At 43.5% G+C, this 144,179-nt stretch overlaps 3 protein-coding genes across 3 annotated transcripts; 2 read left to right on the top strand and 1 right to left on the bottom strand.

Moving 5' to 3' along the window:
• The first annotated feature begins 74,458 nt into the window (after positions 1-74,458).
• On the top strand, positions 74,459-76,670 carry TCF21 (transcription factor 21). Its single transcript, XM_086632065.1, has 2 exons — positions 74,459-74,908; positions 76,581-76,670. Exons 1-2 carry the CDS (start codon positions 74,459-74,461, stop codon positions 76,668-76,670), a joined length of 540 nt encoding a protein of 179 aa, XP_086488191.1.
• Positions 76,671-88,125: 11,455 nt separating this feature from the next.
• Positions 88,126-101,902, top strand: TBPL1 (TATA-box binding protein like 1). Its single transcript, XM_086631236.1, has 7 exons — positions 88,126-88,174; positions 94,572-94,758; positions 95,408-95,490; positions 96,385-96,448; positions 98,187-98,290; positions 98,391-98,485; positions 101,387-101,902. The coding sequence occupies exons 2-7, from the start codon at positions 94,624-94,626 to the stop codon at positions 101,455-101,457; spliced, it is 552 nt and encodes a 183-aa protein (XP_086487362.1). The 5' UTR covers positions 88,126-88,174; positions 94,572-94,623; the 3' UTR covers positions 101,458-101,902.
• Positions 101,903-108,778: 6,876 nt separating this feature from the next.
• Positions 108,779-140,922, bottom strand: SLC2A12 (solute carrier family 2 member 12). The gene is made up of 5 exons (XM_086632064.1): positions 140,793-140,922; positions 132,011-133,333; positions 113,662-113,784; positions 111,332-111,464; positions 108,779-108,875 (listed from the first exon to the last, which is right to left on the bottom strand). The coding sequence occupies exons 1-5, from the start codon at positions 140,920-140,922 to the stop codon at positions 108,779-108,781; spliced, it is 1,806 nt and encodes a 601-aa protein (XP_086488190.1).
• Between the last annotated feature and the right edge of the window lie 3,257 nt (positions 140,923-144,179).

Genomic DNA, 144,179 nt, shown 5'->3' with positions numbered 1-144,179 from the left:
TAGGTCTATTTTATATTTAATAGAACTGTCATATAAACCTATACCAGCATTTAAAATGCAATTTCTGGGCTATAAAACAAACACCATTTCTAATATTGCTGTTGGCTTTCACCTATGGGACACAGTTCATTAAAAGCTCTATAAGGCATTTACGCGGGGTTGCTGTATGATTTACAATCTAGAAGCCACCCCAGGCAACAAATGTGTTTCTCTCCCACCTTAGGAACCAGTTCTTCAAAAATCTTAATACCTGTCGGATCACTCAGCCAGGCGGGACTGGTATGACCAGTGGCGCAGCACTGGTGGAGAGGGGCACACTTCCTATGGCAGGAGCTCTGCTAGGTATAAATGCCTCCGTCAGGAAGAGTAAGCCTGAGAAACACTTTTGCATTCGACTCTCTTTACTGAAGTTTCTAAGGCAGGTGCCACCACAAAAAGAAACGTACCTGTCTCAGGTCTCAGTGGGAGGTAAGGCAGGACTGCCTATGCTGGGCTGAGGGATTAGCTTGTTGGGCTGAATTAGCCCAAGTCAGGCTGAATGACCCTCTGGAGGAGCCCGCTTCTCTTTGGCCATAGAAACAGGCATCCAGGTGAGATGGTTAAAATAAGGTGAAGGCACCTGAACACAAGTTCTGCTTTACAAATCTAATGCAAAGTTGTGAGATAGCTTAGGGACATTGCCTCTGACATGATTCCCAGTTTCTTCTCAGGATGAGATGCACTTTTCCTACTGGACTTGCGATTCAGAAACCCTAAAGTGCTGAGGATGTTTAGATTCTCTTGTATCTTGGTGTTCTTCTGAGCCAGATCGAGAGTGTGCAGTTCCTTCTCTTCGAGCTTCTGCTGTTAGTAACATTTCCTCACGTCTTCTGGGGGAGGAAGCCTGGGGAAGAGAAGCAAAAGAAGATCAAGCAAATACCTACACCAAGACACACCTGGAAGTTGCTGTCCCCCGTGGGGCCAGCCCACCTGTTTGCTGGCCTTAGGGGGAGCATTACTGTTATCAGAGGTGAAGCTGTGCATCTTCCGTGAAAGTTCCTGGGATCTCTGTCTCTGGCTGCTTATAGCTTTGTCAGACTTTAACTGGCTGTACTGTTATTTTCCATGCCTCAAGTGATCTCTATTTGTTTAATGGAGCAAAATACTTCAGCCATTTCTGAGCCAGGCACTGGGGGGAAAATACATTGCTTCATTCTTTTTTTCTTTTTTTTAATGTTGGCAACCTCTTCTCCAAATTCCCCCGTGCTTTCCAGAAGGCACTTGGTGCCTACTTCCCTGGTAGGGAAGGGATCCTTTGTGCTGATTGGGTGTGAACCATTTTCTGTTTCAACTTAAATTTAACCAGATTTTATTGTTTTGCAAAATCAGGCTAAGTGTACTGAATAGAGACTTTGATTTTAGCAGCTAAAATTTTTTCAGAAATCATAGAATCATAGAATGGTTTGGGTTGGAAGGGACCTTCAAGATCATTTAGTTCCAACCCCCCTGCCACAGGCAGGGACACCTTCCTCTACATCAAGTTGCTCAAAGCCTCATCCAACCTGGCCTTGAACACCTCCAGGGATGGGGCATCCACAACATCTATAGGAAACCTTTTACAGTGTTTCACCACCCTCATTGTGAAAAATTTCTTCGTTACATCTACTCTAAATCTACCCTTTCAGTTTAAAGCCATTGCCCCTAGTCCTATCACTACACACCCTTGCAAAAAGTCCCTCTCCAGCTTTCCTGTAGGCCCCCTTTAAGCTCCATGTCATTCTTGTGTTGGGGACTCCAGAGCTGAACGCAGTATTCCAGGTGGGGTCTTATGAGAGCTGAGTAGAGGGGCAGAACCACCTCCTTTGACTTGCTGGCCACACTTCTTTTGATGCAGCCCAGGACACGTTTGGCTTTCTGGGCTGCCAGTGCACATTGCCGGCTCATATTGAGCTTCTCATCCACCAGCACTCCCAAGTCCTTTTCCTCAGGGCTGCTTTCAATTCATTCTCCATCCAGTCTGTGTTTGTGCTTTGGATAGCCCTGACCCCTGTGCAGGACCTTGCACTTGGCCTTGTTGAACTTCATTAGGTTTCCATGAATCCATTCTCACTAAGTATTTTTGACCTCTTCACAGCAAAATGATCACACACAGACCAGCTGACCCATGTACTTTGCCCAGCAGCAACCAGTAACGCTGCTCTATGCCTGAAGTGACCTGAGCTGCAGGTGGGATCCAGATCTGCAGAGTGGCACTCAGTTGTCTCAGGCTCTCACTGTTGCAAAGACTGAAAAAGGATCTTTGAAAGGTAGCCTGAGACAGAAAATTCGTTAGGGAGTTGGGGAGAGCAAGGGGCTGATACAGTGCACAAAAGCAAAGAAACAAAAGAAAAAGGAAAGTCTGAGAAATCTGGACCAGGCAGATGTCCAGAAAAAATCTGGGAGGAGGATGCAGGCATGTACAGGAGAAAGGGGAGTGTCTAGCAGGAGGGAAGCAGCAGATGGGGGGAGAGGACTTCAGTGGCTGGGGTGGAACCCAATCAAACTGGGGTTTACTATCCTACTGCCTTAGATAAATATTCCTGAAACCCACTGGCAAGGCACTTGTTTCATACTCTGCTAATAGTGGTCCACAAGGAAAATGAGAAGCAACAAGTTCTATCTGTTCCTATGTTAATACAAATAGCTTAAGCAAACACAGTGGAAGTAGTCTCCAAAACGCAGATACGTGTCAAACTATTTTGGTCTCGATTTGGCATATCAGTGGTTTTGCAATTTGAAGCGGGAATGCCTCTCTACTTGAACTTTATAAAAGGACTTGTGAAGTTGTTACTGTATCAAGCAGTCAGAAAGCAGAAAATGCTAGACGTAAGGTGGCCATGAAACTTCAGCTAGGTTGCCCTGTGCTTGTACCTTGTACCAGGTTTTAGCCAGGCTTTCTGAGTAAATGAGACTGGTGAACGAGCGCTATGTACACATGCATGTGTGTGTGCATGTGCATCTATCTGTCCTTATGCAGGTCAGCTACTCCATTATCCAGTAACTTTCCAGTGCCTCGGCTTATTTGAGCTATATTTGGCTGAGGGATGGTACCCCTGAGATACTAGCTTCACACACATTTTGTGGTAGCATGTGGCTTCTGCCCTAGCCCTTAGCACAGGGCTGCTTGAGGAGACACCACAGGTCTATCTACAAGTGGGCTGAGCAATTTCAGTCAGAGGGAACTCCGCTGTGACAGTAAAAAAAGAAAAAAGTCAGAAAAATTAGGATGTGGATATTAACTCTGGAGTCCCCAACACAGGAAGGACATGGAGCTACTGGAACAAGTCCAGAGGAGGGCCACGAAGATGATCTGAGGGCTGGAGCACCTCTGCTATGAAGACAGGCTGAGAGAGTTGGGGCTGTTCAGCCTGGAGAAGAGAAGGCTCTGGGGTGATCTTATTGCAGCCTTCCAGTACTTAAAGGGAGCCTACAGGAAAGCTGGAGAGGGACTTTTTACAAGGGTATGTAGTGATAGGACAAAGGGCAATGGATTCAAACTGAAAGAGGGCAGATTTAGGTTAGATATAAGAAAGAAATTCTTTACATTGAGGGTGGTGAGGCACTGGAACAGGTTGCCCAGAGAAGTTGTGGCTGCCCCATCCCTGGAAGTGTTCAAGGCCAGGTTGGATGAGGCTTTGGGCAAGCTGGTGTAGTGGAGGATTTCCCTGCCCATGGCAGGGGGGTTGGAACTAGATGATCTTTGAGATCCCTTCCAACCCTAACCATTCTATGATTCTATGATTCTATATTTCACACTAGGCCCTGAAGATGAGTGGAAACTCATGAGTTTCATCTCCCGGCACCTCAGTTTCTTATCTGTCCATTAGGTCCTATCACTGAACAGGTGTGTTGCAAGGATAATTTACTATTTGTGGGGCAATAAACAATCAAGCATTTAAGTTAATTCACAAAGGAAATCACAGAGGAAATTCATCATTATCTTTCTGTAAGAGTATTCAGTGTGTTCAGACATGCAGATAAATAGTTAAAAAGCCCATTCACTTAACCTTAGACACTTCACAGCAACCCATACGTTTGCAGCCAAGACATTTGCAGCTCCCTTTAAAGTAGGTGAGGATCTCAAGTGACCAAAGTCTCCCTCGGGAGATATGTTTCTCCTCCAACTACAGAAGGAGCCTGTGGTGACCAGGCACCTCTCTGGAGGGCTTGAAGTGGGTGAGATGAGCTCAGGACACAGTGGCTGCTCTCCAGGCTCTTCTCCTAACATCCCGCAGTTGTATGGGTAAAACCTGGGCAGCAGTGATCTCTACCAAGTGAGAGGGAGGCAAAAAGGGTTTCCAGCAGTGTTATCCGTCCTGCCATAACTTTTAACCTTTTATCTTGGGAAGGATCTTCTGATGCTGTTTCTTTACAAGTGATATTTATGTTACAGAAGTTCCTGAAAGCCTCCAGCTCGGTCCCGCCAAGCGTTGAACAAACAGAGTTGTGAATTATTTTCCATCACAGACGGCTGCATATAGTTCTGAATCTGTATTTGGATTAAATGTCTCATCAAAAATTACCTACATTTTACTATATTAAGTACCATGAAGGCTCAGAAAACTTATTTGTCAGGATCTTTACAAAACCAGGCCACTTTTATTAACAATCTTATATGCCAGGAAAAGAATCGTGTGCCACAGTTTTGGCGTAGCCTTAAGTTACGTTGAAGTTAATGCACCATTAAGAGCCTCACTTGAGGTCTAACGTAGGACTGCCTGGCAACCAGGAGAAATCATGCGGAGGCCAGGAGCGCTCACGAAACCAGGGAGAGCTGTAATGACTTCCTTATGACCCATCTCCAAAGTGCACTGAGTGGAACTCTGGCACAGGAGACAGTCTGGCCTATAGCGTGTAAATAAATAACAAATGAGCAAGTCAAAGCGAAGGCAGAGATGAATGAAGTGGTTCACACAGCACGGCTATAGTTTTACACTGTCTCCAGGCTACGGAAGGCAAGCCATCATACTTTGGTTCAGGTTCTCAAAATGGTTTTTGGTGCCATAAAGGGTGACTTTGTTTTTGTTTTAAATGAAAGCTCGTATTCTGGAGCTGTCTTTTGAAGATAAATACAGCCAGGAGGGATAGTACTTTTCAACAAAAGCATTAATAAGTGACCACCACTACATGGATAAACGTAGTTTTGGACTGAAAAATAATTCCTTTTAAATTAACAGGTTAATCTTTAAATTGATTAATAAACTTCAGGAATACAATTGCCAGCAGGACTAATGCAACATTTATAAAAGTGCAGGTTTTAAAGTAATTACAAGTCAAAGTTGGCAATTTGTTCTCATGAATTGCATGCCGCACTCAAAAATTAAGTTCTCAGACTAATGGAGTTGAGGTGTTGAACTTTTGCTTGCCAGCATTGGATAAACTAGGTCCAGACACCTACTGTACTCTCACCAGTACGTCCAGGGAGGGGTGATGATCAAGCAATACACTTCAAAATGCTATGAGCAGGCTGAAAAAGATGGCTGGGGACAGATGGCAGACAGCTCAGCTGGCAGATGCCTGGTATCCTTCAGTGTGGAAAGAGGGAATGTGTGTAAGAGTCTAGGAAGGTGGGTGGTGGGTTCCTCTGCATAGAGAAAAGTCAATTTAAGTCTGTGTTACCTCATTAAAAATCTACTGAGAGAACATGTCACGTCTTTTAGTTCTGGCTGAAAGAGCAATAGGAGGATATGACACTCGGTTGAACACCTAGAAATTTCTAACAGCTTGTGAAAAAAAACATTGACTGACTCTGGCTGGGAGCTTGCAAGAAAGGATCATGATGAGAAGAAGAAATGGAGGAAGTTACTTGTCTGTAGCAAAAGCTCAGCAGCAACAGCTATATACAGCAGCAAGAAGAGCAAGCCTAGGTACTTCACCTATAGCTTTTGGGCTTCGTCAACACCTGTGTGCTGGGATGTGCCACTGCAGGGCCAGGGATCTGGGCTCCAGCTCCTCCACTGGGGAGTTCACTTTGGTGCCCCTCTGGCTTGTCACCTCATGTCTCCTTAACTGTGGAAAACAGGCATGCAGATGAGAGGCTACAAGAACAGGGCTGATCCTGCCCAGGCCTTGCCATCCCAACTGGGAAACAAACTGTCAGGGCATGGACCCACTCCTTGACCTTAAAACTGACCCAGTAACACACAAATAGCTGCACAGATTCACCAAAAGCAAAAGTGTGTGTCATCCAATAGTCAATAGGCCACAAATATCTGAGACCCTTGAAATGCCAGTAAGCTTTATGACTTTGCTGCCCGGGAGCTGCACAAGGAAATAGCTCAATGAGAGAAAACTACGATGGACCGGGTAACTCTGGGGACCATGTTTACAGATCTTCACCCTAGCAAGCCAAAGCTGTACTATACATTTCCAGCCTCTGTCAGTTAAGACAGTGGTGAGAACTGAAGCCTACGTGGCAGGAGCAACTGAAACATTGGGTCAGAAAGGGAATATCCCAACAGAGAAACCAGCAAGGCAGGGTGTGTCTGCTCAGGACACTGCCAATCAGCCTGCTGAGGAAGATGGCTAGGAGGATCCCCAGATCATGATGCCCAAAATAGACCTCCCAGCTGTTCCCTCAGCTCCCCCAGCCTAATGGCAGCTCAGTGGCAGAGGCTATCATGAGGGTGCCATGGGATCACTTAGGAAGGAAGGGACCTCAGGAAGGCTCTGGTCTCACCTGGTGCTCAGAGCTGGCTCAGTCAAGATGCAGACCAGGCTCCTGGGTCTGATCAGACTACAAGAAGGACTGTCTCCTTCTAGAGGGAGGACATGCAGCCTGCTCTCACCAGGGAAGGCTGTGGATGGTCTAGACAAGAAGAGGAAAGCACAGGCATCAGCTAGCAAGGGGGTGCCCATGGATGGATTGGGAAATTCAGGGAAAAAGAGAATTGCCTCTTGGCTTAGTAGATTGACACATTCACCAGCACATCTTTTGTGTGTTTATCAAAGCATTACAATCTCCTTTCCCAGACTAGGTGGAAGGTAGAGAGTTTATATTTTCACCAGGGTTTTTCTTGGGGAAGACTAAGAGAAATTGGGAAGAATCCTAAAAGGACCCTCCTCCGTGAGGTAAGGAGTGAGGATGACTGAAATGCTGGGCTGGGAGTCGATGTCTGCTTACCAGAAACAATGACAATAATGAAACACTAATATGAGTTGTCTATATAGATGGATTTCCAGCATAACGGAGCAATGAAATAGCATGTCCCCCCAAGGGGAGCTCCTGAGCAGTGAAGCATAATTCTTGCCTGAGAGTTAAATCTCAGTATGGCTCCTTGCTGTGAAATTAGTGCACTGCTGAAAATACACACACAGGCACTCATGCATGCTGACACTGGAAGAAAAGCTGTGTTGGCATTTATAAGATTGTAAGGTCAAAGTTAATTTTGTCAGATTTACTAATTGTTTTCAAGCTGTGTCTTTTGTGTAAGCTGATTTAAAAGTAAACTCTGACTTACTGTGATTTGGTTTTAAATATCTTTTGGTAACAGTCATTCTGAATTATAAATAGCTTCATCCTTCTTCCTTCTTATCAAACTTTGACATATGCAAGATAATAAGAGGGATTTTAGAAATATTGATGCAAACCAGCCACCCCTGAATCATGTTAAGTCAATAGTCCCTAAGAGTTAATGTTCAGATCACAGAGGGAGTGTGTAGTAAGGGGCTGGGGAAGGGAGAGTGACTTCTGTGGCTTTTGAGCCTGAACTGATTCATTATTCACTCCATTTAAAATTGTCTAAGACAATTTTTGTAAGCATTCGTCCGTTTCCCTTCTGTTTAGAGAGGTATATGGCAGTACGACTACAAGCGAGCACAGTTAAAAGAAGATAGTCATGGCTTAGTGCATGCTGTAAGTGGATTGCTGTCATCACTAAAGCTAAACCAGGGGAACTAGGGGGAAGATGAGATTTTGTACTAGCATTTGTCCATACTTGTGTTCCTGTGGGTATTTCTGTGCTCTACTTTGTTCCTTGAGATAATAATGTTTTCATTCTCTAAATAAAGATTTGTTCTCCTGCAAGAAATCTTCCAGGGACTGGATCAGGGCCTCCCTGTCTGCTCATGTCCTTTTCTTTAGAAATACTACACCAGATTAACAGAAAAGGGGTGGCACAAAAGGCAGAAGAATTGTGTTTTTTCATTGTGTTTTGTCTGAAATTGCTTAGCCTTAATTCTTGAATCATTAGTTATGCAACTAACTTCTGTATACGTGAGCATGATCATTGACTTCAATGGGAATGCTCATACTGGTAAAATAGCTCATAAAACTTAAGTGTTGGAAGGACTGAATCCTGTGTAAAATGATTGCATTTTCCACAACCTCTCTGTCATCTGTGTGTTTTCAAGTCATGGCCTGTCATCTTATTGACACTTCAAGCTTTTTCTTGGGGAACCAATAGCTCTAAGAGACAGCAAGTTGGTTCTTGTCTATTGCAAAAAGATGTGATGTAGATCTGCAGAAATGTAGTCTGTAAGAAATGTAAAATAATCCTCCTATCCTACCTCAGCACAGATTCAGTCTCGTATGGAGTACAGCGTCCGATTCTGAGCATCATACTTCAAGAACGCTACAAATCAAGTAAGTAGGAGTCCAGAGCTGAGCAAGTAAAGTAATCAGGAGTCTAGAAGACATCACTATGGATGCAGAGGACATGGAGATGGCACAAAAGGATTTTGTTTAATCTAGAGAAGACAGAGACATGACAACAGTCTGCAAGTATGCAAGGGGCTATCACAAAGAGGAAAGGCTTAACCTTTTCTCCATGTGCATGTGACAGAAAGAGTTGAGCCTCACTTGCAAAGTGGGAGACTGATAACCCTTAATATTTTAATAACTTCCTAGTTTTAGAAATAGGACAGCAGTCAGCTTTTTTGCCTGGAGAAGAAGGATGGAGATGGTGGAATCTTCTTCACTGAAGGCTTTCCAACAAACACCTCCACCTATGAATAGACAATTCTGTGTACTGCAAGGGGGTGGTTAGGAGGCCTCAAGAGGTCCTCTCCAGACCTATCTTCTGTTCATGTAATCAACAACATTCGCAGCTACATTCTAAGGGTAGAACTCTTACTACTGGGAGTGGAGAAAAGGCAGAAAGGACCAAAACACTGTTTTCAGACCTCAGATGGAGCTTTTATAGCATCAATAACGTTCTCTTTTGGTTAGTGAAAGATGAAGAATCAATTTGAAAAGAATAAGCACAAAACTGTAATATGACCCTTTCCGGGAAAGATTTTCTTATACTTCAGTGTTCCTTTATCATTTCTCCTCCTGATCTTTGGATTTTATCTCGAGGTAGAAAAGTAGAAATGACATCACCACAATGACATTAAAGCAGATTCTTCAAAGTCTTTTTGCCAAAATAATTTAAAACCTATTATTTGTAAAAACGATTTTTATAACGATGAAATCTACATTATTTGTCATGTCCAAAGCACAAGTAGCAGACCTGAGAACAAGCAATACCCACTTTCATGCTACACTAATTTGGCAGGAATAAAATCTTGCAAACTCTAGTGCAGTTCTTCAACAGTGAATGGAAATGAGATCTAATGACAATCAAGTAATCTACTTAGGTTGCTGAGGCTGAGCAGAAGATACTTTTGATGAAAATCTGAGACTAAGTGGATCTATAAAAATACAGAAGCGAAAATGTAATTTTCCTTTGTTATCACATGAAACAGCAGCCCCATACTGCTTATGGAGGAAGAAAACTGCAAAAAACTAGGGAGAGAAATTAATGCAAAAGACTATAAAGAAATGAAGCTGTCTTCCTCCTTCAAAAAAAAAGGGGAAAAAAAAGTTCAGCATGGATCCATATGGTGTGAGATTTCTCTTCTGTGACATTTTTATTAAGGTTATGTATATGACCGTTCATCTTCATTCTGCTGGTGCTAATTGCTGTCTATTGGACCCTTCGCTACTGTGTACAGAGAACACATGCTTCCCCTCGACACTGCCATCGCTGCGGGTGCACGGGATTGTTCTGCTGTCCTCAGATAGGAACCTGCTGCTGCTGCCTGACCGCAACAGCTGGGAATATTCTGCTTTTAAAAGCTTATCTTGTTGATACTTGAGTTGAGCTATTACACAGTGGAACAAGCAAACAGAATGAATGGACCCTCTGCGGGCAACTTATGGTAACAAAAAAAGCTTCCATGTGCTTTTGAATGTGTCTCTTGTCCTGGAATTGACAGTGATGTTTAGCATAGATGTTTCCTGCGAAGAAAACGTGATGGTATAGAGCCAGGAACAGGCTAAAAAGAAACACGCAGAGAAGACATGTTCAGCACTTAAGCTTCTTTGCAACTCTAAGCAACATTTAGAGACCAATTTTGCAAAGGTTTACTCGTGTGAACGGACCCACTGAAATGCGAGGGGCTGCTTTTTGGTCTAGAAGGGCTTATTTGATTAAGAATTACTTTTATACACAAAATGAGTGTGTAAAGCGTATCCCCTCAATCTGCTACGGACTTTTTAAGAAATCAGCCTGAGAATAAGGTTATTTATTTATCAGCATCAGGTCCATGCATACACATATACATTGCATGTACAAGCAGATCAGAGCACAGAAACACAAATATTCCCATGTTATGGATGGACCACCCAGAGAAATACAGAGATCTATTAATTTTGCTTATCACTTGGACTCGAATTGAACACAACATCTAATAGTGTCACAAATTTTTCTGTCATGAAGGAAGTGTTACAATCATCTAATCTGACTTCCTACATAATGCAGACTGTGGGATTTCCCCGAGCACTTCTGACTTGCACATCCATGCATTTTAGTTCAGACTGTGAAAGTTAGTAGCTGCAATAAGAACAATTATTAGACTTGGGTTCATGCAATTAGTGAATCTTAAACTGTTACCTTCTTAACACCTCGCCTTTTGTGAACAGCGCCGTGCTTAGCCATGCCCTGAACTACACACCAGTCTGACTACAGACTCCACATGACCTCTAGGCAGGAAAATCTCTCTTCTGAAGCCTTAATGGAGGTGTTGTCTGAGCAAGCCCAGACCCTGAGTGACATGTGCATTATTCTGTGTGTGGATGAACATCTGAAAATTTGGCTTTCAGACCACACTGGGCAATCTGTGAGAGTTGAACTTGACACCTAACAGCCAGACTTGTAACTTTGGTCTCACAGCAATGGTGATCCTTGCTATATGACCGCTGTTTTAACCCATTAACCTCAGTTAAGTGGCCAGTTCTAGTTGGCGTAGGCAATCTGTGGATACGCGGTTCCTTTTCCTGCACCCTTGGTGGCAATTTCGGCTGAAGGAAGAGCCCTCTTCCCCTTTCCCACCATTTCTGCCTTGTGCCACTTTCTCCTTTGTGCTTATGCAACTGTTTATGAAATAAACTGGATGAAACTTCGAAGTAAATGTGTCTATTTTCCTGTTCTATTAAAAAAGCAAGAGATCTTCTTCAAGGGGCATCGATAACTTTCAGAAAAAGAATTATGATTTGGAGTCAATATGAAAGGAATTCCTATTTTCCACTTTTATCACTGTAATGAAAAATTGAAAATTATTTACATCTGAAAAAACTAATTTCAATACGTGTACAGGCAGTTCCTGGCACTATTTAGTCACTTTCTAGTTATTATATTTAGCTCATGTTTGAAATCAAACTGTTTCCAAAGAAAAGTGCTGAGAATACAGAATTTTGAAAATGGAGCATCCCAATTATCTTGCAATTTATTTTCTTAGTGAAAAAAATTACTGTAATTCAATGAAAAATACTAATTTTTTGACACTTTCTCCCCCCAAAAAAAACATTTGCATCATTTATATGATTATTATTATTACTATTATTTGCCTAGACCTCATTAAGTGTAAGTTGCACCTCAAGAGGCCAGCCAGCAGTAACAAACACATATATTTGTGCACTCGTGTGTGTATATTTGGGCTGGAGATGGCTTAACAGGTTATCCTGAGGAGAAGCTCTCATTTAACTAGTCAGAGATAAATTTCCAAAGGAAATTTCTGAGCACTGCTCTAGGGTCCTGGACAAATTCCTTGTGGCAAGTTTTGATTTTGAGGCTGTGATGCTCCCTGGATGGGGCTAGATATAGCATCCCACGCTTTTTACTAAAACCAGTTGTTTTGTGTGCTATCTTCAGGTTTGCCCCAGAGTTGGCTGCATTTTATATGATCAGGGAAAGTGGTTCTTGTGTTCACATTTTTATTTAACTGGACAAAATTTTTTGCTGTTTCTCTAGGAAAAAGCTATGTAATCTTTACATTTTTGTGGCTACAAATGAACCTAAAAGTTAATCTTGAGTAATGCTTTACTGTCCTTTTCTTCATTTTCTCCTTTTGTTTCTTGTCCCTACCATAATTCTGTCTTTCGTTCTTATTTGAACACTTCTTGCCCCACAGGCTTCTGGCATGACAAGTCAAATTATTACCTCTTTTTGTTCCCGTGTACAAGAAAACAAGGATGCTGCCCTTACTTGGGGAAGGGAGGATCAGACAACACATTTGGATAAATGCCTTGCCAGCTTTGAAATGTCTTGTAAAATTCTGTTAATGTTTCTCTGCCATGCATGAGGCTTGCATCAAGTGCCTTTTTCAACAGCATCACTGTAGACAACCATTTATCAGGTGTATATTGTATGGCAGGGCGGTGTTTGGAAATTCCATTTGCCATATGTTATTCATGATCCTTGCTCACAGCCTTCATTTGTCAGGGGATTTAGATCTCAGCTGTGTTTAGTTTTTGGGGCTTGAGAACAAGTTGACCCACAGGCAGACACCTAATGATATAATTTGTTCAGTGCAAAAGGTTTGACTGCCCTCTATCAACCTTTATGCAGACAACTCCTTTGAATACAGTAATGGATGACAATATCAAAAGCATAAATCTCGGCAAACTTCAAGGTTTCCTGGAAAACATGACTCTTAAACTTTAGGCACATAGACATTTGGCACAATGTCAGAAACTTTCTGGACTATTCATTTATCCAACTCTGGCCAAAAATAACCAAAGACTCTATGTGTCTGTTGATTTGTTTTGAAATCCATTCAAAACGGCAAAGAAGTTTAAAAGTAAGAGACCGGCAATTGAGAAACAAGACTTCTGAAGTATGAAAGATCCTTTTCTGTATCTTACAACATGTGGTGCTAACAAGCCAGGTCATGTCCCTCGTACAAAATGCTTTCTGTGAACTTAGCGTGGTTAAATTAGCAAGTAGAAATGACATAGTTCAGGTCCCTTCTCATTTTAGAAAGTAGTAAATAAAGGCCTTGCTGGAGGAGCTGCTTCGGAGGAGAAGAACACGCTGATGACTGTGGGATCACCCCTGTGGGCAGGATGGCACAGCCAGGGTAATGGTCTTCTCCTTAAAACCTGTCAACTTCAAGGGTCCCTGTTTCCCTTTTTTTAAATCTGTCCCATTCTTAACTTAATGCCTCCTGTGTGACATCCCCTGGCTTTTTATTCTTCCTCTTCTATGAACACTCCTTCTGCTTTCCCCTGTGCTACATCTACTAGTGGGAGGAGGAGAAACTCATCCTCCTGTTACCTACTCAGCCTTCCCTTTTCTTTCTCCTTGGTATGCAGACTGGTCATCCTTCTCTCCTAAGCAGAGGGGGAGGTCAGGAGGCATCACAATGCTGCACTTTCTCCTCCTGTTTTGTCTTGTCATTCAGGTCTTCTTGTTGCCCTGCCTGGGATGCCCTGTTGCTGTGCCAACAAACATCCCCAGCTCCAGACTGGAGATGTGCCCTTCATAGCACAAGATGTGTTGTTACTATTTGGTTGGACCTCAATCCTTCCATCACTATCAGGTTTTGTTGTAAACTATAAGGAAATAGAGGCAAATTAAGTTGTTGGGTTTTTTTTAAATTTTTATTTTCGTCAACACAGTCTCTTTAGGCAACTTTAGGAGCATCATAGGACATGAATCTGGCTGCACTGTTCCTTTATCTTTCTTGCTACATACCAGCATCTCTTTCAACAGCTTGAGGTTTTCTTCATTAAATCCTTCTTCACTCTCACTCATTCCAGAATGCTTATATTTCCCAACAGGAGTGATCAGAAAAGAAGGGCAAATATTATAATTTAAGAAAAAGTAATTTGCTTTGTTACTGCTTCACACTATTCCTCTCGTTAATGAGTAGATGAAGGAGTTGTTACAATATTTTGCATCTGCAACAGCTTTTTTGATTTTTATCTATGCAATGTCTACAGAAAAAAAAAAAAAAAGCCCTTATTTCTGTTTGGAGCCCTTGGATGCACTATATAATGCCTGTAATAGTGCCAATAGCAGTAATAATACAACAAAGCATAGAGCAGTTTTCAAAAAAAACACAGTGCACAAACTGCACAAGTTCTTGCAAGAGATTTGTGACAAACTGGCTAGTAAAAGGAATGGTATCTTCTGAGTGCCAGCTGCTTCAACAGATGCAGATCTGAAGATGTAACAAGGTCCATCTCTGAATGTCAACCTGTCTATGAAAGAGGCAGGAAGAGAAACTATACTCTACTCTTGGATAGAAAACATTCTGCAGACTGCAAATGTTGGAGTATGGCTTTTAGTTACCTCAAGGCAAATCACACATTTTTCAGTGTGACTGTTGTACGTACATGAAACAAAAGCAGACAAGGAAGTCCAGCTGGCTGTGAAGAATAGGTAGTGGAGAAAAAGTAAAGACAGGAACAGAAGAGATTGGAAAGGAGATATGGAGTGAAGAGGGAAAGCAGGCAGTGGGTTTAAACTTTCAGAAGACAAAGCAGTAACTCCCAGTCTGTACACAGCTTGGAGACTGTGTCTATCTCAGAAATACATGTTCAGCACTGCAGAAGAAGAGCTTCGTTGCTCGAGGGCTTGTCTGTTTTCTCCAGTCATGGGAGCTCCTTTTCCAACCATCTAATGAAAAATACTTACTACTTCTCCCAATAAAAGGTGCTTAATTTTTTAAACAAGTAACAAAGATTATTTCAATAAATGTTGCATGTCAATACAATGACAATACACATACAATGGCAATACACATGCATGAGAGATGGCTACTCTTACTTTTCCACCTCAGGTGCTTACTGCAGCTGCTCTGGCTGTGTTAACCATTAATGAACATAGCTGGGCTTCTGCAGGAGCATGACATCTTCACTAAAGAAATGGTCTGGTACATTGGGCCCAGAAGAAGAAGCATTCTGTGCCAAACAAGAGTATCTGTCTTGCTGTGCGGTCCTAGCAGGTAATTCTCACTTTTACCAAAACGTCAGGTTTTGAGATAGATCATGAACCCATCAGCCATTGTGAGGATAACTCAGCTGTCAAATGCTTTCAACATGTAAGTAGCTAATTAAGAAAAAGCATCATTGCTGCATTTTGACATTTGCAAATGGGAGATGTAGAGCTCCAGAATTTGGCACATCTGAAACTGAGGAACACGTGTGTAGTTTGGCTCTGCTCAGAGCACAAGTTATCCCAATCTTCTTCTGTGAATTATTTGGCAGGCCTTCTTCCCCTGCCCCCACAAAACTGTTAATTTTCAATAGTAAATCTCAGCTCTGAATACTCCATCTTAGTCCTACATCCAGATCTGATATAAATCAACTAGTTTCCTCCAGTGGACCTATGCTGGTTTCTGCCAGCTCAGCATCCGGCTCTGAGTATTTCCTCATGTGCATTGTTCCTTCTGGTTTGACCAGTCCTTGCTCCCCTCTCTAACTAGGCAGAGTGACAAGTTGTAGTGGGCATGCCCTGGTTTCCTTATTGCAAAGCAAACTCCTTCTTTTCTTCCAGATTCCCTGTACAGTGTGGCAGGACCACCCTGCCCTCGTTCATCTCTGTCTCGTCTTGAAAGTCCCACTAAGGCACAGTATTGCCAGACAGTTTCATATGTTACAGGGAAACCTTATCCCAGAAAACAGATGACTCTCTGGTAATTGGTTTTGGGTGAAACATTTCTCTTCCTGGCTAATCTGTGTCAGGACAAAACCAAAGTACGGTGAGAGGGTCCATTGCAGAGCAGTGGCCACTAGCCCATTCTCCTGCAGAAGGCTCTGGTTCCTTCCAGAGCAAAGGGGAAAACTCACTGGGAGAAAAAACTATTTATTCTTGTAAATGTGAATGGGAAAGCTTTAAAGAGAATCAAGATGAGAGCTGAAAGGCTCTTGTAGTGTTTGGTTCATGAAAGCTATTAGAGGGTTGTATTCATTCAAGATATCAAAACCTGAAAGCTAGTGAAGTGACAGCAGGTGGCAGAAGGCATTGTCCCTACTGTCGCTTACGGAGGTCAGGCCAGACCCTAGCACAGTCAGTGGTTTCTTTGAGGGTTGCTACCTCTGCCCTTAAAGGGAAATGATGGAAGTTGCCACCTACAATTTATAAGTCAAAAGAGAAGAGAATCTTCTTCTGAAACAACCTTTGGGGAACCCCTAAGTGAGGGGAGTGATCGCGGTGGAAGTGGAGGGATGAGAGATAGGAAGTACAGTTCTACTTAACATTTCTGCTCTGGATTTATTCTGGCTAATAGGCCTAAAAAAACTTGGGTTAGGGCCTATTTGCAATTCTAAACAAATATTTACTCAGTCTTGTCAAGTTCATTAACTCTTCATGTATGTATCCTTACGCAGTGTGCAGCCAAATCGTCAGAAGCTGTTGGCTGGACACTGATAAAATTAAGAAAGATCTCATTTTTAACATATATTTATATATGTCAGGAAAGTGTAAACTTTCAATTTCATGCAGCTTTTACTTAGCAAATTTGGCATCTTTAGACTATGGTCTAAAGTAAGTTGGCACACCAGCACTGCAATCAATGGACCTAAACTGAGAAGTTCTCAGTAATCCAGGCTTTGGCTGTTCACCTTTCAGAGTGTAGTTACCGTTTTAAACTCCTGATGCCTACTGTGGCAACTGCACAGCCACCCCCACCAAATTCCCTTTATTCTCCAAATTGCTAAGATTGTTATTTGAGCTAGGCATCGTAAGTCATGACAAACAGAAATACAGTAAATGTGCCATTATAAAGGAACCTTTTGAAAATCAGATGAAAATATTTTAAAAGAGCTAGAAACACGCAATTTTAACACCTACACATGGGATGAGACTGACTAGGAAGAGACTGTTACATTGGAGCCTAATAAAAAAATCCTCCAAAAGAGAAATTTCATAAATTGTGCCCTGCCTTAATGACCTGAATCTGGGAAGAAGTGAGCATCGGGAAGCCGTGCTTCGGTTGCTAGCCGTGAAAGGAACTCAGCACCTCACTCTGTGAAAGGATTCTGTAAGAGATAAATACTTGTTTTTCTATGCACTATCTACGTATGAATTCAGTTGGATACTAACCATGTGTGCTGTGGAGGGGAGAATATATTATGCAGTTAGTACCTATTGACCGCTAGTATCTTCTGCCTTTACAAGAATCCTTAACTTCGGTTTTCTCCTGATTCATAAAAAACTAAATAATTATTTCTTTCAGAGGTTTGCTGCAGGAAGGAGGCATGATGAGGCAAATTCTCAGGGCAGTGACAGAGAGCAGTTTACAACCACTTTTACTAAAGCAATGAACTATGGGTGACTTACATTTCGTACCCTTCCGAAGGAAGTTTGGAGGATATTCCGTGGGATTGGGTGATGTTTCTCTATGTCTCTTTTGACACAGAGATCTGAACTAGATTTTTTTTTTTTTCTCATTGCTCTTCATCTTGTTTGAATTGGCTAATTCTGTCAGAAACTGCAAGGATCAAATGTGTATTTGCCATAGAAGATGCTCAGCCTCACACTGTCTCTGAAGCTAAACAAGTAATAGGATACGTACACAGGCTGCAAAAGTTTTTGGAGCCATGGCTGTAGGCACTCTAGGAAACTTAGTGTGGTTTCCCTCATGAAGAGGAGTTTCTGTGGGAGATACAATAAGCAATGCAGCTTTAGCATTCAAGCTTGCTCCTCTGCTGGAATCTCTGTCTCTGCCTCCAGCTGGTGCACCCTGCTCACACTTTTTACAGGACAGTAAATGCACTTGGCAGCACAGCTCAGCAGGATGCAGGCAGTCTTGCCAGGCAACTCAGTGGGTACCTGTCCCATCTAAAGGTATCAGTGGCAGGTAAGAAGGAATATTTGGTGCTGGTGACTGTAATTTATTTACCCTCCTATTAAATCTGAGGCCGAAGTAAATGCACGTGCATAGGTATTATGCGATCAAAAGCCCTCTGGATGATTCCTATGACCTTCATAGCATCTAGTCAAGTCCATAAGAGGAGATCTGGAGCAGGGGGGAAGGGAAGGGTGTGGGCCTGATGGGACAAATGGCTGTGATCTTTGAAATGGACCACTCCTCCCCACAGGGAGAGGGGAAATAGCCAGCACAAAGGTGAGTAACCCTAACCATGTCCATTTAATATCTTGGGCAAGGTGGATTTTTTCCTCATGGCCTTCCACGAGCCTCTGGCTGCCCCCTGTATCCTCACAATCATCCCCCAAAAAGGGCAGCCACCCTGCCCTACCAGGCAACACAAGCACCAAGGGCTCTGCCTCCTCCAGCCAGACTGAAGGGGAGGGAGCTGGGAAGACAACATGCTGATACAGGGGAAGGAAAGGAAAACAGAGGGAAAGAGATGTGAAACCTGATCCATCTAATAACATCAAGACTGATAGTGATTTTCCACTCTATCTAGTAGGTCAAATGATCTTATAATGCAGTGTTAGAGAGAAAGAAGATGGAAATATTTTCATTTTCTCTCAGAGTCAATATTTCCCTAGTTGGAAATTAATCACTGTAAAAGAAGTTTAAGGGGAGTCTGTCAAGGTTTATTTAGGCTTCAAAATAACTTTTTAAAACACTGGCTTTTGTTGTTGTTGCAGGTTTAGAGGTCAGAGTTTCCCTCCATAGCATTCTTCTCTTGACAAATGATCTTTGCAGCACCAGCCAGGTATTTTTTTATTTTAAAGTGACTTCTTGTGTGTCCTGCCATGAGCAAAACTGTGCAGATGCAGCAGAAAAGGCAGAGCACCCACGGTCAGCTCTGTTAATGTCTTATGAAACAAACAAGTTGTCTTACTTGTTTTCTGATTTCTTTTTAAATATCATTGCAGTGAATCTTCATCTAGCAACCTGCCACCTCATTCTGAAGAAATGAAATTTTGAATTTAGGTGACGCCTTATGAATTCACTGTTATTAACTCATGGAAACCTCCAGTAGAATGCCTGCATTAATGGCAGATGGTCATTACCTATGGATAGGCAGGTTACTGAAATTTGTCATCGGGAAACTAGTTGTAAATTGCAAGCTGAGCCTGAAAGAATATACCTGAAGAAAGGGTGAGACAAATTTTTCTATCTATGAAATAGTATTAGTCTTTTCACTAGACTCTTTTTCCCTTTCAGACACAGAAATCCAAGATGAAAAAGAGATGCCAAAACAATTAGTGTCTCCCCATCAGCGACGTCTAAACTGGGTTACTCAGGCAAAGTTTGGGCTCCGTTATACGGCTGCTTTTAGAAGAAGCCTGGATCCGGAAACGAAGGGAGTTCCTCAAGGAAGCGTCAGACAGCACAGCTTTCCCTCTGTCACTTCATTCGTGAAGCTGAATCAAATTCTGCCCCACACACCAGAAACAGCCCTCAAAAATGGGAGCAATTCTCCAGCTGGCTGCGCCTCCCTCTGCCTTAACCGCAGTGGAAGGCAGGAACCTCACCGCCGGCCTGCGACTCCGAAATGTTATTTCTTCTTATCATACATCAGAACACATCTGTAGAAGCTTTCTGGCAGAGATGCCAGATGTTTTGGTTCCCTTTATCATCACGCATGGATTATTTCTTGTTTGTTCAGGGCTTGTTTATGGTTTTACGTTTTGTTTCTTCAGCAGCCACTCTAATTATTCTGTGATAGGCACTTGTTATTTTGCTGGACACTTCATGTTCTGCTATTATACTCCAAAGGAGCTTTGCAAGTTAGTAATAATAAAAATATTAATGAGTAAATAACGTTTTAACTCTAGCTGCTGTTGCTGCAATTTTTTGGCTCTCCTTACTTAAGAAACAGCTTCCCTTTAGAACTTACCTAAGAACTATAGATTTTGGTCCATGTCTATTATAAATCTGGTTCACTGTAAACGTAATGATCTCTTTTTATCCTATAGACACTGGAAGATAGTAGATCTTTCCCTGGGAAGCAACTGGAGCAGATCACTATGACATTTCTTATCTGGAGGCTCAGAACTAAACCAGGACACAAAGTGCCTCCCAACTGCCAGAGCCTCCCTCGACCACAGCACCTTCATGCAGTTTGGTATAAAATCTGTTTTCCACAACTGGCAGCCACTGGTTTACGCTGAGGGCTTAAAGTCTAAACTACCGAAATCCAGCTACACAAAAGATGATTGCATGTGCTTCCCTGCGCATGTTTTGTAAATATTCCTCTATCAGTGAATTACTGGCACCAGGCAAGGAGGGCTCTTTGTCTCACAGACTTCAGCAGAGTCTTGCCTGTGTTCACCAAACGTGCTCAGTGGGTCTGGACGATGTATGGCGGGACTGTTTGCCATAAAGCACCATTACTCTGTAAGGAATATGGTTTTGCCTCTCTACAGCTGAGGGAAGCAAAGGGTAAAATGGGGAGCAGGGGAAGGGTTGAAATGGAGGACCAGACTTTGAGTTCTCTGGAAACCAGGGATCACAAGCCATGAATCATGCAGTAAATACAGAGCCAAACGTTTGGATGAACAGAGCCCTTAACAATTAATTAATTGTTGACTTTAACTGCCTGTGCTGCAGATGTGCTATCATTTCTACACAGCAGTCCCTCACCAATCTCTTTAAGTTGTTTACAAAGTAATTGGTAAATGCAAAAAAGAAAAAAAGGAAAAGTTCTTGTATGAAAGTTGCTTCCACAAACGCACGAATGCGTAGGCGTGCACACAATGAAAATAGGAGAAAGGTTGAAGTCTGCATGATGTTTGATTTTATGAGAGCTTATGAATGTCCCTTGGAAAAGATTTTGTGTCTTATTCTCCCATGCTTCCTGGATTTTGATGTTTCCCATAAAAAAAAAAGCAGAATATCCCTTCATTTACAAAATGAGTTGGATTTAACTCTATAATTTGTAAATATTTATACATATTTCCAAAGAATACATGGGTTGAACTGCATTTTTTCCTGATTACTTATATGCCTCAATATATCATCTTAGCTCTCACATCTTGTACTTGCAACACTGAACTTTCAGATGAAAAGTCTGTGCAAGATGACAACAAATTGGCAGACTGTTGCAAGAGGAGCAATCTAAGTGGCATGCAATTCAGACCTGAACAAATGTGATATGAATTTATTTTCCATTACAGTTTTTCAGGTTTGTGGCTGCAGAAGAGCTTTCTGGTACTAGACACAAGTCCTACAAACATGCTCATGCTTAAGATTTTACACTATATTCGGAGATAAAGCTGTCCCACCACATTCAGCAGAATTACTCTCATGCAAAGTGCCTTCAAGATTAAAGCTCAGGTTATTAGAAATTTACATGCAACACAGACTACAAAACAGTAATTTCATTTTTTTAGAATACATTTGTTCCTTTAATATTTCCTACGCCACTACATCATTGAGACATAAGTAATTTTTAACTTGTAACACACTTATGCAAATGAAAAACGTTACAAACAACTGCAAGAGGAAGTTGAAACACCCAAAACTCTTTGAAAGGAAGCTCAGGCAGGTGTTCAGAATCAAAGACATCACATATAGAATCATAGAATCATAGAATGGTTAGGGTTGGAAGGGACCTTAAATATCATCTAGTTCCAACCCCTCTGCATGGGCAGGGAAACCCTCCACTACACCAGCTTGCCCAAAGCCTCATCCATCCTCATTCAGGGATGGGGCAGCCACAACTTCTCTGGGCAACCTGTTCCAGTGCCTCACCACCCTCAATGTCAAAAATTCCTTCCATATATCCAATCTAAATCTGCCCTCTTTCAGTATGAATCCATTGCCCCTTGTCCTGTCACTACACGCCCTTGTAAAAAGTCCCTCTCCAGCTTTCCTGTAGGCCCCCTTTAGGTACTGGAAAGCTGCTATAAGATCACCCTGGAGCCTTCTCTTCTCCAGGCTGAACAGCCCCAACTCTCTCAGCCTGTCTCCATAGCAGAGGTGCTCCAGCCCTCGGATCATCTTCGTGGCCCTCCTCTGGACCTGCTCCAGTAGTTCAATGTCCTTGTTATGCTGGGGACTCCAGAGCTGAACACAGTATTCCAGGTGGAGTCTCACGAGAGCTGAGTAGAGGATGCTCAATCCAGGATTTGCACATAAACTGTGTTACTTGAGATGACATCTGCTTACACTGCCGGGTAACCTCACTGTAAGATCTTAACACACTTAATTCCTTTTTCACTGAGTCACTCTGCAAATCCTTCTGAACAGGATAGGACATAGTAATCAAAGCATCTACTGAAATGTAAAATAATTTTGCTTCGATTTTTACATCATCAACCTATGACCCTTCTTTCACTCCAGGTTTTCTATTTCACTGTGTTCATGTGTTTTCCCTCACTGCTAATCATTGAAAGGGTATCAGTGTACATGTGCATGAATGTGCATTTCTGCTAGGCTACTAAGAAATGGGTAGAAATTTGACGAGTTTTGATTATTCAACTTGAGAGGTATTCATGAGTCTGACTTAACGGAGGCATAATTTAAAGAACGCTCATGACATTCGGAAAATCAGATCATATTTGCTAGTCAGTTTGGAGACATTTAAAAATAGATTAGGAACCGATGTTTCTAACCACTTCAGAGAGCACCCGTCATTGTCTCCCTCTTTGTCCCCCGTGGTACGTGGTGTGCGCAGAGAAGGAGACGTCTCATGACTCACCACCCTCGCTCCTGCAGAAAAGTTCACTTTTCTGTGTTTATAGGATGTTTGTGGTGACCCGCGGGATACACTCTCATAATGAATTTCAGACCATCTCTACCCAAGCCTTTTGCCTATCTGTTCAATCTCCCTGAATTCTTAACCTCACACTTCCTCCTACTGCATGTCCTTCTGGGAGACACTGGATACTCGGGATGAAACATTTTAAAGCTAGTGCCCGCAGCCTTGTCAGTACATCCAACACAAGACCCTATTTCGGTGTTTATTTTAGTGTAAATCTCCACCTCCTTCACTTGCTCACAGGAAGGGCTTTTTCTTACAGATCATAGCCCTGCACTTGAGAGAAATCTTCCTTCCTTTCTTTTTCTGGGTCTTCTTTTTTCCTCACCAAAAGAGAACGAATAGTGTAAGAACAGTTTCAGATCCTGTTTCACTGGGATACAAGAAAAATGTACTTTTTCTACTACTATATTCACCCCCAGAGTCAATTTTTTATCATTTAAAAAAGAAATAACCCCTGCATCCTTACTTCTTCAGAAAGACATCCTTTAGTGAGCTGTCCTAATAGAAACTGGAAGCCCTAACTAACCCCTTGGCTGATTTATGATTTATCTATGCCAGGGTGAAGTATTCCACATATTAGCTGGAGGAAATACACTTCTAGCTTGTAATCTTGATTAATAGTTACTGAATTTATTTATTTTTAAATGCTCATTTTAATCATGCATCATTATTTTGAAGATCTTTTAAAAATATTGCCTTGAAACATCCGATGAGTGACGTATTTGTAAAAGGAAAGCTACACAAATGGGCAAAGTTAGAAGGAAAATTCCCTCAAAGAAAATCCCACCAGATTATTGAACACTAGCACTGAACAAAACAGACCGCACATAAAATACATGAACATTGCAGGTGGTTTACTCTGGTCATACTTACGTTCCATACTTATTTTACAAGTCTCTTATGAAGGGTTAATGGTCTACTGCAACACCAAGCCAGAGTAGCTCCCCCCTCAAACCCAAAGCCAGTGGACAGAAGAGGAGTGTATGAGAAGGGAAAGCAGGTGACTCTGGCCCTACAGAGAAGCACTCATGGAAATTATTAAATTATTTATGATCATGATTAAATGATTTAATAATCATTATAATCATCATGATTAAATTATTAAATGATTAAATGATCCAGGACTACTTATTTTTTTCTTAATGGCTTGTTAATAAACATTCTTAGAGCATGGACCAGAGTACTACAAGCATTAGTAATCTGTGTGATTGACTAGCAGGTTTTCTGAACTTTTAGAAACATGTTGCCTCACACAGCATTGTCATTTTTCCTGTAAAGAGCACAGATTTGAATTGGCTCTACTACCCTGTTGCTTTTAAAGCAAACGGTACAATGAGGAAGATGAAAATGCTGAATGATGCAGCATGATATTTAGGTATCTGTCAAAAAAATCTAGTTCAACCTATTTCTGCATATGAAAGACAAAATTTCTAAGCAGAGAGTGGTGAAGGTCTTCTCGAGCCATTACTTTTAGGGAACACTTTGCTGCCTGATATTTAAAAGGTGGTGGTAAATAACTCTAAATCATCCTCTTTTAATCAACTCTGCAATAACAGAGAGAGAAGCTTAGACATTAAGAAGGACTTTTTTCTCCTCCACTGAGAATAATGAATTGGTGAAACGACCTCAGGGGCAAAGTTGTTGGGACAAGGCAGAAGGTCAGTCAAGGAGCAATTAAATGCTGTCCTGTGGGAAAACGGTAAGTGCAGTCCCAAAGAGTGAACTAAAAAAGGACTCAGAGTAACAGAGGTAGAGCAGGAGAACATCCCCCTGCCAGTGCCATTATGTAGTCTCATGATCTTTGAGGAAGAAGCCACAGAACAGGAGGTCTGTTAGAACTGTAATAAATACTGAGTTATCAGAGTAAGAGGGAATTTGGATGTAAACTCCAGATGGATTTAAAGCACAGGCTCATTATTCTCACCTCTCACAAACTGTGCAAGCCAATGCACATGAGTCCAGGACATCAGTCAGCTGTAACTGCTCATGTTAGCATGCCACAAGCAGGTAGGTGCCTATCTGTCTCAATCCCTTCAATCTTAGTGACCTTGTCAAAGACAGCATCCATAAATTCAGAATTAAAATGTATAATGCAATGGCAGACACTGCCTCTGCTGCGAGGGTGAGGCTAAAGCAAGTCGTCCTTGTTTACACTGAATCTGCTTGCCCCAAGTTACACACCTACGCAGGGGTAAGGAATACCAGAGCTATACAGACACATTGAATGAGGACTCTACAGTCTGTGACCTCAACTACACCATATCTATATTGGTAAACCAATGCCAAGCACTGCACCTGCAGACATGAGTCCGGTCAGCCAAGTTATTTTTAGAGCTGTTCCTGGCCATTTGCAGGGGCCTGATCCAACTAAAGTTACCCCTTTCCTCTTGTCTTGGGCATTACCTGGAGAGTAAGAGCTAGAACTTCCTTCAAGTACAACTCTGGAGACCTACCCTCAATATCTTCCGTTTTTTTTCCCTGCCATTTTTCTAGTGAAGGACATACCAGCCCGGTACTACTACAACCCTTCCATATCAGACTACTCCACTATCGCTCCCGCCTATGGCCCAGAAAACCCTGCCTATAAAGATTTACCTTCATACTCGCACACCTAAGTATACATTTGCCAATACACTTTCACCACTCTAGCTCTTACAGATTTCTGGAATTTAAAACCAGTAAAAAAATTATCACAGAGAACAGCCAACAAACAAATCCAAACCTCCTTTATTATCTGAAGTCCCTACAAAAAAACTTAAACAAGAGTCCCTCTAAACAAAAATCCAGACTCTCCCTGCCAGCACTCAATTCAGTTTCATCTATTTCCTTTTCCTTTTTCTAATCCTCTTTTATGCCCATCAGCTGATCCTTTTAGCCTAACATGGCCCAGCTGCATCTGCGCCACTACTATTTAACCCCTCATTGGCTGGTTCCACACTTGCGTACGTACAGCGAAGTGGACAGAGGCAAAGACCTATGGGTTGCTACAGGCACTCTTATCTGAATTATCATTTTTTAAAATACCCTGAAAGTATATTTTCCCTCATATTCTAGTACTCAAGGAAGAAAAAAATAATCAGCATATTTGGGCATAGATAAAAATCACCTGAGATCTGAACCATGAGCATAAGAACTGGGTTCCAAGCTAGCCCGTGTTTACTCACTGGCTGGTGATGTCTTCAAAAACAGGGGAACTTTATCACAGATTTGGCTGCTTGAGGTTATCATGAATTCAGTTTGTTAGTCTCAATGTGCTATTTACTTGCTTATAATTTTCTGCCCTTCTTTGCCTATGTTGCAGATTTAACAAGTAGAAAATAATCATAATCAGTCATTAGAATATACTTGCACGATGGATTTTAGAGTTTTTCTTCTCTTCTGAGGATTCACTAGGAAATTTAGTTCTAGTTAGGCTCTTTCCTGGGAGGAACCATTTGGATGGTTGTTTGAAGCAACCCTAGATTTGACAAGCTTCGTTTGCACTGTAGTCTGTCCAAACTAATAGGGAAGTAAACATTTCACATATTGCTATAAAGCGTTGACCTCATGTCATTCTTGCTTTATTGTAAGGATGTTGTTACTAGTTTAGCAACAGATACTGTAGCAAAAACATTAGCTACGCATATTTGATTAACATAACAATTGAGTAATTAGATGAGGTGAGATGTGAGATTTCCTGGGATATGAGTATGAAAACTGATCCCAGATAGCTACGAGAAGTCTTAGGTAGTTACATAATCTGGAAATCTTTACCACCAAGTCACTCCGCACTGAAAGTGATTCATTTTCGGGTGCAGAGTTCATGCAATCCCAATGCAGGGAGCAAATTTTCTGGGTTTTATTATTATCTCATATCGTACCTCTATGTTAGTATTTTGACAATGCTAGGAGTCCATAGTAGGGTTTAAGAAACATTGAACAAATTCAGAAATACAGTCCTGGTCCTGGGGCTGTTAGTTTGAGCTTCTCGTTGTGTAAAGATTAATTCCTTTGCTTAACATGTGGATTATGAAATGATTTGCTCACCACAACACTTCTCCTAACTTGCAGAGTAAATCCAGGTGTGACTATAAGCAGGACTCATTAGCCACAGCAGCCACTGACTGGACTGAGCTCTAACCAAAGACTGCTCTTTGGGGATTTGCATGTTTTTAACCATCAGGGTACCTGGCGCCAGGTGTTATTTTCATCAGATTCCAGCACTGCTCTCAGCAATCTAAGCTGAGCATTCTCAAATTATTCTGAAAAGCTAGTCAATGCAAAAAAACGTATTTCTCAGGTATAGGTCCTGACTTGCTGATTTTTAGGCACGTGGGTGTGATTTTTTTTGACGTGATTTTCCCCTTCTCTGCACTGTACAAAATCCCATATAAACAAGAAGGGAGAGCTGAACATCTTAATACGTACAATGGTGACATTTCTATACACAAAATGCTCTCAAATGTGCAATACAAAGAATTTACAAAAGAAAGATACTTCTTAACTATCTAAATTATACTTATCAGCATTTTTAGTTACAAGATAAATGTTATGTTTGTTATGTTTATCTTGTGTTCTAGATAACAAAGGAGTTATAGTAAAACCTTCAAATAAACTAAATTTAATCCCAATCAAAAAGTCACACTTTGAGTCACATGTGATGTCAACTTTGAAATAACAGTGTTTCATTATGAGGTATTGTTTATGTTTTATAGAGTTCATAGGATCTTTGTGAAAGGAAAAATCATGAAAGCTCCTTTCTGAAAGCATTTATGTGTATTATATTTATTTAGAGCTAAGCTTTTAGTTACTTTCCCTCTGCTCTTTTCATCAAAAAGAATAGCATGCTCTGATTTGAACAGCAAAAATATCACATTGCCTGAAAGGCAGGCTCTAGTTTTCCATGTGGAATGAGTAGGACAGTCTGTTGCAAATGTACTTGTGCAGAGATTTAATCAGCTCTTTCCTAGTAAATTATGAAGAGAGATATTCTCAACAAAGCTGAGATAAAATATTAGAGTGTGATCCGCCCACTCACAGCTGTCTTTTAAACCATGTTTCCTGTCTAGAAGCTACTGTTCCACTGAGTTAGCATGACTTGATGCGAACTACCTTTTGTTATGTGCCTTTTGTGATTTGCCCTGCATTAGTGAGGAAGTGGAGATGGCAGGAGTCAGTGGAAACCATCCCAAAGCACACAAGATCACAGTGCTGCCACTGCCCATGTGTTAATAAGAACTGAGTATAAGGCAGGACTGTTACAGAACTGATGTTTGCCTGAGTTTCTGAAACGACCTTCTACTCAGACAAACCTAAGCGTTAGTCTGTAGAGGCAGAAAGTGTCCAAACAGTTGTGTAATCTGAACGATTTAGAGCAATGTCTGAAAAATGAACCCTGAAGAGAAGGTGTCCTGGAGGTTCCTGTAAGCAGAATGCTATTTTATGCTATGCTGCATAGTGTACCAGGCTTTGGTCAAAAATCCCACCAGATCAGCATATTTTAAGGATTTTTTTTCTTACTCTTCATTTCTTTTTCCCTCTAGGAGCAGTAAGCTAACCACCAAGCACTGGTATTTTTACTTCTCTGCCAAGAAATGCCCCTGATGAAGAGCACGGAAGCAAAAGATAGCTCCGAAGATCTCAAAAATAGGCAAATTCACTTTAGATATTTAATGAAGGTTTTGGTTGTCTGGGACATCATTCTCCAGCCTAATTCATCCTCCTCGAGAAAAACAATATGTTTGTTATTCTCCCTCTAACTACCACTTCCAAGAAAGTGAAAATAAAAAAGGCAACAGCATCCTCAAAGGGAGGACTATTACATATTTTTGGCAGTAATCTGCTTCCAGATTGCATCAATTTTTGAAGTATTTTCAAGGTCTAAGAGTAGGGGGACTCCCAGATCCCACATTAGTTCAAAGAGTTAAAACATTCAGCAAGCTAAACTCCTTGCTTTGGTGTGTCCATCAAAGTCTTTGAGCCTTTAATGTAATTGAAAACAATTGTCCCAGTGGGGAGGTCTCACACTCTGACCAGTTGCAGTTAAATGTTTGAACTGCCTGAGAAAACTAGAGGGGTTATAAGAATTCAAGGGTAAACTACATGATACAGTTCTGGTGATAATAATGTTCCAGAATTTATATTTATTAATATTGCCTTCTTTTGGTCAGACTCCCACAGGAAATCCTGAGGAGTATATGTCTCTGGCATGTTTTATCTTAGATAGTCCCATCCTTGCGGTATTGCATGCTGATAGCAGGACAGAAGAGTACCTTTGAAAATCTCTGGTCTTTATAGAAGTTGCAGATGACAACAAACAGGACCTTCAACACTCTGGGAAGACAATCCATCTACTTTCCTTAGTTATCATTAAAATGTCTTTTAGACATAGGTCATAACTGGAAACCTATAAAGGATGTCTGTGTATTAGGCACTTCCCACAAAGCCTGGTCCCTTGCGATTAAAATTTATCACATTGTTCTTCTGGTTACAAATACTGCTGATATGTGTCATTACTGCAGAGCACTGCTCATAACATTTTGACTTTACTCCAAACATTTTTTTTTTTAATTCTGAGTTTCCCATAAAGAACCCACTCCTGAAGTTTTTAAAGATACCCATTACTTTAAAGTTTTTAAGCTTATTTTAAAGGTTGTTAACTATTTTATTTTCCTGTTAAATGTTCACTTACACTGACAAATAGCTTGATGGGAAGCTTCACGTTCCCCTCTCTGGTCCCTGGGATGTAGCAAAGAGCAATTACGGTGCATAAAATCATACAACCTTATCAGTTTATAGGGTAGTTTATAAATACTCCATCTTAAAAGCCCTGCCTTGACTAAGACCATTGTCACTAACATTTTTTCTTACAGGTGTTCTCTTTGAAAATTTCAAACAAATTTTTAATTTGTATGTTTACTGGAGCGTAGCTATTGTGTTACTCTAGCTTCCTTGCTAGAGTGAGCTTATTTGCTGTGAGCGACGCTGGATCTTTAGCTGTGGGCACTGAAGTCCACTTTTTGCCAGTCTTTCGAAGAAGAAAAGGTTTACAACATCACACCACATGTTGCTTTTCTGTGTATGTGCATATGCAAGTGTGTGTGCCTCCGCCCAACCCCTTGCCCTTAGCTGTTGAACCCCTTGATCAATTTTAACAAAAATTGACTGGGCAGCAACAGACTCACAAACAAACCAAAACAAAATCCTTCAAGTTTCATGGAAATAGCCACTAGGTAGAGAAAAGAAATTATATTATGCTATTCCTGAGGAGCAGGCTGATGCCTGACCAGGTCTCTTATGGGACGTTGAAGAACCCACTTCACCACACAAACCTTTTTTCTCTCGGCCGCTCCTGGACCTTGTCTGTATCTGCACATCTGGAGCAAGCAAAGAAGCAGCACAAGTGTTCCCTTCGCCTGGTTTGTCCTGCTGGAGACAGAGGAGTGTATTTCACTATTGTTTACTCCTTTGGCTCCATGTCTAACCACACAAATGGGTCACAGAACTCTACGCCCGCGCTGTGGGATTAGACAAGATTGGGCCTGGGTGCCATTAGCATCCAGACTACGCTTCTGCATTGCGCAAAGCGAAGATCTTCACTAAGTCCCTCCTGTCCTGAGCTCATAACTGAGGCATAAAATACTTGAGCACATGCTCAGGGTTGTGCCTCTGGATCAGCTGGCTTTAGGGACTCTGTGTTGACGTGTTTCAGGTGGGGATATGGATGACCAACACCTTGCTTCCTGGGACCTTGTCCCACGAGCTGTCCTGTGAGGAGCAGCTGAGTCTGGCAATGAACAGACACAGGACAAAATAAGGACTGACATTGAAAGATAACGTTAATTTTGAAAAGTATCAGTTTGCTGGCATGAACAAAGGAATCATAGAATCATAGAATGGCATAGGCTGGAAGGGACCTCAGAGACCATCTAATCCAACCTCCCTGTCATGGGCAGGGACACCTCTCAACTAGATCAGGCTACTCAAGTCTCCGTCCAACCTGGCCTTGAACACCTCCAGGAAGGGGGCATCCACCACTTCTCTGGGCAATTTATTCCAAAGTCTCACCACCCTCGTACTGAAGAATTTCTTCCTAAGATCTAATCTAAATCTGTTCTCCTTCAACTTAAATCCATTTCCCCTTGTCCTATCAGTGGACATTCTTGTAAAAAGTCCCTCCCCAGCCTTCCTGTAAGTTCCCTTCAGGTATTGGAAGGCAGCTATTAGGTCCCCCTGAAGTCTTCTCTTCTCAAGGCTGAACAATCCCAGCTCCCACAATTTGTCCTCATACCAGAGGTGCTCCAGCCCCTGGATCATCTTTGTGGCCCTCCTCTGAACACACTCCAACAAATCTATGTCTCTCTTACGGTGGGGACACCAGAACTGGACACAGTATTTGAGGTGGGGTCTCACAAGAGCAGAGTAGAGGGGGAGAATCACCTCTCTTGACCTGCTGACCACGCTTCTCTTGATACATCCCAGGATGCATATCAAGAATTTTACATACCTGAAAATCTGATGTAGAAACCAAGTAAAAAAGCCCATATTTGCATTCAGCACTTGCCATCTTATTCTGAGAAGCACTATAGTCAATTTATTTCTTAGAAAGCTGACTTCTTTACTTGTCAGTCACCTTCTCATATCTACTACTTGCTGTCTCATCCATCTTTTCTACTTCTCCTTGCTTTTCTTCCTTTGACCAAAAGCAGTCATAGTTCCAACTGAAAGACATCTTATCTTCTGCAAGCTAGGGGGTATTGCAAGGCAAAAAAAAAAAAAAAATCTGAAAATGACAGAGATCTCTGCCCCATCTGTCTGATTCTTCTTACTAAAGTATATGTTTGAGAAATATAGGAAAAATGAAAAACAAAATATAAAAGTTAAAAAATAAAGATATCTTGTGCTTTCAGATATCTGAGCAGAGAGAGAACTGGCTCTTGCATCTTTGGATTTCACAGCATCTTAAAACAAACGAGAAAAAAAAAAAAACCCTTCACCTATGCTCAGGAAGTAGAGATATTCCCTCTCCTTGTTCCCAGATGGCACCGCAGCAGTTTCTGAAAAACTAGAGATGGAAAAAAAAATCATTTTGCTGACCTGTGAATAGGCTGAAGCATGATTTAAAGAACAATGAAGTCCCTCTGGCAGTATTGCCAATGCCTGCAGTGGGCTTTGGATCAGGCTCCACAGGATACTCAAAAGCACTCAGAAGGAAATTATTTTCCTCTGTCATGCCCTCCTGGCAACAGTTCCCACAAAGAGCACAGCTCGCTGCCTATTTTGACAGAACCCCTCGAAACGGCATGTGTAGTATTAGAAGCCAGATGATAGAAGGCGCTGGATTTTGCCCTTTGATACATTTCCAGTAGAAACGTGTTGGTTCCCTTCCCCTAACTGTTTTTGGATTAATTTCATGTAGAATCGGGGGCCTTTACAGGGACAAGCAGCTCCTCTCCTTTCACACCGAAGGTGCTCCAGTGCGATGACCGTGCTGAGCCCTGTTGAGAAACCAGGTGGATAGTGCCTCAGAGACAAAGGCTATGTGATGGTAGGGCCAGGAGACCCAAATTCCAACTCCACACAGAAACTCTAGGGACTCCCAGTGACTCAGACTGGAATAGGACTGCCTCAGAGAGAGAGGAAAATAAGTTGGATGTAAAGAAGAGAGGGAAACTCAGATCCAGGCTGGGTTGCATGGGGGCCCCCAGCACAGGAATACAAGAATTCCACTGGTCTTGTGATGTTTTGAAAAGTAAACTATGGAAGAAAGACCAGAAACTTCAAAGAAATTCCTGATTTGGAAATTGTCTGATGTAAAAGGTGTTAGCGTAGAGGAGGGTAGAGAAATAGCCTGTTCTCAAAGGCACTCTACAAGAGGTCAAATGTTGGTCTGGCTCATATGGCCGTTTTTTCCAGTTGTACAGTATATTGTGTAAACTAAATATAATGTAAAGATGCAAAAGCTTCCAGAAATGTCATCTTACAGACATTTGCTTGGATGCAATCCATGATTATGTGAAAACATTTACTTTGAGATCTAAAAGCCATGGGTTACGTGGGTGTTCTGTACATTTTGCATTGGAACTTATACTATAGAGCCAGAAAAGACTGAGAGTCTTAATTTGCAATTACTTGCATTGGTATACTGGCCTGTGCTGTACCCAAATGTAAATGTGGATGAGTATATGTGACAGAAGAAGAGGCTAGTTCATGACCTATTGGAAAGAACCACCATAAACCTTTACACGCGGCTGGGACCTCTGTCAAATCTCTACTGCCAATCTCATGCTTGCAATTACCCCCAAGAATAGGTTACTAGAAAATCTCTAGACCAAGATACAGGTAGATTTTTCAAAAAGAATGGTACTTTTTGTCTGACTTTTGAGCTGGGCTTACCGATATTTTCTCACATGACAAGGAATGTGTGGGACATTAGGCTCAGGTAAGGTTGTGCCCTTCAAGAGACAGAGGGTAGGAAATGCCTCTTTAGAGACCACAAATGAATAGCAGAGTTACTGTATTAAATCAGTACCTTGCAACTCCTGCAACAAGCACTAAAATAATCTGCAATTCAGACTTCGTTGTTCTTCAGTCTGAAGTGTATACTTGTGATAGGCTGGACCGAGCAGCTGTGCTGCAGGGGAAGCAGGTTGCAGGGAATGATGTATGTATTTATCAGGACTCAGTGACTCACCTGGCTCTACTTCTGAGAATATTGAATTTCTCACTTATAAAAGTATCTCAGTACCCCTTTACTATTTATAATTTGCTTTATAGTTAATTAAAAAAAAAAAAAGTCAAGAGGCTATCCTCTCCGTGCAGTCAATACAGAGATGCCCTAGAGCTGACCATACTGGTTTTAGAATTGCAAGCTGTACAGTCACATCTTTTAAAGCTCAGCTAAATAGATCGTGCAATCGTGGTTAAACCTACTCTCCAGGGACCTCATCTGGTGTGATTATACAGAGTTGTATTTCTCTAGGTAATGTAACTGTTCTCTTGTAGCCAGCTGGAGGATCTGCAGCACCTGGTGTAAAGGTGCCCTGAAAAGTACTCAGTAGCCTTCACCAATGGTCAAAAGTATGTCCTGGGTTTTCCCAGTGGTTTTGGACCTCAAATATTCTTAACATAATCATACCCATGGATTTTCTGTGCAAATCCTGAGAAGTCTGCTCCAATGAGTGAGAATAAAATGGGTTTGAAGCTGGTTTGCATCTCTCTGTCGTCTTGAACGAATACCAGAGGTACAGGCGAAAGAGAGGTTATCTTCTAGCGAAATGTGTTTCATCATTACGCCCTCAGCCTGGAAACAGGTTGGATTGCTATGAAGTCACTGTACTCAGCTGTGGCATGGGAGAAGCAAGAGTTTAGGGTTCTAGCAGCTTTTTGAAACACTTCAAATATAAACAGAATTCCCAGAACACAGATTTTGGGAAGCGAAATGAGCACAATAGTAATCACTGTAAATTGAAAACAATGAAAGAAATGGGATGAATGGAATTATTAACACCCATAAAACATCCAGAAATCTCATTTAGATGAGGTTTTGTAACCCTTACTGCTGGTATCAGTGCAGCTGTGTGTGGGATAAGCTGCTACACAAGTTGAACCCAGGGGCTGGGATCCTGGCCCTTTGCTATCTGCATGCACGAGGCCATGAAGTTTTAGCAGGATTCAGACTCTTCCAGGCATCCGGACACAAAGCAGATTCAAAAACTGCAGTCTCAATATCCTGGTAATTAAAACATGAAAAAGATCATATTTAATGTATTTATAGAAATAAGCATCTAAAAATGTCAGGAATAAATTCTGGCTCTCTTCTAGCCAAAAGATTCTTAGCATTTGTTTTAATAGATAGGGATTCACACAAGGAACTTATTTCAACTTAAGAAAGTCAGTTATATGGCTTGGCCAGTGCAAACTCTTTTTTCTAAGTACTGTTTATGCCAAAACAAGAATCAGACAGCAACAGAAACCTACGCATTTTGTTTCTTTCAACATCAGAAAATGTAATTTCCAAACCAAAATCTGAGCAGCGTAAGGAATATAAAATCAAAGAGTCAATAGCTTTCCTGATGTCACAGCTAAAATTTATGTTAGAGGTATGAAGTTAGCCAAATAGCCACGCTGATGAAATAAATGAAATGGCATGTGACATAGTAGAGAACTTTACTGTGTAAAAATTGATCACCTCTTCAAACGCCGATTGTCAAGAATTCCTATTCACATCTTACTTTTCCCTTAAAAAACTGCCACTGCATCACAAATCTCTTCAAAGGCATCTCTGCATGCACTTACTGGCAGTGTCTGTACCATATTAGAGATATCTATTTGTGGAGAAGAAAGTCAGAATTAATTCAAACCCCAAAGCCACTGCTTTAATGCATTAACTACTTATTTTTGCAACACGCTGGGGCAAACATTGTTTACTTCACGTCCTCAGAAACAGGTCCTGGATTTCCACTGTAGGATGTGTGAAGATTTAATCATAACTGTGAAAATTGGCAGCATAAGTGTGCCCTTTCATTTAGTGAATGTATTTGTGACAGGGAAGGGAAAAGGAAAAAGAGCCCAACTGGCACAAGTAAATGTTTTGAACTCCCATTATACGCAGGCATATATGGATTTGGTTGCTAATAGAGCAGGCTAAACCTATACTGAGGTCTTTGTTTCATGTTCAATTTAACGTCTTGAGCCAACATCAGCTGAAGTTGCAGCTGGAAATAAAACTTCTTCATGTCCCAAGAACATGTTTTGTTCCAAAAATGCAACAGAAATCTAATCAAAACTAAAACTAGGGTTTTTTAATCAAGCAGCAGGGGCAGGACAGCACACGACTGCTGGCTTCTGTGGTTGTTCTGGTTTATTTTGGTTTGGCGTACATGCAGCTAGAGCCTCTGTTACACCAACTTGAAATCTGTTGATGCCATAGTGCCTGCAGGGTGCTCTCATTTGCTGCATACTCTGGTAAGGACTCCTCCTACTTCAGGAGCAGATGGCTGCTTCTCAAATTGGTATTTTCTGCAGAAAAGGTGCTACTTAGGGGGAAAAAAAACTACCTCTAGAAATTAAGAAATTCATTAATACCTGAAGGCCTCACTCACTCTCTGCAAGGAAAATGGGAAACTGAGAAATAATATTTGATCATTTGGACTAACACTAGCAACACTGCTGATGGACTTGAATCTCAGAGGGAAATCACTGCACCTCTGTATCTAGTCAGCACCACTGGTAGAAACATAGGAAACAGTAGATGGAACTGGGAGTAATTAAAACCTTGATTAGCTGAGGGTTTGTTTAGTTTCAGTTTTCCAAAATCATGACCCATATTTGGCTTTGAAATTGCATCTGGATCTCAGTTCGTAGTAATTTCATCACTTCTTAATGGTGCCAACCTTGTGTTTTCACTACCTATATTGTGAAGTTTGGCATTGTTATCAAAACCCCAGTTCTAGAGGTAGCCTGCAATAAGTACTGCTTTCGTTAAGGCTAACCAAAATGATTCTTACAGTGGCAAAGAGTAATTTGGAAGCCAAACGTATCTTTGAGGCTTGGAGATCTCAAAGCGTACAAGGCCATGCCATCTAATTATCACAGCTGATAATTCCCTACAACAGCAACTCAAATAACTAATGATTCCAAGCTGGATTTTCTTCCTAATTTAAAAGTGGAGTAGAAAAATTACCCTTCATTTTGCAGTTTATCCTCTTAAATCCTATTAATTAGGCATTTTTATGTGTATTTCACAGTTATATATAAACACTAGTGCTTTATACTTTTAATGATCTCTTTGCAGTTTCTACATTTTCATGCATTTTACAATTCTAAGCTTTTGTTCCTGGCATTTCCATCTGCTTCCAGACATACACTTATTCCTAATGTGAATAAATCTTTTTTCTTCCTCTGACACCATGGAGCAGTAGTGAATTCCTTGAAAGAGGGCTAGCCCAAGACCTATGAACTGCCTCTGTTCCCTTACGTTAAGGAAGCTTTATAGGTTATGCAGTCTCACCCTCTGCCTTGACTCAATCCCTAATTTTGGTTTCAGACTGCTTCAGTGAGCTTTCTCCTGGCCCGTGCCCTGGTACAGTTGTGTCAGCTCTTCACTCCAGGGAAATACCACCCTCACTTCTATGCTCAAAAGCACCAGTCAGGTGGCCATCACAACATTTTGGACACCTGGAATGAAAAAGCATATACAAAAGGACGTTTGTATTTTAGGGCCATTGGGGACCTATGGAACTGTTAATGTTGTGTCGATGTGGCCCGTCTAATCCAGAGCGAGCAAGTCCTCAGCAGGGCAGACACAAGTCTGTACACGCTGCTTGGATTCCTGACCTTCTTTTACTTAGCAACATAGACATGACCCTCACAGACCGTACAATTCGGTGCTGAAGCTCTCAGCTTGGATATTTGCAGCATTAAGCACTAAAATTTTTTCTGTGCCCCATGACAAAGCCTTTTTTTTCCCTTTCACTATTTTTTCCAAATAGAAATGCTCCCTATCTATACAGTTAATACTCTTCTACTCCAAACCCTTGATTTCCATGACTGATGGATCACATTTTTCTCTACTCTTTCCTGAGCTTCTGTCTTATCAGGCTTCAGTGCAGGTCATTAGTCTCTAATGAATTTTATAGGTATTCTGGAGAATGTTTCTAATATGTTACAAAGATTCTGATAAGCTCTTTACTCATTATCCATCCTAAAGCATAACTCTGGGAGTAAAACCACTTCTCAAGGTGGTTAGGTTGTTTAATGCCCACGTATTTATTTCTTAAAGGTCAATAAGAGCAAGCTGCTAGCTTTTAAAGAAGAAACATAATTGCCCCCATGGTTTAAAACTTGATACAATACTAATTGTAGTCAATAGAAAGATGGAAAATGCTGGTCATCTTTCGGTGAAGATATTCTGAGAATAATAGTTGAGTGCATGGAGCTCCACATAAAACAGTAACTGCTCTCTTTTCAGAGAGATTTTCACTTCCTTGTGTTACATGCTGCATAAAACGGACTGAAACAGCCAAACGATCCAAAGGACAATAGGTGATTTCTCCCTATGTATTTTTTTTTCAGAACTACCTACATTGAAGCGGGGCAGCACCACTATTTTTGACCCTATCTGAGAAGCTCCCTTTGTGACTTTTTTTTTTCCCAAATGTTCTGAAGCTTGAAGCTGTGAATTGGCAGAACACATAGTAACAAAGAGTCTCTGACTGATTTTAGTTGGGAAAGGAAAAGTTTTCCAGTTTGTTCTAGTGAGACATCTAGCTGCTCTTGTGCGCTAGTATCAGTGTGAAGCAGAAAGGAAATGGTTGCATCCAAAGCTGAAAGTTTCAGATGCAATTAGGAACAATTATATTTTTATTTTTCAGTAAGAATAAATTGAATGATCACATCCCTGTTGGGGGCCCTTTAGGTCTAATACATGCCTAAATTCAAATGTGTGGGTTCCAGCAAAAATAATCAGATTATTCTCATCCGTAAGAGTTAATTGCTTTTCTGGAGTAGGCTCTGTGTAAGAGAAAAAGGGCCAAGTCTACCCAGCTGCAAGCCTAGCAAGCTTACGCCAGGTTTGAATCTGCTCCAGGAAAGATAAATGGCTGCGTATCCATAATTTACAGGACTATAAATATGAAGAACGCTGCTGATGTCATCCTGGAGTGTGCAGTCCTCCATCAGGTAACATTTCCATTGGCTATGAGATGAGTGCCTTTTAGAAAAAGACTACAGGACTGAGCTGTCACAGCTTATTTTAAAATTTTCTCTGAAAAGCCCATATGTCTCAGTTACTACCAGTTTTCCCATTGATGGTTTTAGTTTATTTTAGCAGGGCTTTTGTATTACATGGTGTGACTGTACCAGCTTTAGCATTTGGAAGATTAAATGCCATCTGTCCTGTTATCCACATGAGTCTTTGCGCTGGACCCTTTATTGAGATTGCTAAGGGCTAAATTCTGGCCTGACCCATTCTGGGCTCACAACAGAAGCGTGGCATCTGAAAGGGAAGACAGGCACAAGAGGGGCAAAAGGCCAAGTAATATTTTGAGCTCATTCATGGTCTGAATTTACTAAATCTTAATTAGTTAATGACTGCTTTGGTTCCGGTTCTTGGCATGTTCAGACTGTGCCTCCAAAAGAGAACGTAAGAGGTCAAAAACCAGACGTTACTTCTTCATTATAGGGATGAAGTTTTAAAAAGTCCAGGGCTTTTATTCTGAAATTTATTGTGCATTCTTTATTTTGGCAGGTCTGAGATAAACCAGCAAACATACTAATGAAGACAAGAACTGTCCTGAGGAAATACCTCCTATTAGTTAATAAGCAGACACAGTGGCCTGGATTAGGAAGGAACATGACAACATTGTTGAAAATGAAGATGTGTATCCTAAGTGAAGCCAAGGGGTTCACAGAAGCCAGGGCTGTGTAACCTGCTGCTGCACATCAGGATTCCAGGAGAGGAAATGAACATTACGCATGGTGAGAGCAATAACACATCAGGGTGAGATAAATTTATGTCTTAACTGCATTTCATCTTACAAATTTTAAAGTAGTATTTCTGTACTGAGAGACGCTCCAAAAGAAGGACTGTCCGATGCAATACTGCCTTCCTATTGGAAAGATGATTGTCAGCTCTCTGGTTCACTAACTTTTCTCTTTGCTGATAAATGAACGTTAAGTGGTCAGTTGCTGACAAGAGCCTTCTTTTTAATTGGATATGTGAACTGGACCTTATATAACCTGGCAACGTACTATCATCCCTGGACGTTGTAACTCAGATAAAATCATCTTGGCTCCTTCAGGAACGCGAGTGTCCAGTGTCTACATTTTTGCTATTTGGAGGAGAAGATCACAGACATATATGCTCTGATATAAAGAAAAATCTTCCAAAGTTTTGGTTCAGTAGGATTTGGTAATAACCAAGGAAACCACATTTGAACCCAACTAGGTAAAGTTGCCTAGCTCCCACATTGTCCCATTGGAACTGAATTGTCCACAGGTCTCAAGGAAGATCTGACCAAGTACCCTGAGAGCTGTTGGTAAGAGACCAGAGCAAGGCCAACAAGCCACTTAGCTGAGAAACACTTCTGTCACTCAATCTCTGCATGGGCCTCCTGGGAAAAAGAAGTTCAAGACATCACTAAAGAGACTGTGCAAACAGCTGCCCCATCTTTCTCCACGCGTGGTGGGTCCACTAGTAGAAGGAACTTGCCAGCATTGTCACTTTTTTGAACAGAGCTCCAAGATACATTCTAAGAGAATCTCAACTGCTGTGAAAGCTAGAGTTCATGAACTGCATATTTTTCCTTCCTTTTTGTTTTGTCTTCCGGATTTCTTTTTAGCTGTTGATTTATCTCTAGCTGGGAAATCTCCCAGTCTTTTAAATACTTAAATTTTTGTTGTGGAATTGTTGCAGGTCTGTATGAGGGTCAGTCAAAGTCCCCATCACAACAGACAATACTGCAGACACTCCTCCAGCCTCAGAACAGCCTCAGCTGTTCCCTACAGAGATGAGAGTTCCAACCTAGTCGCAGTCCCTGCCATCACCCTGCTGCTACCAACACTGAGTCCTAAACAGGAGGTGGAAGACTGTCCAGTGAACTCTCCTAACCCAGGACTACTTAGCACAGCCAAAAGTAGAAACTGGTAGTTTCACATATGTCTTTGCTAACTTAACCCATTTCATGGGAAGTACTCACACAAAACAGGCCACCAGAAGACCTGAAAGAAGCATACCTTCTAGCAGAAGAGTGGTGATAAGCAGCTAGGGGACAGCAAAGGCAGATCTCTCTCCCTTAAAATAGCTGGAACTGGAAAGGACTTATGTCCATGGCTGGAATGTCCCTCTGTTTGAAACAAACTTCTTGAGCATTCACTAGAGACAGGTCAGCCTTCCCCTCACTCACAACACACTGTTGCCTTCTCACGCCTCATCACAATGCTTTTGAGCTGCTTGGTCTGTAAGATATACACCACAAGTTAAAGAAGGACTGAAATAGGACCTGGTTTATGGCTTGGGTTAACAGTCCCTGGACTTCTGAAAAGACAGCTTCTGGGAAAGAAAGGTTATCAAATTCCGCTCATCAGGAGTGCTCTCCTGGTGTCTGTTGTGCAATACCACTGCTTGATGCAGTTCCAGGAGGCAAAATCATCGTAACCAGCACAGAGTTCAAAGAAGGGAGATTGATAATTGGCCTGGTCTTCATTTGATAGCTGCATTTCTTAATTCCTAATTTATCTTGATGTTAGTTTTAATGGCCCAGACTGAGTGATAGTCTGAGGCTTCTCTGCTGGGTGTGGATGGATTTAAGTTGTTGGGCTTTTCTTTTTGTTCTTTTTATCTATTTTGTTATATTTCAGTTTGTTTAACTAACATTATAAAGTTATTAATAACTTTAAAGTTAAATAATTTCTGTCATTGAACAAAATAGTCCAGAACCTTTAAAGAACCAAGTAGATGTCATCCAGCCAACTTAAAAGCCTCTACTTAAATCTTACTTCGTAAACTCATTTAAATCACATGTTCTTACATGTTCTGTTGCTTGAAAGTTGTTTCCTTTGAAACTTTCCTTTTTATATTTCTATGCAGGAAATATGATAAACTTGTTTATTTCGTTTGTCAGTTTTGTGTTTCTGAAATTCTTCATCAAATCTGTTATCTTCCTTAAGTGTCTAATCCTTGCCCAAGTTATGTGCAGAGAGGGGAATGGTTTTACTGCTGTACTTGCAGTGCTAGAAAGCAAGGCAAGCAAAGAGCATGCAGAGGTGCTGGCTTCTGAGAACTACAGGAAAAAGATGACATTAAATGGGTATTTTATTTTGGAGACAATCCTGCAGGATGAGAAAGCCAAATATTTTTAGGATCATGGGATAATTCAGGTTGGAACAGACCTCCCAAGGTCAACTGGTTCAACTTTTCCAGTCCAGTGATGCATCACAGTCAAATACTTTCTTATCACTTACTGCTTTTCCTAGCCTTTTATTTTACTTATTTAACTCTACCTTCTATCACTTTTTAATTTGAACTGGCCTTAGCGAGTCGTTAGCATTTGCATAACACGACTACATTTTATTTATTGGAATTGGAAGCAGCGTCATTAGAAACGACCTGTAGGCTGGAGATCTGCTGAAATCAGCAATAAAGCTAATTTTTAAATGCGCTTGTGAGAGGACACCAACACGTGTGGAAGCTTCTCTCTTCTTGAGCAGTGAGAAGTTCTTCAAATTCTGCAGGATTTACAAAGAGGAAGAAAGAGGGTGATAGGACTCAGACAGTAACAAGCCCAGATGAAGAAGACCAATAATAGCTTTTCACAGCTCCCGTTTGAAGAGGAGGGAAGGCTGGAAATTCCCAGTCTGTCTTCCAGCAGAAAGAGTTAGGCTAGGAAGAAGTAGACGATAACTGGTTGAGAAATGTGCAATTTCAGAATGTTTTTATCATGCCATCATTCGCTAGCAATGACTCTCCCCACTTATTTCCCTGAAGAAGAGAGACATTTTCTAATATGAAAGTGCTGGTAGGGTTATCCGTAAATATTTTTTCTTTGGAAAAGACAAGAAACAATATGTATAGATTCAAAAAAGCTGGCCTTATCTACTAATATCTCATTTTCACCAAGTATAGATGACTTTTCTTTTCCAGGGTCTACTCTGCTGGTATTATTTCTTCAGATGTAATGCCTCTGGTGAGTTTTCAGAGATGAATACCAAAGCTGTGTGCATTTTCATGAAAGTAGCAGGGAGTGGGTACAACTATAGTGTAAATGAAGTTACCAAGCTTACTACTGACCAATGCTAGCAAAAAACCTCCCAGCAAATCTGTGCTTGAGCAGTCCACAAGCAGATGGAAGGTACCAGAAGCGTTCAACAACACGCACTCACCTTCGGTTTGTTAGTGAAGCAAGGCTGTCAAGCAAAACTGGGCAAACTGCACTCCCATGGTTTTGTTTTGTACTGTGTAGGTCAGCCTTGGTGTTTCTGTTCATGTGGCTGCCAGATAAAAGTGTTTAAAAGGCTGTTTCAGACTGTCAGAAGGAAAAACACTCCCTCCCCTGCTTGAACTCGGGGGTCTAACAGACTTAGCCTTTCTATCTAGATGGCAGAAATTGGGATTAGAACTGCCCGTTTCCTTAGTGCTTGCACAGTTTAGATCCCAAATACATATTGATTAACACCTAGGACTCTACACATAGAGCCAGTCTAAATTTAACAATGATTGTAACAGGATTTTAACAGTCATTAACTGTGAGTATTTATTTCTACTATAAGTTTTCTTTCCCATGCAAAACTTACATACATGTGGATGCATTTTTAAGGAGTTGGGAACTATTCAAAACAAGAGTTATTTTGAGGGCTAGGAAATAGCTTGTCTTGCGGCTGCCAAGTAATTTTGGAATAACTCTTTGCATGATGGAGTGGAGGGAAAAACAGAGATAAAAACATCAGTCCTTCAGTTCAAGGAAAAAAAAAAAAAAGAAATAAAGCATTTCACCTTCTTATGCTTCTGCGTCCAGAACCTCCTTTATTTTCTATTCTGAAGCTAGGCAAAGGCGCTTTGGCCACATTCTCCTGACTGTGCTCCTCAGCAGGCTAGACAGAAAAGGCAGGCAGCCTTTCTCCTGCATTTTCCCCTCCTCCGCCTCAAGCAGGTTTGAAAGAGAGAAGGAATATGTTCAATGATGGGCATGTGGAAATGTCATTAGTCACATTTAGATAAGTTTATAAATGTACAAAGTAGCTCTCAGGGCCAGAGATATGGTTGAGGTGAAACATCTGAGCCTCATCCAAAAGTAGGGACCTTCAGCTGGTGCAAATCAGGTATCATGATACATCCCAGCTGAGGCTTCAGTGCCAGGACTCATCTCCACAGTCTGTAAAGTTTCTGGCTTATATTTAGGGTATTATAAAATATTCAGAAATAGCTGCAATATGTGACCACTGAATAACAGTGAAATGCAACCCTCCCTTTGACTTATTTTCTGCTTGTTGTGTATTTTAAAAAAAGGAAAAAAAGGATCCTTTCCTTTACCTTCAGCACACTTTGTTCTTACTTCACAGGGTGAATAGCTACAAATTGCTCATAGGGGCTGCTGAGAGATGGAAATTCTTATGATGGGCAGAGCCATCCATGCTGAATGCTTGCTGTCTCCAGCCTTGGACAAAATAAATGTTGCATACAGATATTTAAGTTTTTATAAGCCTCGAAGCTGCTTTAACTTGATATCTTGGACTAAATTAAGGAGCAAAACAATAAAAACAACTCATCATCCTTCTTTTCCTTTCTTCTTCCTCTTGAAAACCAGTAGGTACTTTTGAGAGAAGGTAGGATAAAATTTGTGCTTTAGAGGTGCTTACCTGAGGCCAGGACAGTATGTTGGAGCTTTCCCAGAATAATATTTTTGTCTTAAAACACCTAAAAACATAAAAGATTGGACATTACTAGTTATAAATATTACAATATAAAATTGTTAAAAGTCGAAGTCATGCCATCTGTAAGTCTTTTGCACTCCAGATAGTATTATGCAATCTGAAACAAATCTTGGTCACTGCTTATCTTGTCTCCCAAAATTATCCTTTTCCCCCAAACACTAAAATATACGTTCCGAAGGTGAATAATACATTTAGGACTGTTAAGCTAAGCAATCCTGTGGATGGATTAATTTTAAAATACATATTTATTCAGTCAGATTTGTAGAGAAATTTGTTTTGAAAATACTCTTTTTTCCTCCCCCAAAGTTATCTGAAAAATTAACCTCTGGGATAAAGTTTATCAGCATAAAGTTTATCAGCATAAAGTTTCCAAAGATTTTCAAAGGAAAAGGGGAACAGGAGTAAGGAGGAGAGTATGGAACTGAAAGAACAAGCAAGTAAGCCTTTTCAAATTGTGCTTGAGTACAAGGTGAATGGCCAATACCTGGTCAAACAAACCAGTCATCTCTACCTCTTCTTGATATCAGGACACACTGTTTATGATGAAATTAATTCCTTTTCTTTGCCATTAATGGGAAACAGCTTACTTGGATGTTGCTACAGAGCCAAAAATCAGGGAGAAGAGACATTGTAATTCCACAAGCACGTAGGAGCTGGGGTGTAGGGCCTCAGAAGAAATCTCATCGAGTCCTTTCACCTGGCAGTGTCAGGTCTGGGGGAGATGCTACGCTGCGGGAAGCCCGTGGTGAGGCATCTCCTGTTATCAAACCCAGGCCCCACGTGTGGAATCTGAGCTGTGGTAGACAGAGCCCTGTCAGAAACTAGGGGGACAGTCAGTGTGGGGTCTCGCTCAGCCCTGGTGTGCTGCTTATACAGTGAGGCACTCTTAGCCCTAGCAGCTGCAGCCTATTTTCACAAATATCTGATAAGTTTCTTTGGCTCCCTGCCAGCCTGAGCTGTACCCAACACTACTTCTGTCCTTCTCCTAGCTCCATGATCTTTTGTAGCTGCTGCTGCTCAAAACTTCAACATGTACCAAATGAAGCTCCTTTCCTCCCCTCGATGTGCAGACATCCCACCTCAATTAATTAAGCAGTGGCTTCATGTCTATGAAGCTGTGACTTCCCACACTTTATCCCCCTCATTCAGCTTAAAGACATCAGCACATTCCTGACTTCATCACTTGTTAACTCCCTTTTGCTAATGGCCAGTGCATCCTCTCTCGCTGGCCTGATTTGTTATGACTTGAACTCTGATGCAAAGAGTCTTGAAGGATGTTTATGTCCTTGATTGCTATCATGGCGCATCAAAATCTCTCAATTTGTGTTTTAGCACTGCTTCTGTATCCAGAATTGAGAGGCTTTCAGACCTGTTCAGACTGTGTTGCCATGCTGTCCATCTTGCAAGCACCTGGTAAGGAGCAGCAAAGCCTGAGTGAGAGCAAGACCTCTGCTGTTTTGTGTTTGATTACCAAAGGTTAGTCCTTTGGCAAAGTGCCAGAGGATTTAATGAAGGTGCCAATAGCAATAGTATACAAAAACATCACGTGAAAAGTTTTCTTCAGCAGCAATTCAAAAAAAAAGAAAAAAACATGCAATGCAGCAGAATGATGTCTCTCCAAACAGATTTTTAGCTATGCTACCAAACTCTAGAAATTAGGATACTTAAAAAAAAGATAAATATGGAATTTAACTCTTTATTTGTAGTTTAGAATGATAGTAAGTATTTCAAGAATCAAAGAGTTCTCCAGAGATCATCTGAACACTTCCCTGCCTAAGTACAGCTTCAATTACATTCATTTCATTCCAGACACTTGCTTGTTCAACAGATCCTTAAAAACCATCACTGACAAGGATCCCCCAGTCTTCTTTTGATGGAAGTCTCTCCTTTCCTTGAAATAGATTTCAGAGTGTTTAGCATTGTATTCAATAGAGAGATTTTAAGCTGTTTGCTTAAAGAATCTAGTGTGGATGCAGACGGAGAATAGCAATAGCTGCTCAGAAAAGAAGTCTAGAGGACAGGAAGCCAGGAAGCTAGGAAACTTTAAAATCATCAAACACTGAAAAAATCAAGTTAATAATATTCGTCAACATCGTGCATATCCAGCTTGGAAATTCAGAGGAAGCACTCAAATGGCTAGGTGTTCATTTGACTCCAAACCTCTGATTAAAAGTATTTAGATGATCAGACAATAACAAGCATTCCTGTTAGACTTCTTTTAGCAAACTTCACATTCAACAATAATAAAAAATACTTCACTTGAAGTAATCAAAACTAAAGTTCCTGTATTCAGGAATGTTTAAAGGTAAAAAATGAGTTCTTGGTCATTTTCACGCTACACAAAAAAATTCCAATCATTTATTCAACTGATATAACCAAACATATTGTGCTTTGACTTAATATATATGATGTAATTCTAGCTGATTTTTTCACCTGTTCACAGGAAAATCTAAAGAAATCAGTATTTGTTTCTAAATCAATAACCTTGAGTTAGCACAGCTATTGTCATTGAAGGCTGTACTTAAGCAAAATGTTTGCTTACCTAATTTTCTCTTCTTACAGAACTAATTATACTCACACCTGAAAGTCCCTTCAAAATCAATTGAATAGATGGCATTTTAAAGTTATTGCTAGAGCTTATGTTTAATAGATATTTTAGTATATGATGTCTTCCTCTCCAAACCAAATGGTCCACTCTACTCCATTGCTTTTCATCACTCCCTGTGTCCAAAGGATTCTTCATTTCATACAGCATCACTCACTGCGCTTCTTGTCTCTCTATATTTATTGCAGTTTTGCAGGTATCCATCATATCAAGGTCACCAGACCTGGCTGGTATTGTTATTAGCCTTCCTTTCTGTGGGTTCTCTAGGTTGCTTGAGGGGGAACAAACTGACTCTGAATAGGATCCCCTCAAGCCATTCACTTTCTTTCGTTTAAGCCTTAGTTTCTGCCAAGGGCTGGATTGGAAGGAGGATGAAACACATATGGGAAAGCTAGCAGTCTTGCCTGCTGGTTGCTAAGAAGCCTGCAGACAGCTGTAAATTAGAGCAGCCTCTGTCTGTTATATTTTACAGCAATGTTCCTTTGAGCAAGCCAAAACCCGAAGATGAGAAGGTGCTCCTCACTTTGGGTTGTGAATAGAGGCGCATCACAGAGCTTTTTGCTCATCCTGAGCCATTTTTTTTCTCCCTTCATTCTAGACAAGAGATTGCCAGGACAAAGCTGTGAGGACCAAGTGGTCGAACATTTACACCTTTTGCCCCAAAATTCCCTCCGTTTCTAGTATCTGCTGCGACGTCTCTCACAAGCGATTGCTCTCGTGGTGCCACCAGTTGTGACAGGAGTCAGGACTGCAGGAACAGGTCAGTAGCTGTCGTGCAGTTTGGGGAAAGCTTCTGATATGGAGAAGGTATGTCCGAAGTGAGGTACACATCTCAGCTCCTAAACACTAGTTGTCAGGTGTTGAACATGGATCAACTCTGTTTTACACTCCAGGCAGCCAAGGCATTTACCCCTCCAGCCATCTCCCTCTCGAACTGCTGGAACATTCCATTTTGTATGCTGAAAGAGCAGTTGCTAAAACCATATTTTTCATGTGATACTGCAGAGAGCACTAGTCAGAAAGCTTTTACTGACAGGCGTTTCACATCTATAGAGTGAAAATGAAGCCCATGCCCACAAAACGCTTACTTACAGTCTAGGTAGATTTTACCCTATGAATAGTCCTTCACATCTGTATTTCCTCCTGCTTCCTTAGAAATCAACACCAAAACTTCTAACTAAATGAGAGTTGCATACCGTTTGTAACTTCTTGTGTGCTTTCGGAAAAGCTTTCAACATACCTGTAAATTATACATTTGTTAGGAAGCAAAGACTGAGTTTGACTTCTGATGGTCAATATGTTGCCTCTTCATTGTAAAATGTAAGTAACAATAACATAAACCAGTCCTGTTTAAACTCTTGTTTATAAAATTCAAGTAGTATTACATTTTTTTGAATAGTTGGCCTAGAATAAGCTTTAAAGTAGCTTTCATATAACCCATAATGCCAAAAAAATAAATGCAATTCTGCACATTCTTTCTTGAGAGCATCCACAAATGACGTGCAAGGCATACACGTTGGCCGGAGGCCATAAGCAAAAGCATTGTGTTAAAACTTTGTATGACATCAAGCCAAAAAACTACTTAGCATTTGTATCTCAGATCTCAACTGAATTATGAATTAAATAACCAAATCAAAACAAAAAGCATAAAGCACACTACATCGTGCAGCTTTGGTTGTACACACACACACAAACATGCACTTAAGTGGTGTGGATCTGTGGTGATTGATGCAACCTCGGTGTGCGTGTGTGTGTGCACACACACACAAACGTGAGACAGAGAGAGAGAAAAAAAGAAATACTTGGAGAATATATTTAGAATAAAGCACACTCCCAATAAATGGATGATATCCCAGATGGGCTCCCTCTGGTGTTGAGAAGATAACGCATTTCCCCATTCAACCTTGTTTCTTTATGTCCATCAATAAGGGTATTAAAAAGTGCCAAATGTAATTATGCCATTATTACAGCAGAGTCTCCCATTTCACATAGATCCTTATGGATGGGATAGCATAGCTTTTTTGTTAGCTCTGATCCAGTGTTCATGAATACAGTGTCCATTATCTTTGGGCAGTCTTGGCTCACTGGGGAAGTTCCGCTGGACTGGAGGCTGGCGGATGTTACCCCCATTTACAAAAAAGGGCGGAAGGAGGATCCGGGGAACTACAGGCCTGTCAGTCTGACCTCGGTGACGGGCAAAGTCATGGAACAGGTTATCTTGAGTGCTATTAATGAGCACATACAGGTTAACCGGGTGATCAGGCCCAGTCAACATGGGTTTATGAAAGGCAGGTCTTGCCAATCAAACCTGATCACCTTCTATGACAGGGTGACCCGCCTGGTTGACGAGGGAAGGGCTGTGGATGTAGTTTTCCTGGACCTCAGTAAAGCCTTTGATACAGTTTCTCATAGTGTTCTGGTGGAGAAACTGGTAACTACTGGCCTGGATAGGCACACCCTCCTTTGGGTTAAAAACTGGCTGGATGGCCGGGCCCAAAGAGTGGTGGTAAATGGGGCTAAATCCGGCTGGAGGCCGGTCACCAGTGGGGTTCCCCAGGGCTCAGTGCTGGGTCCAGTTCTGTTTAACATCTTTATCAATGACCTGGATGAGGGGATTGAATGTACCCTCAGTAAATTTGCGGACGACACCAAGCTGGGAGGCTGTGTCGATCTGCTCGAGGGTAGGGAGGCCCTTCAGAGGGATTTGAACAGACTGGATCGTTGGGCTGAGGCCAATGGCATGAGCTTTAATAAGGCCAAGTGCAGAGTCCTTCACTTGGGGTATAAAAACCCCAGGCATCGCTATAGGCTCGGGGAAGAGTGGCTGGAGAGCTGCCTGGCGGAGAAGGACCTGGGGGTGTTGGTTGACTACCGGCTTGATATGAGCCAGCAGTGTGCCCAGGTGGCCAAAAAGGCCAATGGGATACTGGCATGTATCAAGAATAGTGTGACCAGCAGGAGCAGGGAAGTGATCCTGCCCCTGTACTCGGCACTGGTGAGGCCGCACCTGGAATATTGTGTCCAGTTTTGGGCCCCTCGCTTTAAGAGAGATATTGAGCTCCTGGAGCGAGTCCAAAGAAGGGCAACTAAACTGGTCAAGGGGCTGGAAAATAAAACTTATGAGGAGCGGCTGAGGGAGTTGGGGCTGTTTAGCCTGGAGAAGAGGAGGCTGAGGGGAGACCTGATTACGGCCTATAAATACTTGAGAAAAGATGGTGGGGAGTTAGGGGAAGGGCTCTTTACATTAGTGATGGGAGATAGAACAAGAGGAAATGGGCATAAGCTTAGTCAGGGGAGATTCAGGTTGGATGTTAGGAAGTACTTCTTCTCTGAAAGGGTTGTCAGCCACTGGAATAAGCTGCCCAGGGAGGTGGTTGAGTCCCCATCCCTGGATGTGTTTAAGAATAGGGTGGATGAGCTACTTGAGGATACGGTTTAATGGGGATTAGGGATGGTTGGACTGGATGATCTCTAAGGTCTTTTCCAACCTAGAAATCTATGAATCTATGAATACTATATATGGCATATGCACAAACATATACACATATAGTTGTACATATGTACATATCTACATATCTACATATGCACATATGTACAGGCCAAGTGCAAGGTCCTGCACGTGGGTCAGGGCAATCCCATGCACAAGTACAGGCTGGGCGGAGAATGGATTGAGAGCAGCCCTGAGGAGAAGGACTTGGGAGTGATGGTTGATGAGAAGCTCAACATGAGCCGGCAATGTGCACTGGCAGCCCAGAAAGCCAACCGTGTCCTGGGCTGTATCAAAAGGAGCATGGCCAGCAGGTCGAGGGAGGTGATTCTGCCTCTCTACTCAGCTCTCGTGAGACCCCACCTGGAATACTGCGTTCAGCTCTGGAGTCCCCAACACAAGAAGGACATGGAGCTACTGGAACGAGTCCAGAGGAGGGACACAAAGATGATCAGAGGGCTGGAGCACCTCTGCTATGAAGACAGGCTGAGAGAGTTGGGGCTGTTCAGCCTGGAGAAGAGAAGGCTCCGGGGTGATCTTATAGCAGCTTTCCAGTACCTAAAGGGGGCCTACAGGAAAGCTGGAGAGGGACTTTTTACAAGGGTATGTAGTGATAGGACAAGGGGCAATGGATTTAAACTGAAAGAGGGCAGATTTAGGTTGGATATATGAAAGAAATTTTTCACTCTGAGAGTGGTGAGGCAGTGGAACAGGTTGCCCAGAGAAGTTGTGGATGCCCCATCCCTGCAAGTGTTCAAGGCCAGGTTGGATGAGGCTTTGGGCAAGCTGGTGTAGTGGAGGGTTTCCCTGCCCATGGCAGGGGGGTTGGAACTGGATGATCTTTGAGGTCCCTTCCAACCCGAACCATTCTATGATTCTACGATTCTATATAAATCTGTGCACTTTATTACACTCAGACACCTTTCCATGCATGTACAGATCACTTCCAACCCTGAGAGACACTGAGACATCATATTGTGAAACTTGTCACTCACAAGTCAGCAACGTAACTATTCACAGTGAAAGATGAGAGACTGAACGCCCAAAGAGCGGCTGGCCTCACAACAGCCAAGATATGATTCTCCTATGTATAGAGCATTTTTATAATGCCTCTTAAGCCAAACCATGCCAAGGGTCCTGCTGACACCTGTGCACTTGCGCAAGTCCCGCCTAGGAACCGTATGTGGCACCCCAGCAAATGGGGGAATACACAGTTACCCATTTAACTGCTGGATTCTTGATTTTGGAAACCTAGGACCCAGCATCACTCAGAAGCACTGTGGCACAGGCAATGGGTGAAATTGTTTTTGCCATGAACATTAACTAGGCACTTTAACCCTCATCTTCTTCCACCTTGTTTGCCACCCATTTACCATCTTCTTCTACATGTGAGGCAGTAGTCCTGTAGACCACCCCCTCCTGCACTGCACAGCTATCGTTCAATGTGAGGGTGCAAGTACCATCCTTTCCGATAGCTCCAGGATGGTAAATGCTTCACTTTGTCACCTGGATGCCCTTTTGACATTAGTCTGTTTGGTTTTTTGATGCAATCCCTTCCTTGGAAAAACACCACCTCCCTTTTTGTCCTGAGGTGCCAGGAGGTGGAAGCAGGGTGACCCCAGCTTGGCTGGCTGTAAGAGCACGACTTCCTTGCAAACACAGCATACCTCTCCCCCAGCTGAAATTAGCAGCAGAGCTGGGACACTTCTTGCAGAATGAAACAGAAGGGTGAAGGAGATGAGAAACACAGACCTCCAGTGGTTGTTCACAGATGTTTACTGACAGCAGAGGAGCAAGGAGGCCAGCCTCAGCTCCCAGCCCAAGAGAGAGTATGTCCTCTTGGTCCCAGACCTCTGCTCCTGCTCCCAGCTTGCCCAACTTCCCCTCTTCTCCTCTCCACCTCCTGCAAGCCCCCCCTCTCCATTTTGTTCCTCCCTTCCAGCTCACGGCTCATTCATTGCCACCCACTCCCTGGCTCCTGCCTCCTCCGTCCTCACACCCTGCATGGATATGTGTTAGCAATACAACGGTTGGGCCAGATCCCAGACCTGGTAAAAGCAGGAGAAAAACTCACATTCACTCTAGTGGCCTTCTTGGACCAGGTCCTGAATGCACAAAAGCAAAGCTGGTGTTAATTTTCCTTTCCCTCGGACAGTGCTGTTAGAGTTGGCACGTTCTCCTTCGACCGGTGAAACAAGAAGCGGGGGGGTGGGAGCTGGGGGAGCAGGAGCAGGGGAAGAACAGAAAGCATACGTAAAAGGAGGAATGATTGCACACATGTGCTGTGAATTCTTCGGCCTAGATTAATGTTTTCCTGTGAATTTAATTGGCTGCCTCCTGGTTTCGGCCAGATGACCAGTTACATTTCAGGACAGCTATAAAGTTGAATCTAAATGAAATATTTGGACAATGGGAGCCAATGTCTGTGAACAATTCCAGAAAATTATTAAATAAACAAAAAACACTGGAAGTTCTAACTGCAGAGCATAATAATTATTATTGTTCATTCACATGTAGCATTAATTCCTACTGCATCAACTTGACTGACAAAAAAAACCCAAATCATCCCATTGTAACTTAAAAAAATAAGTTGTCCTTGTATCCCTGTCACATAGATGGCAACACAGCATTTCTCAAGGAACGATCTGGCATCATTAGTTGGAACATCTAGAGAGTTTCACTGCAAATTAGCTGAATTTAAATTTTCTTGTTATTTAAACATTCTCCGTCTCCAGCACCAAGCTGTTGTCAAGTGACACTGAAACAAACAAAAAACCTGCTAGTAGTTAGAGAGGTAGAACTATATCTGAGTCCCAAAAGTGACAACAGACTTTTTACTACTGTCTTCACTTGGATGTGGATTTAGTCCTTTTCACCAGTCTGTCTGCTCAGTTGTGCTGGTGGATTGGTGCTGGTGTAAGCCAGTTTATCTTAATGGAAGTGTCAGCATGATCCACCTATGGGCCAGGTTCTCCCCTTCCCACCCCTTGTCTGGGCTGATCTTAAGTAGCTACTGAGAATTCATCATTCGCACAGGAAAACTCCCAGCTGGCATCAACCCAGCACGGCTCCCTCCTAGGCCAGCTACTCTCCCAGCTCTGTGTGGGAGAGGACACATGGCACGGGGTGTTTTCCCATGCCTTGCCAATTCTTCACTGGCTTGTGGCACAATCCACCGGGGAAAACTTCCCTGATCCAATTCACAGTCTGTCCTGGCCTCAAGAGCTAGCAGGACTGAGCAAGACAGGAGACCAATGTGGAAAGCAGCTCTTCTTGCCTGGGGACAACCATGCAGAGGAGTAGAGAAGTCCAAATGCCTACTCCTGCATCTGTTATGAAATATCCTATCTACCCTCCACGGTAGATCCCCAGAGGTCAAGCAACCAAGGCAAGGCAACTGATCCCTGACAGCACTTTTGTCCCCATTCTGGCCCTCACAAGACTGCGGCTTTTTGAATCAGCAAAACAGATCAGGAGAAGAGGTAGTATCATAAAGGGTTATGGAGTTACATTTCACCATTTAAATATTCTCCCTACTGCTTCTTTTCCACAAAGTCTTCTGAAAACCTGTCTTCAATTTCCCGACCCACCTCTCCCAGTGAAAGCTGCACCAGTGCCTATAGCAGACACCAGTTCAGGGATCAAGCACACATACTTTGTTCTTTCTCCTCGTCTTTTATCTTTGAATTCCTCTTTTGCTCAGATTTTTCAAGATCTTTCCATTCAAAGACTCTTAAAGAATTAATTCTCAAGAAATATTCAAGAAACTCTTCTCAATGCCAATTCAGTTTCTGTTACAAGAATGACACACTGCAGGCTCAAAACTTTCTGGTCTTTCCCTCACCTCGTCTGAGGACAGAAGGAAAGGAGACTTCCCACAGAGATTAGCCAGTTCAGTCATCAGACAGTGGAGGGCTAGATAAACGCTAGATTTCCCAGATTACAGGAGAAAAAGGGCAGAGTATTTGTGATCAAAGGGAACATGGCTCAGGAGAGAAGTTACCAGTGTAGAAGATGCTGGCAGTAGCCAAATCCATAGCTGAGGAGCAGAGGCCAGGTAGTATAACAGCTAGGCAATGAAAATATTATATGTAACCAGAAAATTAAAATATTATGTGCAATCAGATCAGAAAGCATCATCTGAAGTAAATGCGGTTCAGTGCCAGTGCATGTTCCCTTAGGAAAGGTGAAGTTACATAATACTGTCAGAGAGAACATTTAAAAAGGCAAATTGTGAGTTCCTGGCTGTGCTTTGTCACCACAATCTAGCTCTGCCATCTTTGTATGCTTCCCTGGGTCTGGACAGTGTTTGACAGAGAATTCTCAGGAAAGTGGTCATCACATCAGAGAATCATCTTGTAATATTATGAAAGCACCTTTTAGAAACAGATCTCAAGTCCATTTATCAACTGTAATTCCTAAGTTCGTAACACCAAAAATATGATATCTGAATTCACATTGGCCTCTCATACTTGCTGAATTCTCTTTGCAAATAAAATATTTTGGTTTAATTCAGTTGACAACAATGGCAAACATGGGTCCTCCGCAATTTTGGCTAAAAGGTCATTTCTCGTTTAAAAATTTACCCAGTGGGAGTTACATTTCCACAGGTATTGGAAAATCATATGCCTATAATTCAAATGGCAGCAAATGTAAACAATTGTATTTGGAATGATAACAAATTATAATCTATTTCTCAGAAAACCTTTACGTGACTCTGTTCAGACCCCAGTTCTGCTCAGGAGGCAAGGTGACTGAAAATATCTCTTAGTGATGTGTATGGGCCTAATTATCACCCCATCCTCTAATCTGACTCTTGGTGGAAATCTAGGGTTACAGAGGCGCAGCAAGAACGAGAGCCAACGGCTGGGAACGGAAGCTCAGCAAATCTAACTGAAGTACGATGGAAATTTTCTAACAGCTGGGGTAACTGACCATAAGAACAGTTCATGGAGCGTTGCGATGAATTCTCTCCACCACTCGCAATTCTTAAATCAGGACTGGATGTGTTTCCAGTAGATAGACCAAACAAGAATTAAGTCAGAAAAAGTTAATGGCCTGGGTTGTAACAGAGGTCAGACAAGAGGATACCAAAGGCCTCTCTCAGCTTTATAGTCTTTGAGTCTCCTAAATAAGAAGTTCAGGGTTTGCAGATCATAGCATAAATCCTATTCTATTTCAGGCTGCTTTCAAACTTGGGCAATGAAAGAAGAGGGAAAACAAACAGATGTTGCAAGACAAAATCATCTGAGTGATGAACCAAAAGCCCTATCCATGCATCAAGTGTGGCAGGACATCTTCCCAGGGGTCTGTCTTATCAGTGATCTGGTTTACTTTGGCCTATTTGTCAGTGGCAGAAAAAGAAAACAGCCGCAGATCCTGATAACTATATAGGACTGATTGTATCATGCAGTGATAATGAATTTGAATAGTTCTATTAGAAGAGCAGTGTGGCCTGAAATATCCCTCCCCTTTTCATGGACAGTGGCTTTTCTGGGTTGCCCCTTATCTAACAGGAGGGTGTTTTTCCAGGGCACAAATTCTTTAAAAGCAGAAAAGTGTTAAGGGATTCCCTCCTTGCTTGATAGCGGTTACCTCCCCTCAGTCATGCCAATCGGATAGCTGAATTCCAAACCCAGCCTGGGGAATGGTCTAATTTTTTTTAAAAAAAACAAGAAAAGAGACATCTTCCTCTGTTGTTTCAAAAGCAGGCACTATGACAAATCTTGTTGGGAGCACAGCCACCCAAACAGTTGGCTCATCACAGCAGAGCAGACTGTGAACTCCAGCGCTGTAGGAAGGAGGACGAGAAGGAGCAGTGAAGGCAAAGAGAGCGGCAAGGATCTCTTTGAGTAGGTCTGCCACCACAGAGTTTGGCATGTGGAAGAACCATGGCCAGGGTTGCAAAATGCCCTGCTTTATATGGGTTCCCTTGGCGGAGGGCTCATTTTGGACTTCTATGGAACCTTAAAAGCTGATGGATCATGTCCTGTTTCATTTGTTGGTGCTTTCCTGTCATAAATTTCCTGTCATGTATTTTCTGAATGAGAAGGACTCGCTCACAAATGTCAAAAAAGCCAAGAGAAGATGTGGATGTTTCACCCATCTCCCTGACAACCCTTGTTATTCTGCCTCTTATGTTCCCATCTCCATACCACCAGCATGCACAGTGAGGAGCCGTGACCTTTATGGAGGTGTCTGGGAGGAGAGCTCTTGGAAGACAGATTTCTGAATATCCCTTAAGCACCTGCTAGAAGATAAGAAGAAGGAAATGGAATGTTGCACTACTTGGAACTGCATTTTCAGAATCCTTTTCACTATTTTCAATCCCCAAACATAGTGTATTCCTTGAGCAGTGAAGACGTTTAGTAGCTTGGTGCCACTAGCAGGCTGGGCGTACCTCTGAAACTCTTGTAAAGATCAAAATTAAATCCATTGATTGCAAAGAAGAGTTTTGCATGAGTAAATCCCAAAGAAATTCAGGATGTAAACTGTGTCTGTATGTCAGACATTGTATAAAATTACTCTAAGAGTCCTCATCTAGACAAGCTAAGATGGAATGGACGGGACAGAAAGACGTTGGATGAAAGAAAACCTATTCTTACAGTCATTTTGAGAGGGGAAGTTAGTGTGCAATGCAGCTATGCTTGATTTACTCAAGATCACATTGCAAATGTCTGGTCATTAGGATGTGAATCTATATTCCTTAAATGCCAGTGTAATGCTAGAATCACAGCATTCACACTCAGAAAACTTTCCAGGAATGGTAGATTGACTTCATTACATTTTCATCGCAAAAATGACAAACTACAACCCACTGTTGGCACCAAACCTTCAGAGACGTCTACATGAAGTTCGAGTTCCCATCAAACACTTGAAATATTGCTACGGTCTTTGGTGAGAGTAGACACAAATAAATAGTCTGGTACTCTGCGTCTAATGGTGTCCTGTCTCTTAGGTGTCAGAAGAAGGATTAAAACCACCTATCAGATAACTAGTCAATTATCCAGTCTTTCCTGTGTCCCAAAGGGGGCTTATTCTATTCTGTAAAATATGAGGTTGGATGACCATTATCATGATCTTCGTTTGCATAGTTACAGATGTTGCTGATGGTCATAAAATTATTCAGCTCACTTAAGAGTCCAGCCACAATATATTATCTTGATGACCACTTACGGCAGTGAACTCCACAGATTAGCTAAATGTTGGGAAAAGTGGGGATTTCCTTTTATTAGGGACAAAATTTACTACCTTTTAATTTTATTGGGCAGGGGTATACCTCTCACAGTTTAGATTACATGAATAAGGTATGTCTCATTTCTTGGCTGGCTCAAAATAGTTTCAGGAACCATAAATGCGGTTCGATACTTATCAGACCAAAAACTGCACTCGTTGGCCAAAGTACAAACCAGAATGAGACTTACAGTGCCTCACATGCTGGTGCCCTCCTGGAAGGGGCTTGCGTCTCCAACACCACAGCCCCCCTTCCCTCTCCCCCTCACCCTCCCATCCCCCTCCTCCAACCTTTTGCTTGTCAGCACTAAGCTCTGTCCAATTATTCACCTTTTCAAAAGTGATTTATTTTCAGGATAACCTAATAATGTCAAAACCAACACCGCTACGCTCTATCACCCACCAGGATGGGCCAGAGAGGGAAGGGGGCAACTGCGTTGATTCACTTTGCCTTGCACTTTTTACCTGACGGGCTGATGAATTGTACGGCCAACAACTTAGGAATCATTTGGTCAGGTTATCGTAAACAACTCCCTTCTACTCCTTCGGGCTTCCTAATGACGCTGCTCTGCCGCAGCTGCAGCACTGTTCCCTGCCTCCTGTTTCAGGGGGAATTATCTTTTCACGCAGCTCCGTCTCTGCCGGCAAGGCGTCACACACGCCGACCGACGTTTCGTTCCTCTGAAACAATTAGGTGGAGTTTGTCGGACTGTTTGTCTTCCAAAGGTTTTGTTAATAAAAACGAGAGCCCTCTTGGCAAAGCCTTCTTTTTCGTCTTACAAGGGACTGGTTGAGTCTCAACTCTAAACATGCAAACTGGGATCTTTACCTCCCGAAGGGGTGTTTCAGGAAAATCAAGGACTTGCAGAGACACAGTGCTTTCTCTGCTCCTGTTCTCTTCCTTGGAAGGAATAATTTCCATCACTGGCATGATCTCTGTCCATCTCCGCCACGTGTTTTACCCGGCTGATACTGGCAGAATCGAACTCAAGGCTGTTTACTTCTCTCTTTTCTTTTTTGGCCGCTCAGTTGTGGAGGGGTGAGCTGCAGCACACATGGTGCACCTCATGCTCTCTCTGCTCATTTCCCAGTTCAAATGTGGCACATGGAGGAAAACCTTGCTCTCCCTCTGCTCACGGCTATGCTAAAACCAGGCAAGGCTCTGCACAAAGATACGTGTTGCTTTCAAAAAAAATTGTAACTGCAGCTGAAAGAGGGCTGGGAGAACTTGCTAATGTTACATTAATTTATATATACAAGCCAAATCTCCTGAACTCTTGTTCCGTGACTGTGTTAATTCCTTCTTCAGTACAAGAGCCAATTCACACAGTGGCAAGAGTGTCCTCAAGGCTTCATGGATACAAGAGCTTGCAGCTCCTGGAAAATGTGGAGAGATCCTTGTGCTCTGTTTTAAGCAGGAGTCAGCAGATGACTTGGGATAATCTAATTTGTACAAGGAATATATTTCATATACATTTTGCTCTCAGAAAAAGCGAGAGCACAGTAAACAACATCTTATCTATACCCATATATTCAGCTCAATTCCATGGAGTTTTGCCATTGACTCAATTGGAACAAGATCAGTCCTTAATCATTAAAAAAACACATTTTTACTCTTGTTCTCCTGCACTTTATGCAATATATTATGTTGGAATGGAAGAGACTTTTTTAAGAAGTGAATAAGCATTCTGGCATATTCTGCAGGATTTTGGATGACAAATTTCTAGTGCAATAAATTGCCCGCTCTGTAGCAAATCTTACATGCAGCCATTTTGCAAAAATTTCTTTTATGGCTTCTTTTTTTCAGTCACAGACAAAAGAATATTTGTTTCCTGACATTCTCAGTATGTTATTTTTTATTTAAAAGATTGAAAGGAGAAAGAAGTCAGCTATTCTATTTGTTTCCTTCACAAAGAAAATGTAACAAGACAAAGTTTCTTAAAATTCAGTTGCAATCCAATTATAGGGACCTGAAACGAGTCCTTGTTATTTTATCCTTGCACTTAGCTTCATTAAACTTACATAAAATTTAGGATTATCTATTTTATATAAGCAAATAATCTTAACTCTTAAATTATAATTCTGAAGGTATTGCCCACATTCTGTACTGCAAGGCTAAACGAGGAAATGAGCACTTCAAATGTCACTTTAAAAGAGTGCTTATTTTTGGTCCTTTCTGAAGAACTCCTTGTCATGTACCCCATATGATGATTAACAAAGCTCATTATATCGTAATACATTAATATAAAGCAATTTGCTGATTATCACATAAAGTGAATGAACAGCCAGAAAGCACCAATAAAAACCAAAAGTGGGATAAAGCGTCAAACCAAGAAGTTCCTGACCAAATTCCAAACACTGATTCACTTCTTATTGCCAACACAATTCCCCAAACAAGTGATGAGGAACCCTCAGAAACAAAATGTTTCCGCTTTTTTGTTTGCACGTGAATGATACTGAAAACTACTTTTTAATTAGCCTTTTTACCTGGGACTGGATCCTGACCCACTCACACTCTACCACTAAAAGATGCTTCTTAACTTTATTAGGCCTTAGGATTAGGTACTAGACTATCTGAAAAGGTGTCACCAGTCTGATCGTCATGAACATTTTGGGTTGGGTTAAATTACTGTTAAATTACAGCCTGTTAACCTGACATAAATTATCAGGCAAGGCTACTACAACGGGAGGAGGAAGCTGAGGAAACGTGTGGGTTAGCAATCACCAAGCCTATTAAACTGCTCCACAATCCCACCCTTCAGATTCATGATTTCTCATGTTTTGTCTTGACCAAGAGGCAGGTTGGTGAAGCAAGAGGATCTGTGGGGGTGTGAAAGGGATGACCCTGGAAACAAAATATTGGTTTTACATTGCAGGGTATCCGTTACAGGAGAATTTCCTCTGGCGCCAGCAGGTATTTGAGTAGGCATCTGGATGGATCCCAAAGGGGGGAAGGAAATGGAGATGGAAGTTTTTAGAGGGGATCAAGATGTTAAGCCTTAAAACTATTTGAATGACCCACAATGACTAACCTGCAAGGTTTTATCTGTGTGATGACTTTTGGTGGTGGTGGGGTTTCGGTTGATTTTTTTCTTATATTTTTTTTTCTTTTTAGTGTTGGTGGGGAGTTCCAGCCAAAAGTGCAGAAGGGCACTAGTAAAGGAATGCAAAGTTTGTCCCCAATCACTGATGAGAAAAATCATCTGATCCACAGCAGCCTCCTTTTCTCTGCACTGGGCACACTGATCATACAGCTGATCCTGAGAGCTCTCTGCTGCATTCTCAGTGATTTTTAAAACAGTGAGTGGTATTGGTCACTGCAATCACAAAATATCACAGGCTAGATTGATAGAGTTTTACCTTGGAAGCAAATTTTGGCATTTATTTGTTCCTCTTGGGCTTGGGAAAGGAAATCTTCCTTGGGGGTCTGAAGGCTGATTCATTAAATCTGAGCTGTCTGCTGAAGTGCTCAGTAAAAGTGACTCTGATTTATTTGGATTTGTCACTATAAAGGTCTCTGGAGACAGCTATTTATCCTACGGGATTCTTGACAAATTGGCCGAGTGGTCTGGGCAGTCCAGAGGGAGGATGGTCTTCTCTGACCCCTCACATGGCCAGAGAACAGGTAATCACTCCCCCGATCACAAACACGCACAGAAATCACATCGTTGCCAACACTTCTCTACCCACCCACAGCTGGTCATCCATGGCTCAAATCAATGCTTGATGTCACCAAAAAGCAAGTCTGAGCTGAAAGTATAGTCTACAGCTATAGGAACAGGCACGTAAAAAAGAGCTCATGGGATAGATGCTGATGAAGGTATGTCCTGCTGAACTGGAGCCAGGCAAAGGCGTTTGTCTCGCTGAGGACAGAATTGATAAAATACCTGACTGTAATGCAGTAGGATCAACTTGGACCCTCATTTTAGCAGTATATTTTAAGTCCCTCCTAGCAATGCAGACTGGTCAGGCATCCTTCTAACTGCAAAAGAGAAGAGACTGAGCATGGCAAAAAGAGGAGGAGAGAATCTGCTGCTGTTTTCGTACGATCCCACTCGTATGACTTCCCCTGTGCTGTAGTGTATAAGGTGGTGTAGTGTCTAGTGTCAGTTCTTCCCTTTAATTATCCGCTCGCCTGGCTGAGAGTTGTATAAACACATTACGGGCACTTGCAAGTAATAGACACTGCAATTGCATCCATCTTTCCCTTTTAACTCTTTCTGTCTATCCCGCCTTCTGTGCTCCTCTGAATTTTATTAAACAGTTCAATAATGTGCACTTTGGCTCAGTTTCTTTGGAACTGACTTAAGGTACTGATCCATACATAGTTGTCACAGGGAAAGAAGCACCTTCAAGGCATGGTTAAGGCCCCTCAAGATCTACGTTGCCTCTCAGATGCAGATGGAACAAATTCAGGATGCCTTGTCCAGAAGTATTGTTCGAAGTGACTGGAATGGAGGTGATACAAAAAATACAACTAAAGGGAAGTGCAGGAAAAACCTGGGAGAATGACAGCCTACCTTGGAGTTAGCTTGCCGTTACTTTGGTATTTTACCCTCTTGGCACACAGTTCTCCTCCCCATTCACACCGTGCCGTGAAAGAGAGGTTTGGCTGATGCCGGTATAGTGGTGCAGGTCTGAAATGTTCAAACTGGAGCAAACCAAGTTCAGTGGCAGCTGAAAGAAGTGGGGGGAGGAATTAAACACAGCACAAGGGGGAATTCTGCAACAGTGACTGTCATTTGCAAGGGATGCACAGGGATGAGCAGGTCTCAGCCTGGCTAGCAGCGGAGGATTCAGGCCCCAAATGAATCATTCCAGATTGCATTCAGCATAAAAACGGTGTGAAAGTAGCTAAAGTTCATGTTACAACCTCACAAAGAAACATCATAAACTTTTAAAAGGCACTGGGGGTAGGGGTGAGTCCTGGAAAGGTAACGGCAAGAGTCTCTCTACTCTACTTGGTGGTTGGATGACTTCAACCTGGGGGTTTTGCCGGGCAATCTGTCTTGCTAAAAGTCAGGGTAAGATAAACTGTACTCTGTCTCTGATTTCTGCAAGAAAGAAAACAATTGAACGACTGGTCATTCATCACTGAACCACCCTCCCCCCTCCTCAACACCTTGTATAGGGTTGTATATCCTGGAGCTGTTTAGCTTTCCTCATCCATTTCTTAAAAGGAAAACAAAGAATTTCAAGTAGCAAGGTTGTATTTTACAACTTTCCTGTAATAAAGATAGCTCAGAATTGGAAAGGACAGATCAATAAAGAAATTACTTGGCTGTTGTTACAGATGCTATATCCAACATATGGATCGTCACACGTCACTTCTGTTGAAGTGAGCTTAATATCGGAGGGCCTCCTTTTTTAGCCCTGCCTTTACAATTGTGCTCATAGATACATTTATCTATTCTTCAAAAAATGCATCCATTTTTGTGTCCCTAGGAGCCCAAACTCAGCTCAGATGCAGCTGACAGAATTACAAATGTGTGCTTTTACCATTCAGTTGTGGAAAATGGAGAATATTATTTGAGAAGTTCCTTTAAGAGTTTGAGTTAAATCAGCTATTTAAATCACCTGGAAACAACCCCACACAGAACAAACTGCAAAAACTCCAAATCTGCTGTGAGACAAGCAGAATGAAAAGGGGAAGGGTGGCATGCAAAGATGGGAAACAAAAGTAGTTGGGATATGTGTCCGTAGAAAAAAGCAGTACCTCGGGTGAGAAGAAACAGCTAGGCTTGCTCTGATGAGCTGAGTGTATGCTTTGCTATCAGGGAAGCAAAAAGCCGTACTCCTCCTCCTAACAAGTCCAGCTACATGCTGCTTGTGGTACAAAGTACCCTGCTGCGGGTGCTGAGCCTGCCTGGCTGCTTCCCACACCCTTACAAAGAGATGCTCAGGAGCACGTTATCCTGCACACAGATACCACGTAGGTAAGTACCGAAGGAGTCTTACAAACCAGCGAGGTAGAGCAGGGGAACTCATAAAGAGGACATGGAAAGAAGATGGGCTTAAAAGCCGACTTCTCTGCAGCCCCATTGCACCCTGAGAGGCTGCATTAGCTCTTGATTCAAGGAAGTAAGACCCTTCATGGAAGAGACAATTAGTTACAAAAAGGCATAAAGAAGCCTAGTAATGGATTTCAACTCTCCTAAGGGAATCCTGTGTTTTTACTGAGGAAGGATTACAGGAAACCAAAGTAACACTTTATTTTTCTTCAGAGAGAGCTTGGGGACTTCGGAGTAATTTAGTCAATGGTGATTTGCTACTTGTGCTATAGTGTTACCAAGGATGGTACTCGTGGTCTGTTCATTAAACTTTCGGCTTGTCACTCATCACTAACACGATCAAAACTCATTGTTTTTCTTCCTATAAAAGCAACTTTTCTATCTTTCAGAATTACTATAAGGTTGAGGGACGAGTGCTTTCATGTAAAATCAAAGTCAGGCTAGTATCCATTTTGTAAGACATGTGAGCATAAAAATGCGCCAATGTAAACATCAGGTATCTGAGTGAAAAATGTTAATTGGCATTTCAAGAAATGGGGAGACATCACAAAGATATTTTAGGCTTTCAACATATTTGTAGTATTCTAACATCAATCATTTTCTTGCAACTAACTATCAGGTTATTTATCTTAGCTACCCTCGGTATCCATTACCATAGTGCCTAAGCCTCTCATAATGTTTCTGTAGGACGGGGAAGTGTCCTCATCCCTTTTTCACCACTGAGGAACTGGAGCAGAAAGGATTCCCCTTCTTTGGTCATCTAGAAAGCCCGTAACATAGCAGAAAATCAATCCACATACCCTGGGTCTCTGGCCAGCACCTTAATCAAAGAAAAGCCTCTCTTTTAAATTAGCCCAGTTTGCACTTCATTAATTTGCACCATAAATTGTAGAAGCAAGGCTGTGTTACACATACCACTGAGCCATTAGCCATGAGAGTAATTCCACCCACACTTAGAAACACAGGAATAACCCAGGGCTTGCATCCCAAAAAGCACTCTGGCTACACGCTGCCAAGGAGAGGTGAAAGGCTACAGGGAGCCAGGGCATGGAGAGAGGAGAAATAGCAAGGTGATGTGGTGCATTGCTATGGGTTCTGCACCAGGCAGTCCACAGAGGCTTTACCTGGAATTGCTTGTGCTTCAGGACAGAACATGGGCTCTTGTCCCAGGAAGCCCAAGCTGGCCTCAGATATCCTAGGGAAGTTTGCGTTGTGAATCCCCTTGAAGCCCCTGTGCTCCAACAGATGAGCTAAGCAGCTCCTCGGTGAGGATTTTGCAAATGTGGAAAGCCTTTCTGAGGCATTCATCTGCAGCGTTGAGAGAAAACTTGTGGATGCTACGTCACACATATATGTCATCTTTTCCACTCTGTGGAAATTATAGTCAATACAGCTCATAGTGATCACATGTACATCTGTGTTCGGTCCTTTCAGAGTACAGATCAAGATATTTCTGCCACCAAATTTTGGTATACAGTAAATGGCATAGTTCATAGAATAGAATCATAGAATCATAGAATGGTTTGGGTTGGAAGGGACCTCAAAGATCATCTAGTTCCAACCCCCCTGCCATGAGCAGAGAAATCCTCCACTACATCAGGTTGCCCAAAGCCTCATCCAACCTGGCCTTGAACACTTCCAGGGATGGGACATCCACAACTTCTCTGGGCAAGCTGTTCCAGTGCCTCACCACCCGGAATGTAAAAAATTTCTTCCTTATATCTAATCGAAATCTGCCCTCTTTCAGTTTAAAGCCATTGCCCCTTGTCCAATCACTAGTTCATGGTGTCTGGTTCGTAGTTCATATCATGCTTCATGATGTCTGGTAAATTTGCTATGTAATCCAAATGGCCTTGTGTGATAAAGATCTACCTTATTTTGATGCAAAATCTGGCTAATAGAGATCTATTGTGTAGGGTAAAACAAGCCAAAATGATGTGGAGCATGAATCATAGAATCATAGAATCGTCTGGTTGGAAGAGACCTTCAAGATCATCGAGTCCAGCCATTCACCCTGCACTGTCAGGGTCCCTAAACCATGTTGCTCAACACCAAATCCACACGGTTTTTAAACACCTCCAGGGATGGGGACTCCACCACCTCCCTGGGCAGCCTGTTCCAATACTTCACAACCCTCTCTGTAAAGAAATTCTTCCTGATATCTAACCTAAATTTCCCCTGGCGTAACTTGAGGCCATTCCCTCTCATCCTGTCATTCCTAATGTGGGAGAAGAGACCAACCCCCATCTCCCTACAACTTCCTTTCAGGTAATTGTAGAGAGCGATAAGGTCGCCCCTGAGCCTCCTCTTCTCCAGACTAAACAGTCCCAGCTCCCTCAGCCGCTCCTTATAGGACAAGTTCTGGACAAAACTGGACACAGTACTCAGGTGTGGCCTCACCAGTGCTGAGTATAGGGGTACAATCACTTCCCTGCTCCTGCTGGCCACACTGTTTCTGATACATGCCAGGATTCCATTGGCTTTCTTGGCTGCTTGGGCACACTGCTGGCTCATGAAATAAGGCATCAAAATGAAAATCCTTCAGCTGGACACAAAATCCTTTGTTACTGTTTCAAATCAGGAGGTTCTGGAGAACATACATCTCTTCACACCACCCTTAGCCGTCATCCGATCTAATCTTAAACCACAGATACATATCTGAGTCCCATACCATTCTGTCCAAAAAAAAAAGGCTGCTTTAATGGCTGGTCCCTTGGAACAGAGGCCTTATCTTGCCAGAAGGTTTTAAAATCTTGGCCCTTCTGCTTTGGATGAACTCAGAGCAGCTCTCAGGCGTCGTTGTCTATTTCCCCCCACTGAACTGCAAAAGCACGCAGCGCCTGCTAGTCCTGGCTAGCAGAAAGTCCGATGGCTCATCTCTCTGTTTTCCTCCTTTAACCAGCTTTCCTTCTGGGTTAGTCAAAGCCCTGGTTAAGAACCGAATAATTCTATGCACACAAAGGAAAAGATTAGAGCAGGGAGGGGAAAGAGAGGAAGACTGCCTTCACAGTCCATGCTTGGGGCTTTTTCTTCCCTCACTTCCGTAGTTTCAGTTCTTTGGTCCTTTCTCAGTCTCATGGGACTCTGCCGCAATCCATGTTTATGGTCATCTTCTTATGCTATCCCCTGGTATGTTTTTAAAGCTATTCATTTCCTCCAAATTACTTAAATAGACTTTTACTACGTGCTTCTGCAATACCACTTTCTAAAACAACACCATTTTCTATATGTATTTTGAACTACGACATGCACCATAAAACCAGAGGACTGCAATGTGGCAAAGTGCCATGACCCCACTTTGGGGATGTTCCAGGAGCTCTGAGAGCCATGTATAAGGTCTGTCAGAGCCAAAGGAAATGCACAGTGACTGTGGTCTTTCTATGTCACTTGAGTAGGATGTATAATCTGCTTTCTCCTTTGCCTTGCCAGCTAATGTTCCCATTTAAAACTCATCCACAACACATACCATCTTTGGCTAACTACTGTGTTGGGTGAATCCCTATGTGCAATCGCACACGTGGATAGCTGAATATTACCAGTTTGTTGTTTTATTATATCAGTATTTTCGGCCCAAATATTTTTCTAGTGATGTGCAACCACTCCTTTTGATGTCACTGCAGTTAGGTGTGTGTATTTAAACGTTTAAAGTGGCAGAGCTGGTGAAATGCAAAGCCCCATGGTAAACTGAGTGCAGGGACACCAACAGCACAAACTGTGGCCCACTCGATCTGTAATAAAGCAGCCCACAAAGAGTCTGGTTCCCGGTATGTGATGTTTCATTTGGATGGAAAAGGAGGACATAAGCCAACCTACTGCATTTAATGATGGGTGCTGTGGGAACCCAACTTTCAGAAGCTGTGAAAACTTCAAGTGAATAAGAATTTCAGAAAATCTATGTCTACATGCACTCATATCAAGCCATAAACCACATAAGTAATAAAAGCTCACCAGAATAGTTGACATTCTTCCTGCCACTCCTCTACAAAGTGTTCTTTTCCAAATTTCCCTCTGAAGCAAAAATCTTCTATTTTCCAAAACTTTATCCAATGTGCTAATTATTGGAAGGCAAAAGAGAACGTATTTCTTATCGACAAATTTTATCATGTCTTAAAGCCACAAAAATGCAAAGGATTAGCCAACAAAGAAACATCACAGGAAGAGATATTCAAAATAAAACAGTTATGTCTGCACTTTAATCCTTCAGTGATAATTCTGCATAAGATATATTGGCTTTTTTGCATATTTTGCTTTTGACCACTTCATAAAAAAGTCTGCAGTTTACAGTGTCAACTGTCTAGTTAATGTTTCAGAGAGGCATCCTGGAAGCAGTGGACAGAAATAGTCCCTGCAGCAGAGACGGAAGAGGATACCTCTCCTTACTGTCTGTGAGTCTCCTTTTGTATGGGAATAAACGTGCATTATAAAACAAACAGACTCAGCCACTTAGGTTTGCTTCGCACAGGCATCCAGCAAAAGGAGATTCACTTGCATGTCTGTGAAAAGTGAATTGAAATTTTGAGCTCAGTGCTCATGTCGAGGATTAGCTGTCTTGTTTCTGCTTTGATAACTTCTACAGCTTACACGCTTCTTGTTTCTGGTGTACTCAGCTTCTAGCTGATAGATCCTTTGCAGGACATATTGCTTAACACAGCAGCAGTACCAGAAACTCCCACCAGAGACGTGGCATAGGAAGGGGAAGTGAGTCATACCATGACTTGATGCATACTTTGTGATTAGGACACTGACTTGTTGCTAGTATTTCTCTTAGGCACTAGGATATTTCATAAAATCATAGAATCATAGAATGATTAGGGTTGGAAGGGACCTCAAAGATCATCTAGTTATAACCCCCCTGCCATGGGCAGGGAAACCCTCCACTACACCAGCTTGCCCAAAGCCTCATCCAACCTGGCCTTGAACAGTTGCAGGGATGGGGCATCTACAACTTCTCTGGGCAACCTGTTCCAGTGCCTCACCACCCTCAATGTCAAAAATTTCTTCCTTATATCCAATCTAAATCTACCCTCTTTCAGTTTAAATCCATTGCCCCTTGTCCTATCACTACACGCCCTTGTAAAAAGCCCCTCTCCAGCTTTCCTGTAGGCCCCCTTTAGGTACTGGAAGGCTGCAATAAGATCACCCCAGAGCCTTCTCTTCTCCAGGCTGAACAGCCCCAACTCTCTCAGCCTGTCTCCATAGCAGAGGTGCTCCAGCCCTCGGATCATCTTCGTGGCCTCCTCTGGACCCGCTCCAGCACCTCTATGTCCTTCTTGTGTTGGGGACTCCAGAGCTGAACGCAGTATTCCAGGTGGGGTCTCACGAGAGCAGAGTAGAGGGGCAGAACCACCTCCCTCGACCTGCTGGCCACACTGCTTTGGATGCAGCCCATGATAAGGTTGGCTTTCTGGGCTGCCAGTGCACATTGCCGGCTCATGTTGAGCTTCTTAATCATGACTTCACTTCTGCAGAGGCAGCTTTTCTCATCCTTGTTCATACAGTCTGTTTTGCTCTGTGACCAGCCCTGCTGATTCTTCTGAAGTTACTCAAGGAAAAAGGTACCAGATGGCTGAAGCCAGGGTGGTAGAAATCACGCAGTTATTACACGTACAGGTATTCCCTGCGGTAGACAAGAGCACTACTTAGATGTGTCACAGATTTTGTCATCAATGTGACAAAAAGGATTAAAATATAGAATCTGAAAATAAATACTTTGAGTTTTATCAAATATTTTTTCAATAGCCTCTAAAGAAATTTTTTTGGAATTCCATTTCCCAGAGTTTCAGTGTTTTTGAATTTGTGACATTTCAAGGTTTAAACAGTCACATGAAGTGGAATTATAGCTGCTGCATAACTTTCTACATAAATTTTCTTGAAACTGAAGTTTATTTCCTTTCAAATTTTCTAATCTGTAATCAGTAAGACTGAAATTTTTTCATTCTAATCCATCAATAAAACTTTCTGATATTTATAAACGAGAATTGAAGGAAATATTGTTGGGGTTTTTTCCCTGCAACAAACTATTCTAGAAAATAGTTTCTTAAAAAGATCTGATTTCTCAGGGCTTTGAAGCAAGACATTGGGATTTCTTAGGGAGGGGTAGTGATGCTGATATCATATAAAAATATGTGCCTCTCAGGCCAGTTCTCCAAGACAGCCTTTTTACTGTCTTGTCAGTGACATTATTTTTTCTCTTTGTGTATTGCTTCATGTTATTTATCATAACGTCTTTTACTTTTCAAACCAAAACTGTGACCAGAAACAGATACAGAGCATTGGAAAGGAGCAGTGGGAGGGTTTCAGGGCCCTGGCCTTTCTAAAAAGCCACCCCACTGTTACAAACAACTTTGACCCATTTCCCCAGCGCTGTCCATCCTCTATAAGAGACAAGATAGAATATTATTGCAAAAATATCAGCAGATTATTATTATAGTAGTAGTAGTAGTAATCTTATATTATTAGTATTAGTTATTATTCATGTTATTCATATATAGCAGTTTATTATCAGTATTATTTCACTTAGAGTATGTAAAAGTATGGTCTGAAGTCCCTCCATCATTTTATTCAGTTTCCAGATGAGACCAAGAGTGAGCAGGAGAAATCTCAGTGCAACCAGATTTTCTTTTAAAATTGCAACTTGAAAACACTAATCTGGTTGTACTTTTTTTCCTGACTATTCTCAAACCTGACTGAACATGGTTCATAATCAGCTGGCTGCCTGTGGGTGACTTCCTTGGTTATTCTCCAAATATAGGAAAACACCTGTATTATACTTGGGCAAAGAGATTTAAAACGAGCTACTGATTATGTTTTCCTCAGCTGTGGATGATGTGAGGTTTTTCTTGGGTGACTGTTGAATGCACAGTGAAAATATGGTGCCTTGATAAATGACACAGAACATCAAAAAAAAAAAACAAAAAAACCCCACCAAGCCATGCCATGCAAAATCAGGAGACACTTGCAGAAATCTTGGCCTCAAGTTCTAAAGCTGTTCTCAAATTACCATGTTATTCCAGCCCAGGGGAGGGAAGGTTGGAGGCATAAAAAGTGGGGCTTTTTTTCCAGGGGGAAATCTGTAACCTGCCATAGACCAGCGTAAGCCTCTGTGTGACATGTCTCCCATCTGACACCCTTCAGACCAGGCACCCCAAATCTCTGTCCCCAGCACCCCTGGCATGTCCTAAATGACCTTATGGCTTAGAAGTTTTACTTCAATTAGAAGTAAAAGAGAGTTGTACTTGCCTGTGTAGCCAGAGCAATGCAGAGGAGAAAGTCATCTACAGGGCAAATCCACAGGTTTGTACTGATGTTCCCCATGCCAGTATTTCAACTTTCTTTTTAAAACATGAATGAAGAAGTGAATGTACTGGACAGGCCAAAAGGACTTTAGCTCCATCTGTCTTTCCCAGCCAGTTATTAACCCTGTGGTTGGTCTGTGGTCCCAGTCATTGAACTGGAGAAGTCAGTGGCCACACCATCGCCGCTGCAGCTGCAGCCGTCCCAGCTTTACCCTTCCCACAGGATTGGGTTGGTTCCAAACCAGGGTTGCAATTCAGAAAGAGAGTCAGGAGGACTGGGCAAGGCAATTCAGGTGAGGGGAAAGGGAGTGAAACCAGGAGCCAGACTAGGGGTAAAAGCCCTGGGCTTGCCAGGAGGTACCTAAGGAACAGGAAGGTTGGAAAAGGAGAGGTTCAACTCATGCAACAAACAAATAAGGAACCAGGGGCTACCCAGAGAGTAGACGACACAGTTTTTTAGATCTGCCCATGCTGGCCCCTTTGGAGAGGGAAAACAGGACAATTATGTTATTAAAAGAGTATGTTAACAGTCTGTATGCATAAAGGAGTCAAAGTACATTATACCACATGTATGCGAGCATATATCACACACACACAACAATCTCCACCAAATGAATCCAAATATGTGTCCTGTGTCTCCACAAAACTATGTGGTCTGTATTAGATCAATTTTACTGGCTCTGAGGACTCAAAAACCTCTGTGAGTCAGTAAAAGCTACAAACGTGTGGTGATTCTGAAGGCTCATAACACACATGTATGTGTACCTCGATTTTCAGAACACACATGTAGCAGCATACTAAAGACATTTTTAAGAAGCCAGATCATTCTTTCTGCTTTTTACAACAAATTTTTAGAAATTACTAAAGTAAGGTTAAAAATAAGCGATAGAAATGATGTGAGTATATACTTTTCTTGTTGTTTTGTTCTTCTGGGAGATTCTGATGCTGAAATTTTGATGGGATTTTGTGCTGTCTGGTCATTCGTGCTTACAGACACAAGCAACTTCAACTTGGTTTTCTGTCATCCTTGCTCCAGTAAGAGCCTTGTAGCTCATTTCCAGCATCAATCACTTGGACTATAAATCTCTGCAATGGATATGGCCATTTAAATCTCCACCTGCACAAACAACAATCAGGCCTAGAAAATAAGGAGGCTCATAAATCTCCACGCTGGTGATTAGTAATATTTTGGATCTGCAACAAGGATGTTACAAAGAAAAAAGAAAAAGAAAAAAAAAGCAAAGCTAATTCATTAATTAGGACCGATATGCTGACAATCTGTTTAGTTTATACAGAGAAAACACAAACAGGGCACAGTTAACATAACATGACGTTAGAAGTTAGTGAATTCCCAAGAGCCCAGGGCTCGGAGATATGATATCTTAATGTACTTATCCTATTGTGAGTGGGAAGGTGTTATCTTCCAGCCAAACGGTAAAGAGCTGATTTAAAGTTTAGATCTGCGCTTTTTCTTCTGGCTTACATGAGCCGAGGAACCAAGATGGATCAAGAGACAGGAAAGACTTTCTTGCTAGTTATCAAAAATGACACTCTGTCTCCTGCTGAAACTTTAATCTCTAGACAGTACACAGTGCTTGGCAGACATACCAGTTTGGCCCTCTGCTATTTTTGGTTGGTTGGTTGGTTGGGTTTTGTTTAGTGCATGCAGAAAACTCAATGTGATGCTCACACAGATCAGTAAGAGACTTTCCTGTGGCGCCAGCATCCCTGGATTAACTCTGAAGCCACTGAAGGCCATGGCGATATCTCAGGATGTACATTTTTGTCCAGAGTTATGTGAACTCTCAGGTAAGCAGCTCCATAAGTGGAGTTTCTCCTGCAACCAGAATCGTCACTGTGACCAGAAAGGTCCCATGTACAGACTGTGACCAGTTCTTTAGTTCTTTCTGTGTTCAAAACCCAGGCTGCCTGGGGACCTGCCAGGATTCAGGAAGCATGTGAGGAGGGAAAGAGCTACAGGAGGAACTTCATGCTTCACTGGCCTCTTTGGGCTCCACGTGTGGGTTTAGGAGAAGACGTTACGCAGAGAGGAAGAAGAGCTAAGCCAAGAGCCAGAGACTGAACACACACCTGCATAAAGGTCATGCAGCACACGTCTGCTCCTTCCAACTATGCAGCAACCTGCTCATTGATGCCAGTGGTAAAATGACTGGGGATATTTGGCTTCCGTGGTTGCAGAGCACAGCCCAACGCCCTCACTCCCACAGAAGGGGCCTTATCTTGCCTCTTTATTCAGGCAAAACTCCCTGACTTTTGAGCACGCACAAACCAGCAGACAAAGCGCTTCACGGGTACAGCAGAACGGAACACTGATGTCTGCTCTGCAACAACACGCCGAGAAAAGGGGGTTTTTCTGTGCAATCTCTACCGGCCAATAACCCCCTCTCCTCTCCTTCGTCTCAGTGCACACCCTTGCCACCCCATCCGCAGCCACGTTGAACCTCCCTGGCGGCACGGTGCTCTCCCTCGGCTCGGCAGGGCTCCTCAGATGGCCGGGATCTCTGCTGCCCGGCACACCTGTGGACTGGGCAGCCACTGAGACACTCACAGCTGGGGGAACTCAAAGAGTGAGAGGGGACCGGGACATTTCGGAAGTCACCCAGGAAGGCTGGAAGAAGTCAGATCCTCCCGCCTCCAGCCCCTGGGCTGTGACGGTGAGGTCCATGCTGCCAGACGGGTGGAGGAGCGCTCTCTTCCTGGCATACACTAGTAGCTGGACAGGATGTGTTTGCAAATATAATCGTTCACAAATCTCCCTCAGATTAGGTTACGGGACAGCGTTTCGACGGCACGCACTACAAAGCTCCCTGGAAGGCTTGGCTGGTGGATCTGCTGCTCGCTCTGCTCATGACCCATTTTGGCTTTCTTCAAGAATCATGACACCAGCTGCCTGGGTCATCTAGGAGGCAGGGAGGGGGAGAGCAACCCTGGGCTGGAAAGGGAAGTGGGGAAGGAGAAGAGGAGGAGGAGGAGGAGGAGGAAGGGGGAGGATAGAAAGACAGAGTGGGGGAGAGAAAAAAGCAAGTTGCTTTGCTCCAGTTGTGAAGTTTTGAATCCCAGTTCCGAGCTCTCAGCAAAGGCTTGCCGGGATACCTCATTCCCCGTCCCGTGCAAAGGTCTGTGATTGGGGATGTGGTGTGCTCAGCGGGCAGGGCCCCTCCCCTGGGCTGGATCCGCCTCTCTTATCCCCCAGATAAATTACTAGTGTCCTCACTAAATTCCTCAGCTTTCTCTCTCTCTCTCTCCCTCTCTCACACACGCTCACTCCCTCCCTCCAACACGGGCAAAGCGGGGTTGGGGGGTGGGAGGGTGGGGATCCTCTCTGGACTGGTATCGCGCCCTAGTGCTGTGGGGGGGGAGAGAAGGGGAGGAAAATACTGGTACCCCTTCTCTCCTCCGCCGCCTTGAAGTAGATTTGAGGAGCTGCGCTTCCTCCTCCCCCTCCCCCTCCCCCTTTCCCGCTGGTCCTTTGGCATCTTCCAGACCATGTCCACTGGGTCCCTCAGTGATGTGGAAGATCTTCAGGAGGTGGAGATGCTGGAGTGCGATGGCCTGAAAATGGATACTAACAAAGAGTTTGGGGCGTCCAACGAGAGCAACGAGGAGGGATCCAATGGCGAGAATGGCTCCCCTCAGAAGGGGAGAGGGGCCTCGGGCAAGAGGAAAAAAGCTCCCCCCAAGAAGAGCCCTTTAAATGGAGTGAGCCAGGAGGGAAAGCAGGTCCAGAGAAACGCTGCCAACGCCAGGGAGAGAGCGAGGATGAGGGTGCTTAGCAAAGCCTTCTCCAGGCTTAAGACCACTCTGCCCTGGGTGCCCCCAGACACCAAGCTTTCCAAACTGGACACCTTGAGGTTGGCCTCCAGCTACATCGCTCACCTGAGGCAGATCCTGGCCAACGACAAGTACGAGAATGGCTACATCCACCCGGTCAACCTGGTAAGTCACGGCCCGCCGGGGCCAGGCGCTCTGCGTGCGGGTGCACGGGGAGAGGCGGGCGAGCATCTGAGATGGGGCATGTGCCAGGAGAAACCTTCGCTGAGGTTTTCACAGGGAGTCTGGTGCCAGTGGGGTGGCAAGGGGGACCGTGTGGGGGGACAGGCTCCCAGCTGCCCTCCCGCCCTCTGCCCCGAGAGCTGAGCCTCTCAGGCCCCATCCGCTGCTCCTGGCAATCCTCTCCAGGGGACAAACAGGGGCCACGCTGGCCACAGCGACAGGTTTTACTGACCCAAAAACGCCTGAGAAACCTCCGCAGGTTGATGGCAGCTTTCTACCTGCAAGCAGGCAGGTATAGGAATTTGGGTAGAGAAAGGAACGTTTTAGGAAGGACCCAAGCCAAGGACTCAGGATTTCTTCTTATCCCTCCTTTCTATCCTAACATTTCCTGCCATAATAATCCTCAAGCCCTAGCTTTTTAAAAACAGAGCTCTTGGGGCTCTGCGCTTAGCCGCTCGGATTTGCTGGGTCCAGGATGTTTCTCCTATCTGTGTAAACTGGTAAAGGAGAAATAAATACCAGCGAAGGCTCCCCGAGAAGGGTGTCTGCCCCAGGCGGACTCCACAAAGCCTCCCTGGGCTGCACGACATCCCTCCTGCTGCTCCTAGCACCCACAAAAAGCTTTCCCCAGCAGCCTGGGGTCTCCCTGTCATCCCCGGCCACCAGAAACACTCAGTTTGTAGCTCTAAAAATACGTGCAACCAATGTAAACTGAGGATGGGTGACATCTGTCTGGGCTCTTTTTAAACATCCAGCCTTTACACTGGCAGCACGTGTGGACCCCACCAGATAAAGGAATCATGGAGGGGATCTGGGACGTTTCCCTGGAGTCCAGCTCTCCCTTTTGAGCTCTGGACGCTGGAGGAAAGTATATTACCCACTGTCTCAGCTGAGAAGGGCCTGGAAGATTTTTTTTTTTTTTTTTTTTTGCGCTAAACCCAAAATCCTCAGCACAACAACATGGGGAAAAAAAAAAAGTAAAACAAAGCCAACACCCAATCCAGATATAACACACCCCCCCACACCCACCCCCGCTCAGAGGCACACCAAAACTGCCCACCGAGCTGCGGAAGGAAGGCCGGGGAGGGCGGCCGGGGGCTGCCGGGCGCGGAACGGCGCGGCGGTGGCGACGGGCCCGCGGCGGTGGCGACGGGCCCGCGGCGGGGCGGGCGGCGGCTCCCGCGGGGAAGAGACCCCCAAGCCGGTCACGGGCAGCGGCGGGGGGCGGCGCGGCGGCGGCGGCAGCGGGATGCCCGCGCCGGCTGTGCCGGGGGGAAGCCGGTGTGCCGGAGCCGGCGCGGCACCCTCCTCCCTGCCTCCGTCCTTCCCTCCGTCCCGCAGCGGATGAGCCGGGCTCCGGCGCCCCAGGGACGCCGGGGGGTCGCCCGCTGCCGCTGGGAGGCGAAGCGGCACCAGCTGTCGGCGAGGGGCAACAGGGTCCTCGTCGAGGCCAGCGGCGACAGCCCCGGCCCGAGCCCCGCTCAGCGCCGCCAGCCGCGGGCTCAGGCGGTGGACGGCGGGCTCGATCCCCGGGAGCCGCTGGCGAAATAAGCGTTGCAATGTGCATTTTTCCCAATGTAACCCCCTTCCCACCCGTGTCTTTTCCTGGCTACAGACTTGGCCTTTTATGGTAGCCGGCAAACCCGAGAGTGACCTGAAAGAAGTGGTGAACACAAACCGCTTGTGCGGCCCGACGGCATCCTGAGCCCCGGCGGCCCGGCCAGCAGCGGCCCGGCGCGGCGCGGCCGGGGAGCGGGCGGCGGGGCCAGCAGGGACGCGCCGCGGCCCCGCCGCTGCCCCGGGCCCCGGGCGGAGCGACGGAGAGAGTCGCTCTCCCGGCGCAGAGGAGACCAAACGTGCCCTAGCAAAGACTCCGTCCACCCCGAGAGATCCCGACTCTATTTAACTTTATTAAACCCGTGTACAGTCGAGTGTCCTGCAACAACAGCCTTGCTGGTTCAAGCGCTACTAGGGAAAAGACAGAGATCAAACAAAACCTACCACGCGTGTATCTTTTGTCTGAGACCTGTGAAATATGTAGATGCCTAGAAAAAAACTGACTTTGACAGTCATCTCTATGAAGTAATTCACCCTAAAGATATATAGATATATTTTCCTCAAGCAGGTTTTGCTCTATTTCTGTGAATAAACCTTCCTTTCCACTGAACGCAGAACGGTGTAATGTTCGTTTCCGACTCCCGGGCTCGGCGGGGAAGCGGCCTCTCCGCCCCAGGCCGCGGGGGAGCCAAGGATTTGGAGCAAAGCCCTGGGGGAGGGGGTGGCGGGGCCGCAGCTCGGCGCCTGGGCGCTGCGGGGGCCGCCCGCGCCGCTCCGCACCGCACCGCGCCGCGGGGAAGGGAGCACTTAACTACTGATGAAGTACGGTGGGACGGAGGATCCCCCTCCGGCCCCGGTGCTCGGAGCCGGGAATTTTTAACTTAAACATCTCCCCTCTATCGATCAGCGCGCCCGTGGGAGATGAGGCTGAGATAAACAGGAGTGCGGGGCGCTCCCCCGGCACCGGCAGCGGCCGCCGGCAGCTGATGCGCCAGATCCCACCGCGCTGTTTAATGTTTCGGGGTTATGACCGCACTGTTTACAAGACGTCTTCGGTTATTTATACTGTTATTATTAGCAGAGGGGCTTTAAATTTCCGCTTCACTTGCTCTTTCAATACCGTCCCTCGGTTCCGTTTGATACCTGCGTGCTTTCTGGCCGAAAGCAGGAGAGGGGCAGGAGAGGGGCAGCACCCCGCCCGGGGGGCAGCGGGGGCTGCAGGGCCGCCCCGGGGCCGGGGAGGCATCGCGGCCGCCCCCCCCGCCGGGCCAAGCCCTCCGTCCCGGCCGGGTTGCGGTCACGGGCAGCGCGGGAGCCACGGACCCTCCCGGGAGCTGCCTCCCCCCCGGGCACCCTCCTCAGGCGGGCGCTGAGCTGCCCGGGCAGCCGTGCAGGCTGGATTATGTTTCTTCTCATGCCCCCTTCCCCCTGAGATAACTGGGTGAGGTAGCGCGTCCTCTGGGCCACCCATATTCAGCAGTGGGGTTCATGCATGGGCTGGGTTTAATGAAAGTGGCTCGCTGGGAGCCGAGGGCTGTGCGAACATCCCGGCCATCGTTATGGAAAGCGCCAGGGCTTGCTGTATCGTCCGAAGGGTTTTGAAGGGGATAGGGCTGTTTAATTTCACTTTTTCACAGCTTTATCTCCATCCCGCACAATTAAAAGCCGACCTCCCCGCCTGCCCTAACCACACGCAACCCCACTGTCGTGAGCGGGGCTGCGCCAGCCGACACACGCCCTTACGCACCCGGCTCGACCGACTTCACTGCCACGGGCATCACCTCGAGCGGTCAGAGCTCTTGCTGAAGAGATGTGCCACTCGGGCAAGCACAGCTGGCAGGGCTGATCTCTGCGCCCCAGGCACTGCGAAATTCAGCGGGCATTGCTGTTCTCCTAAAGGCAGACGGAGCAGAGCCCTCCGACCTTAAGCTCCATGCAAATAACTGATGCAGCAAATGCACAAATACGCTTTTAACCACGGAATTGACCCGCTGAATTGAAATTAACGTTTGGATTTAACCACTCAAAATCTCGACTTAAATCCATGCTAATTAATGCTGCTCAAGACTCACAGCAAAGTGCAGTTTTGCTTCCAGAAAGCAGAAATTGATAAGATATCTGAGATGTGCACGAAATTACGAGTTAAATTCTGAATATTCTCACCCAGGCTTCTCTGCCACCCTGCTTTGCAATGCTTACTCGTTGCCCCTCATCGTCCTTCCCACCCTTTTGAGCTAGCCATGTTTGCTCTTTGTTTGCCCCCCGAAACACAGCAGGGAGAAATAGAAGGGAGAAATGCAATCGTCCTCCGTGAAATGCGAGGAACAGAGCTGTAACCATGTGCCAAAAGCTGTCATGTAAGCGGAACGGTGAGAGGCGGCTGTAGACACGGGTATTTCTCGTGCTGCTCTTCACTTTATCTAGCAGTCTAGATTGCGAGCCTCTTGGGGACTAAAATACTCAAGTGTCCTCCACCTTCCTCAGTCCTTGCCTCTGTGCAATAGTTCAGCAACAAACAAAAAGGCAAAAAGAAGCAGCAAACAATAAACAAAAGCAACGAGCAGTACACAGAAAGGTAAATAACAGCTCTACTCTGACTGTAAAACAATTAGTGGCTTTATCTCCATTTTGAAGACAACGAATACATTTTCCAGAGGCACTACGTGGCTGGGAACCCTTGGTCTACTGGCTTCTAGTGTAAGGGCACAGCCCTGACAGCATGGGCAGTGGGCTTCGACAGCCCCAGTTTCTTAGATGAATTAAGAGTCCTACCACGTATCTCAGGAGAACAATGGCTGGAATCATTCTTCCCGTTTGCTGAGTTCAATTTTACAGAAAAATATTTGCAAACAGAAAACGTATGTTTAGTCTGACTGAAGCAATTGATCATTTGGAAGGGAACTCGCGAATGTGCTAAAGAAAAAAAAAGGGAACTGGCTTAAATATCGATATAAATGATTTTAAAGAAAATATTTTGTTTTCTTTCTTGCTTTTCTGTACAAAGTGATGCATTTTAATGTTTACCTAAATACAGTTACACCCCTTCTCCACGTGGAAACAAAGCTGAGACTTGATTTATCTTTCTGTATCTACATGGATGTGGATGCAGCTGCGTGAGTGTCTGTATATATTCCCTCCTAATAATGTTTGAACTGATTGCCTGATTTCAACTGAATTTGACAGAGGTCTTAAAGATAACTAAATTACTACAATACTTTTTTTTTTTTTTTTAAAGCAGGCAGCTGAGTAGTGAAAAGAAAAAATCTTTTAATTCTGCAACTAAAGGAAAGGTTTCGACATGAATTCAGCCCTTATCAGATACCAGAGCATACAGAGCAGAGATGAAGCTTCAAATGCAGCTTCAATCACAGGATACAAGTTCATAGAAAACCTGCTTATGGACCTATATGTTTTAAGATAAGAACTCTCTAAAAATAGTTTAGTCCTATCTGATTTTAATACTTTTTTTTTTGAAGGAAACCCCGTTCCACTCGACTACTCCATGACCATTTTTCAGTTCAGCTAGAGACTAGAAAAATTCTTTATTTGCAGAGCTGCACTCAGTGCTCGGGCTCCTGGCCTTGGTGCTCGTGTTGTACTGTAGCAGCAGGTTGCACAAGCCATAAGATCTTTAGGAGCAAGCATTTTTCCATCCCTTGCAGAAAATATATTTTAGACTTATCTTATTCTCTTGCTGGGATGGAAATCTGCCAGCCTGAAACATCAGCACAGCAAGAAAGCCACTTTGCAGGCACCTGCACAATGCGTTGCTGTCCTGTGCACTGACCGGGGCAGCGAGGCCACGGTGGTGGTCGTGCCCCTAAGCTGCAAGGTGCGCAAGGAGAACACATGCTACATAGCTTATTCTTTAAAGTGCCTCCAAGGTCAAAATTCCCAGCTCACCTCAGAAATTAAAAGACATAGAAAATCTGCATGGTTCCTTATGTAGGGAAGCTGGTTTGAATCCCGGATACAGTTACAGGATCGCCAGCACAGGTTTGTTTGAAGCGTTTGTGTCGGTAACCCCACAGTTGTGTCTGCCTGGAAAAACATGCTTCCCTGTAAATGAATCACACGTATTTTTCAAAAGGCAATCTTTCCCGAAACCCCATTGTCATTGCCATGCATTTTTATTTGTAGTAAAAAAAAAAAAAAAATATGCAAAAGACATTAGCTAATTGCAGGTAATAAGCTGTCTAAAAGAGAATAAAACTCACATACATCTGGTGTACGAGCGGAGAGTATAATCTAATAAAAGTGCAGGGTATTTCTAATTTCTGTCTGGATATCTGAATGTACATTATCACTCTCAGTCTCCCAAAAGGGATAGGCTTTCAAAAGATACTTCAATGACATTGAAATGAAATTCATTTTCAGTGAAATTGAAATTTGTGGTAGCAAACAACAGAGCATTCTGTAATTTCCATATATATAAATACACACACCTAGAGATACCTCCAGACAGCATTTCTCCCGACAGCCGGTGATTCCCATTGTCCCTATCCATTGCCAGCCGTGTAGCAGTGAGTATTCCTGTATGAAGTCTGTGCTGCCGAACGCAGACCCACGAGGCGAATACAACTTTGTGCTCACTATTCAGCTGCGGGCTCCTTCGTGCTCCTCAGCCCGGCACGCTTTATGAATGGGAAGTGGCACAACCAGTAACAATGACTTTTTTGTCCCTAGTGCTGCAAAGCTACTGGTGTGTTATGACCTGGTGAGTTTCTGCAACCCTGAGAAGATGTCATAGGTCTGACCTAAAACTTAACGCTCTGGGAGGGATGGGAAAAAAACATGTAACTGTTTTTTGCTTCTGTTCACTTCAGACACTGGTGTGTCTGAGCTAGCTATAAAAAAATTACTTTTGAGTAGACCTAGGCATGCAGTCATCCCATTTCCCAACTGCGGCGTGGACATATCCTGGGGTCACAACAGTCCCCGGATGACGCATTTTCTTGCCTTAGAGTTTTGCCCTTAAAGCGAAACTTGTAAACAGATGAGACGCATTTTCGAGCCGTGCGCATGCTCGCGCACAGCTACACCGTCCTCGCGTGGGGAGTGGAGAGATCCAAACCTCCTTGCAAGGGGAAAAATAAAGATCATAACAAAAGCGGGAGAGTCAAAACCAATGCAAATCCTTCCTTCACTTTAAGTTCTAAGACGCCATTTTCCTTAAGTGAGGAGAAAAACCCCAACCCTTATTTATATCCCAGGCTGCTATGTAAACTGTAAGACCATATCTGACTGTAAATATGGATTATCTACACGCTGGAGTTTTCTCTCAGTTGTTTACATGCTGTTTAAGAAACGGGGATCAGAAACACTAGGGAAAAAAAAGGAAGGGTACAGCTACACGGCAAGGAGACAAGAGGAAGGGGGGAAGAGGCATAGAATAATCCCTCTTCCTCTGACGGCTACTGCTCAGTCCTTGTGGAAGGACGGGCTGGGGAAGGGAGGAACTACCAGCAGCTCCACCACAGCCGGGTGGAGTCAGACCACCAGGGAGATGGAAACGGGGAGGCTGAGAGCTGCAGCTGCCTTCTCTGGGAGGAACATCTGCAAAATCCTGGGTGGCAGCAGCCGTGGAGGAGGAGCGGGCACAGGCAGCGAGCGTTCCCAGGGACGCGCTCCCACAGATAACTGTCCCACTGGATGGCTTCCCAGGCTGCTGCAGCGGCGCTTCCCTCCCCCATCAGGGATGAGGCAAAGACCATTGGGTGGGACAAGCAATCCAAGTGTGAGTGCGGCCTCTTGCTTCAGCATCCTGTTTCTTGTGATGATTTTTGATGGCCAAGCTGACCAGAACGGGAACGCTTTTTCCTCACCAACAACACGTTGTTTTGTTCTAACGCAAGGACTCTCGTGCTGCTGGCACCTCAGAGTCCATGCAGAAATTAAACAGGAGACAGCAGTTACCTTGGAGCATTTGCCATCACCTCATGACCAAATGATTTTCCATAGGAGGTCGCTATCGTTATACAGACAAAGGGAAGAAAAAGAGGCGCAGAGCTGACAATCAGCTGGCTGAAGATTCTCACGTCAGCTTGGCTTAGGGCACCAGCTCTTCTGGTGCACAAACTTACAAGCTGTTCTCCTAGGCACGCTGAAATCACCAGGGATCTTTGCTCTCTGAATTCGGTATGAAGATAGAAGTGAGAAGAGCGTAGGGAAGGATGCTCTCCCTCAGGTTGTGTATCCATATCCATATCCATATCTACACCTGCTAGTAGAGATAAAACAGGCCGTGGACCATTCTCTGGCTCCAACAGCCAGTGCTGTAGCCAGGGTCACATCCACGCATACCTGCATTTTATTCCACTCTCACCAAAGGGTGAGAACACTGCCTGGCACACATTATTCCCAAACTGTGCTTGGATGCTTTCTGTGAGAAAGTTACGTCAGACAGGCCAAAGGCATGCCAAGGACCCTGCACGCAATCACGCTCTCTGAAAAATCAGCCCTGGCCCTGTTTTATTTACTGGTGTCACTGCAGCCTGAGAAGCTAGGGTGATAAAGGTGCTCGATGCCCTTGTCTCCCCCAGCCTCATGCTCTTCTCACTTGTTTTCCAGATCAACCTGCCATCTTCTCCTATGGGCCAAAAATTCTTAGTGGGGACCCTCTTTGCTATTCGTATCTCGTAACTAATATATTAAGACAAGAGGTCACTAGAAGCAAGAGGCCAAGTTCAAGAACAAACATAACACGAGATTTAATCAATAGTGTAGCCTAAATTAGGACGTTGAAAACCCCTGTTCATTTGTTGCCCAACTCTGCTAAGCTCTGCAGTACCTCTTCTACCCAAGTTGCGAGCTTCCCAACGCCAAAATTTTACATAGAATCATAGAATGTTTGGGTTGGAAGGGACCTCAAAGATCATCTAGTTCCACCCCCCCTGCCATGGGCAGGGAAACCCTCCACTACACCAGGTTGCCCAAAGCCTCACCCAACCTGGCCTTGAACACTTGCAGGGATGGGGCATCTACAGCTTGTCTGGGCAACATGTACCAGTGCCTCACCACCCTCAGAGGAAAGAATTTCTTCCTTATATCTAATCTAAATCTGCTCTCTTTCAGTTTAAATCCATTGCCCCTTGTCCTATCACTACATGCCCTTGGAAAAAGTCCCTCTCCAGCTTTCCTGTAGGCCTCCTTTAAGTACTGGAAGGAATATGCCCTCAGAGTATCTTTCTCACCATTGCCAAGCAGCTTCACATTAATAATATCTATTTATTATAGAAATACAAATACATAAAATAATATATATTATAAAATTCAGCAGAATGTTTGAATATTGTGGAGCTGGGTGAAGTACGACTTACAGCCGTGAGGTAACAGTTTAATAGTGCTGACATGAGTTATCATCCTGTACATCACCAGAGAAGTGTGAAAAGGCACATCGGAGTTTATAGTTTCACCTGATAAACTAAGCCCTGAAGCGAAGGATTCCCTCCCTGACTGATCTCCTGTCACAGGTTTAAGCTTGTTCCCTGCTGGCTGCCAGCTTGGGAAACGTCTCATAATTAACTCACAGTACCACATGCACGTAGCTGATGACCATTCCACAAAATGTCCTTTCTATGCGCAGTACCACATGCACGTAGCTGATGACCATTCCACAAAATGTCCTTTCTATGGAATGTGCGAGATACGGGTTGCTCCTAGGCACCTCCTCTTTGAACACAAATACATCCATAGTCTCCTGCTCAGAGCTCACAGCACTTGAGGCGCAGCTGTGTAAAACTCTTCTGCTCGCCTTCACTGCGAGCTCAAGGGGCTGTCCGCCTTTCTTCCTTCCCCCTACACTTTCCCACAGTCTACCTTTCAGTGGATCTTATCTGACTGAAAATTAGTCCTGCAAAAATGCAAAAATCCAGATAACCAAGCATTTGCTTCAGTTTGAGGAGTTGGGTTTTTTGACAGACACCTGCAGTTAGATCTGAATAACCACATCACGAAGTTGCATCTTCGTTCACTCTCACTGCTGTAATTATGGAACAAAAATATGTGCGGTGTCCTAAAGTTCGGTTATTCTTAATTTTATTGAGCTTATTTATGGTCCCATGCAGCCCATGATTCCACTCTGCAGAATGTCCAAGCGCAGGAAACAGACTCCCCTCATCTCCATCTCCTCTTTACTTCCTAAACAAAAGATTGAGCAGCAAAAGCATAGGAAAATGGAAGTGACAATGTCAGAAATGGACTCTGTGCCTTCCCTGTGTGATGTCAGCACAGCACCTGTGAAGTGAGAACATGCAATGGAAAGAGGCAGATGCCTGCAGGTGGGAAATCCTTAGCATCTCAGTCATACTAGTGGAGGAAGCCACGGAGCCAAGTTAGAGTTGTACGGAGGGACGGAGACCAGGAGGGAGAGAATAACCAGTTTTGTAACTATACAGGTGTGGAATAAAATTGCAGGCACAACTGATGAACTTACATGTCAAATTAGGTACGTGCCAAATCATCTTATTTGCATTCCGTGTGCATGTGATCATAACTACTTGCATACATTTGCACATTTTGCAAATATATATTTAAAGATGCAATCTTCAGAACATGTCCTAGTTAGTTAGTCTAAACAAGGAAAGCTCAGGCTGACAAAGCAGCCGTAACTTGGAAATGGTCAGGGCTCCTCTCTTCATCAGTAAAAAAAAATGTTCTTAATATCCAGTGATGACATGAGCCGGCCATGTGCGCTGGCAGCCCAGAAAGCCAACCCTATCCTGGGCTGCATCCAAAGCAGCGTGGCCAGCAGGTCGAGGGAGGTGATTCTGCCCCTCTGCTCTGCTCTCGTGAGACCCCACCTGGAATACTGCGTTCAGCTCTGGAGTCCTCAACACAAGAAGGACATGGAGCTGCTGGAGCGAGTCCAGAGGAGGGCCACGAAGATGATCCGAGGGCTGGAGCACCTCTGCTATGGAGACAGGCTGAGAGAGTTGGGGCTGTTCAGCCTGGAGAAGAGAAGGCTCTAGGGTGTACTAGAGTACTCAGTACTTAAAGGGGGCCTACAGGAAAGCTGGAGAGGGGCTTTTTACAGGGACGTGTAGTGACAGGACAAGGGGCAATGGATTTAAACTGAAAGAGGGGAGATTTAGATTGGATATAAGGAAGAAATTCTCCGCTCTGAGGGTGGTGAGGCACTGGAACAGGTTGCCCAGAGAAGTTGTGGATGCCCCATCCCTGCAAATGTTCAAGGCCAGGTTGGGTGAGGCTTTGGGCAACCTGGTGTAGTGGAGGGTTTCCCTGCCCATGGCAGGGGGGTTGGAACTAGATGATCTTTGAGGTCCCTTCCAACCTGAACCATTCTTTGATTCTATGATTCTATGCATGTTTCTGTGGAACACCTGCCAGCAAAGGTTATATTCTGAAAAGAGCAAGCATGCGCAGCTAGGTGATGGATGTGTGTTTGCTAGAAGGCATTTTGTGTCAAATTTATGTAGACTTTTATGAATATGAAAAAAAAAAGAAGCTCAGAATTCAAGCAAAATCAGGGTTTATAAAGCTTTTCTTCATAACTCACCCATGTGATCAGCTACTCAGAAAAATTAGCATCTGTTGGGATACAGCTATACAGCACCTCACAAGAACTGCCAGGGAGAAGAAAGACATTGTAACGATCTACCTCGCATTAGCAGTGTTAATTGTAGTGACTCACAGCTTCAAGGCTGCAGCCCATAAAGAATTCAAACAGCCTAAAGGCAGTCCATAAAGATCCCCGTTTCCAAAAGCACTCCTCACTTGGCCACCTTCGCCGAGACGCGGCGGATCCGTTGCTGTCAGGAGCCGCGGGGTGGCAGCGCTGCCGCACATGGCCGGGAAGCCGCCTGCAAACGGGGAAACAAAACCCGCCTCGATGGGAAACGCGGTCATTAGTGGACTCGAGGCTGATTGGAAGCGAGAATTCCAAACAGTTTTTCTTGAAGAGCGAACCTAGTAATGCATTTCAAGGATCAAACGGAACCTAGCAGAAGAAAACATCCCAGCTCTGAAGATTTCAAAATTCACTTTTCATACTGTTCCCTCTATCCTGGTCAAAGCTATTCTGCATCACTTCAGGCGTGGAAAGTGCACAAATGCAAAACCTCAATTTCAGAAAATTGTCAATACAGTGAGTGCTCCGCATTACACGCATATAAATCTATATACTTTTCATACAGAGACTGATGTGCCTTTATAAACCTAAAGTCGACCTGACTGGGTCCTGAATTGGCCACGCTCATTTGTTCCTGGGTTCCCGAGTGAAGCACAACAAACAGCTCTTCCAGGAGAAAATGTAAGTATAGCTGAAAGGCAGCTCATCACAGGCTCTGCTCCCTGCAGACAGCATAGGTGGGACAGTGCCAAATCTGGAAGACTATCCTGGACAGAGAGAACCAGTGCCTTTCCAGCCATCCCTACTGTGTCCTCGTGTTCCCTTCTGTCTCTCCTCAAAGCACCATGTGCCCACTTTGCAAAGATTAAACAAGCTGCGTATTGGAAGAGTGCAAAGCTGCCATCTTACTTTAGTCATTTTAAAATCAAAACCACAAAAATATTTTGAGCGCCACACAGTCCTCAGGAGACTTGGGAGTATTTCAGGCCTCTCAGTCACCTGCTCGTATCTTTGTTTCACTTGGGATCAGTGATCTGCTCACACATCAAGGGTTAGTACCACAGAGTACTACTGTGGGCTATCCCTTCAGGACCAAACAATGTTGCTTTGAATAAAAAAAAAAAAAATCTTTAAAGCACCCATAAGACAAGAGGCAGTGCTCAGAACCCTACTGCAGTGCAACATGCATGCCACAGCAATAGTGGCAGCATGTCGTTGCTGCAAGCCCTGACTAACAATTGCTGGATTGTGTCAAGAGCCCCGCTGCGCACTCGGTTCGGCAGCACAGGAGCAGCCCAGCCAGCCATGAAGGTGTGTGCAGCACGCTAGAGCGGTGTGCGGGCAAGCAGCCTGACAGAAACGCCAGGTGCGTGTCAGGAGCATTCGCACCCTCCGGTCTGCACCGGATCACGCTTCCCGCCGGTTCGCTGGCAAAGGTGCTGCCTCAGGCAATCCCAAAGCCGGGTACGGCGGGCCCGCCGGCAGCCGGCGTTCAGGCAGGGGCTTCCGCGGTGGCCCGCGGCCAGCCCTCCCGCTGCACGGCCGGGAGAAATCCACCGGAAAAAAAACCCTGCTCGCAGCGCGGCCTCAGCAGCTCCTCAGGCAGCGCTGAAGCACCGCGGCCGCTCGCGAGCGTTTCACGCCGGGGCCCGCGGTGCAGCAGCGGGTAACACCGGCGGCGGGCTCCAACGGGCGCAGCGAGGGCGAGCGAGGGCCAGCGCGGGGACCGGCCGGCCAGGCCACGCGGGGCGCCCGCCTCCCTCGCCCCGGGCGACGCCGCCGCCCTCAGCCCGCCGCCCTCAGCCCGCCGCGCCTCAGGGGGCGGCAGACGAAAGCGGAAGTGCGCTGCCAGCGCGGCCCCCCCCTCCCCCTTCCTCCCCTCCTGCCGCCGTGACTTCCGGCGGCCGCTCTAGCCGGCGCCGCGTCTATGCCCGCGGCGCTGGGGGATGTTTATTGTCGCGGGGAGTCGGCCCAGGACCCGCAACGCCGCCGGGCGCCAGCGGCGGGGCGCCTAGCAACCGGCACCCCGCGCCGCCATCACCGCCTCACCGCCCGCCCGCACGGTAACGTCTGCCGCCCGCCGACGGGCCGCGTCTCGGCGGGCTCGGCCCGGCGCGAGCCGCCGCCGCCGCTGCCCGGGGGAACGCGGCCCCGCCGCTCGCGCGCGCCGCGGCTGCCGTCGGGCCCCCGCCCGCCCCGCTCCGCTCCGCTCCCCCCGCGCCGCTCCGCCCGCCCCTGCCCGGCTGAGCCCAGGGAGGCGGCGTGCGGCCTCCTGCGGCTCCCCCGCCTCGCCGCGGCCCTGCCGGCCCCTCCCGCCGCGGTGCCGCTCCCCCCCGGGGCGTGGGGGGGGGGGGTCGGTGCGTGGCTGGGGCGAAGGGGGCCGCGCGTTCTCCAGGGGAAACGGCCGGTTCCTGGGCAACGGGCGAGCCTTCCCCCGGGCGCACGGGCTGCCCCGCGCCCCAGAAACGGCGTGTCCGGCCCCGAGGGCTCCGTAACGGCGCCGCTCCGGGGAGCGAAGCGCAGGCAGAGCCCAGCGCTGCCGAGCGGCGCGGCCAGGCCGCCCTCCGCCCGCGCTTTGTTCCGGCCGGCCTCCCGGAGAAGTTTTCGGCTGGGGGTTGGAGGGAGACGGAAAACAACTCTCGGTTATCCCGAGTGTTGTGACGCCGGTACGTGTAGGGATTTGAGCGAGATTCCCGGCAGCGCGACCGGGAAGAGCACTTCTGTTCCCTCAGTCGGGATGTGCGAATGGTAAAGGACGGGGAGGGGGATGACAGGCTTGCCCGTTGTGTGAGAATGTCTTGTAACAGCAAAACGGGTTTTCATTTTTCTTAGGATGCGTTGTGAAGCTGGAGCGGCCGCCCTAACGTGTCGGTTCAGGGTTTTGTTTTACTTTTGACAGTTCTCCACAGATCCTAGAGACCTGAAGGGTTGTTCTTAGGGCTTGGCGTTTGACTGGGTGTTAAAAGGGAAAGGTGGCACAAAATTGGATGCAAGAGGGAAGGACGGCACAAAATTGGATGCAAGAGGGAAAGACGGCACAAAATTGGATGCAAGTGAATCTTGCTTTGAATAGGAATGGACCTTTTGGATGAGAAAGGCTTGAGGAAAATGGCCTGTTATGAATTATTGAAAAATACACTTCCTGGTCTTGTTCTGTAAACTGTTTGGCTTTATTCCTGCAACTGCATATGTGTTGGAAGACCTCAGATCCATGGGGATGCAGTAGGCTTATCCAAGAGATTTGACAGCAGGATTGGGCATTTGTGTCCTACTTGCTTACGGTATAGCTGGTATCATCGTTCTGTGCATTGGCCTAGTTGGACAAATCCCTACACTGATGTTATGCGTATTTGGAAATTTTCTTCTTCTCCAAAATACGCTTGTTTCATTCTGTAGGAAATAGTCATATGACTGTGCACATGTTGGAAGGTGAGAACATTAGCTTCAAGATGGCCTTTTGCTTTAGAGGGTCAATTTAACTTGCCACTAGAGACAACAAAGAGTAGAAGCATGCCCCACAAGCTCAGTGGCTGTAACTAAAAAGTTGTTCAGTCCAGAGGATTTTCTGTACAGACAGGAGTAGCTATGTTGCTCTCTGTTCTGTGGAGTCACTCACCTGCCACCATAACCATATGGTATCTAAGAATTCAAGCAGATTTTGGAGGTCTGGCACCTCCAGTCTTTCAGATGGACCTGCTTCCTGAGGGGCTGAACACAAGTCTTAAAAAACGGACCTGGAGTGGAAGGATGTAATTGACACTTCTCATAGCTGGTGGGCTTTCTTGGGTGCATTCTCTGTTCTCGTATGGAAACCTCATATGGAGGTTCCCGCGTGTTGTGACGCAATAGTGACAGATGCCTCTTCAGCTGGGCTGTTGGAACTGTCTGTGGGGTTGGTCTGTTGGTGAACTGCTTTGGAGAAAGGTTAAGAATAACCGGTAGAAGTTGCTTACGCTTAGGCTGCTGGTGAAAAAGGTGTTTATTAAACTGTTCAGACATTAACGTAACCGTTGTTAGATACCCCTCATCTACCTTCCTAGCTCTGAGTTTCTCAGATCAAAGGTAGCCAAAAGCTTAAAACCCTACTTTGTTTATATACCTCATCCCAAGTGCCTTTCCTCTCTCTTTGATGGTGATGGGGTGGTTGGTTTGGACCTTTTTGAAGACAGAAAGCATGGGCTTTTTTTAGATTGTAAGATTCCGGTGTAGGGTGTTTGTCTTCGTGTGTGTTTATATAGTATCTAAAATAGTATGGCTGTGATTGTGACTGGGGATGGATGGGTAATGCTTTGTTTAAGAACTTGAGTGCTCATTCCTTCCTCCAAAATATTTCTTATTCTGGGAAGTTTCTCTAGTTTCAGTGTAGAATATATCACTTTACAGTGTCAAATATCCTTGAGTTAGTTTTTGTTGTTGTTTTTATTCTTATGTTCATTATCATGCTTTACCTATCTTCTTTTTTTTTCCTTCCTCTTTTTTTCTTCTTAGGGTAATATTCCAGATGTATTCCTGAAATCTGTGTTGAAAAGAAAGAACAAATTTGTAAAATTTCCTTGAGAAAATTAAATTAAATAAAATAATACAGACTTCTGCAGAGATATATTTAAGCTTTTTTTCTCTGTCAGGGTAGATTGTGTTATGCTGGTGCAAGACAACTCGAAATCAAAGTTGACTAGTTTCTTACACTGGAGAAAGCTGAGTGATGTACATAATTCAAAAGAAATGCTGCATATAGAGACAAGTAAATGATTTTATTTTCCGTTTTAGCATATTATTAAATTAGCATTAACTGGCAAAACATAATTTTAGAAGTGAGATTTAAGCTGCCAAAATTCTGAGGTTAGATGAGAGAACCTTTGGGCAAGATTAATCAACAAAACCTAAGCTGAGCTCAGTAAAATCAATTTAGGATTCGCAAATCCAGGACTGGAAAGAACCAGCTGTTTGGTTTCTACTCAGTCCCTCTGTTCTGCAAGTGTAACTGCGTAGATTTGGAATAGTAACAGGCTTATCCGTGAGGCTGTTGCTTCATCTCAAAATGTATTTGTAAAAGCATGGAGCATCGTTTTCCCCATGTTGAACATGGGAGACAAACGCAGCAGGGATACAGTAGTGTGTATTAATAGCACTAAAGACAAGAGAAAACTGGGAAAGAGGAGGATCAGAGTGTGGTGTAGGGCTCCTTTGTTCCAGCTGGTCATGCTACTTGAAATATCTGTAAATACGAGTATCATCATCTTTATTTCTTTATTTATTTCTTTCTTGTTTAAAAATAAAAATAAGAAAACATTGTTACACTTTCTTATAAACATGTTTTTCGGATTTTATGTTTTATATAGTTCTTGTGTTATTATTTTTTTAAAATGTTTAGCTTGCTTCTGTTCTCATGATTCCTATGAATTTCTTTGAGACTTCCCAAAGAAAGGTAGCAGGACGTCTTTTTCTCTATTTTTTTTTTTCCTTTGCTGTCAGTACCTTGTAAGACATAAAACGAACACTTAAGGCAGAGGTTGTGATAGGTTACGCTTGCTTACTGCTTGGGCAGAAATATCCAAGTCTAGAAACATTTTGCTTTACCCAATATTTCTAAGCCATGCCTTGGAAGACGTCAACGTTGTATTTGTATACTGAATGGGAATGGGTGTATTCGAAATTGTTGATGCTTATGTCCAGGTTCTCAAAGAACACGGTTAGTATTTAGCAGCAGCAAATAAAGACTTTGCTGAATACAAATGAGAAAAACTTGGTAATTAATATTTGAAATGTTCAATATTTGAGCGAAAAGTTTAGCAATGAAATGCTTCTGTTACATCAGGTAACATTGAAGTAGAATAAAGGCAGTTTTCACTATTTTTACACTGTATTCAGTGTAACGTAACAAACTATGTCCCTTTTTAACTGAACATCACAAAACATAGCCTAGAAGATTAGCTACAGCTCCAATTAAATTTCAAATTTAAAAACTCCTCGCTAAATACCTGTTGTCTTGAACTTTCAGAACATGACTGATGAAAATGGGGGCACACTACAGTAATGTTGTGTAATTTTTCTCCCATTAAAATCTAGGCAAGGAGATTGTACTTCTAACCAAGATATATGATAATTGCTGAAAGCATCCTTACTGACAGCTCTACTGCATATTATTTTTTTTTTTCCTGTAGATCCCCCTTTAATGATAGATCTTTTCCTTTCAAATTGTAATTTTCCTCTCTTTCAACCACTTTTTCCTTTGTTCTGAATGAGCACGTGACTTTTCTCTCTGGATCTGTTTAAGAGAAGCCATCAGAGTTTTATGGCAGCACTATCCTACAGTATTATGGTTTGCTTAGAGGTTAGCAACCTTTCGAGGGTGTTGTGCATGACAGTGTTATTCTTTCAGAATGTAGAGATTGAGGGGGCCAGTAGAAACTTGCTGATAATTGGGAGACACTGCTGGTTGGAGATACCTTGTTTTCTTACACGGCAATCATTTCTTGGGTTCCAGTAAGTGAACTCGGCAAGAGCCAGGAGCTGGAGCCAGGGTGGAAAACAAATGCCGCTCTGAAGATGCCACGGGTTCCAGCTCCTTGCTCCGTGCTGGCCCTGCCTGCATGCCACTCAAAATCTGCACATGTGCTATCTTTGGATCTGGTGCCATAAATTGCTAACCCAATCTGTAGTAGTCCATCAAAACCAGATGGGAGAAGTCATTTCTAACTTTGAGGATTCATTTAATTTCTGATTTAAAAAAAAAAAAAAAAAGGATCCAGGAATACTAATTAGTTACTGCTTGTTCTCCTCTCTGCCTGCTTTACCCCTCACCCCCGCACATAGCCTTTGGTTTTCCTGATTTTTCTCTTGGCTGTTTCTTCATCTCTTTTCTGTGTTATCACCCATCTTGCCTTTTCTTGTACTGGACAAGCCAACAATTACAGAACAGTTTGTTCAGCTGGGAGCAAGCAGAAGCAGCAGCCATCGTGGCAGCTGACCCACTACATTGTGCACATCTGCCTTGTGGTTTATTCCTTCTGTATTGTCAGTGAGCTGGAGTCAGAGGTGCACCTTGAGTGAGTTCTCCATTAGAGACTATGGCATGAAGTTTAGGAAGTCATAGTCAGATGAAAGTACTGATAATAACAATAATTTTGTATCGTGAAGATTTCGGACATAGAATGTAAGGCCAAACGTTTCAAGTGATATAAATGCATTAGTCTGTTACGTATATTGTTGCTCTTGATACATAGTCTCCTGCTTCTTCCATGGCAGTGATCGTGTAGAGCATTTCATATATCTGACTTTTTTCTTTGATTTTGCTCTTTGCTTTCTGTTGGGTTCATTTTGTATGAAATAAAACTACAATTTTAGATGAGTAGATCAAGATAACATTGCTTCTGTCTCTTAGGCGATGCTCTACTTACGCTGCTTCTCCTGGAGTAAAACTAAGATTTTTGCATTCTTCTACAAGGAAAAAATTCCTTAATGAACTACAGGATTTTGATATAGGTCCTTTTCACTATATACCAACGTTCCTGCTACTTCCTCCTCCCCTTTCCCCAAATACTTCACCTGAAATTTATTTGAGATGTCTGCTGTCTTGGCTTTGTTACACTTACAGAAGAGCTGTCAGGCGGGCTGGGGTGGGCTGAGCAGTAGCCCAACTCCCTGTCCTGCGATTCTCCTCCCTGGTTGATGTGTGTGTTAGGGTGTCACCTTCAATGTGCACGGGCAGACTGGGTGCTTCCTGGCTTGCTTGGGTCTGAACTTTGGCTTTTCCTCAGAAACAATGGATTTTACTCTGCGTGTACAACAGGTTCATTCTATGCGGTTCCTGTGGACAGTGGAGAAGGGAGTGAGACACCACTGCCCAGGCTGTTGCTGCCACCAGGACACTTTGTACAGTTCATGTTGTGCTGTGATATTGGGAGAGAGAGGCCAAGGGTGCTGGGTGAAGATGGGAGGGCTGTGGGTAGCAGGCTGTCTACAGGCTGCAGTTTGTGTCACCCGTGCTAGTTCAGAGTTATCCAGCAGGCTCATCCATTCCAACACAAACGTCAAGCTGTTCAGAATTATCAATTTCAGCAGTCAGAGAAATGCATTTTCCTGAGGTGTCTAATGACATCCTTAAATGAGCTGAGGAAAGATTATCCACTGGAGCTATGGAAAAAGTTTCAGTAATCTTTACAGTGTCCTAATATAGTTGGTAAGAGTTGTAACACATTTAACTGGCAAGTTTAAATATTTTTTAGATATATATACACACATATTTTATTTCTTAAGTCTGGCAACATGGGTTCAAACGAGTAACCTATTTTCTAGCATACAGGATGCAAATACACCCCCCCTCCCCACACACAGTTAACTTAAATGAGTCAGAGTGTTGTCACTTCTGCTTCTTGTCTCATTTAAGGGAAGGATGTATCCAATGGTATTAATAGGCAATTTTCTACCAGTATGTTTAATTTTATCATTTTTGTTTCTCAGGATGTGATCTTCATGGTGAGCTGGTGGGAAAACTGAGTTGTAAATCACCCCAATGGATGCGGACAGTGATGTTGCATTGGACATTTTAATCACAAACGTAGTGTGTGTTTTTAGAACAAGATGCCATTTAAACTTGAGGAAGATTGCATTAGAGGGCGCAAATGTCATCTACAAGCGTGATGTTGGGGTAAGAGACTCAACGTGCCTCAATTATCTGCTTTTAAAAATGTTCCTTAGGCTAAACCTTCTTGTGTCTGCTATCTGTGTATGGTGGAGAGAGAAAACCAGGTTTATTTCTGTATTTCTGCCTTGATAGGCATTTAGTCTGTCATACACTGAATGTACAGTAAGGGGAGCGTGTAAATATTGTCTCAGAAGACTGCAACTAGTGAGGTGAATATTTGGTATAAGGTATGTGAGGAGACCTCTGACACCTCAGGGTCCATTTTGCCTCCCCAAATTTGATGGTTTTGTCAAGAAAATATATCCTGATAAGGAGTCAGCAATGTGGGAGTCACTGCAATAAGAATAAAAATTAGCACAATGCTCATGGCTTTCCTTTTTATTCAGAGGAAATTACCTTCATTTAATCTGTTTTGTGAACACTGAATCACTGGCTGAGATATTCCATGTGTATTTTGCTCTTCTCAGGAGCTGATTTTTTTTTTTAATTACTGAAAGAGATGAAGGAACAGTTCAAGGCTATCAAAAAAAAAGAAAAAAAGAAGTATTATTAGTGTAACAGCTGATTTGTCAAATAGTTGATTTTTTTTTTTCCAGTATGAAATTGAACTACCACTAATTCCCAGTTCTTCCACTTACATTTTTCTTTTTAGAAAGTATTAATGAAACTTAGGAAACCTAGGATTACGGCCACAATTTGGTCCTCAGGAAAAGTTATTTGCACAGGAGCCACAAGGTGAGTTCATGAAGTTTCTTTCTCTAACTGTAAATTCATGTGTATTTTAAAATTAACATTGTAAATTAACATTTAAAATACAACATTGTAAATGGAGAGGATGGCAAGAGGCAGAACTTGCCACTGTTAAGATTCACCAACATCAGCTCACACATAGATCCTTGCCAAGCTGCATATTTGGGAGGAAGTTTTCTTTGTGAAATGTCTCCCTCAGACTGATTTGAAATCTTAAGCAACATCATTTCAGCCTTCTGGGAGAGCAGCAGGGAAAACTACTTTATGAAGAAAATCCTAGAGATTTCATTTGAGAACTTTTTAAGCATTGTGTGTTTTTAGCCAGAACTTGAAACTTGGGAAGAGATGACCTTTTTTGGAGGGATATCTCTTATTCTTTCATGAAAACCCACCTGAACTTAATCAGGTTATGCAGTGTTGAGAGACTGGAAAGAAGCTAAAGCAGACTCAGTTCAGATACATCTGAGATTTGCTAAACTCTTAACAGCTGGTGGAGTAAGGATGAGATGCAACAGTAAATTTGCACACTTTGTGATCTCTGTCTCAAAACGGAAGATGATTGTTCAGGATGTTAACTCCAGACTACCTATGGTTGTGATTGTCTCTTAAGAGTATTTAGTATCACGTATGACCAAAACTCGTCTCCCACTTCAGCTGGAGACGAGTGCCAAGGCATTCTTCAAACAGGACATAAAGGACTCCATCTGCCTGTCTAGATAGTTAAAACGTAATAACGTACAGCAGGACGAAATGAAGACTGTCCATGTGATCATGGTTCATGCACTACATGATGTAACGGTTCATTTTGTAGCCTGAGTAGCTGTCGTGGTACGTACTCTGTTTCTGTTAACACTAGATTCTTTTCTTTCTCCTTTATAGTGAAGAAGAAGCTAAATTTGGTGCCAGGCGATTAGCTCGTAGTCTACAGAAACTAGGTTTCCAGGTAATTCTCATGGAAAAGGGCTCGCGTGACTTAAACAATGCTGGTAGTCCATATTTTAGAAAGAAACAAAAATGAGGGAGCGTAACAGTTTAGCAACGAGCATGTTTTCACTCACATGCCCCTTTTGTGTCAGCATACATTTTCCAGATGCTGTTTAAAGAGAAGCTGTTGTATTTTGTGGATTTGAGTTTTGTTTGGCAGCTCAGAGTAGTGCTTCTTCGCTGGCTAGCAAACAACAAAATTTGTTTCATCAATGAACCACCCACAGATGTTTCTTGGATAGAATTTACAATATCTTGAAAGATTTATTTGGAAGGAGTGCTGAAGAGTATAAACCTAACTGTCACTTGAACATAATTTTCCCTTGTTTCTGCTGGAGTAGCAGGTACAGGCCCATCTTGTTAAGGGCAAGTTTGAGCCGTTTTAATTAAAGAGAGGAAGAAAAGTGCATCTGCTCTGTCAGGTTGCACAGCAGGGAGGAAGACAAATAAAATACTTCAGACGTGAAGCCTCTCTTTTTTTGCGGGTTTAGGTTAACACTACCAGTCAAAAACACCACTTGCATTTCATAGTAAAGATCGAAGAACAGCAACATGCATGGCTTAAAATGAGACAGTTTAGTACTCTCAGACTTCCTGGTAGTCAGTTGTGCTGCTTACCCATAATTTCAGTTTAAGAACAGGCAATTAATAGACAGAAGGGCTGTCCTTTGGCAAGGGCAGGCTACCTTTGATTGCAGTACATAAAGGCCGTGGTGACAGGCTGTCCTGGTGATGCTGCATCAGATCCAAGCAGAAGTTGGACACTCCTGCTGTTACGAATGCACGCATCAGACCCAGCCTCTTAAAGTTGGAGTGGAACATTAAGTCAATAAGGTGAACTATGCTTCCAGGGTGGGTGCACCAAGTTTTATTTTATTATAAAGTGAGCAGTTTAAGTGGAATGTATTTTGAAGATTAAATTGGTGGTTGACTTTTTATAAGGCTAAGTTGTTTCTACTGATAGTATCCTTCTAAAAAGTTTTTTTCTGAGGAATGGTCATATTAAGTTTAGGCAATCTCCGAAAGTGAACAAAAGTTTCTTCAGTGATAGTGCCAACACTGATGTCTCAGCAGTGCATTTGTTTGTTTAGGAATTATCTGTTGGCTATTCTGTTGGTGTCTAAAATGACTATGGTAAAGAATAACAGAAAGCCAGAAGTTTGAGCTGCATTTCAGAAAGTAATGGAGTAGAAAACCCGTAGTGGCCACTGGAGATTTGAATAGAAAAAACATTTTCACCTTTATTCTTATTCTTAGCTTTAAAACAAATGGTGCATAGCAGCAAGGCATTAAAGAAGTTTTCAAATTGCATCAGATTCTTGTAACAATGAAATCTAAGCTTTTTCTCTGCTTGTTTTGATGTCCCATGAGCTGTTTAATTTAGTTTATTTTCAATTTGGAGGTGTTTAGTACAGCAATATGAGTTTCTGTGTCTCATTCTTAAACTGTACTATAACAGTACAATACAACTGTGAAGTACCTAGTTCAGCCATAAAAGGATAAAGTAAGTGATTTGAGTCCAGTAAGCGCTGTTAAAATTCCTGCTAGAAATGCATCAATCACAAGGTTTTCATTTTGAAATATCATAAAAATATTCTAATTTAGTATTCTTCTAATTTATTTATTTTTGCAACCCATACATCTACCTCACTGTAAACTGAATTTCTAATGTCTTTTTTTTCCTCTCTTTTGAAAAGGTGATTTTCACAGATTTTAAAGTTGTGAATGTTTTAGCAGTGTGCAACATGCCCTTTGAGATCAGATTGCCAGAATTTACAAAGAATAACAGACCTCATGCGAGGTATGGTAGGATTTTAAAAAATTACAGTCTTGGTATACTACTAAAGCTTTTCTTTTTCAGTTCTAGATCTATCTTTTTTACTTTTTATTTTGTTTTCTAGTTATGAACCAGAACTTCATCCTGCCGTGTGTTACAGAATAAAATCTCTCAGAGCTACCTTACAGATTTTTTCCACAGGCAGTATCACAGTTACAGGTATTTTGATGTCAAAAATAAATATTTAACTTGTTGGGAATAGTTAACTTTAGGGCCAGTAGGTTTAGAAAGGGAAGACCTTTAAAACAGTCAAAAGATATTGTTGAAGGAATTTTGTCTCCCAGTGCCAGCACTTGGTTTTGGTTTTGAGTGAAAATGCCAGAAGAGTTGTAGAGAAAGTGTTATCATTGGCAGGCTCAAAAATTACTTTTATTGAATGTACGTAGTCTGTTTTTTATAGAAACTAAAGTGAGATAGGACTTGAGAATGCAGGTATTTATCGTTTATTTAAATATTCGAATTTTCTTCCTTTTTTTCATGTTCATGGCGCTTGTAAACTACACCGTGTGTAGCATTAACATCCCTTTCATAAATCCATGTTTCCAAACTGGAGATATATGGAAGCTTACAGGATAGCATCGCATTGTGTCATAACTGAAGTTGACCAATACTTGCAGTTTTCCAGACTTGCGCTCTCTTCTGTTGAAGGTCAACTGAGAGAGAACCACCACCTGAATCCCAGGCACCAGGGATTTTTCCCCTGTAGTCTGAGACTACATGAGTCTTGGGTCTTGGAGATGCCATGCCATGTTTTTGCGTCTCTCTTCCGAATTTTCGTTTTCCATTCTTTGCTATGTTTGCTTGTGAGGCGTCCACCGCACGTTTCCAGATGTGAGAAGTGAGACTTTTTTAGAGAATACCTGTTAAAATGGTACAGAACCAACAAACATCACCTTACATCACTTGAGCGGGAATTCTGTCTTGCGCTTGTTAGACCTTAGCTACTGGTCCAGAAGTTGGGTAGGGATTTTTATTTTCCCATCTTAATCCTTTAACAAATACCTTTATGGGGAAGGTTTCTCCCAAGATATCGGGAGAAGTGTTTTTTGAAGAAGACAAACTCCATCAGATTTGGTAATCTGACAATATAGGGCTAAAAAGTGTTTCAAGATTGCAGTCTATGCTCTGAACAGAGAAGCTGGTCTAGCTAAAACTAGAAACTAAACTTAAAATAAGAAGCTTGAGTACCACTGCAGTAGTAAAAGGTTCTCAGTGTGTCTTGTCAGCCTCCTAATGAGATTTAGCCTTTCTGTAAGGTTCTTATTACTCCAGATAAGGGACAAAATCACCTTCATGCTTCCAGAATTGTCCTTTCAAAGATGAAGGCAAGTTTGGTAAACATCAAAGTTTTACTTCCTTCTGGTTTACTTGTTACAGTGGGTTTGAAGTTTCTCAGACCTCTGTTGGTTTGGAAGGATTTTGCTTTGCCTAAGCCTTTCTTCTAGGGGAAAAAAATGTTCACAGTCGTCTTCTTGTTCCAAAAACGTTCTAAATTACTTTTCAGCCTTACTGTTCTCCCTCTCAAGTGCGTTCAAATGAGGTTCCTTTTGACTGTTCATGTTTCTGTAGTACTAGTACTTGTCGTGCCACTAATGCAAAGAATTTCATGTCAGATACATAATTCAAAATGTTATTAAGAAACAGGAAGGTGGGTTTTTTTTATGGAAAAAGTACAAAAAGATTTAGTTACACTGAGAAAAGAAAACAAAAAGAAATTATATGTAATAGGAATAAGTATTAATTTTTCTTCCTCCAAAATGAGTGATGAGGGGGTTGTTTTGTTTTGTTTGGTTTTTTTTGTTTTGTTTGGTTTGGGTTTTTTTTTTTCTTCTCTTATACTCCCTGCAATGATGATCCAGTTTTTACATCTCTTCAACCCTACAGGGAGTAGCATTTATTTACAAGACTTATTTGCCTACTCATACTCTTGCTTTCTGAAGGCTTTCTCTAGAACTTGCATTCCTGTAATAGACAAATGGAGGAAGGTGCAGTATCTGCCCAGAAAGCAGGTATCTTTCATCGAGCTTGTTTTAAGTGAGTGCTTAACTCAGCTTGACAAGTTTGAAAACACAAAAAGAATCCTATTCCATTCTATTCTCTTTGTGCCTGAGCATGTAAATTAAAACAATATTTCCAGAATTACTTAAATAAGTAATTTATAACTTAAGTAGCTTATTTAGGGTTTTGGGGAAGCATTTTGAACAAATACTATATTTCTTCTATATTTGGAAGAAACTTATGAAGCCTAAAGTGAGGTAAAAAAACCCCTGAGTTCACAGTCATCGAAGCACATGAGAAATTGCTCTTTTCATTTATCTGCATCACCAGACTTCTTTCCAGGATTAATTTCTTCTGGCATATTACTGCTCACTTATTTGCAATCTTAATTGTTCATTGCATAAAATGGTCTAGTACCATTAGAAAGCATCACTAGTTCCTTCTTCTTTTCTTTCCCCAAATGCTTATGGATCATGTAAGATAACCTTCAGACGCTTCATCCTGAGACAGTACCCATTCCCTGGTGTGCAGATTTTGTCTTGAGGTCAATGGTGGAGCTATTTGCAAAATCCAGACTAGAAAGTAATAGTCTATAATTTTCAAATGTAAAATGACCTTGCTTGCAACATACTTGGGTTAAATCCAGTGTTATTTAGCAGCATTTTTTGTTGGTAGGTTTTTAAAAGAAGAGATAAAAGTGGCTATGGTTTGAGTAATACAAATTCCTAGAAGATTAGCATAAGTAAAGTATTTCTTTACCTTTGCCACTCAGCATCTGCCTTCATCTCTGGGCTGACAGTTTAAAGCCAGGAAAAGCACACAAGTTGTTACGAAATTAAATGACAGTATTATTGATTTGTAGTCCAGTCACTGACCAGTGAAAAACATCTTGCAGATCTTAAGTTGGGAGAAACGGGGGAGAAGTTATTTTTGTCTACAGTATGAAGTTGTGGTAGCTAAAAATATTAAGGTTATTTTAAAAGATACTATTGTTGTTTTAATTTCTGATTCCCTGATTTTTCTCTTCCTACTGCTTTTTTTTTTTTTCTGACTATATCTCAGGGCCAAACGTAAAGGCTGTTGCCAGCGCTGTGGAACAGATTTACCCATTCGTGTTTGAAAGCAGGAAATAAATTTTATAATTCACCACTTGATGGTTAGGTTCCCTAACCAAGCACCTTTAAAGACTGCTGCACATTGGACTAAACGGAAAACTGGACCAACAATAGCAGAGGAATAGAGACTCTTTTACTTGCTCATGGCCACAGTATAAACTCCAGTTCTTTTGGATTTTACTCTTAACAGTGCTGTATTGTAAAAACGGAAGTTTACAAGATATGAAATTGCTGCTTTTGAAAAGACATTCTATTTATTTTTGCAGTAATTTCTGTGTATTCATAAATAAAGCTGTCACGATGTGCACTACCTTTAAAACTTTTCTTTTGTTTTATTTTGAGCTTGTGTTTTATTTGTGAATAGTCTTTTACATTTTTGTATGCTGAATATTGGGCACCAAAGACGCTGTAAAAGTTACCTTTTTCACCTGATGAATGTGCACAAATAAAAGTTTGGAAAATATTTCTCTTCATACCTATTCTGTTATATTCCTTTCCCTTTTTCTATTACAGTTAAAATTGTATAGTTGCAAATTAATTTGAAACAATGTAAGAATAGTCTTTTGCTGATACCTTCTGTTTCTATTTGTAGTATGTGTAAAACTTTGTGCGTGGGTTAGATTGAAATCTATGGTAGTTACGTATCTTTATCCGAGGATGAAATTTGGTTTGTTCCCACTCCTCTTAACTGCGTGCCAGATTTCAAGTATTTTCTTGCTGTTACACGAGGAGAAGACATTTCTAAATATAAAGGTCTACAGCAAGTGTTTTCCTATAGATGATGAGGAAACTTGATCAACTAAAGACGCTACTGTAGAAAAACCAACTGCCTTGTCCACCTGCTGGATGCAAAAGGAAAAAAGCTACTACGTGAGCTTCGGTTTTTCAGGAAAGCATTTTTATGCTTCAACTTGAGAAGATGGTATGATCATGCTAATCCATCCCCAGCCTCTTGCCGAGTGATTAACACAGACCTTTTCCACACTCTTCTTTCTGTATAATATTTTCATGACAGGAGCTGCCAACAAGCAACGAAGCTTGATTCTGGCATGTATTATTATTGGTATTAATCTTGGACTTGGAAGCCAGTAGATGTTTCTCTCAGTAAGTGCACATTGGAAGCAGAAGAGAGGTGAATGCTTAAAAGTAACTGCAAATGCTACTTTTAAAAAGATCCAATAAATATGTATAAATGTATGCATGTCTTTTTTCCCTATCTCACCGAAGAGAAATGAAACGTTACTGTGGTGTGCTGCAGGTAACACGCAGTCCTAGTGGGTGCTAAAAATAATAAACCATGAGCTGTTACTGCGTCAGAAGTCACAGCTGTGAAAGAAAGGTGGAAGAACATCCTGAAGAAGCAAATGCTTGGCATAATGTATTTAATCTGTCTGAGGGGGTGGCATAGAAGTTGGAGCTGTCCACAGTGACTTCATGCAGAAATTATGGCAAGGAAGGAATAGTATGGGAAATGCTCAACCGAACCCTTCAGAACAAAAAGAAAGAAGCAGCGATTTGCCACAGACCCTAAGTAGTGTGTTCATAGCAGCCCTTTCAAGCTCAGTGTAGGTAGGAAAGGCAGGACTTAAACTGAGTTCAACGGTCATGGAACTCATGATAAAGAGCAGGGAAAGGGATGTTTGCTACATGCAAGCTTTCCAGTTTGTACAGAAGGTAATCCTGACACTAAATAAGGATTTTGTGAAAAGTCATGGAGCACAATGACCAAACCACCATTAGGGAACGCTGGTGTGTTACTTGAAAAACCAGAAGAACAATGAACAAAATTGTCATGGGTTTTCCAGGAACAAAGTGTAGTCCTAAACTGATGAATGAAGGTTTGGCCATTATAACTGCAGGAGCTGTCTTAGATTAGGTTTGTCCCTTTTGGATTGAATTACAAAGCACTTGAGTGCTACGAGTGAAATTCTGGAGCTTTTATCAAGTGTATGTGTCTCCTAAATTTATCCATGGAGAAAGAAGAATGTTTTGCTTTTTTGTTAGCGCTGTCACATAGTATGAAATCCGCCTGCTAGAACAAAAATGAAAGGTAAAAATAAGCTGCAACGTATTAAAATGGGAACTGATTCTTTGATCCGTGCTACTGGTTTGAGGCCTTCGTAACAATCCATAAGGGAGCTGAAAAGCACACTACTGAGCTTGCAGGGTGGTGTTGAGAAAGAGTAATAGCAAATAAAAGATTCCTTGAAATGGGTGCTCACCTGTCCTGGCTCTGAGGGAGCCTCAAAGTGGTTGTGACAAATACACTTTAAAACCATGGATGATGCAGGGCATTTTCCAGCGTACACTTACACCCAGGGATACCGCTGTGTTTCCTTCCCATCACTGCTCTAAATCAGGAGGTCCCTGCCTTGGTCTGGGATAAGCCTTGCTGCTGCTTATTTCTGCATGGATGCACACGCACACACACCCCTTCCCACATCTTCACGAGTTTGTGTTTCCTTTGCTGCCTCCATCGAGGCTCTCACTTTCCACCGCAGTCACGACGTGGATCCCAGGCCAGACAGCAAGCCCCAGCTCTTGCCTCCAGTGTGAGGAGCTGTGCTTTAAATTAAACTCACCTGTCAATCGATCAGTTCTTCATCAATGGCTGTGTTTTCTAGAGCACTGTTCATCTGTCCCTGGATTCTCCAGGTGGATCCTGTGCAAAACTCTACATAGAGTGCTCAGCTCTGGCACCAGCAGTGCCATGAGAAGTTTATTTCACGTTCCTTGGAGAAAAGGGTTGGTTCTATTTATACAACCTGCTATGGGCTCCTTTTTGCAGTAGAATGATAACTCTGACTCATTGCTAGCTCCTGAGTTGTCATAGCCACTGGATCTTTCCCTGCCGTTTCTAGCTCCATTGTACCGTGCTCTGACTTGCAATTAGCGTTACCAGAGAAATTTGCACTTACGCTTTCAGAACTGTATCTCGCTTTTTTCAGACACTTCTCACGGATTTGCAAAGCTCTGAACTCTAACCCAGTCTCTCCCAGTTTAGTATTGCCTGCAAATTTAATAACCATATTCTGTTCTGTAATCCAGTCCATCAATGAAGATACTGCACAATTTTAGATCTGGGACAATTTTTTTTTGTGGAGCGCTTCAGAGATTCAGGGATGTGATTTGTAAGACGTCTCCCTTTTTTCCCTTATATTTTCATAGTTGATGAGGTTGTGACTGCCAGTTCTGTGTCATCAGATGTGCAGGCTCTGTTATAAACAACCAGTACAATGTGGACTACATTTATATGTCTATAAAGGGCTAAGTCTGTAGGACTACAATTAAGACTATAGCTATAATGATTTCAAAAGCCCTTGATGACAGGATCATCACTTTCTGGAGGTACCTGAAGCTATTAGGGTCTCTGCAGTTAAACCAGCGTTGGAACTATGCCTTCTTCGGAAAGATGGTGTTTTAACTTATTTGTTTCTGCACTAAATAAGTGCACATGGGGAACATTTGAAGAGCTTGCAATGAAGCCAAAACCTGTAAGGTGGGGAGGCAATTTCTATGGCATTTTCTGAGTTAAATTTATTTTTGTAAGAACACTCACAAAATATAGTACAGCGGAGGTTTGTTTGGGAAGCTGCAACGCTGAGAAAAATTTTGCAGAAGCCACTTTCGCTAAATGTGATGTAACAGAAATTGTAAGCCTGTACAGGCTTGGATTGCGCGTGCAAGCATCTGCTATCTAGAGGCAACCATCAGAAAACAGCACCAAGCGGATCAAACGGGGATGCTATTGGAAACACAGGTAACCCACAACCTGGTAAAGTCACAGATCAGGAAATGGATGAATTTCCTGCAACACAGTCTTACTAAAACCACATTACGTTACTTGATTTAATCTCAGGCACTTGTTAAGGATGATGTTGATAAACTAACAGCACATTTGGAAGACCACCCAGAGTCACCTTAATATTTCTTCTGCTGAAGCTGATTTAGTAGAACGCACAATGCTGATAACCACCCTCCACTGTAAATATGAAGCAGGTGGAGAGGTTTCTTTTTTAGCAAAAGTCAATGCCAAAAAACTGAGGAAGGTACTAACATGCAGAAACCCAGAAAATGGTGGGTTCAGACTTTTTTGATAAGACGATTTTACAAGTGCTCAAAACCAATAGTGGAATTTGTAGGTTTTATAAAAAGAAAATGTCACTGTTCATCTAAGAAAAAAGTTCTACAGTATTAGCAGGTCCAGCCTGTAGCCCTTTGCTGGCACTTAAGAAGTTCTTTGAGATCTATGATCTTTTGCTTTTCTTCAACAAATGCTTGCCAGGCTTCCGAGCTTGACATATACTCTTTAGGCAACACATGGCACTGACAATGTATCCCATATTTTATTATTCTTTCAATTTCAGTAATAGAATGTGTTGTTTTCTCTAGCAGGAAGGCATTGTTTTCAAAACTATTCTTTGCTTAGGTGTACTATCGTTTAAAACAAAATGAAATTCAGGCTGTGTATCACAATGTGAGCTGATCCCAGAAGTGCAAAAATCAGGATGCCAATCGGAGCATTCCAAATAAAGAAAAAAAAAAAAGAACCAACCAACCAACAAAAAAACAAACCAACAAAAACAAACCAAAACCCCTACTAAATCTTGTAGGTTTTGGCCGCGTTCTGGTTGTTGAAGTTTTTATGCGTCCAACTTATGTGTGAAAATTTAAGGTAAAAAATTAAACCTTCTATGCATGAAACATCTGTGTTTAAAAACTTCAGTTCCCCCTTTCCTCTCACTGCCAGAGTCAATCTCTGACTTCACCTCCCCTTGCATTTTGTGTGCCTTCTTCATCCATGGCTTCTCTCCCACTGCTCCAAACCCAGCTCTCCAGCTCTCCGTTTCACACTGCTGTGAAACTTTTACGTGGCTGAGCTCTAATGTGTTTGGCATCCTTTTTCTGACTGTTTGTAGAAGTTAGAGGAATGTTTGTGCCTTTGCCTGTTCCTGCTGCTGCAGTGTTGCCGTTGCTGCTGAGGTCAGGGAAATGCAAGGAGACTCTGCCATGGGCTCTCTCCCATGCAGGGCCAAAGGGACCTCTTCTCCCTAGCCTCTCGTGGTTGATATTGGAACTGTAGACTTCAAACAAAATTCTAAGCAGGTCTTCGATTTTTATTGGAAAATTCAAAGTACAAGAAAAGAAACTTTTTCCCTGTCTGTGGACAAGGTGGAAGCACCTGAGATCCAGAGTGGAATTTCAGCTTGGGATGAGAACCTACAGATTCCCCGTATGGAATGAGAGCGAAAGGCTTTTGAGCTTACTGCTTCCGATGGGGCCTTCGGTCTGAGTCTCCTACACCTCAGGTGCACAGCCCCACTGTCCGTCCATGTGTCCTGGGTGTGCTTGGCCTCTTTTTGCTTCCTACAGACTGTCAAAAGGGCCCACATGTACCCTTATCAGGAGATTTTACTTAATCTTCGTTACGTTTTGTATGCCAGAAACCGTATCTTGCAGAGCCTTACGAATACTATCAAAGCATTCTTAAAAACAGCCCGGGCTCGGGGCACCCATGAGGTTATTGTGAGGACTGCTGGTTCTGGGATCAGGACAGAAAAAGTAAGACTGCCGTAAGCTAACCAGCTAGCCAGTGGCTGGTAGAAGAGCTTCTTCCAGAGTCTTGCTTGTTTTAGATGACGTGGGATTTGAATGGTTAAAAATCCTGCATTGTGGTAACTACTTACCTGATCTTTGTACCAAAAGTCCAACAGGGACTTTAAGTGGGTTCCCTGAAAACTTACAATGCAGGAAAGTTGTGCTACAGATTTGGCTGGTAGGATCCCATCCCGAGGTAGCTAAATTTCCAGTGACTTCTGGCAAATCATGTTCTTGGCTTCAATAGTTTCTTTTCAGGTTTTGAACACGTACTCACTGTCTGAATAGACATGTTCCTATAAATTGACCATGTCAGTAGTTAGCAGTGTGACAATGTGAGAATCTGATCAGAACTGGTCCTCACTGCTCAGAAGTAGAACTTTACCTAGATCAGCAAGTTACTGTTCCTTCAGTGCAGGACACAGTTAAGTGGCTTTAATGCTATGAGACAGCAAATAAAGTGGGATCATGTGCTTAGTTCAAAGTAGTATCTGCACTCCAGCTGACACTGTCAGTCTCGTTTCCTCAATTAAATGCTGGAAGAAATGCCACTGTGTGGCTGCCGAGACAGCCAGCACACTTTCAAAGCATGCTACTTTCTTTAAACAAAGAACCATTTATTTCTTTGCTAATAAATATTTATCTATTGATCATTCTAATCTATCAACTTTCTAAGAAAAAAAGACCAAAGTTCTTTCATGAGAGCCATATAGATAACCCTTTGTAGAGGTTTGTGGAGTACTTCAGGATACACTTGCTAAGCAATAACCAAGAATTTGACGTAATTTATGATTTGCAGTGATTCCAGTTTCTGAACTCCCTTTACACTGCCCTGTGCCACACAAGTCTCGCTTTTTGAATCCAGAAGTCAAAGTCTAGTGTGCTCTGTGTTGAGACGTAAAATGATTTTGACATCAACTCTAGTACCTCCAGCTTCCAACTTTCCTGAGACTGGGAAGTCAAGGAAATACTATCTCCTCTGTAAGGCCATCCTCGGTGTACAGTAATTGATGATGCAAATGTCCCCCCCTTAAACAGTTTGATTATGTTTTCTGAGGAGTATTTCCTAGGTCACTGAATCCTGGCCCTCCCAGGAAACTACGTGAAGTTACTCTAATAAGCTGAGTATGCTCTGTGTTATAAATAATTAAGTTCTGATGAAGAAGATCCTTTAACAAGATCAAGTCTTGTTAAGCTGAAGCCTAAATTAATTTCTACACAGTTCATACCCAGTTGTCCTGCACTAACATCATTACAGTCCATAGTTGTCCATTTTTGCTCCATAGTGTAGTCTTCCCTAATGTACTGACAGAAAGTTGTTAACCCTTTTCAGCTCCTTTTTGCTGGGCTAAACAGACCTGCCTTTGGTGCTCTCCTCCCCAGAGACAGGCTTTTGCTTCTCCTTGGCATGCTAGATGTTCTTTGCACCTCTTCCGGGCTGAACTCTTCTTGAACACGGACAACTAGAACTGTGCACGATATTCCAGTTTGCGTTCACCTCCTGCGTGTAAGAGGTGGTAGTTGGAAACAGACAGAGCCCAGCAAGTTATAAACTACAACAATCTTTAATGTTGGCTGTAAACTGCCACTGAAAGAAGCTCTACTAAGAAATGAAAGAGAGAATATCTTGTGTTTATAAAGATACCACGTGTCCCATCAGCACCACAGCATGGCTGAACATTCCTTTTTTTTTTTCGTTTCTATCAGTCTCTTGACGAAGGCTGCTTTGATTGTCCCGAGTCTAGTAGAGCTGCTTTTTCTCTCTCTTGGCAACTTCCACCGGCACCAGTGTCTCCCTGCGCTGGCTCGCCCAGCACAAGGGGGTCTTCACGTATTTCCTGGGGAAACAAAAAACCCACAAAAGTTCACCATTGCACACAGCCGGTGGAGCCATCCTCCTGCCAGGAGGGGACTTGTACCAGTACAAGTTGGGGACTGAACTGTTGGGGAACAGCACAGGGGAAAGGGACCTGGGGGTCCTGGTGGACAGCAGGATGACCATGAGCCAGCAATGTGCCCTTGTGGCCAAGAAGGCCAATGGCATCCTGGGGTGTGTTAGAAGGGGTGTGGTTAGTAGGTCGAGAGAAGTTCTCCTCCCCCTCTCCTCTGCCCTGCTGAGGCCGCATCTGGAATATTGTGTCCAGTTCTGGGCCCCTCAGTTCAAGAAGGACAAGGAACTGCTTGAGAGAGTCCAGCGCAGGGCCACAAAGATGATGAAGGGAGAGGAGCATCTCCCTTATGAGGAAAGGCTGAGGGAGCTGGGTCTCTTTAGCTTGGAGAATAGGAGGCTGAGGGGGGACCTCATTCATGTTTATAAATATGGAAAGGGTGACTGTCATGAGGATGGAGCCAGGCTCTTCTCAGCAGCATCCAATGATAGGACAAGGGGAAATGGATATAAGCTGGAACATAGGAGGTTCTGCTTAAACATGAGGAAGAACTTCTTCCCAGTAAGGGGAACAGAACACTGGAACAGGCTGCCCAGAGAGGTTGTGGAGTCTCCTTCTCTGGAGATGTTCCAAACCTGCCTGGACGCATTCTTGTGTGATCTGATCTAGGTGGTCCTGCTCCAGCAGGGGGATTGGACTAGATGATCCTTTGAGTTCCCTTCCAATCCCTGACATTCTGTGATTCTGTGATTCTGTGGGTGCCCGGCGGGACAGCCCCGCAGCCTCTCCCCACCGCACCGGGGCACCACAGCACCCCGGCGGCCCCACCGCACACTCCGCCGGGGCGGCCACCGCCGGCTCCGCTCCGCCCCCGGCTGCCCCCGTGGGGCTCCGGCTCCTGCCCTTCCGTGGATTTATGTCTGTTTTAAGAGGGAGGAGAAGGCAGGAGACGTGGCCCGGCAAGGCCGGTCTCTCAGTGCGTGAAGCGGTGATGGCTGCGAGGGAGAGCCCGGTGGCTCCGGCAGCACGGCTGGCTCCGGGCTTTGTGCTCCGGGATAACTCCTCTTTCCCATAAAGGAACTTCTTCAAGCCTGGCTGAGTTTCAGCGTACCCTTTAGAAAAAACATTCTCTGATAATCTAAAAAAACCCAAACCCAAACACGGGATGGCCCATCGCACCAAGCTATTCACTCTTCAATTACTGACTTATTTCCAGTTTTGAACATTTCTACCTGTCCCTTCACACCTCACTCTCTGGCTGCTGCTTGCCCCGCATCGCCTGGTCATGCCTGGGCATGCGGATGAGCCAGGGGATGCTGCCAGCCCCGTGGCAGCATGCCGCCAGCTGTGGTGAGGCTGGGCACTCACCCCAAGCCATCAGCCCCGCGAAATTGTTTTCCCTCTCATTTCTTTATGCTTTTATTCATTGTACTGATAACTTCTGAGATGAGCTCGGAAAAAAAAAAAACAAGTAGCTGCTGTACAGCAGCTCTTTGAACAGATCAGGAAAGTGCTGCATTTTAAAAACCAGGGCTGCTTAGTTTTTTCTATATTTTTTTATGACATAAAACAACTTAAAAGAATGGGAGCAGTAGCAAATCGGTAGTAAAAATTGGTGGTTAATTTATGGTCAATGACACCTGCATTTGGTGCTTGTAAGTGACAGCATGTGTATCAGCAGATTGTTTAATTCTGTTCTCCAAATTGATATGCTAGTTTTGTTGAACACATGGAATTCCAAGGGCCACTGCTTCTGAGGGATGAGAAGAGACAGGTACAGTCAAAAGACACAAAAATCAGTCAGTGGGTCATATTAAAGGAGCACACACGTGGCATTCGCATCACCAGTGCTCTCTCTCCCTCTTATTGCTCTCTACCTTTTTAATTGGTGAGGTGGGGACACAAAACTCACGCTGGAAGAACCTTTTTTGGGTATGAGCTCATAGAGTCTACAGAGCTCAGAAAATTTCACAGGACTCAGAAAATACACAAAAAAAGGCCATCTAGAAGAGCTATCAAAACTCACATGGAGCCTTGAAGCATCTGAGATAAGTCCTCTCTCCTTCCCTTTTTCTGCTTGCAAGCCAAGAAACCCAGCCCCAAATGTGAGAACACAGTTGCCCTCCTCTCCAGGAACACTAGTCAGCAAAAGTGCTGAGAAGCCAGGTCTGGCTGCAGGCGTTCCTCATGGGGTTGCTGGAAACCACCATCCCTTTAGGGCCAGTCTCCAGGACCAACAAAATCTTTGCTTGGCCGTTGAGATCAACACGTACAACATCAATCCTTGAAAGAATCTGATTTCTCCAGAAAAAAAAACAACGCTGTTTCCTTTTTTTTAGCGTGTGGCACTGAAAGGCTTTGTCCCTCTGTCACCTGGTGGATGCAGTCAGATGCTTGGTACTTACTGTTTAGCTAGTTCCATGGATATTTGCTCCAAAGAGCATCCTTTCGTCTCTGGTATAAACACAATAACAAAAGCCAGGGATGCCAGGCTCATTATTGTGTAAATGAAACACACCCAGGACAAGCCAATGAGCTCTACAAAGGAAGAAAACATGTCTTTTTTAATTTTCAAATATTTTTTTTTCCTGTTGCCATGTTTTTGTAGGATGCAGCCTCTAATACACAGGAGAAGTTAGAAGGAAGCTAGGCTGTTATTCTTGGCTCACTTATTTGTGCCTGGCCATAATCTGAAAAAGAAGAGTGGTTTTGATTTTTTGCTTTTTCTAATACTCCTTATGAAAGAAAATTCATGAGCCCATATCGACCCATTTAGCATGAACCTATTGATTTGTTTTGCACGTGGTCACTCTGGATGAAAACGGTGAGTAGCCATTGTTACTGGTTTGTGTAAAGTCACCAGGGGGTCATAAGCGCCCTGGATTTCCACTCGTGTCAGGTTTTGCTGCACGTTCTTTCATGGAGCAAAACCAAGCATTTTTCCTACTTTTGCAAGTTGTCTCCAGCTAATCCTCCCCACCTGTCTGCTCCCAGCATTTCCACTGCAAGTTGTGAGTCCTGCACCAGAGAGGGAGTGAACTCCTAATGGGGCCAGCCAAGAGCTAGTGGTTTTCTGAACCTCCAGTTTGGGGGCAGATAGGTCCTCAGGCTGGAGGATGCACTCTGCAGCCCCTGGAAAGTAAAGCACATACAAACCCAACAGGCTGCTGCAGCCCCCTTAGCCATCTCCCCTGCTAAAATTAAGCCTGACGAGACATTTGTTGCTTGTGTCATGAGATAAAAATTGCAGCTGAAGCTGCTAATCCAGCTGGTATCTTCTGCATAAGATACCTAAAGTGCAGGTGCTGCTGGCCACTGTGACCTCTACAAACATTCACTTGAAGACGGAATTTCCAATTCTACCTTTCTGCCGTAGACTAGGAATGCATATTTGCTTGTAGTTATGTTTCCATAAATCCAGATTAGATTCAGCTAAGCCAACAGAGTTCCTGTGGCTTTACATTCATTGAAACTGAGACCAGAAAAACAGCTAGGTATGCATTAGCAAGTAATGCTGCACAATGGGAGGGGACCTTGAGGAGAAACAGTTAATGCTGAGGACCTGAGGTCTGCACTTTCTGGTTTTGGGGACATTTCCTTAGGAATAGCTCTAGTCTGGTCCAAGGACTGAGCATGTGGCGGCAGCTGGCGAGCGTTCACCATGCATTTTCTGATTTGGTTTTGTCCAAAAGCTTGTGTAGTTCAGGAGGCAGTTCTGTGATGCAAACCAAAGTGCAGTGAGTTGGGACAACTGGATTATTTGCTTCTGAAGAGGACCCTTGACCCAACTACAGAGCTAGCGTGGACACAATGAGTTTAACTTGCCATATTTTTCCTGGTTTTAACCAAGGCAGTACTCAGGGGTTTTTTTCTCTCTCTCTTTTTTTTTCTTTAAGAAGAGAAAACACCAATGTGAAACCCATTTTAGTCACAGATCACATTCATTTTCAAATCTATCTCAAAACGCATCTCACAGGATTAAAACCACCTCAATTTTTTGTGGGTTGCTTGCCTGCCTCTGTGAAGAGTAATGTAGCATTAAAGAAAACCTGGAATTTCTCTTCTCTTTCATATTTTGATTTTCAGCCCATATTTTCCTCAGAATAAGACTGAAAACTAAAATTTGCAAAGCTTCTTATGAAATAAAATTATTTGAATAAAATATTTGCCAATCAATTAATTTCAATATCGGCATTTAACCTTTTCCCTTGTTTATCATCACACCATAAGTTACTATACAGTAGTCTAGTTTCTCACATTAAAACCTGAAACATTTTTACCTTACAAAGGCAGCTTTTCTAAAGAAAATTTTCTTAAAGCCAGGACATTCCTGTGAAAATGAATTATTTCAAGGGGACTGTCTTTAAAAATATTTGATCAGAAAAGCTGTGGTCTGATCTAGAGCTTCTGACTTCAGAAGGTGCAGGACTAAATCCTAAATATTATGTATTTTAAACCTGTTAAGGAAATGATGGTTTTTAGAGGTGGGGTTCACAGCCTATGGAGCTGATGTGGAGGTGCTCTGATAGCCAGCACTGTGAGGCTGTAATTACTAGTACAAACTTAAAAAGCTGTGGTGCGAATGGTGAAGTTACACTAACAAAGAGCCCCCAAACAGAGAGCTGATTTTGGCTCCTGGGGCATCATGGCTGCAATTTCGGCAGTGTTCTTTGTATAGGGAAGATTCGTTTTGCCCACTGGAATATCAACTTGGAAGGACACAGAGAAATCTTACCAGTTACAGTCAAAAATGTCAAGGAGATGAGGAGATTGATACCCCAGTTCATGCTAGATGTCAAAGCCATAGCCCGTCCTCTGATCCCACCAGGGAAAATTTCACTCAGGACCAGCCAGGACACTGAAAAAAAAAAAAAAAAAAGATATTGTCTTTGAAAGGATGGCTTTCCTGGCTGTAATCCATGAATTCAGGTGAAGCACCTGAAAGAACAGGATAATTTTCAGAGATGTCAGATTTGTGTGGGCCCAAGCCCCTGAGAACCACCCACGCTCTGCAAGCAGCGTGCGCAGCAGCCAGCATCACCTGGGACATCATTCCTGCCCGGCCCCCCAGGAGCGAGCAGCACATGGAACTGGGAAACATGGAAGGCCTCGGGGAAGTGAGCTCTGACTGCACATCTGTGCATGAAAGGGAGCCCCGAGTACATAACTCTCAAGTGACGTAACGCTAATGGAAGCGGGGCAGCAAACCAAAGTAATCTTCAGCCTCGGAGTGGCACTGTCTATTTGTGCCACCTTATAAATCAACCTGCCACACTGAAGCAGGTTTGCTATTCCAGCTGTCCGCGCCATATAAATGGGATTGCTGAAGTATAAATGAAGAGAGGGGGCCTGTTTTTTGACTTCTTCATATCACACCACAACACAGGTGATCTAAATGCTGGTGTTGCTAGCCCATGAAAACAAGTTCAGTCATAAAGAGCTGACTGTGTAACCACACACACACACACGCAAAAGACAGACACCACATTTCTGCACCATTCCTGGTTATGAAAAAACAAAAAAAAAACCCACCAAACCCCACCTTCCTTTTGTTCATAAGCAAGAGGCACTAGCAAGAGATTGCTGTGTGAAGATGTTGTGGGTTAGCAGATGACCAGCACAAGAGCAGAGAGGTACACATGGAGGAACTGGGTCTTCAGACCCTCAGACATGGACCTTATAAACTGCTCCTGTGCGATGTTGTTTCTGCAAAATGATGGATGGGAGTTTCCTCAGGACACTTACATTGGGCAGTCTTAAAGTTACATTTTAAAAATAGTGACCCATATGTCTGAGCGCACATCACACTGGAACATCCCTTTGGATGCTTGTAGGATTCCTATGTGACAGTACTGGTAAAGATAGAAAGGAAAAAAGTGCTGTGGAAGGAAACTATAAAGGATCAACTGAAAAGGGAAAAAAAAAAATTAACTGAACCTTGAGTCGAGCAGATTCAAGCAAATTCTTATCTTTCTTTGTACCACAGATTTGAATTCGATGTTTTCTGGAGCTAGCCCAGATTTTTTAAACTGATTTTTGTTAAGGAAAACCATAAAGAGCTTCACTCCCACAGTGGGAGTGACCTGGAAGAGTGGTGATTTCACTCCGGAGAATCAAGACCACACTGCATAAGAGCCTAACACAGTGGCACGTAGTCAAGCGGCACAGAGTCACAACACAGCTGCCAGCTGCCAGCAGCCGTGGAGACGCTTCTCTCTTTTTTCTGACTTGGACTGCAGCAAAGTTTAATGCGCTCACTGCTGACAAGACAAACTTTGCTCCAAAGAAATACCCTGGGCGTATTCTGTGGAGTCTCTACACGCAAGGAGGGAGCAAAGAAGAAGAGACTTGGCTTCTCCAGCAGGTGTTTTTTCCTCTCAGGCCAGCTAGCCCTGCGCCTGAGCAAAACCAGGCCCTGGCCATGCATGGAGATCTCTTCATTGTGTTTTGCCACCCTTCAGCTGTTGAAACCAGTATCGTTAGTCCCAGCCGATACAAGATGTCACGACAGGGAGTGCTAGCTGAAATGCAAAGCAGCAAGGAAGCGAGATGCAAAGGAGCCTTTCTCAGGGGTGCATGCACAGCCTGTGGATATCGTCTCCATAGGAGAGCCTGGCACCCAGCGGCCGAGCTTGGCTGGGAAAATGATTACACCAGGACTAGCAAAGGGGATATTCATAGACACGTTAGACAGGATCAAAATAAAGTTTGAAAGAATTCAAACCCGCTTTCTGCCAGGCATAAACCAGCCTCCAGATGACAGGGTTAAGAAAAAACTTTTCTTCAGATACTTTATTCTGTATTTGCTTCTTCTAGAATCTTCTTGACTTCAAGCAACCGGCAGTGGCTGCTCAGAGAGGCACCGAGCGAAGAGGAACAAGCCCCATACACTGACACGGCCACCCCACCAGGCTGGGCGAGCCCTGAGCTAGATGAGCTCCGGCAGCGTTACAGGCACTGGGGGATGGCTCATGCCATGGCTGAAATGTGTGGCACTGCAGCAACTCCAATACCAGGCATTTTTCCAAGAACAAACTGGCCCTTTCAGGCTAACTACAATTTGTCTGGAGGTTTGAAACATATTATTTTCCTGTTAAGTAACCAAAATACTTGAGCATCTGCATCAGCTGCAGCGATGCTTAGCTACTCTTATTTCAACCAGTTCAGACAGATCTGCCAACATACCAGATCTGTTCTTCATGTCTGCTAATGGTAGCTACTTCCTCTGGCATGGCCCTGACCTCAGCTTAGCTGGCGAGGAGTGGATGGGCTTACTCCCCATGGAGAAATAGCAGTTGTAGAAATCTGAGACTTATTACATTCTGTTTATCCCTTTCCTCAAGCTGAGGCAGCGATAACGATCGATTCTTTGCTTTTAGCACCTCTCTGGGATTGTTTCTACTATTTGTGTCTTTGCCAAAAAGCAGCAGCTGCTGTAGGTACAGCGGGGCTGTGGCTTTCTCTTGGGGAGCCAGTAACTAGGTTCAGGCTCCCATTCATAGTGACTGCTGCTTCCTTGTGCGCTGTGTGCAGGCAGCGCTGCAGAAATTTAACCTGCACGTTCCCAAAGTCAGCTGTGTGCTCTACCTTTACCAGCCTAAGCAGCGATGTTTCCCAGGGGAAATCAGCCCACTCTTGAAAAGAGGGTTTTAATAACCCCACCGCCTCTCCATCTGCTGTGCGAGCTAACAGTATTTCAAAAAGATGCTGTGATAGTAACCACGTTGCAGACACTCAATAGTTTTCAGTATCTGCTCCAGCCACCCTTGGCCAGTGTTTGTGGAACGGACGGGAGAAGAGCTGATGCTTTGCAGGTCAGATGTGGGTAAGAGATGAGTCTAAGGGCTCAGCATGAGTCTGTGTGCTAGATTCGAGAACTAAGGGATTCGTTCACGCAGGTGCTACAAGTAATAACTCACCTTTGCTGACCTGCAGCACGTTGTATGTTGACAACACTTAAGAAAAATTGTACAGTTGAATGGTCTTTTATTATGGTATAATCTAGAGAAAAAAAGCACCCACTACAAATGCGGAAGAAAATATTGCATTGGATCAGAAAGCTTAACTGTTTCATTAAATGTCACAGAAACTCGATGCCCTGACGTTCCTTAACCAAATAGGTAGAGCAGAGAATTCAGGTATACAAACAACCCCTTGACCAGGATGGTGACATCCACATCTAAACAAAGTCACAGGGGCTGTAAAGGCAGAAAACAAAATAATACTGGAAAATTTCAGCTGCCCCCATTAAGGCTGAATAAACTGCATAATGGAGCACAGTGCTGGGACTACATTTTAGCTACCGTAGATGAGGGTTTCTTTCAGCACTTTGCCCCATACTTAATGAGAGAAGAAAAGCAAATCTTGCTTCAGTGCTGAGCAGGGCTAGTTCAAGATGTAACTGTTACAAAGGCGCTCTGTTACATTGGTTATAACATTTCAAATTCAATATTCTTGTAGAAATGAAAAAGCCAAGAGCCTACCACATTTTGTTTAAAAAGGAGGACAATATTAGAACAAGCCTGCTTCCTAGAAAGAAATTAAAAGGGCCATCAGGGTAAATGCTTTAGTGGTGTTATGGAGAACGTTTAAATTACCTGAATAGAGGCTTAAAATACACAGACAACCAAATATAATCAAAAGAAATAGCTCAGCACAGCTAAACAACTGAATGAAGAAAGCTATTACAAACAGAAATATGCCTTCTGTAAAGGCGTACGCTGTGTCCAAACAGAGAAAACCCAGTATAATTGCTGAGAAGTTACTTGAGTACCATCATTAGACAGCCAAGTATTTTGAAAGTCTGCTGGCTGAGATGACAAGCCAGGGATGGAGGAGGTGACACATGCCAACACTGAAGAAAAATTTCCGTGGGGATGGAGGAAGGGGTCACCCTGGTAGACTTCCGTACAGAGCTGCTGGCTGGCGCCAGGATAAAGCTAAATGATTTCAGCTGGAAGAAGGAAAGGTGGAGATATATACAGTGTCTTGAGGAAGAGTTGTCTAGTTTTTGCTGATGAAAGCCATATCTCTTTGAAAGAGTTAAGGAGCATGGGGATCAAACCACTGTGCTTTTCCATTTCAAAGAGCTTTGGGATAGAAGAGAAGATATGCGTAGAGATCAATAACTGTTTATGGTAGGAAGCAAAGGACAAGGCCAGTTTTCACAGTGGAAGGAGATTACTGGATCTGCTCAGTATATAGAATCATAGAATGGTTTGGGTTGGAAAGGACCTCAAAGATCATCTAGTTCCATATATTTCCAGATCTCTCAGAAAAGGTGAATGGACTTGTAAAACTTACTGATGGTACAAAATTATTGGGGGTAAAAAAAAAAATAAAGAAGGAGAGAACGATTCTATGATTCTATGATTCTATGATTCTATGATCACAAAGAATTGCAAAAGGATCTCAAAGTATTGAAAAAACAACCTATAAAATTCCTTATTGACACACGCAAAGTAACACATATAGAATCATAGAATCATAGAATGGTTAGGGCTGGAAGGGACCTTCAAAGGTCATCTAGTTCAACCCCCCTGCAAGGAACAGGGATATCTCCAACTAGATCAGGTTGCTCAGGGCCTCGTCCAACCTGGCCTTGAACGTCTCCAGGGATGGAGCATCCACCACCTCTCTGGGCAACCTTTTCCAGTGTTCTACAACTCTCATGGTAAAAAATTTTTTCCTAATATCCAACCTGAATCTACCTCCCTCTATTTTAAAACCATTACCCCTTGTCCTATCACAACTGGCCCTCCTGAACAGCCTCTCCCCATCTTTCTTGTAGGCCCCCTTGAGGTACTGGAAGACCGCTATAAGGTCACCCCAGAGCCTCCTCTTCTCCAGGCTGAAAGAAAACCAGTACCCACCTCAGTGTGCCACCACTGCTCAGGACAGAAGTGCTGATGCCTCTGTGGGCAGTTCAGGGACAGCATCAGCTCCCGCGAGGCGGAGGCCGTGGATGCAAATAGAGGCTTGGCAATTATTGGGAAGGGAACACTGAATATGTCACTGAGCATGCCCGTTGTGTCTCTGTGTTTGTCACACTGCATGCAGATTTGGTCATCTCAGAACTAGATGAGCCACAGAGAAAGGTGTGTAATGGGCTCTACAAAGAGCGATTAAACAGATGAGAACTCTTCAGCTCAGGTAACGCACAGCGGAGGGAAACAGTTGAAGTGGAGACGAACAGAGGAGAGATTTTCGTTACATTTTTAAAGACACAAACCAAGAGAATCCAAGTGAAATTACCAGGGACAGCAGTTAGGCAATGCAGGAGGATGTGTTTTTGCAGACAATGCATAGTTCAACTATGGAATTCACTTTTCACAAGATGTTTCAGATGTGAAAAATATTAGTGAGTCAAAATGATTAAATTATGGGTGTTAAAACATTATTTCTCTGAATGTATGGAAAAAGATCCCTCAAGGACTATTGCTCACAATAGTAAAAATATATCCCCAACAATTTTCTTGAAGTCACTAAACTATAGACAGCCAGAAGGACATGCTATGCATGCTGTATGTGCCTTTTCTTATGTATTTTCCCTCAGCAGCTGCTACTGGCTATTGTTGCAGTCAGGGTAACAGATTGATTGAGTGGCCCTTTTGTTTGAGCTGACTTGGCCAACTTAATGAGCTTTATATTTGGGCCATAAGCAAAGAGATGTCTCAAACCTTCGCATGATTTCTTCCTTACTTCCTTACTTTACAGCTATGCAGTAAATAAAAAATAATTTAAAAAATTAACAGACTTACGTCAGAGAAGCAGAAACATCTGAGAACATCTAAGAAATACCGTGAGCTTGAGGGTACTCAACATTCAAGTGAGGTGCATGAATGAAAAATGTCCTTGTTTTGACCTTATTCCTGCCAGGAGGGAGAAGCAAGTTGGAAGCTGCTCAGCAGCCCTCATTTATGAAATATTAAATTCCCTTGGTATTCATTTGCTGCTTAGGATTTTTTCCTTTCCTTTACCTGTATTGTGTGAGATCAAGTTCTTTATGGTGAGATTTAGAAAGTGGCCCTTGAAATACTTGAAAGAATTCAAGTTTCTGAGGTATAGACTCTGGAAAGAGATTAAGTGGACTTACAGCTTAGGAGGGAAGTAGGCAGAAGTATGTAAGACTTTGAAAGGGAGGACTGGGTTGTTAGCAACAAGAGGTCCAAGGGAAGGTAAGGGAGGGATTATTCCCCAGTAATGCAGGCAGACCATCTAAGAATGTGTAACAAATGATCAGTGTTGGGGAAGGATGCAAGCAAGCCACTGTGAAGCTGCCATGAGAGGAAAGAAGTGAAAGGGCATGGCTAATGACAGGCTTTGCCAAGATCAGAATTTTTTCCTGGCTTACGATACCCCAAAAGTTTTTTGTTTACTTGGTTTCTGGTTCTGTTTTGTATCAACACAAATATCCAGACGGCCAACTACTTCTCACAAAAGACCAGCTTCAGCACTGGTTTGCCTTGATTTCAAAGGGCACGTTGCAGGGGATGGCACAAGCCTTCGTGGTGTGCGTGGTGGTGAGGTGTGTACCCATGAAGGCACGCAGTACTGGGGCAGAGCTGGAATCTGGGGAGGTGGGGGGACCTGCTGCTGTGATCCACCAGCACTGTCTTAGCACGGCTCCCAGCACCCACACGATGCAACCCCTGCAAAGGTTTTTGCAGCAGCTGCAGTGAAGGAGATTTTGGGGGCTGGCAAAACAGGGGGATGCTTAGACTAGAAAGAAGAGAGGGTGAGAGGGAGTTTATCCCTTTCCAAAGCAGGTAAAAGTGACATGATGCACGAAAAATGGACTGAAACTCTGCTCATCGTTTCGTGCAAGAGGCCAAAGCAGATGATCGTGACTGGCATTAAAAATCAGTGACTCTGCGTAATGAGAGCCATTTGTCTCTCTGGCTCTGCCCCATAATTGAGACTGAAGTGGCTGCTCAAAATTAATAACTGGGAAATATGGAGCAAATGAGCGGCTATATAGCTTAGGAGAGCGAGTAAGCTGCCAGCAGAGTGCCAGCCTGCCCAGGGTCAAATCAAACCCCGCGTGCGCACACTAGGAGGAGTGGAATTGCTCTGTTGCTGAGAGATGGGGCAGTCAGGAGAAGCCTCAGCTAATCTCACGCCCTTGGCTGCATCCCGATCTCTGCAGGCGAAGGCAGTACATACCTCATGCTACAGCTTCCGAGGCGCTTCTCTCCGAGCGGCTTTATGACTACTGGCTGCAAGATACCTGATAGCATTGATGATCCAAAAGATGCTGATGTGGTGTGGCAAATCTTCAATTCTTTTTATTCTCTTCTGGTACACTACATTTCTGTTTCTAATGGTTAATCCTTTAGGCTGGCTCCTTCAAGTAACATATGTTAGGACAAGTGGGATTTAATCCTTTTATCTCTGAGGCTGTATCAGAGTACATAAAAATTGTTGTCCAGTGTTTGTACTATTTGCATCACTATCTAACAGACAGAACAGTCGTATGTGCTTTTTTAAGGAACCTTGATGTGGAACATGGAAATCACCCTTCACTGCTGCCTCCTTCAGTTTATGTTAGAGCAGCAGGAGGGCTTTGGGGGAAGAGGCTTGAGACCAACACATTAACTCCTTCCGCTGTTTTATGGGCCACTTGAGAAGTAGAGCAGTGAGATGTACTTCACCTGATTTTCCCCAGCCATCTTTCCTCCCCTAACCTTCTTGCCACTTCATTTTAATGGCCATTTCATTTGAAGGCTCATGCCTTCATTTTAAAAATGCCTTTTTTTTTTTTTTTACTATTGTAAGTTTCATCTCCATGAACTTGAAAAAAACATAATCCCTGGTATGGGTTTTCCTGTTTCATGCAAGCTGTTCAATATATTGAATCTTAATTCTGTTTTCAGTGATCTTCAATTACCGTCCATTTTCAGCTTGAAAGAATAGTCACAAACAAGAAGAGCTTTCTCATAAACAGTGATTCCCATCCAAAGAATTGCTGGGCAAGAAGTGATAGATGTATAAGGGTCTGGGAATGATAGAATTGTCTTAGTTAATGTGATTTGTGGCCCAATAACTCAGTACCCAAGTACTCAGCAGCAAATATATCAGTAGGATGCACCATAGCTTTATTTGAGGCAGGCATGTAATAGCCTGCACCTTTTTTCAAGTCCCCTAATAGAGTTGATTTGAACTGATGTATGAGATGGCAATTCTGTTTGCAAATGAGTTTCACTGCCACTGTCTCTCTTTCTCATCCTTTGTTATGTAGATGCTTATACTGTCCCATCAAGACAGAATATCTTTCAGGGCAAGCAGAAAGAAAAAGAGAGAAAAAGAAAAAATGAAAACAAGCTTTCAAGGAAGAATGTGCTTATTATAATACATCACATACTGTCATGCAAAAAAGACCTTTTAATTAAAATCTGTAATGTCCATTCCTGTTTGTAGTTGTTTATTTGTTCAGAATATTGAATCCAGGATAATCCTCTGAGGCATTTGCAGAGGAATGACTGCAGAAGCCAGAGGCTCTAACTCACAAGGAAGTTGTGCATAAATTAGTTCAGATTATTACATATTTAAGTTCTAAAAAGTATGGGGAGAAGAAATCACCCAGCTAGGTGGTATAAATGAACCTTTTTTTCTAGTATCCAAGAGCCAATGCTGGTCCTTAAAGAGATGCACAACAGAAAAGAGATGTTGAGACACAGTAACTGGTGGCAATTTAAGCCTTTGCTCTTGCAAAACAGAGATTTGTGCATCTGGTTTAGAAAACTCCCAGTGGAAAGGAGAAGCAACCTTTTACTACCTTCTGGATAAATATTTCAGCATGTATTGGTCATTTTGGGACTAAGATGTAACTCTTGGCTTTGCTTCGGTTGCTGCTGGGGGGAGGTAGCAAGAAGGAAGGTGTGAAGATCCACCCACCACAAAGTGTCTTTTAGGTCTCCTTCATTCATAACAGTTTTCTGATTTAGGGTTGATTTTCAAGGGCAACAGAAGCTGGATGCCCTCCTGTGTCCCCTTTTCCTAGTTTTCCTCCCAGAGCTCAATATGACACAGAAACTCCGAAGCCATGGGGAGAAACAATCTCCTGACTCTATGCATCCACTTACCATCGGGCCATCCTCTCTGCACTTTGACTGCCAGCCTCCACCTTCCTCAGCAGTGCCAGTAAGTTACGTGATTGCACATTTTTGCCTTTCTGGTATAATTACTTTCTGATAATGTTTTAGTTTGATGATCTTTACAAGTGAAATAAAATACTGTCTTTGCACTTGAAGTCCTACTGACAGTTCTAGTATTTGCACAAAGCTGGCCTGAGGTCAAATTCCCTCTGAAACTTCCTCCCAGCCCTCTCTCTCAAAGGAAACTGGATTTTATGAAGCTTGACATATGCCCCATAAACATTTTCACAGATTTCAGTGTCACAAAGATCTCTTCAAGAACACAGTCAAGGAAAAGTAATGTAAAATCTTTCATAGTCTTTGATATGATTATCAAAGGCCACTATTATTTACTAAATGTTTAAATGCAACACTTGACCTACAAAGTAAGAAGGGTGAATTTGACTAATGATAGGCAGCCTTGATTATCATATGAAAGCTCGTACAAGATGGCATGTTAGACTCACTTGGCAGTGCACCTCTTTACAGAAGATAATGTCCCTGTAGAACAAAAGGGGATCGTTAAACCCAATTACTAGTTAGAATGGAAGAAATATTCATTCTCTAGACTTTTTAATAAAGTGGATCTGGAGGTCTAATGCTTCGTTTTGGCCAGTGGCTACTAACTAACCTGAGCTGAACTTTAAAACTATGTCTAATTTGAAGCACAGGAGCCATTCCTCTTAAGCAGTGCCTTTGTGTCAATAGGTTTATTATCATACAACTATTAGTAGAGAAACTCTTACATAATCCAGAGCATCAAGATCAGAATATTGACTCAAATCACTGTTCAAGTGGAGCGTAGTACGCCAAAACACAGATACTCCCTTACTTTTTCTAGGTAGTTTTTGGAGGGCCAAATTTGTGCTGCGCAACAGCAGATTGAACCACTGTCGTTGCAGTGGCACAGGAATATTGGCTGGGGCATGATATTGTCACTCTCTCTTTTCACAGTACCAAGGGCTCTGTCTTTCAGAAGGCAAAGCCCTTGGCCTGATCTGCCAAGACTTTCCCTCATTCACATACTTAGAAGTAAAGTTATGAACAGGAACACAAATGCCAGTGAAAATGACATCCCAGGTTATATACCTCAGTATATAATTAAAGTTCAGTCTCGGGGTTGAACGAGGCTATTCTGCTCTTGGCAAAATGGAGTCCTAAAAGAATCAAGGAGAAGCTCCCACTGGCATTGCCATGTTTCATTACTTCAAAAGCACTTATTTTCCTTATTATGACCTTTTTCACACCCAAAAAGGCCTCCCAAACTTGTAGATTCTATCAAGTTAGATAAGATTAATCTATTTGGCTGGCATTTTAGAGAACACCTCCTGCAATTTGAAATCCTATAATTCAGCATCCAGCTATCCAAAAATATCTTAAATTGGCTTGCACTTCACTACTACCAATCAGCCTGTGAAAAGGCAAAGTGATTCCTGGGTTAGCTGACATGTTAACAAGGGCCTTCAGATGAACCTTCTCTGGGGCAAGGAAATAGGAAGAAGCGGACAATTCAAAATCCTGGCTTTATTTTGCATTTTGGCATGCCTTGTCTTTTTGCTGCAGCTTGGTAGTACAGACACAGTGTGAAATAAAGGCCACATGAAGCACCATTTGAATAGCACAAGAAAAACGAACTAGATAAATACTAGGAGTATCATGTTCAAACCACATGGATGCATACATTAAAAGACGATTTAGCACAAATGAACAGAGCTGGGAATCTTGTCATAACATAAAGAATCCAAGATCATTTTTTAATTAACTAAAAAAGGGCTTTCTGTGCTGATCCTCAGTGAAACATGCACATTTCCAGTGTTTATTATCCTGGTTCAGATCCAACAAAGCATTTAAGCACTTGCTTATTTTTGAGCTCTTGGTTTAATCCCCACCACTATATCCTTTTCCAGAGTAAACCACTACACAATGTAAAATTGATGCTGCTCATTTCTATGAAATTTAAGGCCAGGCCACAGCCGCTCTGCAAAATGTAGAGGCTCAAAAATAAAACATTGCAAACAAATGTCACACAAGGCAATGTTGAGCATGAAAGCCTCTTAACACCAAATTTATGTGCACTGTAAATTAATAAAATAACCACATGTTTTGTAAAAGCCTGAAATATTGCTCTAACGTCGAAGATATTGATGTGAATTCTAGACACCTCTATCTTTTACCAGTGATTTCTAAGCTAGTGTAAAGCCATACAGTTTACAATCTTTCTAAACACAGGAACAACCAACTAAATCCACAGAGGGTCAGAATTTCCACATCGACAGTTCTCTTTCCCGCAAGATTTTCCAGTTTCTGGTGGGGCATTTGATCACCAAGATTAAGTCCAAGAGTATTTTGTGGCAGAGAAAAAGCAGTTCTGTGCGATCTGGATCATAAGGTCAGCAAGAGATACGACCTCTGTGATCAAGTCCCTGGGCTGTTCAGTGTCATACATGAAACCAGCTGGTTTGGGTTTTGTTACAGCTGCATTTAGTGACTGAGGTGGAACTCACAGAAAACGTTCTGCATTTAACCGTGCTAATGAATCATCCTTTAACTCAGGTAGCAAGTTAATCTAAGAATCACAGGAGCAAAGTCAAGGGAACTAAATTTGTCTCCAGTGTAATTGTCTGGGCTTTAGGGGAATGTTCTATGTCTGGGATTTGGCTTGCTTAATCCAATGAAATAGATAAAGACCGCCACAAACCGGTGTAAGATTGCATAAGAAGAAGAGATGGATTGAAAGGGGACTTACTTCCTTCCTCACTTCCATGGATTTCACTTTCCTTGTGAACCTTTGAGCTTTCTTTCATCCTCCTTGATTCTTTTTGATTGGTCCTTCTTCCATCCTCCCCACTGTCCCCAGTATGGGTTTAAAACTGCACTTAAATGACTTCAACAGCTCACAATAAAATGTAAATAAAACAAGTGGATTTTTACATGGGAGAAGAGAAGAGAGAAGACAGAGGAGAGGAGAGGAGAGGAGAGGAGAGGAGAGGAGAGGAGAGGAGAGGAGAGGAGAGGAGAGGAGAGGAGAGGAGAGGAGAGGAGAGGAGAGGAGAGGAGAGGAGAGGAGAGGAGAGGAGAGGAGAGGAGAGAGAAATGTGAAATGCTATCATACAATCTAATTTAGCTTCCTAATCACCCTAAACTCCTCCAATAGCTGGTGAGGAAAGGAGGGCTGCTCCAAAGGAGAGGTCAGACAGCAAGGATCTGAAAGCCCCACTTAGCTAGGCAGAATATTTCCCTCTGTTGATTATCTGAGGAATCTGGCTCCCATATCAGTTACATTTCCAAACATGTTGAAACATCTGTTCCATTTTAGGTATAAATAAGCTCAGTTTTAAAGCATCCATTCAAGTTGATATAAATTTAACTCTGACATACTTAATATGGCAAATCTACCCTGCCTGTAAGTCCAGGTTTCCTGACGAAGACAGCGACCACAAGCTGCTGGTTCGTTAAGCGGTGCCGGGGCAGGCAGGGATCTGACCACCCACCTCCCGTGCCAGCCCCAGCAGCCTTGGCTGTGCCCCATCACCGCAGCCAGGAGTGCACAAGCCCATGCACCCACACACCCACAGCAGGGAGGTGGCAGGGGTCCCCACACGCAGGGGGACCTTCAGCCCGGGGTGAGAGTCCAGCGAGGAGACACGCTGGGGGGAACCGCTGTCCCCCAACACAGCTGCTCGTTTCGTGCTCCCTACCACCTGTGTAGGTGGTCCTCAGACGTGGTTCTCGTCCACTGCAGGTCTGGATGCCACAGCCTTGTGCACGGCAAGGTGCTCCCACAGCCGGCTGGCCCCCTGGTCTGTGGGCAACATGCTCCCTTTGGAAGTTAAAAGGAAACACTGCTGTGAACAGAGTGATAAGCATGCAGTTTGTTTCCAGTTTTCCAGTCAGAAATATTCACCTGACGGCTGAGGCTAATAGATGGCAACAGAGGGCATAATATCCCAGTCTGAGAAGGCTTCCCAGTCTGAGAAGGCTTCCCATGGGTGTTTAATTCCACTATTTAACAGGTTTTAACCGATACCAAAGTACTGCCAGTCCTACAAGCACCGACTCATGGGAGCTGTGCTTTGATGGGGCTATAACAGTGATGTGGAAAAGCAGGGTTTGCAGTAAGTTCTAAATCCCTCCTCCACAACCCAGTTAGGCACTTATTTGTCCACCACAAAAATGCAAAAATCATTTTTTAGCATTTATATCTATCTGGATGGGTATACATGGTATTTTCTGTGCCAGACCCTGAGACCTAGAAGATATTTCTCCAGCTGCAGACTCTGATCTGCCTTGGGTGTGTTGTGGCCACAGCTGTGTGTGTCCCCAGCAAGCTGTGAGTGCTTGAGCCAGAGCATCCCTGCAGCTCCAAGAAGTCCCCTGGAAGAGGAGCCTGTGATAGCCTCCAACAGCTCTGAGTGTTTGGCCCTTGGCTCTGGAGAGCCGCACAAAGCTGGCATCTTCTCTGAGACTTGCAGTAACAGAACATCTTCAGTCCCACATTGGCAGAGACATAAATACCTTTGGATTTTGTGCATCTAAATGATTTTGAGGATGATTCACGTCATGAAACTGCCCCTCAGTCCCACTTCTAGGTGCTTTTGTTGATTTATATTCACACCCTACCCTCAGTGTGAACTGCTGTGACGTCAGCAGAGCTGGTGTGATTTGCACCAGCAGGCTATCCCGAAGTTTGTTGGCCAACTGCCTAAACGCCCTTGCAGTTATAGAAAAGCCTGTTTTAAGGACTGCCAGAGGAGGGAGAGCTCTTTTGTGCAAGGCATCAATGCCATACATGCAGTCTAAATGCATGCATTCAACAGCCCCCTCTCAATAACAGCGTTCCGCACTCCACAGCAAAAAATCCCTGTGATGTGTGTGGATCCCCTTGAACTGCACTCCTAGAAAGCGTGTTAAGAGGTGCTGCCCAAGTCCTGTTTGCTCACTTGCTTTTTATTTGCTAGAACAAATTCAGATTGGAAACACAGACACCCTGTTGAGTCCAGACTGTTGGCATTACTTGCTTCTCAGTCCAGGACTTGTTGGAGCCCCTCTGTTTTTTGTTCAATGGAGAGGAGTGCCGCCAGACCACTCAGCATTCCTGTATTAATGTGTATGGTGCTACTGTCTCTCTTTCATCTACTTATTGATGAGATCACCCAGTGAGACCTCCTCACTCAGGGGATATATAGGAAAATACAGAGGGAAGTTGTCCTTATTTAGTCTTTGATCCTAAATGGTGCAAAAGAAGATGATCAGGGCAGAGAAGCAGATCTTTGGTAACGGGTGCCACCTGATGTCTGAATCTGAATTTTGTTCCTCGAGTCTGTGAGGAATGCAGCAGGGATTTGGGCACCCACTCTATTTCAGAAAGCCTAGAGCTGCTCTACAGTTGTTAACCAAAAGAACTCTCTTGCACATGCTCCATGCAACCCCGAGTCCCACATTTACAGCCTTATTTTGGAAAATGTCTGATACTCCAAGAGTTTGACTTTCCCAATTCCTGCATCTCAACAGGTTGTACTACGCAACAGTGAAGAGTGAAGGAGATGACACCTCTTTATAAGAAAGGACCTCTATTTTTTGCACCCTGAGTGGTCTGAACAGAGCATCAGGCAAATGAGATGCTCTGCAACTATTTCAGTTAATTCTGTGTCATTTAGTAAGTGGTCATGCACGATCATGGCCCTGACTAGAATTTCTCTGTGTGTCCTTTGTGTTGAATAAATTTCCAGGGCCACACTGAGCTTTTAGCTTGGGTGACGAATTGGCAATCTACCTCCACACCACACTCATCTCATTATCCTGCACTCACTGCTCCCTTTGCTAGGCATAGTGGCGTTCCTGACAGGCCCTGATTTCTCCTGTCCCCCCAGCCACATATAGCAGGTTTGAATGCCTCTCCTTGCAAACACGTGCTGAAAACAATGAAGAGCCCCTCTCACACTCCTCACCCTTCCCCTGGCAGACAAAGGTTTCTCATAGGTTCTGCAGGCGTCTTTCTATGGTAAGAACGGTTCATCCTTTGGACAAAGGTAACTCAAGACAAATATGGGTGTCAAGTAAACCCCCTTAGCCAATAACTGCCTCTGTAAACAGCCCTGGAGAGATAGCATGTGCTGTTCTGCAACGTGATGCAACACTGATTTGTTGCACCTACAAAACGTCCTCATAATTGTGTGAAATTGAGTGTGAACAAGCAGTTGAATCGCAGGTCATCAAACATAATTAATCTGAAACAGAGCAGCAGAAATACTCCTTTTATCTTGCCTAAGGGTTGAGGTTATAAATACAGAACATCCCAGAATCAAAAAAGTGACTAAGCAGATGCTTGCTAGTCTGTGAATTCCTTTATAATGCAAAAAATGGCTTTTATCTCTCACGGTCTATTTTTGAGTGCTTATCACTTTACTGCCTGGGTGCTTTGATAAATGGCAATTAATATATTTAGCATATGTTTAATTTATTTAAAAAAATCCATCTACTTCATGTAATTTGGAGACAAAAGAGAAATCATGGAAAAATAAGTATCCGCTGTGCAAATCTGGACTGTAACTAGCTCTTTGACCAGAATCACAAAAAAAAGGAAGGGGAAAAAAGAGGACAGAGTAATTAAAAAAAAAAAAAAATAGAGTTCAGGTTGTGTGATCTACCCTATGAAGAGTGTGCCATTTTCCTAATGGCTCTACATAGGTTCTCCTTCATCCCCACAGAACGTAATGCAGCACGGACTCAAAATAAAGTAGGTGAACTTATTCCAGAAATGGCTTTGTGGAGTAGAAGGAAAAGAGCAAGATCCTCTCTGACCTTTGTCCAAAAGAGGCTGATTTGATCTGTAGGTTACAGACACATTCCCAGCACCGCCTTCACCTTAGCCAGCAGGACGGGCAGATGTCGCGCGGAGTTTGCGAATTTGCATTGAAAATCTAGTGGTAGGGGGGTTCCAGTGCTTCTGTCCCCAGGCTCACGGGCATTGTCTGGCCACAGCAGCCGAGTGCAGCCTCAATGCCTCCCTCCCATTGCAAAGCAGACAATGGCTAATGGCCTGGTTCAGACTACAGACCAGATTTTGAGATGAATAACATAAACATGTGAAAACTGTTTACTTTATATAAGCAGAGGGGCTTGGGTTTTTTTCTTTACACTAAGAAAGGCATACTGAGGGTAAGAAAGCTCGACTTTGAAAATACATTCAAGGATTTGGACTCCAAGCAGAGAATGCTGAAGGCTGCATATGAGACATAAACCATAGCCTTGCGTCCCAACCACAATAGATCCTTTGCAGATTGCAACAATCTCTTGATTCTCTGATCCTTGAGTTATCTGTACATTGTCAATTTTAACTGAACATTGCATTTTTAAAGGCATGGAAGTGTTTTGAAAGTACTTACCTGCATTTTGAAATACCTGCATCTCTCCTGGACCTGGCCTTCACTGGCTACACAAATGCATTTGTCAGTTTAAATTGCCTCACCTTGGCTTTATCATGCAAGATCTCAACATGCTGAAGCTGAGATGGTGCCTGTTCTTTCCCATTTGCTGTTGGAAAGCATTTGTGCTCTTACTCCAGAAAGAGGTCAGAAAACAAGCATGGGCCTCAAAGACTTCTCAGATTAGTCTGGTAAACACGCTTCAGTTTCTGTATCCCTCAAGGACATCGACGTTGTTACCATCACGTCACATCAGGCCAACTCAAATGACAGAAACCCACTTAAAGCCAGGTCAACAGGACAGCAGCTTTCAACAGGAGGCCAAGCCTGAACATGTGCCCCTGCCTTGAGGGTCATTAAATGTGTGTTTGAAACACCGAAGTAGGAGCTCAAATAACATTTTCTTTACAGGGCTGCACCCCTGGTTATGAACCTATGTCACCAAAAGCAGAATCCAGCCCCAACGTGGTCTGCAAAGGAGGGAATAATGCTGCAATAATACAGTCAGGCTTGCTGCCCTGGCAATGTATGTTTATCTCATGCTGCTCTCCTGGTGAGTAATGTTTAAAATAAATAAATACTGCAGGGGAGTTGCTGTTAGTGCAATTGTTGGGTTGTATTCTTGTGGCAAGCTTTATATCATAATAGTGCAGCAGGAGGACGGTGTGTTCGCAAGGCAAGTTTGAGCCAGGGCACGAAAGCACATCAAGCCTGTTAATAAATAATGGACTCTATGCGTGTGGGTTTTGCAGTACGGTTTAAAAAGTCAACACCTTCAAAGAACAATAATATGCAAGTGCTATTGAAACAAAACAAAACAAAGATTTAGTTGCTAGTGCCTGGGAACAGCAGACACGTTCTCCTCTGGAGAGAGTGGGAACCCTGCGAGCATGATGGCAGCTGCAGCAGTACCTCAGTTGTACGGTGGCACGGTCTTTCTGTTCTTCCACTTGTGCTGTTCAGCACAGGTCGTGGCGATGATACTACAGTTTGCTAATGAACTATGATGCCTTGAATTTCTTTCCTATATCTGAAGATTGCTATATAGTCAAGAGGCCAGATCCTCAGCTGGTCTCAGGCTTGCTGGCATTTCATGGATTTGACAGAGCCATACTGTACAGAGGTCTAGAGCTCATCATTATCTTGGGTTTATGACTTAGCAACAGTAAATGCCTCATCTTAACATTCCCGATGTAAAGACACAATAGAATAGGAAGAGGAAAGATAGCCAGGGCCCCTGTATTTCCACTGTACAAAGCTAACGTTGGTTCTTAACTTCAATAAAGGGAAACAGTTAATTTCACTGAATTGAAGGGACATTAGGCCATTTACCTCAATGGAAAGGACCTATTCCTAAAAGTACAGCCCAGGCTCACCAGGATAGTCTGTGACAATACCAGCAGATATTAGCAGAAAACACTGCTTTGCCCAGCTTGGGAACTGCCAGATGCCAAACTGGGATGTCATCTCAGCATTTAATATACTTGTAAGTAAATCATCACAAAGAGAAAAATGAAATACTTACTTGGTCCAAGACCTATGGAAAACGCAGCAACATAAACAAGTAGGCTGGCCAGTGAGAGCCATTTCAGGACAACGGGAACCTCCTCACTTTCTGTGTGAGACCCTGTTGTGTTCTTGCCTCCTGACAGGGCAGTCCTGTTCAGTTCTCCTGTCCTGGCAATGTCTGGGCTTCTCTGTGTGTCAAATGACAGTCTTTCTGGTAACGCCATGCTAGCAAAGAGGTCCTTGAGACTCCCATTGGTGACATCAGTGAGATTTTCTAGTCTCTGGAGAAAGAAATCCTCTGGAGATTGGCTTCTACAGACATTGGTGAAATTCACACGTATGTTATGGTTCACTAAGCCCATAGTGACCAACGATACTGCCATAACAGAAGAGCCAATACACAGAAAAGTTTTACTTCCAACTCGATCCACAAAAAACGTGGCTGGGACTGTGCTGACCACTTTAACTGCTCCAACTCCAGTAGAAGCCAAGCTGGCAGCTTCATTGCTCTGGAACCCAACTGACTTCAAAACAGTTGATGCATAAAATAAAATGTTGGGTTGCCCGGTTGTTTGCACAAAAAACACTAGAGTGAGTCCTACCAACATTCGGGTCCTCATGTTGTTTTTTGAACGAAACAGGTCCAAGAAACTATACTGATGTTCATCTTTCAGGGAAGACTTGATCACAGTAAGTTCTTTAGTAGCATCTGATGTTTCCCGTAGCCTCTCCAGTACTTTTCTTGCAGCTTCATCGTCATTTTTCATGACAAGAAACCGAGGACTTGGTGGAAGGAAATACATGGCAATAGCCTGCAAGGCACCTAATGGAATCACGAGGCCAAACATGTACTTCCATCCATGTGATACGCTGGCAAACGCATAATTTGAAATATAGGCAAAGAGGATGCCCATCACAATCATGAGTTCATTTAATGAAACGAGGAGGCCTCTTCTGTGCTGTGGGGCGATCTCAGCAATATACACACACGTTGCAATTGATGATAACGATATGGAAATACCTATGGCAATCCGTCCCACAATAAGTATCCCATAGGATTCATAGGGCAGTAAAATTACACTCCCCAACACAAGTAAAGAAGATGCAATAATAATAGCAAGTCTCCTTCCAAATCGGTCTATCAGGAATCCACCAGTAAGGGATGCAAATAAGGCCCCAAAAAGCAGGGAACTTACAACTATTTCCTGCTCTTTGCAAGAGAGTGCTAATATGCTGCTCATCTGAAGAAGAGCTCCAGAGATAAGGCCCAACTCATAACCCATCAGAAGTCCACTTACAGCAGCAACGGCAGAAGATAGGAAAGTAAATGTTCCACAGCCTGAAATAAGAGAAAAAAGACAAAAACTTTAATGTGTGACTTCTGCAACATTCTGACAACTAACAATAACTTTATTTGCTACACCAGTCAAAAAAATCTGTTTGTAACTTTTAGTCAAAGCAGTTAGGTGCATACAAACCCAGCAGCAGTGGCGATATAAAAGGCTATTTTTAAAAAGAAAAAATAAAGCTGATTCCTATAAAACGTTCTTTGATTTTAATGCTTTTAGGTTCTTTATCTTCCTGATCAGAAGTTAATAAGATTTTGATCAGGGCCTAAATAAATCTTCAACCTCAGAATATAGTTGCAAAAGGCAACGCTGACATTGCACCTTTTGGTAAGAAAGCAATTTTTGCCTTGAGACGTTCTCAGTGTTTTTCCTGTACAGAATTGAAGAAGCCTTGTCCACCCAACTAGTGTACCAAGGGCAAGGAAAACAGTAATTTCCCACCCAAATTTCTTCAACCCTGACTTGAATAAGTTAGATTTTCCCTCGCCACTTACTAATGCTTTTGCTTCACCTGAGGATGCCATGAAGGCTGCTGGTACCAGTGTGTTTTTTCTCTGCCAATGGAAACGCATCCACTGAGCACCAGGCTGACCCAGATTGCTGAGATATTCTAGGGAAACTAATCTTTGAGGTACAAATTCATGAACTTTCTGAGCTTTGCTCATCACTAATCTCAGATTCTTCAGAATATCGGGATCAAATATTTCGCATAGTTTATGACAACCACAATGTCAGGAATAAAAAACAGATGGTGAAAACATAAACCAAATGGAGATTGTACGCCTTTGAACATCCACTTTAAAACAAACTCATTTCATACAACTGCAATTCATTGTTTATTGTTACAAGATAGATTTGACTGATCATATTCTACTAACTGTGAAGCCTTTTGCACCCTGAACCTTGAGAAATATATCAGTTTGTTATTGTTGGTCTTGTTCTTTCTCCCAGTATGATTTTCCTCTCATCATGATGTTGGCTGCCACACAACCAGGAGAAGAGCAAATTGACTTCTAATTTTCCAGTTAGTTGGAGAGATAGGATGTGTCTGAGGAGAGGTAGCTTTTGCAGCATAACAGAATCTGTATTTCAACTAATTCTCCTGGAACAAGCACTTTCCAGCTTGGCTGGAAAGCGGTATATGGTCTAATTGAAAACGATACTTAGACTGTTTATTTTTAGCTTATTTTTCTAAGGCATTAAGGCTCTTTGATCCCCCTGACTGCCTGGAGTTCCTTGCCAATAACTTTTGAGCACGTTGGTGAGGATCGGTCCCATTTGACATTATATTTCTAAAGTAAATTGTGAAAAGAGAGGAGGAGGGCAGCCCTAGCAGTACGTCTGCGCTAGGAAGACAAGCAATGCCAGAGCCCAGGCCCAGATGCTGGCACGTGGTCACGTATCCTACTAAATTGCGGGCATGAACCCCGGCGTGGTTGTGCCCCATGCCACCTCATGCTCTCTGAGCAATTCCCGGAGGTAGTTTGGCTCCCGGTGTGTGCCCACCATCAGGCCCTGCAGCCAATCCTCGGGAGGCTGGGTTATTTTGGAGGGTAGCAGAGTATAGCTGTGTGAGTATAAGCCATGCCTCCAGGCTCAGGGGAGATGTGAGAGCCCATTAAGTCTATTAAGATAAGTATCGCCTGTCAGCTCTCCTACCTGGCTGTGGTTCGCTCCCTCTGAGCCAAGCAGAAGCCAAGTGGCAGCAGCCCCAAGCTATTGAGAGCACCCACCACACCTCAGCCCACGCTGCTTCTAGGGTTGGGTGGCCGGCAAACCAGAGACAGACAAGAGACGGGCGAAAAACATGTGGTTTTGTTATAATGGGCCGTAAGGGCATGGGGGAAATGGGAGCATTATGAGAAGTCTTTCAGAAGGTGGGGGTGGATGGTAGATTTATTGTGATTGAGATGGAATAGCTTGAAGAAAACATCAGAAACGAATTTGCAAAATGCTCTGGTGATGGACTAATCTTTTTTTTTTTTTATATTGCTGTTGTCCATGTGTGTATTATGTCTAAAGCTTTTTCTTCCTTTATGTCTGCAGTATCCAAGACCATGGCACTTATTTTAAACAGAGGTTAGTGCATGGGTTAGGGCAAGGTGCCGCTGTACTTCCTTCACATGCAGAACAGCACTTCAGTGGAAGTACTACTGACTCCAGTGAAGCTGCTCCATCCTTCAATGCATGCATGCAATATACGTTTTATCATTAGGGAGCTAATTCCTCCCTCCCCGATATACTTTTGACTTGTCTGCTTGCTGTCTGTTACCAGATCCAGAAAATACACCCTTCCAATGAATCCTGGCTTGAAATCAGGGCTGGTAACAAGAGAGTGTTGTGCTGAATGAATGAGCTTGGGTATCAAAAGCTACACTGCTAATTTGATCACAGTGCTCTGCCCAAACTGCTACTCAGTGCTTTCTTGGGTATCTCTGTCTTTTGCGTCACTGAGCCGTGTAGATTTAAGGTTTTGCTTTGATTTATATATTATGAAGCCAAAAGAGATCATTTTGGTCATTCAGTCTGACACTCACAAACAGCACAACATAACCCTTCAGACTTGTATAAATGATATTTTATCCGAACTATGTCATTTGAAATATTCAGCTTTGATTTTAAAATTGCTAGTGGTTGAAAACCAATGACTTTAAGTCATAAGTTGTCCCAATGGTTAATGGCTTGCACTGTAAATTATCTGTAAATTATTTCTAGTCTTAATTTCTGCAGCTTCAGCTTCCAACCATCAGATCCCATTCTCCATTTGCCTGCACTTAGCTGTGTTCATTAAGCACAAAATTATAGCCTGTCATTGAATCATCCCACAGACTTCTCCTTGATAAGCTGCTTAGCCTGTGAGGCTTTGCAAGTTTACCAGTCCCTTAAGTATTCAAAGCCCTGTTCTCTGAACTCTGTCCAGATTATTAACTTCTTCAGTAAATTGTGAGCCAGACCCAGTGTTCCTGCAGTGGCTGCACAGTGCCAGATAGGAACTTGACATAAATTATCCCACTCCTGGTGGACATTTCCCCCTCTACTCATCTAAGGATTGTCACAGCTATGTACAGGAGCTCATCTTCTGCTGGTTATCCTCCAGGTCAACCAACTTCTTTTCTGACTGGGGTCTTTTCAAGGCACTGCCTTTTCTTTAAATATTGCCTGCCTTCTTACATCCTAGCTGGGAACGCAAATCACTTTATGTTTGTCTGTATTAAAACACATAGGATGGGTACAACTTACCTAACTGTGAGAGATCTACAGGGTCTCTATAGATTTCTTCTGTAACCATTTGCAAAAGATAGGCACTTCTAGATGTCTGAAGTAGGTTAGATGCCTATTTCTCTCCATTGCCTATAAAAGGAATCTGTGCAGCTCGCTCAGAGGCAGATGTCTAAAGTTAGCAGAGAGGAACCCCAGACAGCACATTCACTTGCAGTCAGCAGGACAAGCCATCTGAATCGCATTCAGCCAGTGACATATCCCATTTATTAATCACCCGACATCTTTATCACCCACAAATAATCTGTTATTATCTTCTTCGAGGCAACTGAGAAAAAATGTGAAGTAACAGATGGACAAAAACTGACTCTAAGGCTCTCCGGCAGAAACACAGCAGCCTGGACAGTGTCTCCAATTGATATTTTGAGGTCTGTGTCCTGCACGGTCTTTAAATCTTTAAATGTGCGACTGTCAGTTTTGTACGTTTCCCGTTTCAGATTCAAAATGACAGTGCCAAGTCAAATATCTTGACGGAGTCCACTGTCAGCACTGTTCTTTTCACTCCAGACTGTGCTCTCCTCAGCCTGCGGTCCTCAGATCAGAGTAACGGAGCTGATTATTTATTTTTAATCTGAAAGGCTGTACAAGCTGGGTGTGGAGCCTGAACATCTGGGAAGCTGCTAGGGAAGCACTCAAGCCCATATATTTCTCGCTTCTCCAAGTACAGCAGCTCGACCAATGTCTTAATGTTCCTTTGGTTTGTTTTTACTGGGTCAACTGGTGTCCTTGTTCATGTGTCCAGTGACACATGCCCACAGTCGTACAGAAATAGCGGAGGGCTGTTACTAAAGCAGACCCCTGAATGAAAAGCAGATTCTGACATGATGCAGGGGGCAACACATTATCTTTCTAAATTAGCAGCAGCAAACTCAGCAGTTAACTCAGCATCTCTTGTCTCTCACAGGCACTATTCTGCTGAGAAACATCCTTATATTGAAGGAAGAAAGATTTAGATTAAATTTTAGGAAGAAATTCTTCAGTACGAGGGTGGTGAGACTTTGGAATAAATTGCCCAGAGAAGTGGTGGATGCCCCCTCTCTGGAGGTGTTCAAGGCCAGGCTGAACGGAGCCTTGAGTAGCCTGATCTAGTTGAGAGGCGTCCCTGCCCATGACAGGGAGGTTGGATTAGATGATCTCTGAGGTCCTTTCCAGCCTATGCCATTCTATGATTCTATGATTCTATATCACTATGAGGTTTTGTTGTAACTGGTGTACCTAAGACTTGCCTGCTCAGAACTGCCTGCTGAGTTAAACCCTGAAACCTCCGCTAGGTTTTCCTTCATAGTCTTCCTCAAGACAAAATTCCCTCTGACTTCAGCATCTGTTTTGCTTTTATATGTCCAGATAAAGCCTGTTGCAGTAGTCGTACTCACAAACCTTTTAAGTGTCACTTTTAATGATGTTGCTGGCAGTTCTTAGGTATTTCTTTTTTTTAAAAAAAAAAAAGCGCTTCTTAAAATGTATATTCCTCTTCTTTTTATGAGATGCCTTCAAAACACATGGCAGTATGCTGCCCAGGGGAATAAAATATTTTAATGATGGCTTCCAGAGAAATTTCTCCTTCTGCCTGCCACAAACACCATGGATAATGAGTGTGTGGCTGGTATGTGACAAGTGATTGCAAAGTCTCTTCTCTAGTTTCGCCATATAAACAAAATGGTTTCTCACAACTGTTACTCGGGTCAAAAGCAGTGCTACTTGGCAAACAAAATTATCTTTAAGAACAGTCACTGGAAATGTTTATGCTTGGTTCCTGAAAAGGAGACCAAGTGTAGCTGCAGTATAGCACAGCGTTCTGCTGATGAGACTGGATGGGGACAAGTAGTGCGGGTGTGCCCCTTTACTTACTTTCAAGCACATATTTGGGAAAACACAGTCCTTTCAAAGGCAAAATATTTGGTTTGCGAATGTTTTGGTTTGCCCAGAGAAGTTGTGGATGCCCCATCCCTGGCAGTGTTCAAGGCCAGGTTGGACGAGGCTTTGGGCAGCCTGGTGTAGCGGAGGGTTTCCCTGCCCATGGCAGGGGGGTTGGAACTAGATGATCTTTAAGGTCCCTTCCAACCCTAACCATTCTATGATTCTATGATTCTATGTATTTCATGGGCATCACTGATAAATGATCTGTGTCAGGGAGGATCTGCAAGCAGGCTGAGCTGAGAAATGCCACTCTTGCCCCACTTCATAAAGTGCATAGCGCATGGATCACATGGTTTTGTAGGATAAAAATTTAATGGCATGTGTTGTGAATTGCTGCATAAATAAATTGTGAGTTTGCTTCTCGTAAAAGGTGAGTATCCCGTTTTTATGCCATCATGATCTTTGCTGCAGTCTTACAGTCATCTTCTCTGTCTCAACCAGTTGTTTAGTGCAGAGAGGTATCTGTTACTCTCCTGATCTATGCTAAAGGCGGAGGTTTCTTTAGATCCAGTAGCTCAATTTGTGCATTTCTCCTATCAACAAGGATACATCTGACCTAACTAGCCATCTAGAAGTCTGGCATGAGATCTGAAACAGTTACCCAACAAAATCCTATGGCGTGAAACAAATGATGGCTTTGGGACAAAGTTACGTTGCAAGCAGAGCTGGAAAATCTCAGAAGATACTAAATTTACCGAAAAATAGTGTCAGGGCCATGTGGGATCATGACCATTTGACAAATTTGACTCCTCTCATCCAAATGTGAAAGGCAAAACTAAAACAAATACTTTGTAAACAGAACTAAAAAAGCAGGCAGAAGGAAGTTAAAGTATGACACATTTTCACACATCTGAATTCTTGTCATGATGGGAAGCATAGTATACTTTGTACAGCGTAAGCCTGATGAATACATAGTGTGAGTAATATTCAAATTTCACGAACAAAAGTGCCCTGGCACTGATGTAAAGGCAGAGAACGCAGATCCTGGACAGACCCACCCTGGTCATCTCTCCATCTCTTAGTGTTCTGCCACGTATTTTCGTTATGTCAACAGGCAGCCTGGCCCTTCATTACATTACATGGGATTTGGGGTTTGTTTTGTTATTTTCCACAAAGAATCAAAGTTCTTTTAACTCCTAGCTAGGTAATTATAAATTCCTCAGGTTACTGCTTTAATTTTCAAGGATAAGGCCAAGTGTGCAATTTGCACATACTCTTCTAACCGTAGCCCTTGCGCCGCATTAACTGCGCCGTTTGTTGCAACTGCTGTGCTTCCCTTTGGTAACGCCATGCTGTACCCATCTGCATTGCTCCCCCCATACCCTAAGGTAACGTTAAACACGTCTGCACGCTGACTGGCTTTCTGTTCTTGATTAACCTCTGCTTCCAAGCATCAGTAGATGTTGCTGGACTGATGGCTATTACACTCCAACAAAGCATTTATGCCTGTGCTATCTGAACATACGCGGGATAGTCAGTTCATTCATTTTTAAGTGAACAAATCCTGCTCAGGACATAGTCATTACTGGCTTACACAATTGTGCTTTCCTGTTTGGGTAAAGCTGTCTTGTGAGTGAGAAATGTCATAATCATGGGTCATTTTCCCCTTGATCTTACCGTCAACGGAGGAGACTCACGACGCAAAATCGTGCTGTAACTTAGAGAAACTGGCCAGGTAGGAGAGCAAAGGTGAGTAGCTATGAAATTCAGCTTCAGCACTCAAATATCTTTGCCTAGGAAATCATACAGTTGATTTTTCAAGGCATCAGCACAGAAACCCTGTTTCTTCATGAAATGCTAGGGGAGAAAAGACAGGAGGGAGTCCCCATCCTCCTACTCAGCCTTTCCCCCTGCACGAGCAGGTGCAAAGCTTGCCTGGCCTCCCTCCACTTCAGCGAAAAGGGCTGAGTTGCTCCCGAGCACCCAAGGACCGGAGCACCGTTGTTATCTTAGACAGCAGCGGGTTCTCCGATTTTTCAGGTGACTGATCTTCATAGAGGAAAGGGATTTACACAACAGACAGCACACTCACGAACGGTGAGACCGGGGCCTTTTGGGAAAAGTATCGCACAAACCTTCCTCCGAAATTCAAGCCGGCATTCCCCTTCCTTCCTTCCTTCCCCGCGTGTTCCCCTCTCGCACTTTCAGGAATCGCGACGGCGTGCCCCGAGAGCCCCCAGGCTCGGCGGGGCTATGTCCCCCCAGGCACGCTGCCGCTGGCGGACAGCCGGCCCTCTGCTCCGGCCACTTTACCTGCTGCAGCCGGCAGCTCCCGGAGGTGGCGGCTGCTGCGGCGGCTGTCCCGGCTGCTCTCCTCATCCTCCCCTGTTCTCATCGCCTGGCTCCGCCGGCCGAGGTCCTCCGTGCTCTGCCCAGGTACCATTGCCGCCTTCTGTGCCCCTTGGGGCAGGAGCGCCTCACAGAGCAGCGATCCTTCCCTGGCCGGCCGGGAAAGTGCAGGTTGTTTCCCTCATGGCAACAAGTTGCCGAAGCTGGCTGCAACCAAGCCCAAGCCACAAAGTGGGTTGTGAACAACTTTGTTGCTATTTCAGAAGGCTTTGCCCTTTGCAGTGACACAGGCTGTTGCTATTCTTGGGAGCCTATTGCAGGCGAGGGGAGGGCCGTCTGTCGGAAGTACCGCTTTTGCCTTTTAACAAATAGTTGGAGGCATCAGACCTCCGCGCGCAGCTCGGTGCACATTCCTCACCCCTTGGCTTAAAGGGTCTCTCTCTCTCTCCCTCCCCTGCGCTTTCTCTTTTTTTCTGGAGTTCATACTCACTGGTTTTTAACAGGGAAGGTGCTTTGAAGGGGAAGATTTGAAGTGTTTGTTGTGTCGGCTAAAGTCAGGGCACCGAGCGCACACACACGGCATCACCTCGTTCTTGTGAATTACGAGCAAGTTGTGGCGAGAAATAGCAGAGAGGGAAAAAATCCGCGGCAGCAGTCTGCAACGGGAGAAGTCAGGATTTTTCACGGCATAGATGCAGGTGCTATTTTACAAGCAAACGAAAGGGAAGCCACCTTCTCTCCTGTGACAATGATTTGTGGGAAAACCGAGACTGTTTCAGTTATACTGAGTCAAAGGCTTGATTCTGAGAGCTGCTAGGGGTCACTCCATCACTACTAGCTTCAGTGGCAGCAGTGGCCAGAGGCTGGACCACAGCAGCAGGGAAGGCGACAGCGGGTGCAGGCGAGCTGCGTGCAAGGGCTGCCTGCCCCATCCTGGTCCTGGTCCTGGTCCTGGTCCTGGTCCTGGTCCTGGTCCTGGTGCGGGAGCCTCCGAGTGCTCTCAGCATACCCATTGACCTCAGTGAGGCAAGTTGTCCAAGCTGTCCCCAGTGGGAACTGCTGTTGCATAATTTGGCAGTGCTGCAGGCTTCTTGTTTGTGCTCTTTCTCGCTTTCATTACTCACTGTTTTGTCTTGGTTGGTTTTAATACACTAGTGCCTGTAGATAGTGTGGGAGGGAAGGCAGAGGTGGAAAGCTGGTAGCTTTTGCAATATTTCCAGGAAGGAGAATTCCTAAACATTTTTTCCTGAACTACAGCAGGCATGATGCACCCTTTATTGGTGTTTGCTCAACAGGAAAATTTGACAAAAGACACTGTAACTGCCCCGTCTGACAGCTGCGTCACTGTCAGCTTCAGAAGCTGGAGAGACTTGGATGTCATGGGGACACTGGTTCCAGTGGGGAGTTTGGCTTTGGCAGTGCCTTTGATGTGGAGTTGTATGAGTCAGCCTAGCTCTGCTCTCATACGTAACATATTTTCCATGTAAAATGTCCACCTGTCAGACAGTACGGGATGCTATCAGGGCTGTTAACAATTTCTTGCCACGTCCAGAGAGACGGTGTTTCCTCATGGGGTACGTGCAAAAAGTAATATCAACTTTTAAAGAATTTATTCTGATGTTTTCGGAAAAAACGAGAGGCTCTTTAGGCTGGGGAAGGAGAGGAAATCTTTTCAAAGATTAAACTCAGCTGTGACAAGATTCCTCTGTTATAATGTTGTGTGTAACCAACCTCCTCTAACAGCCCACACCCCTCATAACTCACAGCTCTGCTCAACCGCCTGCTCTCTGGAAGCTCAGCTAACTCCATAGCTACGCACCTGACCCCACTTCCCAAACGCCTTTTTATATATAATGGCCCTGGAGGAGTCAAAAAACTGCTGAGACACTCATGTCAGCTTCGAGGCAGTGAGCCTGCTGGGAAGCTGAAAGAAAAAGCTGAGCAAAAAAGAGAGTTCAGCTCAGTCTTCAGTTGAATGGCAGGTTCAGCTTCACAGAGAATTGATGACAGGCTCTCAGGGCTCTTTGCAGGATCTGGCAGAAAATGAGGATGTTTTTAAGGTGGAATGGCTGGTGGGAAGTGAGGTGTCCTGAACATCCTGAAGAGATGATGGGTTTCCTCTATCTCACACTCTCTTTGCACTGGGGTTATTCAGATATTCTGAATTTTTAAGTTTGTGCATGTGGAGTTACAGAAGGTTCCATGTTGAAAATCTGTCCCATGCTTAGGTAAGTAGATATGTGAGAATTGACTACTGAATTTTACTATTGGCTTTTGCCATCCAGCTGACAGAAGGCTAATTTGCTGGAAATAAGAGACTGCTGTGTGAAATTATCAAGACAAGCTTGCAGCACAGCATTGGAGGGACTGGAAGTATCTATTGCTCCTACTTGCAGTTGTGAAGAACTTTTGCAGGCTGTCTTTGTCCCCTCACTCCCTCAGTTCCACTCAAAACTGATTCTGGAAATGTCTATGAAGACAGCCTGGGCAGGCATCTCCACTCCCTTCACACTTGTAGAGTGTCCTTCTTCAGCTGTGAGCTGAATTGCACTCATCAACTATAGGATATTCATAATTTTGACAGAAGTGAGAGGTGTAACATGACTGCAGCCCTTCCTGTTCAAAACCTCCCCTCTAAATGTAGTCCTCCAACTAAATATACTGATTATGTATAGCTGTTGGCACCTGTATACTTTGGAAGAACTTAAAAGCTTGTCAGGAACTGCACCTTCCCCTGGACAAGCAGCATACTGCTGCCAGGATTAAGTAATAAAAAGAAAAGGCTGCTTTTCATCGAGTTCCCAAATGTTGTAATGAACAGATTTTAAATGATGGATGTGAAGTGAATACACCAGTGAATTCCATTCTTTTTTTTTTTTTAATAGGAAAAAAAAAATTATTTTAGACAAGCAGTGGGATTTCTTTTAACTGTATTTAAAGCTGGAGTTCAGTGCTACCTACATTCCCCACAGAAGCCAGAGCATAGACTTATTTTTAAATGTTTCCCTACTTGTTTACTCAGAAATCCAGCAGACTAATCTTTTCTTGAAAATGAAGACCAAATACCCCATTTTTCCTTCTTAGTTCTGCCTTTATTTCATTGTGTCTGCAGCAACACAAACCATAATGGCTTAACTTTGCCCCCTGTGGTAACCTCAGGAGGTACCTACCTTTCACCGATGGTAAAGCAGCCAGTACACAGCACAAACCGTAATGGCTGGACAGAAAATCAAGGAAGACATTGTTATTGTGAGGACTTATGTTTGGGCTGCCCAGAGGGCAGTGCACCCTTGCCATGCTGAGCTGTGGTTGCCACAGAGGTACCAGGGAGCTTCCTGGTCTTTGACCCAC

Source organism: Tauraco erythrolophus, chromosome 2 (genome assembly GCF_009769465.1).
Source record: "Tauraco erythrolophus isolate bTauEry1 chromosome 2, bTauEry1.pri, whole genome shotgun sequence".
NCBI classification, from domain to species: domain Eukaryota; kingdom Metazoa; phylum Chordata; class Aves; order Musophagiformes; family Musophagidae; genus Tauraco; species Tauraco erythrolophus.
This window is presented reverse-complemented; position numbering and strand designations above follow the sequence as displayed.

What these genes read in the sequence shown, in the direction of transcription:
- TBPL1 (XM_086631236.1), top strand. Translation starts at nt 94,624, where the DNA reads ATGGATGCGGACAGTGATGTTGCATTGGACATTTTAATCACAAACGTA. An exon ending in TCTACAAGCGTGATGTTGGG is followed by an intron (nt 94,759 to 95,407) that starts GTAAGAGACTCA and finishes TTTTCTTTTTAG; the next exon opens with AAAGTATTAATGAAACTTAG. An exon ending in AGGCAGTATCACAGTTACAG is followed by an intron (nt 98,486 to 101,386) that starts GTATTTTGATGT and finishes ACTATATCTCAG; the next exon opens with GGCCAAACGTAAAGGCTGTT.
- TCF21 (XM_086632065.1), top strand. Translation starts at nt 74,459, where the DNA reads ATGTCCACTGGGTCCCTCAGTGATGTGGAAGATCTTCAGGAGGTGGAG. An exon ending in ACATCCACCCGGTCAACCTG is followed by an intron (nt 74,909 to 76,580) that starts GTAAGTCACGGC and finishes TCCTGGCTACAG; the next exon opens with ACTTGGCCTTTTATGGTAGC.
- SLC2A12 (XM_086632064.1), bottom strand. Translation starts at nt 140,922, where the DNA reads ATGGTACCTGGGCAGAGCACGGAGGACCTCGGCCGGCGGAGCCAGGCG. An exon ending in TTCCATAGGTCTTGGACCAA is followed by an intron (nt 113,785 to 132,010) that starts GTAAGTATTTCA and finishes TTTTTTTTTCAG; the next exon opens with TGTCCTGGCTGGTCCTGAGT. An exon ending in TCCATGGAACTAGCTAAACA is followed by an intron (nt 108,876 to 111,331) that starts GTAAGTACCAAG and finishes TTGTTTCCCCAG; the next exon opens with GAAATACGTGAAGACCCCCT.